Raw genomic sequence first — 121,896 nt, 5'->3', positions numbered from 1 at the left:
GCCTCGTACACACACGGCTCTGCTCCGTACGCCTCGTACACACACGGCTCTGCTCCGTACGCCTCGTACACACACGGCTCTGCTCCGTACGCCTCGTACACACGCGGCTCCGCTCCGTACACCTCGTACACACGCGGCTCTGCTCCGTACACCTCGTACACACGCGGCTCCGCTCCGTACACCTCGTACACACGCGGCTCTGCTCCGTACACCTCGTACACACGCGGCTCTGCTACATCCACACTGTAAACCTCTCCTGACCCCACACATAAACTTCAGCTCATCCAGCACCATGACAACCAGCACAGCAGAGTCCTGCATCCACTGAGGCCCCTGATCATGTGACCCCTGACTCCTCCCCTCCTGTGACCTCATCACAGCTCCTGTGCGCACAGAGCAGCCATATATGTGGTGGCGGCTCTGCAGGTGGAGGTATGTGGAGACCCCCATTACTGGGCGCAGGGGGCATTAACCCCTTCAGCACCGAGACTCTTTTGGGGTCTTGTGTTGCCCCTTTATAAGAATCATAATGTTTTTGTTCTGTTTCCTGTAATAGATACATACGACCCAACTATGGAGACAGGAAGGGAGGAAACGTATTGTTCTCATAGTACAGGACCCCTTTACTGCCCCACAGTGTAATGCCCCCATTATGCCTCTTATACAGGATGTATGATGCCCCCACACAGTGTAATGCCCCCATTATGCCCCTTATGCAGGATGTATGATGCCCCCCACACAGTGTAATGCCCCCATTATGCCACTTATGCAGGATGTATGATGCCCCCCACACAGTGTAATGCCCCCATTATGCCCCTTATGCAGGATGTATGATGCCCCCCACACAGTGTAATGCCCCCATTATGCCCCTTATGCAGTATGTATGATGCCCCCCACACAGTGTAATGCCCCCATTATGCCCCTTATGCAGGATGTATGATGCCCCACACAGTGTAATGCCCCCATTATGCCCCTTATGCAGGATGTATGATGCCCCCCACACAGTGTAATGCCCCCATTATGCCCCTTATGCAGGATGTATGATGCCCCCACAGTGTAATGCCCCATTATGCCCCTTATGCAGGATGTATGATGCCCCACACAGTGTAATGCCCCCATTATGCCCCTTATGCAGGATGTATGATGCACCACACAGTGTAATGCCCCCATTATGCCCCTTATGCAGTATGTATGATGCCCCACAGTGTAATGCCCCCATTATGCCCCTTATACAGGATGTATGATGCCCCCACACAGTGTAATGCCACCATTATGCCCCTTATGCAGGATGTATGATGCCCCCACACAGTGTAATGCCCCCATTATGCCCCTTATGCAGGATGTATGATGCCCCCACAGTGTAATGCCCTATTATGCCCCTTATGCAGGATGTATGATGCCCCACACAGTGTAATGCCCCCATTATGCCCCTTATGCAGGATGTATGATGCCCCACACAGTGTAATGCCCCCATTATGCCCCTTATGCAGTATGTATGATGCCCCACAGTGTAATGCCCCCATTATGCCCCTTATACAGGATGTATGATGCCCCCACACAGTGTAATGCCACCATTATGCCCCTTATGCAGGATGTATGATGCCCCCACACAGTGTAATGCCCCCATTATGCCCCTTATGCAGGATGTATGATGCCCCACACAGTGTAATGCCCCCATTATGCCCTTTATGCAGGATGTATGATGCCCCCACACAGTGTAATGCCCCCATTATGCCCTTTATGCAGGATGTATGATGCCCCCACACAGTGTAATGTCCCCATTATGCCCCTTATGCAGGATGTATGATGCCCCCATTATGCCCCTTATGCAGGGTGCATGATGCCCCCACAGTGTAATGCCCCCATTATGCCCCTTATGCAGTATGTATGATGCCCCCACACAGTGTAGTGCCCCCATTATGTCCCTGTAATCAGGTGACAGGATACAACACACAGGTAAACTGAAACCCTTTAATCGTATGTTATTTTACTGACAGGAATGACGGTCCGGACACATATAGGCCATTATGCTCTGCGGCGTGGAACACATAACTACGGTCATGCGCAGTCACAGGTACGAGTGGCGCGACGGCAATCAGTTTATCCGGCGTTTCAGTGTAAAGCGCGTCACTTCCGGACATGCACACTAGGGGATGGACATTATCGGACCTCTAGCTCATGAGAAGTAGCGTAGGTGCAGTACATTATTGTAGACAGACTCCATTCTGTATATCCTATGACAATTCACCTTTAGGAATGGGAATGGGTCTCCTAGTCTGGGAGGGGTTTTGGATGAAGTGGGCTATTTAAACATGGACACCTGTCTATTAGGCACACTATGCTGAACATCATGAATTATCATCCCTGTATCAAGCCTCCTAATGAATCTGTTGGGGAAACGTGTTGGGGCAGATTATTGAACCATTCTCTGATGAGTACCATACCCTTTCCTTTATATATACCTGGAGACATATCTGATCCTATTTAATTTATCAGTGTATTTTTTGATATATATCAGCATGAACTAGAGCTTCGGAGAGAGCGGGGGCACCATTGTTGTGGGTGCTAACCTCCGCAGCTAGGCAGTATCCGCTTTGTTTAGGTATGGGATAGGGTATGGTAGCGACTGTATCAATTATTCAGCAGCATCATTGTTTAGATCTGTTTATATACATCCACACCAAGTCATTGCGCTTGTAATTTTGCTAGCTTAAGTATATTGTTGATTTTAGGGATATATTCTTTTATGTTTGGAGGTTCATTGTCTTTCCAGTGCAAAGCTATCAGCTTCCTGGCCTGGTATAGTAGACGGAGGATAGCTATCTGATGGGCCTCTTCAGTTGGTAAGCCACTTACATATCCTAATAGACACACAATAGGATCATGGGGAATCTCACATTCAAACACATTGGACACAAGATCTAGAATCTCTCTCCAGAATCCCCTAAATTTAGGGTAGTTTCACATTACGTGACTTAGGTCTGCATCAGGATTACCACACCTATAACAGTTTGAGTCGTTTTTGTAACCAAAATTGTGTAAGCGCAAAGTGGTATTATATACTCTATGAATCAGATAGTATTGCAAAAGTTTTTGCCTCTTGCTTGTCGACACTAGTGGTATGGACTTTACAATATCTTCCCATGTGTCTTCCTCTATTGGGCCCAGGTTTTTCACTTTAGTTTTAAGATTACTACCTTGCTCTTTGAGGACCTGTTCCATTAGACATTTATAATGGAGCGAGATTACCCCTCTTGTTGACCCCTTCCCCACCACTGTGTCCAAGAAAGCTGTTCCTCTACTTTGAATAATAGGCTCCCGACCATTTTTTGTCATGAAGGCGTGCCTCAACTGCAGGTATTTATAAAATCCCTTGCTGGAGACCCCAAACTAATTCTGGAACTCCTGGAAAGAATTAAACTTACCATCCTTGACTAATTGTACGATCTTATAAAGTACCAGTCTTTGCCATTGACCAAACAACTCCAGGCTATCGAATTCTGGATAGTTAAAATTATTCCATATGGGTGAGTATTTTGAGTATCCCACTATCCCCATTATCTTTTTAACTTTAGACCATATTTTATGAATCCCTCTGATTGTTCCTCTAACTAGCTCGTAATTCTAGCCAATGAGGATGGGAGTTCCGGCTCTCCCATCCCCTCAAATGCTGTAATTGTGAGGAAAGATAATACACCAGTGGGTCAGGAACCGCAAGTGCTCCATCCCCCTTTGGTCTCTGCAGGGTCTCAAGTTTTATCCTTGGCACCTTTTTTTCCATATTAAGTCTCTAAAAATTCTATTAACTTTATAAAAAACTTGTAAAGGAAGCCATATTGATGCATTATGCAGCAGGTACATTAACTGTGGCATGAGGATGATCTTAATTAGATTGGTTCTCCCTATCACCGACAGGGGCAACTTACACCAAGCTGCAATTTTGTTTTGGGGGGGGTCAATATTTAGAGATAAATACTTCTCCATATTCTCGCTTATTTTAATCCCAAGATACTTAAATGAGTGGACAATTTTAAGATGTCCCACTTCCATTGCTTCATTTGAGAGTTTAGTTCCCACCATCATAAGCGCTGATTTACCCCAATTAATAGAGAGGCCTGACAAAGAGCCGTTGTTGTTAATAATTGCCATGACTTCCCTCAATGATTCCGGACAGTTATCTAGAAAAAGAAGTATATCGTCTGCATGTAATGCGATTTTTTTTCTTGATGGTCATCATAAGGGAACCCCTGAACCCTTGGGGAGAGGCGAATTGCTGCAGCCAACGGCTCTATAGCAATGGCGAACAACAGTGGAGAAAGTGGGCATCCCTGCCTTTTGCCCCATATCTGATTTATGACTGTTAACTTGAATTTTGGCTTGGGAGGCAGAATAAAGAAGCTTAATCCAGGAGATAAATGTATTCCCAAATCTCATGTGTGACAATGTACTCCACAGAAAGGCCCACTCTATACTGTCAAAGGCTTTGGCTGCATCCAAAGATGCTATAGCCATGTAGCTGTTATTTTGATTAGGGAAAGACCTAGAATTGTTGGGAAGCTGAAGGTTTAAGTACAGTCTACGTATAGTAATCGCTGTTGACATGTTTGGCATAAAGCCTGCCTGGTCTTGGTGGATTATGGACGTTATTACTTTAAGCCTATTGGCTAGTAACTTTGCCAGTATCTTAATGTCCACCGTAAGTAATGAAATAGGGCGATTGAAATCACTACAATTATGGCCTCGTTCATGGACTGTGGAAGTCTCCCACTCTGTAATGCCTCATTGTAAACCTCCATCAATTGTGGAAGAATATATTTGCTATACTTTTTGTAAACCTCTACCGTGATACCATCCTCTCCTGGTGCCTTATTATATGATAAGGAGCCCAAGGCTTCTTCTAATTCCCCAAGTGAAAGTGGTTTGTCTAAGAGTTGGGATTCTGTGTTTGTCTGTGCAGGGAGAGAGGGGAAAGGAAGCCCTCTAGGTCTTCCGTCGTGGGTTGTACCTTTGAGGTATACAATGAAGCATAGAAATCTCTAAACACCCTAAGTATATCCGGGGGAGAACAGAGCTCTACTCCCATCGAATCTTTGATAGTCCCAATATATGATGATTTTTGTTGTGTCTTAACAACCATAGCCAACATGTGCCCTGCTCCCTCCCCCTATTCATAAAGTGTCTGCTTCATAAAGAACCTCTTATTAGTCGCTTTTGTGATTTAGACTATGTGCCCACGATGCAGAAATGCTCAGGATTTTTTCCTGAGCGTTTCTGCATCTCCCTGGCAGAAAAAACGCATGCGGATTGTACATGCGGATTGTACATGCGTTTTTCCTGCCAGGGACATGCGGATGTGAAGCGTTCTTCACTTGCATTTTCGCATGCGGGTTGACAAACGCTTTCCAAGCAATTTTAGCATCACTTGGAAAGTGCTTGTCAACTTGGTCACACTATATAAATCCATGCAAACGGCATGGATTTATATAGTGTGACCGTAAAGAATGTTTAAAAAAAAAAAAAAAAAAAATCTATACTTGCCTTCTGATGTCCCCCAGAGTATTGCTTCGCTCCGTCCTGGCATGCTGGCAGCTCGCGGTGTACTACACTGAAGGACCTGCCGTCACATGACTATGACATCAGCGCAGGTCCTTCAGTCCACCGCGATCTGCCGGCAAGGGAGTACAAGCGCAGCGGGGGCCATCAGAAGGTAAATATGATACATATTTTTATTCTTTTTTTTACAGGTTCTATGGTACCTGGGTTCGGAGGAAAGTCTCCTGTCCCCCACACCCGGGTACCATCCACACATTGAATCGCTTGGATTCCACATCCACAGATGCAGTTATGCGGAATCCAAGCGATTCAATGCAAGTCAATGGCGGTGAAAACGCAGCGCTTCCGCAAAATAATTGGTAGTGCTGCTTTTTTTTCCGCAATGATAATCCGCAGCGGAAATTTCAGCTGCATGTGCATAGCACATGCGCATTATCATTGGGGAACATGGCTGGCCTTCTACCATGCATTTTTTAAGCGTTTCTGCAGCGTTTTTGCCGCTGCGGAAAGCTTAAAAAAAGCATCGTGTGCACACAGCCTAAGGCTATGTGCCCACGTTGCGGACCTGAAGCATATTTTTTACGCTTCTCCCTGGCGGGAAAATCGCATGCGGATATTACATGCGGTTTTCCCGCCAGGTAGAAGCGTTTGTGAGGCGTCTTTGCATGCATTTCCGCATGCGGGTTATCAAGCACTTCTCCAAGCATCACTTGGAAAAGTGCTTGACAACTTGTTCAGAATGGTAAAAAATAAAAAAATAAACTTTATACTCACCTTCTGATGCATTCTCTGCCCCGTCCGGAGTCTTGAGCGGCTCACGCTGTTGTGTGCAGGACCTGCGGTGACGTCATTGAGTCATGTGGTGGGTCACATGACTCAATGACGTGGCAGGTCCTTCAGACAACAGCGCGACGGAGGGAAAACATCAGAAGATAAGTATAAACTTTATTTTATTCTTTTTTTTACAGGTTCTTTGGTACCCAGGTCTGGATGAGAGTCTCCTCTCCTCCAGACTTGGGTACCATCCGCACATTGATTCCGCAGCGCTTCCGCAAAATTAATGAACATGCTGCGGATTTTTGACTGCAGCATATACGCTGCGGAAAAATCCGCAGCATGGGCATTGACATTGCGGAATGCCATTGGGGACCATGGGGTGCGGATCTACATGCGTTTTTCAAGCGTTTACGCTGCGGAAATTCCGCAGCATATACGCTTGAAAAACGCTACGTGGGCACACAGCCTAAGTGTTGTTTCAGTTGACCTGGAGAGTCTTGTAAGTTTTTATTTGTTAGAGTGTAGGGGTTCTGCACATGCTAAGTTTCTGCCCTTTGCACCTCCACCATTAGGTACTTCTCCAGTGCTCTGGAAAGTGCTTTAACACCATTAATCTCTTTGATCAACAGCCCCCTTAGGGCCTCCCAGATCATCAGTACAGAGGCCGTGCCCTTGTTGACCTCGAGAATTCTGTTATTAATTTAGGGATATTATTGTCAGGTGGTATGACCCCCAGCCAAAAAGGATTAAACCTCCAGGAACGATTGGGCAAACTGCCATTACCAGAGAAAATTAGTTCCACCATAAGCGGTGATTGATCCAAGAGCCCACGGGGAAGATATTCAATTTTACCAATCATCCCTGCAGCAGAGGCATTGTTTATTATAAGATCTATACATGACAGTGAACCATGCACGGCTGAGTGACATGATAATATTTTATCTTCGGATGTCTTGCCTTCCATATGCCTATCAGTGACGCCTCTTCTAGTACTCTTCCGAATGGGATTTTCCCATCCCTTGATGCACCCCCCGAGAGTCTATCCATCATGTAGTGTACTGTATTATTAAAGTCTCCCACAATCATTAAGGAGCAACCGGGGTATTTACTAGCAAATATTAGGACGTTTTGGAGAACCGATCCCGTATACGGTGGAGGGACATGAATCGTAGTTATAATGACCAGAGTATTAAGTAACTTCCCAAACAGGCATATTTATCTCCCCTCTTTGTCTATCTCTTCATCAGTACATTGAAAGGGAGTGGAGTGATGAAACAAGATACTGACCCCTCCAGAATATCTAGAGAACACTGAGTGATAACCTGATCCTATCCAGGAGGGGGTTAACAATTTGGTGGTTTGTGTTGTTTCATCTGTTTCTTGAAGGCATATTATTGAGGGCTCACTTCGAGATTTACGAGCATACTCGGGCGAGTACCTCTTATCATCGGAGTGCTCGGCGTGTACGTTTTTCCTGTTCCGTGAACATGATAAACTTACACTCCGAGCACTCCGATGATAAGAGGTACTCGCCCGAGTATGCTCGTAAATCTCGAGCAACGAGTATACTCGCTCAACACTACTCTAAATATATCCTAAAATGAACCTTTAATAATTGGGTCACTGCGACCGTAGCACAATATTTCCTCCCGTAGGGACTAGGGTAGAGTAATGGGCCGTAACCACACCAAACGGTTGCAGTGGGGGGAGAGGACAAAACGTCCCCAGTCTCACTGTTTGTTCCAACTTTTTTTACAACTACCATATATTTAACAGTTGTCTTAGGCGTCTCTTTAGCGCACAAGTGTGGGCGACCACAGATCTGTGTACGCCTAAAAAGATGGAGACCACTGGAGCAGACGCCAAATGGAGCCCAAAGTGTCTCCATCTGCCTCATTATCGTGGGTGGTTCCATTGGGGGTTTTGTCTGAATCACATTTCTGTGGTATTTACATGGAAATCCCGACGTAAGTGCTGAATGTGGAACACAAGATTGTGATCCCAGCCTTATACTGAAAGTGATCAAAAATGTTATGAACCCCAAAATGTTACCAATAGTGAAGAGCGATTACGCTTCATTAACCCTTTCGGCGAGCACGCTTGGGTGCTCGTTGAGTATTTTGGTGTGCTCTTCGTTTCATTCTATGTCGCCGCGCCTGCAGGTGTCACGGCTGTTAGACAGTTGTGACACATGCAGAGATAAGCCGCTAGCAGAGGATTATCTACAGGAAAAACAAATGATTAGCCTCTGAAATTGAGGATGCCAGATCCTTCTCTGCCCTGACATCATCTGTCAGGAGGCCCCCAAATACATTATATGATTATAAAGTTGACCAAACCCTCCAAAATCAGTGCTTTCATGCAACTTTAGTCTAATGTATTTGGGGGATGTTAAAATGTAACCTATTGGACGCTGTCTCTGGCCCGGCCTAATAGACTTTCGTACATTGCAGGCCCAGACACCATTATTAAGCATTTCAGTATCGTGGTAACTAGACAGCCCCATACTATCCAGTACTTGGGAGAGGAGGGTCATTGAGCCGGACTCTGTCAAGCCTTCTGAGATGCCATGTTTGCTTATGATAGCAGCAAGTGGGTAAACTGCCAGGGTTTTGTTGAAGCCCCACCTGTGCCATCCCTGCAGTGTACAACTATGTTCTGGTGCCCAAAAGAGCGATTTTTTTTTTTTTTTTTTTTTTTAAACAATGTTTACCGTGTTGAAAATGGCAAAATGTGTTTTATATTTTTTTGCATGTTTTTTTTCTTTTTGCAAGAATTGTTGGTGCCAATTTTCTTTTGAAACAATTTAATATTTGCTTTTTTTCTGGAGGTTTTCTTGTAATATAGGAAAGCCTAAGGCCAGAAATAAACCCCATAATACACAGTATATTGAGAGTTCAGTATCAAATAATTTATGTCCGCAGTGTTTGTGGAGACAAAAAAGCTTTTATAAAAGCCTCAAACATCTGTGTGTGAATCAGACATGAGAACTAACATGACAGAAGATTACAGCCCGGGGAAGACGGGAAACATTCATATAGACGGCCGGTGGAGATGTAGTCAGTGACTGACTCTGGCCAAATATGTTTCTAGAGCCGTAGTAGAAGATGAAGATGTCGTCCTCCTCATGAAGTAGTTATTTCTCATGTCACGTGTAATGAATATCTCCTGCAGTATTGCTAATGCCGATTCCAGTGTCGGTAAATGAAATGAGAATTAGCAATAAGGAAGATGAGTCTATGAGAAAGGTATTCAGCTGCAGACTCCGAGGAAGAAACTGCTTGTTGTCTGTGGCCTAAAATATAAAGTTTTTATTAGTAGATGTAAAGAAGGAAACTAGATACGGTAAAATAATATATCTCCTCATATGTTTCCCTTATTATCTCCAGTAATTGTATTATTACACAGGATTTTTATGATGTTACATCGGCTCATCATCTTCTCATTCAGGTCCCTACAATATCAGATCCCCTCAGTGAAGATCTACTATAAAAGAGAATTTTCCTGATTTACCCATCAAAGATAGTTATGGACAGAAACAAGATGGTGGAGAGGATATTACACCTCACCCTAGAGATCCTCTTCCGGCTTACTGGAGAGGTGAGAGATTCTGATGACGTCACATTACATCATTCTTATCTATGGGAATAACAGATGGACAGAACTGGAGAGGTGAGGACTCTGGAAATGTCTGGAGTGAGATTTATTAATGTGTCTCTCCATAACCAGGATTACACAGTAGTGAAGAAGACCTTTAGTGAGCGCTGTCAGGACCCTGTGTCTGAGGGATGGGGAAGACCCCTGAGCCCAATCACTGGGCCTCCACCTCACCCCCTGATACATGAGGACAACAATGACCAGAAGATCCCAGAACTCGCCTACAAGATGATTGAGCTGCTGACAGGAGAGGTGACACTGCTGGGAATGCTGGGATATTATACAGTAACGCTATGAAGGGATCGGGGGAATAACGGTATCATTGTATGTGTCAGGTTCCTATAAGGTGTCAGGATGTTGCTGTCTATTTCTCCATGGAGGAGTGGGAGTATTTAGAAGGACACAAAGATCTATACAAGAACATCATGATGGAGGTTCCCCAGCCCCTCACATCACCAGGTAATAGACAGGACTAAATACACACGGCCTATAATTATCTGTATGTAAAGAATGAATTCAGTCCCTGTATGTGTTTCCTCCAGATCTATCCAGTAAGAGGACAACACCAGACAGATGTCACTGTCCTCTTCTTCCACAGGACTGTAAACAAGAAGATCCCAATGTTCCTCAGGATCATCAGGTAGATGGAGAGAAGGTGTCATGAGATCTCCCCTATGATGTGTAGACGGCTGTGAAGGTCTTGTGTTCAGTCTTGTTTTATCCACCAGTATTATGTGTTTTATACTTGTGTGATGAGAACGGTGGAGATGGCAGGATTAGAGCTGAACATAGATGGGACTTCTCCATCTGTTTGTGACTTTTACAATATTTGTTTCAGGGTGAAGATCTGACCCATATTAATACTACAGATACATATGTGATGGGTGATGAGTTGTGTAAAGAGGAGATTCCTACATATTACAACCCAGGTGAGTAGTAACCACGAAATGTTGAGACGTCTCCGATTTTTCTCAGACTACAAGCTGTGGCTGCTTTTTCGGTTGTGTAGACTGGCCGTGTCACAATCATGTGATCACCATTTTGCCTCTAGACCACAGCATTCTCCTCCACCCAAATTTGTTCAAATGACTTTGGGTATTGAAAGTCCTTTTCTATAGAACTTACAACCAGGAAGATCCACATACGTAAATTAGAAGATGCTGACTCTGCCCAGATCTGTAAACTACAAAGCCAAATGACAACGTACTTAAAATGTAGAAGCCTATAAACAGACTTTGTAGTGAACGGCACTCCTAACAAGATATAAATTCTATACTAGACAAGGAGTATAACAGGCAAAATAAATAAAATAGTAATGTCATAGAAAATTTGAAAATCTTTTCTTCACCCCTGTCATAGATATTAAGAAGTCTCTCTCCCAGACCCCTCATTGCCTCTCACCCCTCCCTTATCCCTCATTTGTCACAAGAGGAGAGCTGACAGCCCAGCATCTGTCTCCCTGCAAATTATCACCCACAGCCAAAGTAGCTTAAACAAACGCTGGCACACAAGAGGTGTCACCAACTCGATTAAAAATGCGAGGGTCTTTCCCCCTGCAGAGGCAGGAGTTAGACACACTCTGCGACAACTTAGCTCCAGCTGAGGAAGCTTGACTCCCAGGACGTCAAAGGGAATTTATCAGAGGTCTCACAGGATTTTCGGAACCAAAACGAAATATGAAATAACTAAAGTTCCATATGTCCGATAATAACGGGATCTATTTTTAGTGGCAGGGTCAGCCAAGGAACCATCTGCTATTTTTCCATTGCCATAAGCCTCCAGGGATCGGTAATGCAAAAGTTCCAGAATAGCAGATCACAACTGCGCCATGTGAAGTCTCTAAATAAAGGTAAATTCATAACGGAAAATATGGTATCACATTTGGACTTCTGGGATCAACCAGCGATAAGTTATCCCAAAAAACAGGTATCTTACTAAAAATGTGCAGGCTAGAGCCCAGCCCCTGTGATGTCAGGACAGGGGGGTGTGGGCAGGTTCCCCCTTCAGCATAAAAGAATCTGCTGAGGTTTGAGTAGCATTCTTGGCCCGGGAGTATATGTTTATCATAGTAAAAGATCGCGTTCGATAACGCGCAAATCAAGCGGAGTGCCTCCCCTCCACCTATATTGAACCATCTCAGCGATCGTATAGTAAGTCTTCTTTAATCCTGTTTTATTTTGTGTAACTGTATATGTATTGTAATTGTGCCCTTTGTAAAATTTTTGTATATTTTCCCTAACACTGCCTCCCTTTTGGATTAAATATAAAATGTAATAGTCTTGTTTCTTTTGCTCTGTAATCGTTCCCTCCCCCGAAGCCATATATGCTACCAAAAAGCAGGCATCCGGCCAGCCTGTATTGTAGTTCAAACGCGGCCGGTGGTGGCAGCGAATAGTCATAAGTGGGCTATCGTGAAGTTGGCAGCGACCGTACGGGGCATAAACACATATTCCATGCATTGGAATTTGGAGGCGTGTATGCCATACGCTCGCTGTGCACTTGCTGATACCTACGTAGTGAGTAATCAGGATCGTGTGCTCGGAATCCCTGCTCAAATCTATGAAAAATTGTGTGATATTGTGTGATCTCCCCGGTGTCGTCCCTGAGGAACCCTGACAAATTGGTGGCAAGTGGTGGGATATTACAGAACATCAGTGGCTGGACTGAGCAATCATTCCTGTGACTGAAAAATTGCACGGTACTTGCGAGAATTCTGTGCAGAGTTTTAAGAAAGCAGACTCAGTGTTTTAATATTTTTTATCTGGGACATTACTGTACGTGTATCAGTTGCATCCCCTCCCCTTCTCTTGTTTTTCTGTCCTATCTTTTATCTGGCAATGATGGCTACACGTGGAGAGGCCTGGTATCACCAGCAGTCAAAGGCCACTCTCACTGCCCTCTGTGATTTGGAACAGATTGACCCCATGGGCAAAAACAAGGCCCAAATAATTGCTGAACTGTTGGCCAGCCAAGGCCCCGATGGAGCTGTTGCAGGGATGCCACCTGCTATTGCCAGCCAGACCCGCAGCCAGGGTAGTGTGGACCCCCACCTGCAGATGGCCTTGGAGCAGCTCGCAGCAGACGATCGTGAGGGACGACTGCAGCTGATCCTGAAATTCCAGGAGCGAGCAGAGCAACAGGCCAAAGCTGACCGAGAGGCTGCCGAGTGACAGGCCCAGGCTGAGAGAGCCGAGCGACAAGCCCAGGCTGAAAGAGCCGATCGACAGGCCGAAGCTGAGAGAGCTCAGTTACAGGCCAAAGCTGACCGAGAGGCTGCTGAGCGACAGGCCCAAGCTGACTGAGAGGAGCGGCAGGCCCAAGCAGAGCGTCTGTACCAGCTGGAGCTAATCCGGATTCAGAAGGAGCCACCCTCCACACGGACATATGAGTTCAACAGTGCCAACAGCTTTAAACCCCGTCCTGAGCTATTTGATGTAATGGAAAAGGACAGGGACTTGGACCTATTTCTGCGGGGATTTGAAAAAGCCTCTAGACAGTATCAGCTGCCTGAAGCCCAGTGGGCCAGGTATTTAACTCCAGGGTTCTGTGGAAAAGCTCTGGAGTTGTTTGCTTCTCTCCCTCGAGAACAAGATGGAGACTGAGGCTGTTAAGCAGTAGCAGCTGACTCGGGAGGTTTACCGAAAGAAGTTCAGAGCCCACCAGCATGGACCACATGATAGCTACAGTGATGTGGTGGATGGGCTCAGGACCAACTTTGAGCAGTGGGTCCAGGGACTGTCAATCACCATCTTCGAGGACCTGAAAGAGCTGATAGTGAAGGACCAGTTTCTTCTTCTTTGCCCTGTGGAAGTGAGGCAGTTTGTGCTGGACCGGGAGCCGAAGGAAGCCGCCAAAGCTGCCCAGATCACAGATACCTATGAGGCCAACCGCACGCCAGAGGTGCGGAAGTCAGCCGCCGCCAGCTGGAATGGGGGTAAGCCCACAACCACCGACAGTGTTCCAGCAAGCCGGCCATCAGCGGCTCCTGCCCCACCTTGGTCTGTGGCAACTTACAATCAGTCACCGTGGGTGATAAAGTCACTATGGGGCTCAAGGACACCGGAGCCGAACAAACCCTCATCCGCCCTGAGTTGGTGTCCCCTGAAGATCTTATTCCCGGGAAAACCCTGACTGTCACTGGGATTGGGGGTGTTCACCGTCCTTTGCCTGTGGCCCAGGTTTTCCTAGACTGGGGTGCGGGGAGGGACTTGCGGGAAGTGGGGGTATCTGAGAACCTCCTGACAAATGTGCTATTGGTGACTGTTCTGGGATGGTTGATTGCCTAATCTATTCCTGACAACCCTCCCAGATCTGATAATGTCTGTGATGAAAATGCTGATGATATGAACAATAACATGATGCATAATGATAATATGTCTTGTGGTTACCAAGTGCTCAGCCATGTCACCCTGCGGGGTGATGCTGCTTCGGACCCCCAAAATGGAGCCAGTATGCATGCCAAGGGCGATGGGAGCAGGCACGGGGACTTTGAGGCCAGCGGTCCCGTGCCGCTGACCAGTGTCATGATGGACTGTGACCTGGCCAGTCGTAGCTGTCCCATGACTGGCACAGCTCCTGAGGTATTGGGGGCTGATGGGGAGGTGGTGCACCCAGCCTGTCAGGCTGATGGTAAAGGGTTGTTGTCCTCCAGGGAGACGGCCTACATAGCCGCTGTCACTCGGAGTATGAGTACCCTGAACGCACATTATGCTCTGCCTTCTGGGCCCTCATCCCCTGGCGGGACAACAGAACTGGCTGTGGATGCAGAGCCGGTCCCTTCTGGCTACCACCAGCCAGGAGTTCCAGGTGGCCCTGCGCAAAATGCCAGCCTAGAGGCGTTAAGGGACCTCGCAGAGAAGCCCATCTCTGACTCTGATAAGGAGAGGGTATTCTGGTATCAGGGGAGGTTGTACCGGGAAACAGTCCTGTGTAACCCCCAACAGGAGTGGATGAGGAAAAGAGAGCATGACCAGCTATATCAGTTTAGGGAGGAGTTGTTGCGGGTTGCCCATGAGATCCCACTAGCTGGACACTTGGGTGTCTGCAAAGCCAAGGCCTGGCTGTCGCACCACTTCTATTGGCCCCAGTTGGAGACAGATCTGGCCAACTACTGCCGCTCTTGTTTCACGTGTCAAAGAGTGGGGAAGTCGGGGCATGCACCCATGGCTCCCGTGATCCCTTTGCCACTGATAGAGGAGCCATTACAGAGGACTGCTGTGGACATCATTGACCCACTGGCCAATGAAAAACTTTTCATCCTTACTGTTGTATACTATGCTACCCGATACCCAGATGCAGTAGCTCTGTCCTCCATTCGGGCTCATAAGGTGGCAGATGCCCTTCTGCCCATTTTTTCAAGAGTAGAATTTCCCAGGGACATGCTTACGGACCAGGGAACTCAGTTCATGTCTCGTCTAATGGATGCTCTCTTTTAGAAAATGCAGGTGCTGCACCTGGCATCAAGTTCTTATCACCCACAGACCAATGGTTTGTGTGAACGATTCAATGGTACCCTTAAGCAGATGCTTAAGATTCTGGTTGAGTCCAATGCGAGCGACTGGGAGCGGTACCTCCCACACCTGCTCTTTGCTTACAGAGAGGTACCACAGGCCTCAACAGGGTTCTCCCCCTTCGAGCTCCTGTATGGCAGATGAGTCCGGGGGCGCCTTGGTCTGGTAAGAGAATCCTACGAAGGGGAACTGAACTCACCCGAAGTGTTCATCATAGAGTATGTCATGCTTCTCTATGATAAAATGCAGGCAATGACGCAGCTGGTACATGAGAATATGGTGCAGGCCCAGGCCAGCCAAAAGCTGTGGTGCGACCAGAACGCCCAGGAGCGGGTGTACAAAGTGGGTCAGAAGGTGTGGGTCCTAGTCCCCAGGACAAGCTTCAGATGGCCTGGGAAGGCCCATACCCCATATGCCAGAGCCTCAATGATGTGAACTACGTGGTCCCCATTGACCATGCCCGTAAGAGGCAGAAGGTCTTCCACGTCAACATGATGAAGGCTCATCATGACCGGGAGGCCTGTGCCCTTCCTGTGTGTAGCATCCCTGAAAAAGGCAAGACAGAAGTCCTTGTGGACTTACTGGCCGCTGCCCGGGACGGAGGGTCTATTAAGGGTGCGGAATTCAACCCGCAGCTATCCCCAGACCAGAAGTCCCAGCTGCGAGAGGTGTTCCAGCCTTACTTGACCCTCTTCATGGGTGTGCCAGGGAGGACACAGCTAGCTGTCCTCCTACAGAGAGTCAATCCGCTTGCCATGTGTCTTTAGAGGTGCAGAAAGACATGAAGGCGGAGATAGATGAAATGTTGGGTTTGGGGGTGATCCAAAGGTCCAAAAGTGCGTGGGCTTTCACAGCTCCCCATGCGTACCCAATGCCACACATCGATGAGCTGCTGGATCGCTTAGCTGGAGCCCAGTACTTCACAATTATGGACCTGAGTCGAGGATACTGGCAGATTCCTCTGTCTCAGGAGGTCCAGAAGAGGTCCCCCTTCATTACACCGTTTGGGCTGTATGAATCCCTTGTCATGCCCTTTGGCATGAGGAATGCACCTGCCACTTTCCAGCGATTAGTCAACCATCTGGTCGAGGGACTGGAGGGGTTCGCGGTTGCTTACCTGGATGACATTGCCGTCTTCAGTCCCACCTGGGAGGAACACCTGGCGAACCCTGAGCCCGGGAAGGTTGGTGCCATCACCTCCTGGCTTTCCCCCAAAACCAAGAAGCAGGTGTTGTCCTTCTTGGGTACGGCAGGATACTATAGGAAGTTTGTGCCCAACTATAGTGCCCTTGCTAAGCCCCTGACGGACTTCACGAAAAAGAAGCTACCACAGACGACTGGACAGCTGACTGTGAGTGGTCCTTCACGGCGCTGAAAGCTGCCCTGGCCAGTTCCCCAGTTCTGCAGGCCCCGGACTTCGCTTGGCGGTTTGTGGTCCAAACGGGCAACAGTGCGTTTGGCCTGGGTGCTGTGCTCAGCCAGGTAAACTAGCAGGGGGAAGAGCATCCAGTGATGTTTCTCAGCTGCAAGCTCTTACCCCGGGAAGTAGCATATGCCACTGTGGAGAAGGACTGCCTCAATACAGCGTGGGCCCTGCGGAAGCTGCAGCCCTATCTATATGGGTGCAACTTCACCATAGTGACTGACCACAACCCCCTCAGCTGGCTGCATCGGGTGTCCAGTGACAATGGCAAATTACTGCGGTGGAGCCTAGCTTTACAGCAGTACGATTTTACCATTCAGCACAACAAGGGTAGTGAACGACGGGCTGTCCCGTCAAGGAGATACCGAGGAGGTAGGCTTAAGGGGCAATCTGTAAATCCGCCCCTACGCCACCTCAAAGAGGGGGAGATGTCATAGAAAAATTGAAAATATTTTCTTCACCACTGTCATAGATATTAAGAAGTCTCTCTCCCAGACCCCTCATTGCCTCTCACCCCTCCCTTATCCTCCATTTGTCACAAGAGGAGAGCTGACAGCCCAGCATCTGTCTCCCTGCAAATTATCACCCACAGCCAAAGTAACTTAAAGAAATGCTGGCACACAAGAGGTGTCACCAACCCGATTAAAAATGCGAGGGTCTTTCCCCCTGCAGAGGCAGGAGTTAATTAGACACACGCTGCGACAACTTAGCTCCAGCTGAGGAAGCTTGATTCCCAGGACTTTAAAGGGAATTTATCATAGGTCTCGGAGGATTTTCGGAGCCAAAACTAAATATGAAATAACTAAAGTTCCATATGTCCGATAATAACGGGACCTATATTTTTAGTGGCAGGGTCAGCCAAGGAACAACATGCTATTTTTCCATAGCTGTAATCCCGTTTGGGGAGCATTAATGCAAAAGTACCAGAATAGCAGATCACAACTACACCATGTGTGGTCTCTAAATGCAGGTAAATTTACAATGGAAAATATGGTATCACGTTTGGGCTTCTGGGATTAAACAGCAATAAGTTATCCCCAAAACCAGATATCTTACTAAAAATGTGCAGGCTAGAGCCCAGCCTCTGTGATGTCAGGACAGGGGGGGTTGTGGGCAGGTTCCCCCTTCAGCAAAAAAGAATCTGCTGAGGTATTCTTTGGCCCGGGAGTATATGTTTATCATAGCAAAGGATTGCGTTTGATAACGCTCAAATCAAGCGGAGTGTCTCCCCTCCACCTATATTGAATTGTCTCAGCGATCATATAGTAAGTCTTTTTTAATCCTGTTTTATTTCATGTAACTTTATATGTATTGTAATTGTTCCCTTTGTAAAATATTTGTAGATTTTTCCTAACACTGCCTCCCTTTTGGATTAAATATAAAATTTAATAGTCTTGTTTCTTTTGCTCTGTAATCGTTCCCTCCCCCGAAGCCATATATGCTACCAAACGCAGGCATCCGGCCAGACCTGTATTATAGTTCAAACGCGGCTGGTGGTGGCAGCAAATAGTCATAAGTGGGCTATCGTGAAGTTGGCAGCGACCGTACGGGGCATATACACATATTCCATGCATTGGAATCCGGAGGTATGTATGCCATACGCTCGCTGTGTGCTTGCCGATACCTACGTAGTAAGTAATCGGGATCGTGTGCTCACGAATCCCTGCTCAATCCTGTGAATAAATGACAGAGTGACGGCAACGGTGAGCTATTGTGTGATCTCTCCGGTGTCGTCACTGAGGAACCCTGACAAGTAATTTTATTAGTTTCCACATCATACATAACACACAAGTAAAATTAAAAGTATGAAAGGAGATGTTAAAACAGAGGTGAACACCTATTGAAAGAATAAAGAAAAAACTGCCATTAGAGTACACTGTAGCTTATCACAGATAAGTATTGAGATTAGATGACAATTTATACCATTCACAAAATACAAGAGTACGCCCAGTCTCGCCCAAATGTGAGACTGATCTACTCCAAGACCAAGCCTGTATAAAACTTATACATAAGTATGTGAAATATTAATATAATCCAAGTGGGATGATAATGTTATATACTGGGTAGCTAGAACAGAAAGGACACAAACAGGATGGTTTGAGAGAAGTCAATATATGTAAAGAGATCTAGACATGATAGCTGAACACACGTTTCCAATGTGACTCGGGGGGAATCAATGTGCATATATTAATACACTGTGTGCAGAATTATTAGGCAAGTTTTATTTTAGAGGATTAATTTTATTATTGATCAACAACTATGTGTAACATACCTGGCGGCCTCCTTGCATAGTGGTCCATCTCCCACTGTGCAGGAGCGCGCACTTGATCTCCTGTCCAGAATGTCTCTCTGGCTTCCCTCCATGCTGTCTGTTTGTGTCTGTCTCTGCTGCTTAAGGGCGGCGCCCGATCACTTCCTGCTTTTTGTACCTGCTGTGGGTCACACCCCTTGTGCGTCCTCAGCCTATTGCTGTCTGACACTTGGTATATAGCTCAGCAGCTCCCTTCTATCCCTGCCTGAGCATAGTGTTTCCTTCAGGGTGTGCTTGCACTCTGAAGGTGCCAGGTCCCGTCTTTGTTTCCTTGTCTGCCTTTCCTGGAGGCTGTATTTCCAGGCCTGTCTGAACTTAGTCCTGTATGTCTCCTGCTTTGCGGTATCTGCTCCCGTGTCTGAACTGTGTCCTGTATGTCTCCTGCTTTGCGGTATCAGCTCCCGTGTCTGAACTGAGTCCTGTATGTCTCCTGCTTTGCGGTATTAGTTCCCGTGTCTGAACTGAGTCCTTTCTGTGTATCTTGTCTGTCCTGTCTGAACACGCTCCTAGCCTGTTCCTCCCGCCTTCTAGGGGCCGATTACCTAGACCCGCTCCTGTATCTTGTCTGTCCTGTCTGAACACGCTCCTTGCCTGTTCGTCCCGCCTCTCTGGGGGCAGTATTCCCAGACCCTCTCCTGTATCCCGCTGCAGTGTCGGTCTCCTCCGTACACTCAGTTCCAGTCTGAACTCTCTCCTATCCTTTACCTGTTTTGCCTCTATGTCCGTTCCCTTCCTTTTTCTGCAGAGTCTGAACTCGTACCTAACTCCTGCCTGTTGTCTCTGTACTCCCGTTTGTGAGTTTGTGGTCCACTCGCTACTTCACTGCAAGTACCCTGTGGGTGTCTGGCTCTGTCTTTCCCTTCCTGTCTGTTCCGTGTGAACAGAGTCCTGTCCTGCCCTGCTACTGCCCGCTGCTCCGGCAGTCCTGTCCTGCCCTGCTTCTGCCCGCTGCTTCCGGCAGTCCTGTCCTGCTTCTGCCCGCTGCTCCGGCAGTCCTGTTCTGCCCGCTGCTCCGGCAGTCCTGTCCTGCCCTGCCTGTACCCCTCTGCCTGTAATGTTCCTGAGTCCCAGTGTGTACTGGGCCCTATCCCGCCTGTGTTCCTACCTGCTAGTGCCTCCCTGTCTGCACTCTAGCTGTGCTTGCCTGTACCCCCCCTGCCTGCTTACCCGCCTGCCTGCATACCAGTCGTGCCTGCCTATACCCACCAGTCTGTGTGCCAGCCTACCAGTCTGTTCCTGTATTCCCCTGTGTGGGTCAACAGCCGTGTCCGGGGTCTGTCCTGGAGTAGCACCTGGTCCCTCTGCTCGGTTCCTCCTTGGTGCACTGGCGTCGTATGCCGTCGTGCGACCCTGGTCGGATCGGGTGAATACCTAGTTACGCCCCTCCAGGCATTCACTCTCCGGCACGGTCCAGTGGAATCACTACCAATCACACGCACACGCCGCTTAGCCCGGGCGTGTGCATAACAGCATGCTCAGGCCATGGTTCCCGTTGAGCCCCACGGCCTTCGCCCTCTGAGAAGTTTTCCAGCGAATATATGCATTAAAATAAATAAATAAATTTTTTTTCTCTTAGCTGAGTTCCAGGCGAAATTACGCACCGTCCAGATGGATCTATCAGCTCTCGTTCCTGCGGATCCGCCACGTTACTATGGGGATCCAAGACAGTGTCGTGCATTTGTGGAGCAATGCATGCTACACTTTAAGGCCTACCCTCTCTATTTTCCTTCCGATTGGGCTAAAGTGGCCTTTATTATGTCTTACCTGGCGGGTGATGCCTTGGAATGGATCAACCCCCTATATGAAACACAGGATCCGATCCTCCGGGACCTAATGGCCTTCCTGGTGGCCTTTCTAATGGTCTTCGATGATCCTAACCCGGAGGCTCCTGCTGAAGCTTCACCTCCCAATATCCCGGAGCAGCCCCGATGGGTAATGTGTGTGGGTAGCGCAATAGTCCTCCAGCCCAATGAGACTACTGCCCACCCAGAATCCTCACAGGGTGACTACGCTTTCCGGAATACTTCTCTCAACCTCAAGAGGCAGTCCAGACGTGCTAGACTTAGAGGCAAGCCGTCACGCCAGGGTCTGTCCTCCCTGAGACCTCCTGACCCCAACCTTGAAGTCCCTACTGAAGCTTCATCTCCCTGTATCCCGGAGAAACCCCAGGTTACCTCTGAGTCTGTGCACCTCTACTACCTGGCGGAGGATCCCCTGTTGCCTCCTGAATCCTCCGGGATACCACTCGATGACAAATGGAGAGAGACTTCTCTACACCCGGTACTCAATACTTTGTCCGCTTCGTCCTGTGAGCCTGACAATGGGTACCCCAAAGTGGTAGTTACTCCCGAGTCTCTACACCCCTCCGACCAGGCGGAGGACCTCCAGTTGTGTTCAGAACCCTTCGGGGTGCCACCTGGTGGTGAATGGACAGAGACTTTCCTATACTCGGTACCCGATACCTCGCCTGCTTCCTCCAGTGAGTCCAACCTAGTGTACTCCGAAGCAGAGGTTACTCCCGAGTCTCTACACCCCTCCGACCAGGCGGAGGACCTCCAGTTGTGTTCAGAACCCTTCGGGGTGCCACCTGGTGGTGAATGGACAGAGACTTTCCTATACTTGGTACCCGATACCTCGCCTGCTTCCTCCAGTGAGTCCGACCTAGTGTACTCTGAAGCAGTTGTTTTCTCTGAGCCTCTGCACTCTTCTGACCCGGCGGAGGACCTCCAGTTGTTTCCTGAATCCTCCGGGGTACCACCAGATAACAAAGAGACAGTGACTTTTCCTCATTATGTACCTGATAACCCGTCTATTTTTTCCTGTGAGCTTGACAAGATGTACCTCGAAGCAGAGATTACCCTCAAGTCTCTGTCCCCCTCCAACCCAGTGAACGACTGGTCCTCGAATTCCCTGCGGAAGATTCTGGCAGGCCTGAAGAAGAGGGGGCGTAAGGGGGGAGGTACTGTAACATACCTGGCGGCGTCCTTGCATAGTGGTCCATCTCCCACTGTGCAGGAGCGCGCACTTGATCTCCTGTCCAGAATGTCTCTCTGGCTTCCCTCCATGCTGTCTGTTTGTGTCTGTCTCTGCTGCTTAAGGGCGGCGCCCGATCACTTCCTGCTTTTTGTACCTGCTGTGGGTCACACCCCTTGTGCGTCCTCAGCCTATTGCTGTCTGACACTTGGTATATAGCTCAGCAGCTCCCTTCTATCCCTGCCTGAGCATAGTGTTTCCTTCAGGGTGTGCTTGCACTCTGAAGGTGCCAGGTCCCGTCTTTGTTTCCTTGTCTGCCTTTCCTGGAGGCTGTATTTCCAGGCCTGTCTGAACTTAGTCCTGTATGTCTCCTGCTTTGCGGTATCTGCTCCCGTGTCTGAACTGTGTCCTGTATGTCTCCTGCTTTGCGGTATCAGCTCCCGTGTCTGAACTGAGTCCTGTATGTCTCCTGCTTTGCGGTATTAGTTCCCGTGTCTGAACTGAGTCCTTTCTGTGTATCTTGTCTGTCCTGTCTGAACACGCTCCTAGCCTGTTCCTCCCGCCTTCTAGGGGCCGATTACCTAGACCCGCTCCTGTATCTTGTCTGTCCTGTCTGAACACGCTCCTTGCCTGTTCGTCCCGCCTCTCTGGGGGCAGTATTCCCAGACCCGCTCCTGTATCCCGCTGCAGTGTCGGTCTCCTCCGTACACTCAGTTCCAGTCTGAACTCTCTCCTATCCTTTACCTGTTTTGCCTCTATGTCCGTTCCCTTCCTTTTTCTGCAGAGTCTGAACTCGTACCTAACTCCTGCCTGTTGTCTCTGTACTCCCGTTTGTGAGTTTGTGGTCCACTCGCTACTTCACTGCAAGTACCCTGTGGGTGTCTGGCTCTGTCTTTCCCTTCCTGTCTGTTCCGTGTGAACAGAGTCCTGTCCTGCCCTGCTTCTGCCCGCTGCTCCGGCAGTCCTGTCCTGCCCTGCTTCTGCCCGCTGCTCCGGCAGTCCTGTCCTGCCCTGCTTCTGCCCGCTGCTCCGGCAGTCCTGTTCTGCCCGCTGCTCCGGCAGTCCTGTCCTGCCCTGCCTGTACCCCTCTGCCTGTAATGTTCCTGAGTCCCAGTGTGTACTGGGCCCTATCCCGCCTGTGTTCCTACCTGCTAGTGCCTCCCTGTCTGCACTCTAGCTGTGCTTGCCTGTACCCCCCCTGCCTGCTTACCCGCCTGCCTGCATACCAGTCGTGCCTGCCTATACCCACCAGTCTGTGTGCCAGCCTACCAGTCTGTTCCTGTATTCCCCTGTGTGGGTCAACAGCCGTGTCCGGGGTCTGTCCTGGAGTAGCACCTGGTCCCTCTGCTCGGTTCCTCCTTGGTGCACTGGCGTCGTATGCCGTCGTGCGACCCTGGTCGGATCGGGTGAATACCTAGTTACGCCCCTCCAGGCATTCACTCTCCGGCACGGTCCAGTGGAATCACTACCAATCACACGCACACGCCGCTTAGCCCGGGCGTGTGCATAACACTATGTTCTCGATCAACCCAAAAGACTCATAAATATCCAAGCTTAATATTTTTGGAAGTTGGGGAGTTTTTTTTTTAGATTTGGCTATCTTAGGAGGATATCTGTTTGTGCAGGTAACTATTACTGTGCAGAATTATTAGGCAACTTAATAAAAACCAAATATAATCTCACTTGTTTATTTTCACCAGGTAAACCAATATCAGTGCACAAAATTTAGAAATAAACATTTCTGACACGCAAAAACAAAAACCCCAAAAATTAGTGATGAATATAGCCACCTTTCTTTATGATGACACTCAACAGCCTTCCATCCATAGATTCTGTCAGTTGCTTGATCTGTTTTTGATCAACATTGCGTGCAGCAGCCACCACAGCCTCCCAGACACTGTTCCGAGAGGTGTACTGTTTTCCCTCCCTGTAGATCTCACATTTTATGATGGAACACAGGTTCTCTATGGGGTTCAGATCAGGTGAACAAGGGGGCCATGTCATTATTTTTTCTTCTTTTAGACCTTTACTGGCCAGCCACGCTGTGGAGTAGTTGGATGCATGTGATGGAGCATTGTCCTGCATGAAAATCATGTTTTTCTTGAACGATACGGACTTCTTCCTGTACCACTGCTTGAAGAAGTTGTCTTCCATAAACTGGCAGTAGGTCTGGGAGTTGAGCTTCACTCCATCCTCAACCCGAAAAGGTCCCACAAGTTCATCTTTGATGATACCAGCCCATACCAGTACCCCACCTCCACCATGCTGGCGTCTGAGTCGGAGTGGAGCTCTCTGCCCTTTACTGATCCAGCCTCTGGCCCATCAAGAGTCACTCTCATTTCATCAGTCCATAAAACCTTTGAAAAATCAGTCTTAAGATATTTCTTGGCCCTTTCTTGACGTTTTATCTTATGTTTCTTGTTCAAAGGTGGTCGTTTTTCAGCCTTCCTTACCTTGGCCATGTTCCTGAGTATCGCACACCTTGTGCTTTTTGATACTCCAGTAACGTTGCAGCTCTGAAATATGGCAAAACTGGTGGCGAATGGCATCTTGGCAGCTTCCCACTTGATTTTCCTCAATTCATGGGCAGTTATTTTGCGCCTTTTTTGGCCAATACGCTTCTTGCGAGCTTGTTGGCTATTTGCCATGAAACGCTTGACTGTTCAGTGATCACGCTTCAAAAGTTTGGAAATTTCAAGACTGCTGCATCCCTCTGCAAGACATCTCACAATTTTGGACTTTTCAGAGCCCGTCAAATCTCTCTTCTGACCCATTTTGCCAAAGGAGAGGAAGTTGCCTAATAATTAAGCACACCTTATATAGGGTGCTGATGTCATTAGTCAACACCCCTCCTCATTACAGAGATGCACATCACCAGATTTACTTAATTGGTAGTTGGCTCTCAAGCCTATGCAGCTTGGAGTAGGACAACATGTATAAAAAGTATCATGTGATCAAAATACTAATTTGCCTAATAATTCTGCATGCTGTGTATAATCATAATAGGCCGACATTAGCTCATTCAAAGTCAAGTGAAATGAAGTATGGACAAAAGGTATAAATACCTAGAATTCATTCAAAAGCTATACAAGGCACATAGGAGACCACAGAACACAGCAACACTAGTAAAAGTGCTGGTGCATAGATGGCAGTGTCATGTAACAAATATAAGTATATAAAGCAAGACAAACAAGTGTGGATGCCCTCGGGAGAAGCTGATCATGAAACGCGAGTCAAGGGAACATCTCGGCAGGACGTCCAAACTGGTTTGGTTAACGATAAACAACATAAACATTACACGTGTGCCGTGATATATCTGTAAGCTAAATTTAAGACACCTCAGCTCTGCAGTATTATAAAAAGTTCTCTTTCAGGGTATGTGCACGCGATGCAGAAATGAAGCAGAAAATTTCTGCATCATTTCTGCATCTCCCTGGCAGAAAAAACGCATGCAGATTGTGCATGCGTTTTTCCTGCGGAATACATGCAGATTCACATGCGTTTCCGCATGTGGATTGACAAGCGCTTTCCAGGCGATTTTAGCATCACCTGGAAAGTGCTTGACAACTAGGTCACACTATATAAATCCATGCAAACAGCATGGATTTATATAGTGTGACCCGAGAGAGTGTATATACTTACCTCCGATGGCCCGCGCTGTCCCGCTCACTCCGTTCTCCCTCGCCGGCAACTTTGAATTGAAAGACCTGCCGACGTCAGCGTCACGTGACCCGTCACATGACTCTGACGTCAGCGCAGGTCCTTCAACTCACTGCAAAGTGCCGGGAACCAAGCAGGAGCGGTGAGCGGGCCAACAGAAGGTAAGTATACATTTATTTTTTATTTTATTCTTTTTTTTACAGATTTTTTAATGGTACCTGGGAGTGGATGAGACTCTCCTCTCCTCCACACCCGGGTACCATCCGCACATTAGAACGCATCAATTATGCAAGTACAGATGCAGTCTTGCAGAATTGGCGCGTTCTAATGCAAGTCAATGGTGGCGAAAACGCAGCGTTTCCGCAAAATTAATGGACATGCTGCGTATTTTTGAGCGCCGCGTTTACGCTGCGGAAAAATCCGCATCATGGGCACAGCACATGCGGATTTCAATTGGGGAACATTGCTGCCCTTCTACCATGCGTTTTTAATGCGTTTCCGCGGCGTTTACGCAGCTGCAAAAACGCAGCGGAAACGCATTAAAAACGCATCGTGTGAACTCGGCCTCAAGGTCTAATATTTCTTCTTGAAACTCATCTGACATAAAATATTGTCCCTTACGAGAGTTTAGATTGCCAAGAGCCACCGAGCCCCATACTCTAATTACCCCAGAGAGGTTTCACCACTAGTTACTCAATTTTTACTGGTGAAGACTGTTCAGTTTGATCATTTTAGTAGATGTGTTATTGTCTATACTGTGATTTAACCACTTCCTGCAGACAGTTTTGTGTTCCTAATCAGCCCCATTCTTCAAATCTGACTTGTGTCACTTTATGTGGTGATAACTTTGGAATTCTTCACAAAGGATAATGGTAAACAATTGGACCTTACAAATTATTTTCCAACTTTTCTTGAATCCAACAATCCCCTATATACGGTTATACACTACTGTCTGGGCACATGGAAGGTTAAGAAGGGAAGGAGCGCCATTTAGCTATTCGAATGCAGATCTTGCTGTTTGCAGACACAATGTATTGGGGGCACTGTTCTTGGTCACCTTGCAGCTCAAAAGATGGCTACCACAAACAGTCTTGGCGCTATCTACTCTATTTTCCAGATCCCATGGATTATCTTGCTCATTAACCTTTAATCATTCTACACTACATGGATTTGGACTTGCACGGAGACCCCTAGGCTTGGGCCATGGTGGTATCTGCTGTTCTGTGGTGTGAGATGGGAAGAAGAATAGTCAGGTAGCCGGGTCATAACCATGAGGGCAGTGAAAATACAAAATCAGAAGACTCAAGAGTAGTCAGTAAACGGGCAGGGGCCACAACAGGAGGACTGAACCAGAGGAAAACTAGGCTGTTTCTGGAAGCTTACGACAATATGCTTAAGGGGGCTAACGGACACGTAGTTTATAGGAGGTAGGTATCACAGAGATGGCTGTCCTCTGTGATGTAACTCGGAATGTTACTCTAGTACACTTAAGCACTAAGAGGACTGTTTGGTGTATCTGGGACCGGGTTACGGGTAGTTGGAGAGATAGGCGGTTCTACCTACCCACATACCTCACCTCTGGGTGTGGTTAAAATATAAAATGGAGGCCGTTGTTTGGCACATGTTCTGTGTGTTTGGAGGGAGAAGGCCTCCTGTGTGTTGTGGTCTTCCGACTGAGCCAGTGACCTGGATGCCACCCAGCTTGTGTGCCCACAGGACTGGCAAACCAGAGACTTTGCCTTAAGGAATCTTTACTTTGTTTTTGCCTGAACTAGAGGCTGTTTGTATTCCTTTTGCTTTTGCCTGGTTTATGAATTTATAAGCCAACATGGACATTTAAAGGAACATGCTTCTTGTTTGCCTGCCAACGCACCCAAGTGAGTAGAAACCCCACAATGCTTATAGCTTTTGTAGGGTGTGATGCTTGCATATGGGCTGAAGCAGGGACCAGATTACTCCAGCTGTACAGGACACACACACATACTGCCAGATGGGAAGGTACTACAGGTCCCAGGCACCCTAATCTTAGTGGCTGGACAGAGCCTGCACCACCCAGAGCTTCTGGATCCGACATCTCCTCCATCACCAGCGCTGCCTGCAGGATGAATAAGGCAGCACCTAGTGGCAGAAGCAGATGTCGCAGGAGCAGATCCCAGATGAAATGGGACCCACCATTTGCCGAAGCCCCAACATGAAAAAAAATGGCAGAAAACCAGAGCAGTAGAAATCCCCATAAAGTGACTCAATTTTGGAAATTATAACCCTCAGTGAATTAATCTATAGGAGTAGTGACTATATTGACTTCACAGCCACTTTCTGGAAATTAGCACGCAGTGGATGCTGAAGAGTAAAAATTGCCATTTTATTGCCCAACACATAGTGCCCAGATTGTGCTCCTGGAGACACACACTGTAAATTAAGTGGGTTCTTCTCACTATAGTAATGCCAAATACATGGATGCTAAATGTGGTTTGGGCGCACTGCGAGGCTGAAAAGCAAGAGATGATATGACTTTGGGAGAGCGAATATTGCTGGATTGGTTTATGGAAGCCATGTTGCTTTTCAAGAGCCTTTGAGCCAATAATGATGTTCAAACCTTTGTTTTTCCACTGACAGATGATGGACCTGAGTGGGGACTTGTTTTTTTGCAAGATGTGTAGAAGTTATTATTGGTATTATTTTCGCCAACATAACATTGTTTGGTGGATTTTTATAACAAATTTGGGAGGCAGAATGAACTCAGTTGAACACCACGCTCCGTGTGTACTGGTTCATCCTATGAGATTTTCTATTAGACTGTGAACGGTCATTGTCTTGGTGAAAAATTCAATATTTTTAACAATTTGCTGTTTCTAGAGAGAGTTTAAGTAGAAATGTTCAAAAATATAAAATTCAAGGATATTTTATTCAAAAATAATACTTGGTTTTATTCTTAGCAGATCACTGTACCAGGAGATCAGAGGGACTGCCGACATCTTCAGTTTTTAAATCAGATGATCTCGAGATCCCACAGGATACAATTGAGGTGAATGCCATTGCTCCAGATATACCATCATCCCTTCACAGCAAAGATCTGTCATCTGATCCTTTGAAAGAGGTCCTGTCTTCTGATTCATTACCGACTACTAAGGAAAATCAAAGTCACAAAATAAGCATTAAAAAACAAACTGCTCCTAAAGCAAATAAGCCATTTTCATGTTCAGAATATGGAAATAGTTTTCCCCCTGAAATGTCTTTTAAACATCCAAAAATTCATACAGTGGAAAATAGATTTTCTTGTTCCGAGTGTGGGAAAGGTTTTAACCAGAAATCAGCTTTTGTTAGGCACCAGAGAATTCACACAGGGGAGAAGCCTTTTTCCTGTTCAGAATGTGGGAAATGTTTTACAGACAAATCAACACTTGCTGTACATCAGCGAACTCACACAGGGGAGAAGCTTTTTTCATGTTCAGAATGTGGGAAATGTTTTAACCAGAAATCAAATTTTGTTACGCACCAGAGAACCCACACAGGGGAGAAGCCCTTTTCCTGCTCAGAATGTGGGAAATATTTTAACCATAAATGGTTTCTTGCTATACACAAAAGAACTCACACAGGGGAGAAACCTTTTTCATGTTCAGAATGTGGGAAATGTTTTAACCAGAAATCTGATTTGGTTAAGCACCAGAGAATTCATACAGGGGAGAAGCCTTTTTTATGTTCAGAATGTGGGAAGTATTTTACACGGAAAGCAAGTTTTGATAACCACCAGAGAATTCATACAGGGGAGACACGTTTTTTATGTTCAGAATGTGGGAAATGTTTTAACCAGAAATCTGATTTGGTTAAGCACCAGAGAATTCACACAGGGGAGAAGCCTTTTTCCTGTTCAGAATGTGGAAAATATTTTACACGGAAATCAAGTTTTGATAACCACCAGAAAACTCACACAGGGGAGAAGCCTTTTTCCTGTACAGAATGTGGGAAATATTTTACACAGAAATCAAGTATTGTTAACCACCAGAGAACTCACACAGGGGAGAAGCCTTTCTCCTGTTCAGAATGTGGGAAATATTTTACACAAAAATCACATTTAGTTAACCACCAGAGAACTCACACTGGGGAGAAGCCTTTCTCCTGTTCAGAATGTGGCAAAGATTTTACACAGAAATCACATTTAGTTAACCACCAAATAATTCACACAGGGGCGAAGCCTTTTTCATGTTCTGAATGTTAGAAATATTTGAACCAAAAGTTGTATCTTCATAACCCCTTTATCCCCCGAGCCTGTTTTCACCTTCATGACCAGGCCAAATTTTACTCTGGAACTGATTCTGAGAGTGTTTTTTTGTGACATATTGTACTTCATGACAGTGGTAAAATTTGTTTGATATGACTTGCGTTTATTTGTGAAAAAAAATGGAAATTTGGTGAAAATTTAGCAAAGTTCAGACTTTTAATTTTTATGCTCTTAAATCAGAGCGCTGTTATGACACACAAAATAGTAAATAAATAACATTTCCCACATGTCTACTTTACATCCATACAATTTTTGAAGCAAAATATTTTTTGTTAGGAAGTTGTAAGGGTTAAAAGTTGACCAGCGATTTCTCATTTTTCCAACAAAATTTACAAAAACATTTTTTTAGAGACCACATCACATTTGAAGTGACTTTGAGGTGACTGTATGACAGAAAATACCCAAAAGTGACACCACTCTAAAAACTGTAACCCACAAGGTGCTCAAAACCACATTCAAGATTTTTATTAGCCCTTAATGTTCTTCACAAGAATTAATGGAATGTGGAAGGAAAAAATTCACATTAAACTTTTTTTGCACAAAAAATGTATTTTATAACCTGTTAGTGATTTATTACCTATTACAGTCTGGGAAGGTCATTCAAAACCACCCACTGTGATCTCTTGAGTGAACAACTCTCTGCTGCCCCCTATCGGCCGGACAATTACACGATTGGCTGATGATTGGAGGCCACAGGCTGTTTGCACTAACAGACCGGTTATCAGAAAACTAACAGTGAGCGTATGGTATATACACCTCCGGATTCCAAAACATGGAATATGTGTATATAACCCCGAACAATCACCGCTAACTCCATGATAACTCCAGACTACTCGCTGCCATCACCAATCGTTTATAAGGCCGATTGGATAGTGTATGGCTTTGAGGCACGGTTACAGAACAAAAGGAACAGAACTGTTAAATGTTATATTTAATTCCAATGAAAAATATACAAAAGATTTTACAAAGGGGACAAAACAATACTGTATACAATTACATAAAATGAAAATAATAAAAAAGAAACTTACTACGACCATCACAGGTATGATTCGGCCTACCAAAGGAAAGCGCTTCGTTTGAAGAACGTCCAGTGGACGGGAATCATGCAGACACCGAAATGTATCTCTCTACAGCAGTGTTTCTCAACTCCAGTCCTCAGGACCCCACAACAGATCATGTTTTCAGGATCTCCTTAGTATTGCACAGGTGAGAGAACTTCCATCACCTGTGCAATACTAAGGAAATCCTGAAAACATGGCCTGTTGCGGGGTCCTGAGGACTGGAGTTGAGAAACACTGCTCTACAGGAACCCAGATCATGATTTGGCTTGATCTTTTATCAACTCCTGATTCCCACCCACACACTCCCCCATGATGACCTCACATAGGTCAAGTTATAGGCTGGTCTCAGCCATTCATGATTTTATGAAATCCCCAACTTATGTGATAACGCCTCTCCGGATGATCCCAAAAGTTCAAGATTGATGCCATATTTTCCATTGGGATTTTATCTTCACTTAGATAGTAAACATGGCATAGCTGTTGTCAGTTATCTGAATACTGTGGATTTGTGGCTCATTGGTAGGGGTTACAGTTCTGAAAAATTGTGTCTTCTTTCCCTTTTAGCCCCTGTGCTGAAAATCTATGTCTCATTAATATCAGATTTGTATAAATTGTAGTATTCTATATTTTATTTCGCAGACATACTGTCTGCTGAAGCTGTTCTGATAAAAGGAATATGTATGCAGGGTGACAATAGCCATTTCTAAAGAGTGTGAGGAATCTGCTTTAAGCTTCTCCAAAACTTAAAAGGCCTTTTTCTGTGGACAAAAGGCCCTGCCCTGTTTATGTATAAACACATGTACCCTTTTTGTTGTCCAACTCTTTGAAAAGAGTTCTCCTTTCTACTTTAAATCTCTTTAAGGCATCTTCTTTCAGTCTTATGGGCATCAAAAGGTCTTCATGCACTTTAACCCCTTACCGACCTTAGGCGATCTCAGTACGTCCTGGTTGGGAAGTGCTTCCTGACCTGGGATGTACTGAGAATTTCCGGGTGATTTTGCGCACATACAGGCTGTGTGCGCACGATCGCTGCCGGATGTCAGCTGATTCTGACAGCTGACACCCGGAACTCAATACCAGGAGCGGTGCCCACACCGCTCCCTGCACTTTAACAATCGCAGCATTTAGCTGGCAGGCAGAGGGAGGGAGCCCCCTCTGCTCTTGGATCGGTGCCTCCACGTAAAGTCGGAGGAGCCCGATCGTTGCCATAGTGACCCAATGTCGTCATCTTGATATCCGGGTCACCAGGCGCTAGCAAGTTAGGTAGATCATGCGCAGTGCATGATCTGCACTGACACAAGTTAGATCTGACAGTTATAAGGCGATCAGACTATTAAAAGTGAAAAAGTATAAAAAATTTAAAAAATAAATATAAAAAATAAGTTTTAAAATAATACAAAAAATATATGTATTGTACTTTTATGTAAAAAAAAAAATACACGTTTGGTATCGCTGCGTCCAAAACGACTTGCCCCATAAAACTGTCACACTAATTAACCCCGTCAATGAACACTGTAAAAAAAAAAAAAGTGGGGGGCTAAAAACTAGGCTTTTTCATCATACTGCCAAACATAAAGTGGAATAAGATGCGATCAAAAAGATAATGTAAATAAAAATAGTATCATTGAAAATTTCATCTTGTCCTGCAAAAAAAAAAGCCATCATACAGCTCCATCAGCTGAAAAATAAAAAAAGTTATAGCTCTCAGAATACAGCAATGCAAAAGTAATTATTTTTTCTATAAAATAGTTTTTATTGTGTAAAAGCGGCAAAACATTAAAAACTCTGTAATCGTGCTGACCCAAAGAGTAAAATCATCTTATCAATTTTACCACAAGTGGAACGACATAAAAAAAAACCAATTCCTGAATTGCTGAGTTTTGTTCATTCTGCCTCCCACAAATCTGAATAGAATTGAATCAAAAAATTTAGTGTGCCTAAAAATGGTATCAATAAAAACATCAACTCATTCCGCAAAAAACAAGCCCTTACATGACTGTCGGCCAAAATATGGAAATATTACAGCTCTCAAAATATGGAGATGCAAAAACTAGTTTTTACAAAAAAAAGCGTCTTTTAGTGTGTGACAGCAGCCAAGCATAAAAATCTGATATAAAGCTGGTATCTCTGTAATCGCACCGACCCGAAGAATAAAGTTGTCTAACCACTTAGGCTGTGTGCCGACGATGTGTTTTTTAAGCTTTTCCGCAGTGGCAAAAACACTGCAGAAACGGTTAAAAAATGCATGGTAGAAGGCGTGCCATGTTCCCCAATGATAATCAGCATGTGCTGTGCACATGCTGCGTAAATTTCCGCTGTGGTTTATCACTGCGGAAAAATACGCAGCATGTCCATTAATTTTGCGGACACGCAGAGTAATTGCCTCCATTGACTTGCATTGGAACGCATGGATTATGCATCACTGCATCTGTAGAAGCGGAATCCATGCGTTCCAATGTGCGGATGGTTCCCGGGTGTGGAGGAGAGGAAACTCTCCTCCGGACCCGGGTACCATAGAACATGTAAAAAACAAGAATAAAATAAAAAATATATATCATATTTACCTTCTGACGGCCCCCGCTGCTCTTGTCCTCCTTTGCCGGCAGCTCGCGGGGGACTGAAGGACCTGCGCTGACGTCATAGTCATGTGACGGCAGGTCCTTCAGTGTACCGCGAGTTGCCGGCAGCCAGGAGGAGCGAAGCAAGACTCCGGGGGCCATCGGAAGGTAAGTATAGATTTATTTTTTTATTTTTAAACATTCTTAAGGTCACACTATATAAGTCCATGCTGTTTGCATGGATTTATATAGTGTGACCTAGTTGACAAGCACTTTCCAAGTGATGCTAAAATCGCTTGGAAAGCGCTTGTCAACCCGCATGCGGAAATGCATGTTTAGAACGCTTCACATCCGCGTGTGTTTGGCTGGAAAAATGCATGTACAATCTGCATGCGTTTTTTCTGCCAGAGAGATGCAGAAACACTCAGGAACAAGTCCTGAGCATTCCTGAATCGTGGGCACATAGCCTTATACCGCACAAAAAATAACGTAAAAAATAAACAAAACCAATTCTTTACCTGCTGTTGATTTATTCATTCTGCCTCACAAAGATTGCCGTAAGGCTCTGCTCATGTTTATCCTGTGCTGAGCGCTTACACCGTGGTTTCTATATAAATCTCTGAAATACGTGATTCAGACAGAATTCCCCAGCGGAAGATTCCATATAATGAGGCAGATGAAGGCACTGTGCACGCCGTCTGGCCTGTGATCCTGCGGTATACGCCATTTTAGGCATGCATAAAAGTGCCGTCGGCCACAGTTTTGTCCACTTCTAAAAAAGACTCCATTGAACAGATGCATGAGCTGGGCACTACAAAGTACTGGCTAATACAAAGGCTGTTTGCAATTTTCACTCAGCAACATCCACTGCTGCTTGTTTCTGGAAAACTCCCATGGAGACAAAATCATCTCTACACCTGTAGATAAATTCCCAAAGGAGCATAATTTCCAAAATGGGGTTACTTGAGGGGGAATTTTGCTCTTCTAGCACTTCGGGGCTCTGTATAAGGAGTCCACAAACAATTCTAGGAAAATCTGTCTACAGGAGGCAAATAGTTCGCTGTCCATCCCGAGTCTCGCTGTGTGGCTAAGCAGTACTGTACACAATGGGATATTGCCACGTTCAGCAGAAATTGTGGACGTATTTTTGTGCAATTTTTACTCACTTTCCTGTGTGAACATGTAAAATCTGGGGCTAAAACAAAATTTTGGTGGTAAAAATGTAATTATTTTTTCTTCACTGCCCAATGGTATAAAATTCTGTGACACACGCAGAGTGTCAATATGATCACTGCACCCCTAGATAACCTCAGGGGCACTCCCAGCAGGTTATGGCATCCACAAACCAGAACAATAAAATCTGCACTATAATATGGCGCTCCTTCACTTCTGAGCTTTGCACTGTGCCTGAAAAGTATTTCCTATTACATGTAGGGCATTGGTGCACTCAGGAAAAATGGACCTCAGTTTGTTGTAAAAATTTCTTCTATTAGCCCTAAGAAAAATTAAGAACTTGGGGCTAAAGCAACATTTTAGTGGTAAAAATGTAATTTATTCTTTTATCATCGCCCAATGATATATAATTCTGAGGCACATGTGGTCTCAATATGATCACTGCACCCCTAGATTAATTCATTGGGGGGTGTAGTTTGTAAAATGAGGTCACATATGGGGGGTTTCTGTTGTTCTGGCACCACAGGGGCTCAGCCAATGTGACATGGCCTCCTCAGACCTTTCCAGCAAAATCTGAACTTCAATATGGCGCTTCTTCCATTCTGAGCTTTGCACTGTGCCTCAAAAGCAATTTTTGACTACATATGATGGGGTATCCGTATACTCAGGAGAAATTGCACAACAAATTTTGGGGTACATTTTCTCCTGCTAAGCTTGTGAAAATGAAAAATTTGGGGCTAAAAATTTTTTTTCTAGGAAAAATCTTTTCATTTTTCGTTTTCACAGATCAAATTTGTAAGCACCTGGGGGTACAAGGTTCTCACCACATGTTAGATAAATTCCTTGAGGGGTCTAAGTTTTCAAAATGGGGTCACTTTTCGGGGGTTTCCACTGTTTTGGCACATCAGGGGCTCTACAAACATTACATGCCACCTGCAGACCATTTGTCACACCAGGTGTGGGAAAGACTAAGTGCAACACAAAGGGAAAGGGGACATGGAGACTTCCTAGGCTGATCTGATATCACCCTTTCTTCCCTAAACATCCCTATATTTGTTCCTCATCAATCGCGCACAGGAACCTAAACCCTGTATTACCCTAGCACTAAGCCCTGGATCGGAACGGGGTGGGGATGAGCACTAGTCGATCCCCACTGACTACTAAAGACAACAAGGGAGACAAAGGATAGTAGCTTAGCTTTAGCGACTTCAGAGTGATAACTCCGTCCTCCTATCACCACAGAGGAAATAGCAGTTTGAGAGCTCCAAGCAATCACCGGGAAACATGTGATTATCACCAGTGCCTTCCTATTGCAAAGTGAAAGTATTTATACACTCAGGCCAGGGTATTAATTAGCAAGAGGAAGGTAGCTGCTGTGTCCTAGAGTGAGACAGATCTAAGGTGTCTGTAATGCCAAATGAAGAGATCTTCTGCAACCAACTGCAGGGCGACTGTCTGTCACTTCTGACACACCGGTGACACCATTCCATCAAAGTCTGCGTTCCAAAACATCACTCCTTCCTTCCTTTCTGAGCTCTGCCGTGCACCCCAACAGTAGTTTCTTCTCACATTTGGGGTATCAGCGTACTCATGAGAAATTGCACAACAAATTGTATGATGCAATTTCTCCTTTTACCCTTTTGAAAATAAAAAATTGGGGCTAAAATAATTTTTTTGTGAGAAATACTCAATTTTTTATTTTCACATTATTTTTTCATTTTTTTCCACATTCCAAAAATTCTTGTGAAGCACCTGAAGGGTTAATAAACTTCTTGAATGTGGTTTTGAGCACCTTGTGGGTTGCAGTTTTTAGAATGGTATCACTTTTGAGTGTTTTCTGTCATACAGACCCCTCAAGGTCACTTCAAATGTGACATGGTCCCCAAAAAAATGTTTTTGTAAATTTTGTTGGAAAAATGAGAAATCGCTGGTCAACTTTTAAACCTTATAACTTCCTAACAAAAAAAAATTGTTTCAAAAATTGTGCTGATGTAAAGTAGACATGTAGGAAATGTTGTATATTAACTGTTTTGTGTGACATATATCTCGCTGATTTAAGGGCATAAGAATTCAAAGTTTTAAAATTGCAACATTTTCGAAATTGTGGCTGGCCAAATTTTTTTCACAAATAAACGTAAGTGATATCGAAGAAAATTTACCACTGTCATGAAATGCAATACATCACAAAAAACAATCTCAGAATCAGTGGGATCCGTTGAAGTTTTCCAAAGTTATTACCTCTGTAAGGTGGCTAATGGTTGCGTAGTCAATGCGAGGCATGTGTCACAGAGATGGCTGGTCTCTGTGATGTAACCCGGAGTGTTTCTCTAGGGCACATAAGCACTAAGAGGATCGTTTGGTTCACCTGGGAGCCGGGTTACAGGTAGCTAGGAGAGAATGGGCGGGTCCAGCTACCCACATACCTCACCTCTGGGTGTGGTTAACAGCCTATAAAATGGAGGCTGTTGTTTGCCCCATGGTCTGTGTGCTTGGAGGGAGAAGGTCTCCTGTGTATGTTTTGTCTCCAGACCAAGCCAGGACACTGGACGCTACACCAGCCTGTGTGACCACAGCGCTGGCCATCCAGAGACTTTGGTAAAAGAACTGTTATCTTTGTTTTTGCCTCCACTAAAGGCTGTTTTGTTTGCATTTTCCCTTTGAACGGTTTATGAAGCTAGTAAACCGTTACAGACATTTAAAGGAGCATGCCTCATGTTTGCCTCAAACCGCACCTGAGTGAGTACCATCCCTACACCTCATAAAGTGACACTGGTCAGAATTGTAAAATTTAGCCTGGTCATGAAGGTGCAAACAGCGTTGGGGGGTAGAGTGGTTAACTAAGATGGTTCACATCTTTGTCTATTGTACAATCCTGCATCTAAGAGTGTCAGCTGCTTGTGTTACTGGGAATTTGTGTAATAAGAAAAAGGAGGGAGGGAGGTGAGTGACTTCAGAAATTTTTAATATTTTTACAAGGGTAACAGGAGAAAATGGACCTCAAAATTTGTTGTGCAATTTCTCCTTAGCAAGCCGATACTCCATATGTGGGGGAAAATTACTGTTTGGGCGCACGGCAGAGCTCGGAAGGGAAGGAGCACCATTTGACATTTTGAATGCAAAATTTGCTGGAATAATTAGCGGATGCCATTTCGCTTTTGGAGAGCCCCTGATGTACATGATGAGGGTACTGGTGTTTTTATTTTTTTTTTACTGATGGTGGTTCTGGTAACCTATTATTTCCTGATGGTGATTCTGGTTTCATATTCATGTACTATTAATGACTCTAAAGTTCTGTTTATATACTAATGATGATTTTGGCTTCATATTAATATACTAATGATGGTTCTGGTGATGAATGCACTAGAACACCATCAGTACTTGAACACATCACCAGAGCCATCAGTAGTACATGAATATAGCACCAGAACAACCATCACTACATGAATATGTAATCAGAACCACTATCAGGACAGGAATATAGCACCAGAAACAACATCATTTTCATTGTAAGCTGTATTTTTTGCATAATTCAAACCAAATGGCCCCCATTATAGTTAGCTATATTAGTTTCCATGACTATGCATGGGTCTGACATTTAAAATATAGAATGTCAGAGATTTATATCGCCATTTGTCCCTGGAATTCTTTAAGTGGCCCTTAACATTGAATGATTCTATATGTAACTCTGAAATTGCAATCACCACATTATAATGGCTTTGCAAGTCTAATCAGATCTTGGTACCTGACCAATCTGGGCAGGGGGATGTGTTAGGGGTCATATTACCTTACTCTCTGACCCATTCCTTTGCTTGGGGATGGGGTGCCATTGGCATTATCTGCCTTGGTCACCAAAATGCCTTGTCCTGGATGACTGCAATGTAATACTGACATGTGGACATTGTAATTGAGGACTGGTTGCAGGACTGATTCTGACTTTCCTGATAACTGAGGTGAACTTTAAAATGGCATCCCTTCCCAGCAGTGCATCTGACACATGTAGTGAATAAACGCAAATCCTCTTATTTTTGTTTTCTTCTGAGGGGAGGGACGTGTGAAGGATATTGGTTTCAACATTAATGGCATTGTAAAATATGATATGGTCAACATCATTCTCCAGGTCTATATGATTATGGTGATGTTAAACTTTTTTATTGATTTTTTTTTTTTTCTTTAATCTTGAAAAATATGTGTAAAGGGAATCTGTCGGTAAGATCAACCCTCCTAAGCCACTTATATGGGTATGCAGGTCCTAGAACATTGAATAATACGATACCTTGATATATGCAATCTGATGTAAATGATCGCCCTCAGAATCTGCCTTCAGAGCTTATTTTCAATGAAAGGGGTGATAACTGTCCCTCATTACATGTTTCATACTGGTATCATACTTAGACTTAGCAAAACTAATCTTTTTCTTTATTACAAACAAATCTTATGTATGTAACTCACTCATACACTGGTAACGGGAATAGTAAAGCCTACAACACCGAGGAGCTAAACCCACACCCTACAGGTCCCTGTACAGACCAAACAATCCCTAGCTGCAGAACTGAAAACACCACCTCTGACCTGACTCCCTAAAAGGCCACTGTGCACAGATAACTAGGAGAGGGAAAGTGTGCAGAGGGATACGAGGATATAGGCAGAGGAAACTTAAAGCACATGCACAAAGGAAAAATAAGGAGAACTAAGGAGAATAATAAATTAAACAAGAAGAAGTTCCCACCAACCTAACTGAGGAGAAAGGAAAGGAACTGGGACATGAGACGTCATGTCAGAGGGCGGAGTTTTGAGTAGTGACGTGGCCGAATTGGATAGGCCCAGTATTGGGGGAATAGCGCTGTGCTTAATCAGCGAGTGCTTTGATTGGCTGCCTAAACTTTAAATAGTCGTGATGCTCCCCACCCTGACATGCCGACAGGAAGAAGCAAGGAGAAACGCGTGTCAGGATGAGGGGAGCAAACTCAGTGTTCACACATGGCCTGGTCTCTGATCTGACAGGTAATTCCTTTATACCATCTTTACACTCAGTATTTTGCTAAGATAGCCACATGGCATATATCTAGGCACTGTCTGATTAACTGTCTTAGCAGATCATGTGTTAGCAGTATCGGTGTTTACACAGGGAAAAAGAGGAAATGTCCAGCGATAAAATAAAAGTATCTTCCTTTATTGATTCCTTTAAAATAATCCTGAATAGAACAAATCCAACCAACACAACTTTAGAAAGTCTTAGTCATGATCTAGATAGATCGAGCTGTAATGTGTTGGTTGGGTTTCTCCTACTCAGAATTGTTTTAAAGGAATCAATAAAGTGAGATACTTTTATTTTATCGCCGGACATTTCCTCTTTTTCCCTGTGCATTTGCTTGACCTGAACCAGGGCGTCTCCGTGCGATATCATTCCCAATAGAGGACGGCTTTATTCACCGGTAAACTGACTCTCCTTTTCCCTTTTTCTATGCTTGGTATATCCGTGTTTACAGCGCTGTCTGTTTGGGTAAGTTACATTAAATATAAGTACATGCTGCCAGCCTGACTAGATAATGGGCAATGCTTGGCCTCATCTGATTCTGCAGCACTCTATAAAAGCGAGCTGCACCGCATTTCATAAAAGCGAGCTGCACCGCATTTCATAAAAGCGAGCTGCACCGCATTTCATAAAAGCGAGCTGCACAGCATTTCATAAAAGCGAGCTGCACCACATTTCTCAAAAAGAAGATTTGGAATTAAAAATTGTTTGATTATTTTGAGTCAATATGTACATATATTTTAATCGTAAGAATATACTTTTTTAATGATTCACAGTCGCATATAAGCAAATTATGCCAATATGGGAATATACTTTTTTGATTGTTTATAGCTGCATATATGTTAATTATATTAAGATTTGTATAACTATTTCCATTTATTTAATAATTACTTGAATTATTAGAACATGACTCAGTTTAGTTCCATTTTTGTTGTGATCAACATTAGAAGAAAGCTTAATCTGCTGCTCCTCTTACAGGCACCGTGTGTAATTTCAGATTATTACGTCATTATTATTAATTAAGTTTTGAATTTTCTCTCTGTGTGGGTCTCCCCGTTTGATTGGAGGTACCTTTTTAACATTTTTTCTGTAGTTTATTATTTTAAATGTTATTTAATAAAGAGATTACTTTATATCATGCACTTCAATCGTTTTTCTGTGATGAAATTATCATAGAACTGGTATGTTATAATTGAATCCGAAGTGTTGCGCTCTCTTGCATAGAGAGATTCAATTTGGGTAATATGATTACTAGTGTTTAATAAGTGGCCAGCTGATCACAGAAGCATATATTGCAGTATGGAAAGACAGGGAGAGTGAAAGCCCCGCATAAAAAATGACATAAATATACATGGTATAAAGCAATAAATCCCACTATGAATCTATACTAGTGATGAGCGAGCACTAAAATGCTCAGGTGCATTGGGTCGAGCAAATCGTAATGCTTAGGTGCTCGACCCGAGCAACGAGCCCAATGTAAATCACTAAGAAACTCGAGCATTTTTCCTGCAGCCCCCCTCAGAGGTCTGCAGGGGGCCCAAAAAATGACGTGGAAACAGCGTGGGGAAGACCCCTGGAAACATCTCTGACTCCCAGGTCACTGCTGTGAACAATGTTGTCAGAGTATTATGCCACTTTTACAGACTCACAATCACCAAAAAAATGTTCTTCCACACCTTGGGCTATGTTCACACGTAGCATTTTTGATGAGTTTTTGCACTTTTGCATTGCTATCAACGGTGAAATATACATTCACCAGTAAATGTCATTGTCATGAACTACATCGGGGGATCACACAATATCTCACCGCTGTCGTCAGGGATTTGCGCACACACGATCCCGATTACTCACTATGTAGGTATCGACAAACGCACAGTGAGGGTATGGCATACACACCTCCGGATTCCAACGCATGAAACTTGTGTATATGCCAGAGTACGGTCACTGCCAGCTTCACGATAGCCCACTTATTATTATTCGCTGCCAGCACTATTACATTTTATATTTAATCCAAAAGGGAGGCAGTGTTCATGAAAAATATACAAACGGTTTTACAAAAGGAGACGTTTACAATACAGAATGTACAGTTACACAAAAATAAACAGGATTAAAGAATTACTTACTAAAAAGATTGCAGAGACAATTCAGTTTAGCTGGAGGGAGGCGCTCCAATGACCTTTATGGAACGGGACCCCTTGCTTACAAATATACATTCTCTGGCAATGAATACTGACCCACCTTCGTCTGTGTCTTTTATTCCAAAGAAGGAGACCTGCCTACACACCCCTTGTGCTGACATCATGTGGCCTGGGCTCCAGCCTTCTTATTTTTATTAAAATATCTGGCTTCTGTGATAACTTATCGCTGGTTGATTGCCGAAGCTTGAAAGTGATACCATATTTTCCATTATACATTTACTTTTCTTTAGAGACCACATGACATAGCTGTGGTCTGTTATCTGATACATTTGCATTACCGCTCACTTGAGGGGCATACAGCTACGGAAAATTATGCATCTTGTTCCTTAGCTGACCCTGCCAATAAAATTATGGACCCCATTATTGTCGGATATATAGAACTTTAGATATTCTATATTTCGCAACGGTGCCGGCCAAACTGTAGAGTTCTTTTGAAGCCAGGGGCTACATCTTTATTAGCTGGGTGTAAATTTGTCACAAGCCTGGGCCACTGGAAAACACACTCTCATGTTAATTGGGTTAGTCACCTCTCATGTGTGCTAGCATTTGCCTGAGGACAGCTCTTGTACTGATAAATGGTTGATAAGGGAGGGGTGAGAGGGGCTTCAGGGGGAGAGACAGTATTTTCAATATTTCTATGACAGAGGAGAAGAGAGATTTTCAATATTTCCATGACAGTCATTTTAACATTTTACTACCTTATTTGCCCATGTGGTGTGTGAGACATGATCAGAAGATGCTTTGAACTTCCCATTATTAAAGAGTGGGTCTCTTATAAAGTTATTGCGCATGCAGTGACTCCAAGGGCTGCCAAAATTTGGACGCACTCCAATACCCCTTTGAAGAGACGTAGAGGAGGGCCTCAATAAAAAAAAGTGTTACCATTGTTAAGGAGTGGGTCTGCTTGTTTCCTAGGTAGACTGTGATGAGCATAGGGTCTCCGGGCCTCATATAGACCCGATGACGCTATGCGGCCAGCCAATCGCTGTAATGCCACAATCATCATGGCTTTGGCATTACAGTGAGTGACAGGTAATCCCTGCATGTTAATTGGCTCTCTAAAATGCGCCAAACATGCGGGGCCCGGACCCAAGCTCCCGCCCAAGCAATCCGGAAGTACTCGCTTAGCAACTCGAGCAGTGAGATGCTCGGGCGAGTAACAAGCAGTGGTGAGCATGCTCGCTCATCACTAATCTGTACTTATATATGACCATAGGCGGATTATAATGAGGGCAATCCGGGCTACCGCCCGGGGCCCCCGAGCCTGAAGGGGGCCCGCGGCTGCGGGGGGGGGGGGGGTCTAATGCCGGATTGCCCTCATTATATGTGCGGGCCGCCGCGGCACATACCGGTAGCAGTGGTGGGAGGGGGGCCCCGGAACGCTCCCCCAGCAGCGGCCGCCGCTACTTCTTCATCGGCCGGGCCAGCACTGCAGCAGTTAACTTCCCTGTGCTGGCTCGGCCGCATCACTGCTAGGAGACACGGCCCTGTGCGCAGCCGTGTCTCCTAGCTGTGACGTCACACAGTGCGCGCCCGGCCTGCACTGCTGCAACGGAGAAGTCAGAGCAGGCCGGAAGAATGGAGCCGGGGGATGGTGAGTCTGTGTGTGTGTGTGTGTATGTGTATGTATGTGTGTGTGTGTGTGTGTGTGTGTGGGCAGATATTTTGTGATGTCTGTTTATATGTATTTTTGTGATTCAAATGTGTTTATGCGTGTATGTATATGTCTGTATATGTTTGTGTGTGTGCGTGACTGCGTGCGGCCTCCTGCTGAGTATAGTTGGCGCCGTGCTGCCTCCTGCTGTCTCTGCGGGGGGGCCGTGCGGCCTCCCACTATGTATAGATGGCGCCGTGCGGCCCCCCGCTGTGTATAGATGGCGCCGTGCGGCCCCCTGCTGTGTATCGGTGGCGCCGTGCGGCCCCCTGCTGTGTATCGGTGGTGCCGTGCGGCCCCCTGCTGTGTATAGATGGCGCCGTGCGGCCCCCTGCTGTGTATAGATGGCGCCGTGCGGCCCCCTGCTGTGTATAGATGGCGCCGTGCGGCCCCCTGCTGTGTATAGATGGCGCCGTGCGGCCCCCTGCTGTGTATAGATGGCGCCGTGCGGCCTCATGCTGTATATAGATGGCACCGTGCGGCCTCCTGCTGTCTCTGGGGGGGCGCCGTGCTGCCTCCCGCTGTGTATAGATGGCGCCGTGCGGCCTCCTGCTGTGTATAGATGGCGCCGTGCGGCCTCCCCCTGTGTATAGATGGCTACGTGCGGCCTCCCGCTGTGTATAGATGACACCGTGCAGCCTCCCGCTGTGTATAGATGGCTACGTGTGCTCAATATTGAGTCATACAATTAATTTAAGGCTATGTGCCCACGATACAGAAATGTTCCGGATTTTTTTTGAGCGTTTCTGCATCTCCCTGGCAGAAAAAACGCATGCAGATTTTACATGTGGATTGTACATGCGTTTTCCTGCCAGGGACATGCGGATGTGAAGCGTTCTTCACTTGCATTTCCACATGCGGGTTGTGATTTTAGCATCACTTGGAAAGTGCTTGACAACTTGGTCACACTATATAAATCCATGCAACCGGCATGGATTTATATACACTGTGTTCCAAATTATTATGCAAATAATATTTTCTCAGATTTTCCCAAATTACCTATATGAATTGCAGTCATTGTAATTTTCCAGTCAAATAACTATTAGAGTACAATTGAAAGGTTTTTGTACAAACTGCCTATGATAACAGTATATTTTTAAAAAAATAAAAAACTCAAACTACACTCAAAATGCATGTTCCAAATTATTATGCAAAGCAGAGTTTTCAACCTTTTAATTTTAATAAAGAACAAAAAATGGTCATTTTTTAAATTATAAGCATTAGCAGGTTATTACAAACTGAAATCAAACAGTTTTCAACTCAAAACTTTATTCTAGGTGACGTTACATTTGCACATAGGACCCCTTGTTCGAAAGGAGCTTCTGAACTCTCTCGTCCATTGAATTTGTCAGGTTTTGGATGGTTTCTGCTTTAATTGTTTTGCATGAGGACAGAATACCCTCCCAGAGCTGTTGCTTAGATGTGAACTGCCTCCCGCCATCATAGACACTCCTTTTGATGATGCTCCAGAGGTTCTCAATGGGGTTGAGGTTAGGGAAGCATGGGTGCTACACCATAAGTTTGTCCCCTTTTATGCCCATAGCAGCCAGAGATGCAGATGTGTTTTGTGCAGCATGAGACGGTGCATTATCATCCATGAAAATTTTGAGTTGAAAACTGTTTGATTTCAGTTTGTAATAACCTGCTAATGCTTATAATTTCAAAAATGACCATTTTTTTTGTTCTTTATTAAAATGAAAAGGTTGAAAACTCTGCTGTCCATAATAATTTGGAACATGCATTTTGAGTGCAGTTTGAGTGTTTTATTTTTTTAAAAATATACTGTTATCATAGCCAGTTTGTACAAAAACCTTTCAATTGTACTCTAATAGTTATTTGACTGAAAAATTACAATGACTGCAATTCATATAGGTAATTTGGGAAATCTGAGAAAATATTATTTGCATAATAATTTGGAACACAGTGTAGATTAGAGCTGATTCGGTAAGATCCTCACAGGAGTAACTCTAATCCAGCGAAAAAGTAGGAGAAACAGGTCAGCTCAGTCATATACAGAAGAGCTGTGCAGAGGAAACTTGCGGTGACACAGGAAAAAGGTAGGAAGAAAAATTGCAGCATTCAAATCTTCGTAAAAAAAATCTTTATTAAAAAAATACTTAAAAGGTCACAAGTCCAGTAACCATCTGTTACCAGCAAATGTTCACACTGCTGTCTATATTCATTGCATATACAATTGTGAATTGGGAAGAGTCTTATAGGATATCCTGCAATGCACATGATCAAACACGACCAATCACAGGAAAGAAGGTCACAGCAGGTAACAAAGCAGGTGAGTAATAAAGAGAAAAATTGCATCATAATAATCAGGGGCCCAGAAGAGCAGATCTCACCACTTTACCGCACGTACAGAGTAATTTTCCTCCTATTTAAGCCCTAGATTCCCCTTTCATTGCTCCTATAAAGTATGATGCCAACTAAAGTGCCTCCCCAAACACTGTAAGATACCCACACAGTGTATTCCTACACAGTACCCTCCACACCACATTATGATGACCCTACTGTACCTAGGGCCGGGACAAGGTGCTTTGGTGACCTGAAGCCTGAACTCACATGAACTTTCCCACGGCCGCACAGGTCAGCCTCACCTCCCAGACCATCAGACCGATCATGATTAGTGTGTGTGCGATGTCTGCGTGTGTGTGCGGGGTGTCTGTGCGATGTTTGTGCGGGTGTGCGCGGTGTCTGTGCGTGCAGGCAGACATAGGCCGATGTGACACTACTACTCCCATCGGCCTATGTCTGTCCCCCGTCCACTCGTGCCAGCAGGATCAGCTCGATGGGAGCAGTAGTTCCCATCAGCCTGATGCTGCTATTTAAATTGCCCTACTGTGTCCCCAATAAATTTTAAATACATGTCATTGGTGGCCAGTGGTTGCCTACAATAAATTAGTTCATACATTACCTGTCCCCGCCGATCGCCACCTAAAATAAAATAAAAAACTACACCTATACTCACCTAGACACCTAATTCCCCGAAGCCATTGATCTCCTGTAATAAAATATAAAATAATAAACCACAACCTTATCCTTACCCCTCCGTAGTAGTCCACGAGTGTCCCACGAAGATCTCCAGTTCAGAGAAGCCACATAGAATGTGACCGCTCTAAACCGCTGCCGCCGCTAGAATGACGGGGCCGTAAGGGTTTGCCGGAGTTCAGGCAGTGCTGCTTCGGTTAGCTGCTTTACGGCCCTGCTGTATCGTGAGAAATTCCCACGGTACAGTAGTGCCGTAAAGGAGGTCTCCGGAGCTGCGCTGCCTGAATGCACTCCGGTGACCTCAGTCAGTGGCTCCCGCTGCCGGGAGCGGACGTGTTCCCGGCAGCGTGAGCTTACAGCAGCCATGCACAGCTGTCACCATCTCCAGATGTGACAGCTGTGCATGGGAGATCAGCGCAGGAACGTGGACAGGTAACTATTATTTTTAGTAAACTAAGAATTAAATAAAATGGTGTGTTTTATTTCAAATAAATTATTTTTTTCTGGGTGTAGTGTGTTTTTTCTTTTTAACACTTTGTAGGTTAGTAATGGGGGTGTCTTATAGACGCCCATCATTACTAACCTGGGCTTCATGGCAGCTGGCGCTGACATGAACCCCACCACTATTACCCCCTGCCACCGCACCAGGGCAGCGTGGAAGAGCGAGGCTAAGTGCCAGAATTGGCGCATCATATGGATGCGCCATTTCTGGGGCGGCTGACGGCTGGTGTTTCTAGCCTGGGAGGGGGCCATTATTCATGGCACCCTTCCTGGGCTATTAATATCAGCCCCCAGCTGTCTGCCTAGCCTTTGCTAGCTATTAAAATAGGGGGAACCCCACGTAATTTTTTTGGGGGGGGTCCCCCATTTTAATAGCTAGTAAAGGCTAGGTATTCAGCTGGGGGCTGATATTAGTAGCCTGGGAAGCTCCGTGGGTATTACCCCCTTCCCAGGCTTCAAACATCTGCCCCAGCCGTCTGCTTAACCTCCGCTAGAGACTAAAATTATGGGGGATCCCACGCCAATTTTTTTTTAAATAAATCCTTTATTTTAACACTAAATGACATTTGAGGAGTTAATAAAGATGCAGTCCCTAAATTATTATTTATTTTTTAATTAATTTTTCCCAAAACTTTTGACGTGGGCTTCGCCATATTTTTGTATGCCAGCCAGGTACAGCATCCAGCTTCTATGAACGCGCCATTTTCCGGGGCGGCTGCGGACTGCAATTTTCAGCGGGGGGGGGGCAGAAAGCTTGGGCCTCCCTGCGCTGCAGATTCCATCCCCCAGCTGCCTAGTTGTACCTGGCTGGACACAAAAATAGGGAGAAGCTCCACGTTTTTTTTTTTTTTAATTATTTCATGAAATTCATGGAATAATTAAGAAAAAAAGGGCTTCCCTATATTGTTGTGTCCAACCAGGTACAAATAGGCAGCTGGTGGTTGGGGGCAGCCCGTTCCTGCCTGCTGTACCTGGCTGGACACAAATATAGTGCAAAGCCCCACGTCAATTTTTTTTTAATTATTTCAGGAAATTCATGAAATAATTAAAAAAAATTTATGTGGGGCTTCGCCCTATATTTGTGTCCAGCCAGGTACAGCAGGCAGGAACGGGCTGCCCCCAACCACCAGCTGCCTATTTGTACCTGGCCGGACACAACAATATGGGGAAGCCCTTTTTTTCTTAATTATTCCATGAATTTCATGAAATAATTTTAAAAAAAAATACGTGGGGCTTCGCCCTATTTTTGTGTCCAGCCAGGTACAACTAGGCAGCTGGGGGCTGGAATCTGCAGCGCAGGGAGGCCCAAGCTTTCTGGGCCCCACCCGCTGCAAATTGCAGTCCGCAGCCGCCCCGGAAAATGGCGCGTTCATAGAAGCGCCATCTTCTGGCGCTGTACCCAACTCATCCAGGGCCCTGATGCGGTGGCTCACTGGGTAATAAAGGGGTTAAGGCCAGCTTGGCATTATCAGCTGGCCCTAAGCCCGAAATTCATGGGGTCACGCCAATATTAGACATGACCGCCATGAATTTCTAGTAAAGTATTTAAAAAAAACACAAACACACAGAAAAAAGTCCTTTAATTGAAATAAAGACACAATTCTTTATTGTTCTAAATTAAACCATACTTACCGTCACGCCCATTCCAGCTGAAGCCAACGATCTCCTTCAATAAAAGAAAAATAATAAAGCAACCTCATCCTTACCTTTCCATGGTTCCTACGACAGCTTCAGCTCTGCTACATCGAGATGACAGGCTGGACCGCAGCAGAACGCTGCCATCCAGCCTGTCATCCCGCGGACACTGAGAAGCGCAGGCATGCTTGCGCTCCTCAGTGTCAGGCTGTGACGGTATAAAGATGAGCCGAGGTCATGTCCAATGAACTCAGCTCACCTCATGCACATCACTGACAGCGTGGGAAAATTCTCCTGCACTCAGCGCTTCAGCATGAGAATTCTCCCACGCTGTCAGTGACATACATGAGGTGAGGTCATGTCCAATGAACTCAGCTCACCTCATGCACGTCACTGACAGCGTGGGAAAATTCTCCTGCACTCAGCGCTTCAGCGTGAGAATTCTCCCACGCTGTCAGTGACGTACATGAAGTGAGCTGAGTTCATTGGACATGACCTCGGCTCATCTTTATGCCGTCACAGCCAGACACTGAGGAGCGCAAGCATGCCTGCGCTTCTCAGTGTCTGCGGGATGACAGGCTGGATGGCAGCGTTCTGCTGCGGTCCAGCCTGTCATCTCGATGTAGCAGAGCTGAAGCTGTCGTGGGAGCCATGGAAAGGTAAGGATGATGTTGCTTTATTATTTTACTTTTATTGCAGGAGATCGTTGGCTTCAGCTGGAATGGGCGTGACTGTAAGTATGGTTTAATTTAGAACAATAAAGAATTGTGTGTTTATTTCAATTAAAGGACTTTTTTCTGTGTGTTTGTGTTTTTTTTAAATACTTTACTAGAAATTCATGGTGGTCATGTCTAATATTGGCGTGACCCCATGAATTTCGGGCTTAGGGCCAGCTGATAATGCCAAGCTGGCCTTAACCCCTTTATTACCCAGTGAGCCACCGCACCAGGGCCCTGGATGAGTTGGGTACAGCGCCAGAAGATGGCGCTTCTATGAACGCGCCATTTTCCTGGGCGGCTGCGGACTGCAATTTGCAGCGGGTGGGGCCCAGAAAGCTTGGGCCTCCCTGCGCTGCAGATTCCAGCCCCCAGCTGCCTAGTTGTACCTGGCTGGACACAAAAATAGGGCGAAGCTCCACGTATTTTTTTTTTAAATTCATGAAATTCATGGAATAATTAAGAAAAAAAGGGCTTCCCTATATTGTTGTGTCCGGCTAGGTACAAATATGCTGCTGGTGGTTGGGGGCAGCCCGTTCCTGCCTGCTGTACCTGGCTGGACACAAATATAGGGCGAAGCCCCACATCAATTTTTTTTAATTTGCCCCCTCCCAGGCTGGTGTTTCTAGCCTGGGAGGGGGCCAATATTCATGGCACCCTTCCTGGGCTATTAAAATCAGCCCCCAGCTGTCTGCCTAGCCTTTGCTAGCTATTAAATTAGGGGGAACCCCACGTTATTTTTTGGGGGGGGGTTCCCCCATTTTAATAGCTAGTAAAGGCTAGGTATTCAGCTGGGGGCTGATATAAGTAGCCTGGGAAGCTCCGTGGGTATTACCCCCTTCCCAGGCTTCAAACATTTGCCCCAGCTGTCTGCTTAACCTCCGCTAGAGCCTAAAATTAAGGGGAACCCCACGCCAATTTTTTTTTAAATAAATCATTTATTTTAACACTAAATGACAAGTACAGTAAGCAACACTGTCACTGTACTTCATATATATGTGACTGACATGTTTCTATCTATCTAATCTTTGTGTGATGCTCTATTCTGTCTGTTATAAATTGTCGGGTACCGCTGCTGAATTGCCGGCCGGCTTTCTTAAAGAGACGGTGCACGAAAACACTAATATTTTTTTAAATAAATCCTTTACACTAAATGACAAGTACAGTAAGCAACACTGTCACTGTACTTCATAGATATGTGACTGACATGTTTCTATCTATCTAATCTATGTGTGAAGCTCTATTCTGTCTGTTATAAATTGTCGGGTACCGCTGCTGAATTGCCGGCCGGCTTTTTTAAAGAGACGGTGCACGAAAACACTAATATTTTTTTAAATAAATCCTTTACACTAAATGACAAGTTCTGTAAGTAACACTGTCACTGTACTTCATATATATGTGACTGACATGGTTCTATCTACCTAATCTATGTGTGAAGCTCTATTCTTTCTGTTGTAAATTGTCGGGTACCGGTGAATGCCGCTGATGAATTGCCGGCTTTTCATGTCATTCTACATTATTCTTAGTTGTTTTACTTCATGTAGAATTAACTTACAAGGAAAGAAAGGGTTTATTTTCATTCCGATATTTGTGTCCCATTGACTTGCATTGGTTTCCGGTATCGGAATCGGCGATATCCGATACTTTTTGGGTATCGGCCCGATCCAATCCGATACGATATTTCCTGATATCGGAAGGTATCGCTCAACACTAGTTCACATACAATGAGCCTGAGAGATTAGCGCAGTTATATCTGTCCTCCTGAAGCTCTGCAATCCAACTGTGGTATGAGGTTTCACAGAGCTGCTAGAGACAGGAGACTACCTGGAGGGAGGGGATTTCCTCACAATCTGGTGAGGAAGGAGAAATGAAAGTAAAAGAGATGTCTGTCAGGCCTATTGTATGTGACGGAGGGTTAATGAGAAAAACAGCTTTATGTACCCACCACATGCAGACCCATACAAGTAACACAATACTTCCCTGTGCAACCTACCGTATGAAGGCCAACTCAAGGGACATTATTATTATTTATTATTATAGCACCATTTATTCCATGGCGCTTTACATGTGATAGGGATATACATAACAAACGCATTTACATAATCTTAACAAAACGAGTCAGCGACTGGTACAGGAGGAGCGAGGACCCTGCCCGCGAGGGCTCACATTCTAGAAGGGATGGGTGAGGATACATTAGGTGAGGGTAGAGCTGGTCGTGCAGCGGTGGTTACTGCAGGTTGTAGGCTTGTCGGAAGAGGCAGGTCTTCAGGTTTCTTTTGAAGGTTTCCACGGTCGGTGAGAGTCTGATGTGTTGGGGTAGAGAGTTCCAGAGTAGGGGGGATGCACGGGAGAAAGCTTGTATACGATTGTGGGAGGAGGAGATAAGAGGGGAGTAGAGGAGGAGATCTTGTGAGGATCGGAGATTGCGTGCAGGTAAGTACCAGGAGACTAGGTCACAGATGTATGGGGGAGACAGGTTGTGGATGGCTTTGTATGCCATGGTTAGAGTTTTGAACTGAATTCTCTGGGCAATGGGGAGCCAGTGAAGAGATTGACAGAGAGGAGAGGCTGGGGAATAGCGGGGGGACAGGTGGATTAGTCGAGCAGCAGAGTTTAGGATAGATTGGAGAGGCGCAAGAGTGTTGGAAGGGAGGCCACGGAGCAGGAGGTTGCAGTAGTCGAGGCGGGATATGATGAGGGCATGCACTAGTGTTTTTGCAGAGTCTTTGCTGAGGAATGCACGGATCCAGGAGATGTTTTGAGTTGGAGTCGGCAGGAAGTGGAAAGAGCTTGGATATGTGGCTTGAAGGAGAGATCAGAGTCCAGGGTTACTCCAAGGCAGCGAGCTTGTGGGACTGGGGAGAGTGAACAGCCATTGACGTTGATAGCTATGTCAGTTGGGAGGGTTGAATGAGATGGCGGAAAGATGATGAACTCTGTTTTATCCATGTTGAGTTTTAGAAATCTGTCAGAGAAGAAGGATGTGATGGCGGTCAGACATTGTGGGATTTTGGTTAGTAGGGTGGAGATATCGGGTCCAGAGAGGTAGATCTGTGTGTCTTCAGCATAGAGGTGATACTGAAAACCGTGAGACTCTATGAGCTGTCCCAGGCCAAAGGTGTAGATGGAGAAGAGCAGAGGTCCTAGAACTGAACCTTGGGGGACACCAACAGATAGGGGGCGAGATGAGGAGGTGGTGCGTGAGTGGGAGACGCTGAATGTCCTGTCTGTTAAGTATGAGGAGATCCAAGATAAAGCCAAGTCCGTGATGCCAAGAGATGAGAGAATCTGGAGTAAGAGGGAATGGTCCACTGTGTCAAAGGCAGATGACAGGTCCAGAAGAAGGAGGATGGAGTAGTGTCGCTTGGATTTGACATTTAGTAGGTCGTTGGTGACTTTGGTCAGGGCAGTTTCAGTCGAGTGATGCGATCGGAAGCCAGATTGCAGGCGGTCAAAGAGGGAGCAGGCGGTCGAAGAGGGACATCATATATTATCCTGCGCAGCACTATGTAACATCATCTTCTTCCCCACACAGCTATGTCGCATCATCCTCTTCCTCCCTCACACAGCCCCCAGCATGCAAGTAATAGCACCCCCTCCTTCCCAACGCAGACCTCCAGCCCCATGCAAGTAACAGCACCAACCTCCTTCCCCACGCAGACCTCCAACACGAAGCCCCATGCAAGTAAAAGGACTCTCTTCTTCCCCACGCAGACCCACACATTAAAAAAATCCACCTGTTCCCTGTGCAGCCCTCATGTAGGAGCATCTTCTACTTCTGTAGCCCCAAAAACCCTTCATCTCCTCAGTCTAATCAATACAGCCACAGCAGCAGCCACAGCAGAAGTACATACACACGGCTCCGCTCCGCCCAGTACGCCTCGTACACGCGCGGCTCCGCCCAGTACGCCTCGTACACGCGCGGCTCCGCCCAGTACGCCTCGTACACGCGCGGCTCCGCCCAGTACGCCTCGTACACGCGCGCCTCCGCTCCGTACGCCTCGTACACGCGCGCCTCCGCTCCGTACGCCTAGTACACGCGCGCCTCCGCTCCGTACGCCTCGTACACGCGCGCCTCCGCTCCGTACGCCTCGTACACGCGCGCCTCCGCTCCGTACGCCTCGTACACGCGCGCCTCCGCTCCGTACGCCTCGTACACGCGCGCCTCCGCTCCGTAAACCTCGTACACACGTGGCTCTGCTACATCCACACTGTAAACCCCTCCTGACCCCCCACACATAAACTTCAGCTCACCGTACACCTCGTACACACACGGCTCTGCTCCGTATACCTCGTACACACGCGGCTCCGCTCCGTACACCTCGTACACACACGGCTCAGCTCCGTACGCCTCGCACACGCGCTGCTCCGCTCCGTACGCCTCATACACATGCGGCTCTGCTCCGTACGCCTCGTACACACGCGGCTCCGCTCCGTACGCCTCGTACACACGCGGCTCCGCTCCGCACGCCTCGTACACACGCGGCTCCGCTCCGCACGCTTCGTACACACGCGGCTCCGCTCCGCACGCCTCGTACACACGCGGCTCCGCTCCGCACGCCTCGTACACACGCGGCTCCGCTCCGCACGCCTCGTACACACGCGGCTCCGCTCCGCACGCCTCGTACACACGCGGCTCTGCTCCGTACACCTCGTACACGCGCGGCTCCGCTCCGTACACCTCGTACACACGCGGCTCTGCTCCGTACGCCTCGTACACACACGGCTCTGCTCCGTACACCTCGTACACACGCGGCTCTGCTACATCCACACTGTAAACCCCTCCTGACCCCACACATAAACTTCAGCTCATCCAGCACCATGACAACCAGCACAGCAGAGTCCTGCATCCACTGAGGCCCCTGATCATGTGACCCCTGACTCCTCCCCTCCTGTGACCTCATCACAGCTCCTGTGTGCACAGAACAGCCTATATGTGGTGGCGGCTCTGCAGGTGGAGGTATGTGGAGACCCCCATTACTGGGCGCAGGGGGCATTAACCCCTTCAGCACGGAGACTCTTTTGGGGTCTTGTGTTGCCCCTTTATAAGAATCATAAGGTTTTTGTTCTGTTCCCTGTAATAGATACATATGACCCAACTATGGAGACAGGAAGGGAGGAAACGTATTGTTCTCATAGTACAGGACCCCTTTACTGGCCCACAGTGTAATGCCCCCATTATGCCCCTTATGCAGTATGTATGATGCCCCCACACAGTGTAATGCCCCCATTATGCCCCTTATGCAGGATGTATGATGCCCCCCACACAGTGTAATGCCCCCATTATGCCCCTTATGCAGGATGTATGATGCCCCCACAGTGTAATGCCCCCATTATGCCCCTTATGCAGTATGTATGATGCCCCCACACAGTGTAATGCCCCCATTATGCCCCTTATACAGTATGTATGATGCGCCACACAGTGTAATGCCCCCATTATGCCCCTTATGCAGGATGTATGATGCCCCCACACAGTGTAATGCCCCCATTATACCCCTTATGCAGGATTTATGATGCCCCCACACAGTGTAATGCCCCCATTATGCCCCTTATGCAGGATGCATGATGCCCCCACACAGTGTAATGCCCCCATTATGCCCCCTATGCAGGATGTATAATGCCCCCAAACAGTGTAATACCCCATTATGCCCCTTATGCAGGATATATGATGCCCCCACACAGTGTAATGCCCCCATTATGCCCCTTATGCAGGATGTATGATGCCCCCACAGTGTAATGCCCCCATTATGCCCCTTATGCAGGATGTATGATGCCCCCACACAGTGTAATGCCCCCATTATGCCCCTTATGTAGTATGCCCCCACACAGTGTAATGCCCCCATTATGCCCCTTATACAGGATGTATGATGCCCCCCACACAGTGTAATGCCCCCATTATGCCCCTTATGCAGTATGTATGATGCCCCCACACAGTGTAATGACCCCATTATGCCCCTTATGCAGGATGTATGATGCCCCCACACAGTGTAATGCCCCCATTATGCCCCTTATACAGGATGTATGATGCCCCCTACACAGTGTAATGCCCCCATTATGCCCCTTATGTAGTATGTAGTATGCCCCCACACAGTGTAATGCCCCCATTATGCCCCTTATACAGGATGTATGATGCCCCCCCACAGTGTAATGCCCCCATTATGCCCCTTATGCAGTATGTATGATGCCCTCACACAGTGTAATGCCCCCTTTATGCAGGATGTATGATGCCCCACACAGTGTAATGCCCCCATCATGCCCCTTATGCAGTATGTAAGATGTATGATGCCCCCACACAGTGTAATGCCCCTATTATGCCCCTTATACATTATACATAGAGTGTGCAAAGCAGTCATCAAAGCAAAAGGTGGCTACTTTGAAGAACCTAGAATATAAAACATATTTTCAGTTGTTTCACACTTTTTTGTTAAGTATATAATTCCACATGTGTTAATTCATAGTTTTGATGCCTTCAGTGTGAATGTACAATTTTCATAGTCATGAAAATACAGAAAAATCTTTAAATGAGAAGGTGTGTCCAAACTTTTGGTCTGTACTGTATATACTGTAATACAATAGAAAAACAGAACTTATTTGGTACAGAAACCTTTGTTTGCAATTATATAGGTCAGATTTTTCCTGTAGCTGTTGACCAGGTTTGCACACACTGCAGCAGGGATTTTGGCCCACGCCTCCATACAGATCTTCTCCAGATCTTTCAGGTTTCGGGGCTGTTGCTGGGCAACATTGAGTTTCAGCATCCTCCAAAGATTTTCTATTGGGTTCAGGTATGGAGACTGACTATGCCACTCCAGAACCTTGACATGCTTCTTACAGAGCCACTCCTTTGTTGTCCTGGCTGTGTGTTTTGGGTCATTGTCATGCTGGAAGACCCAGCTATGACCCATCTTCAATGCTCTTACTGAAGGAAGGAGGTTGTTGGCTAAAATCTCTCGATATATCATCCCATCCATCCTTCCTTCAATACGATGCAGTCATCCTGTACCCTTTGCAGAAAAACACCCTCAAAGTATGATGTTTCCCCCACCATGCTTCATGATTGGGATGCTGTTCTTGGGGTTGTATTCATCCTTCTTCTTTCAAACACGGCGAGTGAAGTTGATAACAAAAAATTCTATTTTTGTCTCATCAGACCACATGACCTTCTGTCATGCCTCCTCTGAATCATCCAAGTGGTCATTGGTGAACTTTAAACGGGCCTGGACCAGAGGGAACTTTACATGCCCTGCAGGATTTTAATGACAGCATAGTGTGTTACTAACAGTAATGTTTGAGACTGTGGTCCCAATTCTCATTAAGTCATTGACCGGGTCCTTCCGTGTAGTTCTGAGCTGATTACTGACTTTTCTCAAAATCATCCTTACTCCACAAGGCGAGATCTTGTATGGAGCCCCAGACCGAGGAAGATTGACAATCATCTTGTGTTTGGTCCATTTTCTAATATTTCTGCGAACAGTTGTTGCCTTTTCACACAGCTGATTGCCTATTGTCCTGTAGCCCATCCCAGCCTTGTGCAGGTCTACAATTTTGTCCCTGGTGTCCTTAAACAGCTCTTTGGTATTTGCCATGGTGGAGAGGTTGGAATGTGATTGATTGAGTGTGTGGATAGGTGTCTTTTATACAGGTAACAAGTTCAAACAGGTGCAGTTAATACAGATAATGAGTGCAGAGTAGGAGGGCTTCTTAAAGAAAAATTAACAGGTCTGTGGGGGCCAGAATTCTTGCTAATTGGTAGGTGATCAAATACTTATTTCATGCAATAAAATGCAATTTAGTTTTTTTAAAAAATCATACAATATGATTTTTCTTGTTTTCATTTTTAGATTCTGTCTCTCATAGTTGAATTGTACCTACGATGAAAATCACAGACCTCTCCATTCTTTGTAGGTGTGAAAACTTGCAAAATCGTCAGTGTATCAAATAGTTATTTTCCCCACTGTATATACCATGTGTCGTATCTGGTCCTATTTAATGTATCAGTGTATTTTCTTTATATATAAATACACTGCTCAAAAAAATAAAGGGAACACTTAAAGAACAGAATATAACTCTAAGTAAATCAAACTTCTGTGAAATCAAACTGTCCACTTAGGAAGCAACACCGATTGACAATCAATTTCACATGCTGTTGTGCAAATGGAATAGACAATAGATGGAAATTATTGCCAATTATCAAGACACCCTCAATAAAGGAGTGGTTCTGCAGGTGGGGACCACAGACCACATCTCAGTACCAGTGCTTTTTGGCTGATGTTTTGGTCACTTTTGAATGTTGGTTGTGCTTTCACACTCGTGGTAGCATGAGATGGACTCTGCAACCCACAGAAGTTGCTCAGGTGGTGCAGCTTATCCAGGATGGCACCTCAATGCGAGCTGTGGCAAGAAGGTTTGCTGTGTCTGTCAGAGTAGTGTCCAGTGGCTGGAGGCGCTACCAGGAGACGTGGAGGGGGCCGTAGGAGGGCAACAACCCAGCAGCAGGACCGCTACCTCCGCCTTTGTGCAAGGAGGAACAGGAGTAGCATTGCCAGAGCCCTGCAAAATGACCTCCAGCAGGCCACAAATGTGCATGTGTCTGCACAAACTGTTAGAAACCGACTCCATGAGGGTAGTATGAGGGCCCGACGTCCACAGATGGGGGTTGTGCTCACAGCCCAACACCGTGCAGGACACTTGGCTTTTGCCACAGAACACCAGGATTGGCAAAGTCGCCACTGGCGCCCTGTGCTCTTCACAGATGAAAGCAGGTTCACACTGAGCACATGTGACAGACGTGACAGAGTCTGGAGACGCCGTGAAGAGCGATCTGCTGCCTGCAACATCCTTCAGCAAGACCGTTTTGGCAGTGGGTCAGTAATGGTGTGGGGTGGCATTTCTTTGGAGGGCCATACAGCCCTCCATGTGCTCGCCAGAGGTAGCCTGACTGCCATTAGGTACCGAGATGAGATCCTCAGACTCCTTGTGAGACCATATGCTGGTGCGGTTGGCCCTGGGTTCCTTCTTATGCTGGACAATGCCAGACCTCATGTGGCTGGAGTGTGTCAGCAGTTCCTGCAAGATGAAGGCATTGAAGCTATGGACTGGCCTGCCCGTTCCCCAGACCTGAATCCGATTGAGCACATCTGGGACATCATGTCTTGCTCCATCTACCAACGTCACATTGCACCACAGACTGTCCAGGACTTGGCGGATGCTTTAGTCCAGGTCTGGGAGGAGATCCAACAGGAGACCATCCGCAACCTCATCAGGAGCATGCCCAGGTGTTGTAGGGAGGTCATACAGACATGTGGAGGCCACACACAATACTGAGCCTCATTTTGACTTGTTTTAAGGACATTACATCAAAGTTGGATCAGCCTGTAATGTGTTTTTCCACTTTAATTTTGGGGGTGACTCCAAATCCAGGCCTCCATTGGTTAATAAATTTGATTTCCATTGATTTTTTGTGTTATTTTGTTGTCAGCACATTCAACTTTGTACAGAACAAAGTATTCAATGAGAATATTTCATTCATTCAGATCTAGGATGTGTTATTTGAGTGTTCCCTTTATTTTTTTGAGCAGTGTATAAACGTAACTCAAAGCAAGCCGGGGCAAAATCTCCTCAATTCCATAGATGTCAAACCAGAGCCATCAATCATAGACCACATATCTTGTCAAATTTAGAGATAGCATCTCTTTTTAGGTATATGCCTTTTTCCAAATTTACTAGGCAGTTAACTTTATCAATAAATTCTGATATCATAGGCTCCTGGTCTGCTATCCATTTTTTGGCTATCTATTTTCTTGCCATATAGAACATACGTGCCGCCGCAGTTTTCAACATATCCCAGTATACATACTAATGGTGAAAGCTCTGCATCAATTGAATAAACCTTGTTAATCATTGCTACAACACTCTTCCAAAAGGACACCAGGTTAGGACAGTTCCACTTCATATGAAGCATATGTGCTATGTTAGTTTTACATCTAGGACAGTGGGGACTGGAACGTAATCCTATGTTAAATAAAAATTGAGGTGTCCTGTATACTTGGTGTATCACATATATATGGGACAGTCTATGGGATTCACTTAAAGACAGTTGTGGAACTCTTTCCAGTATATCTGACCAGCGATTTTCCCCTACAGATCCCATTACACTCTCACATTTCTCTTTTGATTGCATCAGTTTGTCAATATAATGTCTAGGAGAGTGTTATAAAGTAACTAGATGGTGACCCGATTCTAATGCATCGGGTATTCTAGAATATGTATGCGGCCGACCGGGCGCAATCAGCAATGCGGTGTTAAAATTTGGCACCTATGTCGCAGATTGGTCACGGCCGGCGGTCGCGACCAATCAACAGAGCGGGGTTTAAATTTGGCGCCAATAATGCTGATTGGTTGCGGCCGGCGGTCGCGACCAATCAGCAGAGCGTTGTTTAAATTTGGCACCAAAATTGCTGATTGGTCGGGGCTGGCAGCCGCGACCAATCAGCAGAGCGTTGGTTAAATTTGGCGCCAATGTGGCTGATTGGTCGCGTCTGGCGTCCGCGACCAATCAGCAGAGCGCTGTTTAAATTTGGCACCAATCTCGCTGATTGGTCGCGGCTGGAGTCCGCGACCAATCAGTACAGCAGTGTTTAAATGTGGCGCCAAAATCGCTGATTGGTCGCGGGCAGCGTCCGCGACCAATCAGCAGAGCGTTGTTTAAAGTTGGCATCAATCTCGCTGATCGGTCGCTGCTGGCTACCGCGACCAATCAGCAGAGCGGGGTTTAAATTTGGCGCCAATGCTGCTCATTGGTCGCGGCCGGCCACCGCAACCAATCAGCAGAGCGTTGTTTAAATTTGCCGCCCATCTCGCTGATTGGTCACGGCCGGCCACCGCGACCAATCAGCACAGCGGCGTTTAAATTTGCCACCCATCTCGCTGATTGGTCGCGGTGGCCGGCCGTGACCAATCAGCACAGCGGCGTTTAAATTTGCCACCCATCTCGCTGATTGGTCGCGGTGGCCGGCCGTGACCAATCAGCAGAGCGGCGTTTAAATTTGCCGCCCATCTCGCTGATTGGTCGCGGCCGGCCACCGCGACCAATCAGCGTCGTATTAGTGTGGGGCCGGGAGCGGCGCTGCTTGTGCGGCTCCGTATTAGCGAGGACCGGGGAGCGGCGCTGCGTGTGAGGCTCCTTCTGCTGCGAGAAGCCAGGAGATGAGCGGCTGCTCGCAGCAGAAGCATCCCGACCGGCGGCGCCGCTTCCCGGTCCTCCGTTCACACTTGCTGTCGGGAGATCAGCGGGCCAAGCCGCTGATCTCCCGACGTTAGTCGCATGGAGTCCAGCGGCGCCGGTCGGGGTAGTTGTGCTGCTAGCGGCGCTCATCTCCCCGCTGCATCGCCGCTGACCTCCGTCCGCCAGATGAGCCGCTGGACAGACAGACAGACAGACAGACGGGATAAGACGATTATATATATAGACTAGATGGTGGCCCGATTCTAACGCATCGGGTATTCTAGAATATGTATGCGGGCGCAATTAGCAAAGCGGTGTTTAAATTTGGTGGCAATATCGGAGATTGGTCGCGGGCGGCGGCGGCGACCAATCAGCGAACCATGTTAGTGAGAACTGGAGAGCGTGTTTAAATTTGGCACCAAAATCGCTGATTAGTCGCGACCAATCAGCAGAGCGGTTTTTAAATTTGGTTCCAATACTGCTGATTGGTCGCGACCGCCGACCGCGACCAATCAGCAGAGCGATGAAGAGCGTTGTTTAAATTTGGCGCCAAAATCGCTGATTGGTCGCGGCCGCCGCCCCCGACCAATCAGCAAAGAGGTGTTTAAATTTGGTGACAATACTGCTGATTGGTCGCCGGCCGCGACCAATCAGCAGAGCGTTGTTAAAATTTGGCGCCAAAATCGCTGATTGGTCGCGGCCGGAGGCCTCAACCAATCAGCAGAGCGGTGTTTAAATTTGGCGCCAATCTCGCTGATCGTTCGCGGCTGGCGACAGCGACCAATCAGCAGAGCGTTGTTTAAATTTGGCACAAAAAACGAAGATTGGTCGCGGCCGGTGGTTGCGACCAATCAGCAGAGTGAGGTTTAAATTTGGCGCCAATACTGCTGACTGGTCACGGCCGACAACCGCGATCAATCAGCAGAGCGGTGTTTAACTTTAGCGCCAAGATCACTGATTGGTCGCGTGCGGAGAGCGCGACCAATCAGCGAATCGTATTGGTGAGGAGCGGGGAGCGGAATCGTATTAGTGAGGACCGGGGAGCGCCGCTGCCTGTGCGGGAGCTTCCGCTGCGATAACCCGGGACATGAGTGGGCGCTCGGAGCAGAAGTATCCCGACCCGCAGCGCCGCTCCCCGGTCCTCCCTTCACACCCTAGCCGCTGATGTCCCCACAGTATCCGCATGATGTTACAAAGGTCCGGACATTTGTGTTAAAAATCGCTGATCGCGGCCGATATTTAAATTTGGCGCCCAAATCGGTGATTGGTCGCGGGCAGCGCCAGCGACCAATCAGCGATTTTTAACACAAATGTCCGGACCTTTGTAACACCATGCGGATACTGTGGGGACATCAGCGGCTAGGGTGTGAAGGGAGGACCGGGGAGCGGCGCTGCGGGTTGGGATAATTCTGCTCCGAGCGCCCGCTCATGTCCCGGGTTCTGGGAGCGGAAGTACCTGCACAGGCAGCGCCGCTGACATCCATGCGGCTAAGGCGTGAAGGGAAGACCGGGGAGCGGCGCTGACATCCAATTGGTCGCGGCCGGTATTTAAATGTGCCGCTCAAATCGTTGATCTTGCGGCCAAAGTGAAACACTACTGTGCTGATTGGTCGCGGACGCTGCCCACGACCAATCACCGATTTGGGCACCAAATTTAAATATCGGTCGCGACCAATCACCGATCTTGGCTCCACATTTAAACACCGCTGTGCTGATTGGTCGCGGCCGATATTTAAATGTGGCGCCCAAATCGGTGATTGGTCGCGGGCGGCGTCGCCGACCAATCAGCACAGCGGTGTTGAAGTTTTGCGCTAAGATCAGTGATTGGTCTGGTCCGAAGACCGTGACCAATCATCGAATCGTCTTGGTGAGGACCGGGGAGCGGCGCTGCCTGTGCGGCTACTTACGCTGCGAGAACCCGGGACATAGCGGGCGCTCGCAGCAGAAGTATCCCGACCCGCAGCACCGCTCCCCGGTCCTCCCTTCCGCATGGAGGTCAGCTGCTACCGGCCGGGAGATGAGCGCCTCGCGCCGCTCATCTCCCAGCTGCATCTCCGTCCCGCAGATGGGTCCGGCGGTCGGGTTCCTTCTGCTGTTGCCGGCCGGGAGATGAGTGCCTCGCGGCGCTCATCTCCCGGCTGCATCGCCGCTCAGCTCCGTCCCGCAGTTGAGCCGCTAACGGCCGCCATCTTTTTCCAGAAATCCCGCGGCGCTGATTGGCCGCTGCCGGACCAATGAGCGACGCGGGATTTCCTGGACAGACATACAGACACACAGACAGACACACGGGATAAGACGATTATATATATATAGATGAGATCAGTCCACGAGAACTGTGTAGATTAGCTATTCTCTGTATTATTGAGTTTCGGAGTACCCCCCTTCCCCTTCCAGAACAATGCCTTCTGCCCGATATGCGTTCCTAAATTGTAAATATTTATAGAATTCAGAGTGAGGTAACCCATATTCGTTTTGCAGCTGATGATTGTTCCTGGGTAGAAATATGTGGAGGAAAAAGAGAGTGCTACCTAAGCTTAGTAAGTAGAGACTAAAAACTTTAAAAGAATAAAAAATCTTTTATGCTCACCTGAGCAAGTTGTGCTGATAGGCACAACTCTATTTGAGGAATTTGCCTGTTATTGAGGTTCTCAGACCACGGTTTTCAGCTCTTCCATAGACTGTGGTGGTATATTTGTCCTACCCGACAGACAGCTACAATGTGAACAAGTTGAGACAAATGAATTCTGGAGGCGCTTCCAAGGAAGAAAGAGTGACCAAAAAATTGTTGAGTCTTCCAAATATGGTGCAATCACAAGGAGGATATTCCACAAGGGATTAATACTCGTGGGTTTATTAAAAAATCATAAAACCATGAATACACATAAGGGACATGGATACACAAAAAAGGGGAGGGAGAAGGGGGTCTTAAAAAGGATTATACAATGCGTTTCCGCTCATAGAGCCTTGATACACACCTGATGAAGGCTCTATGAGCAGAAATGCATTGTGTGATCTTTTTTTTATCCATTGTGGAATATCCTCCATTTGATTGCACCATATTTGGAAGACTCAACAATTTTTTTGGTTACTCTTTCTTCCACGGGAGCGCCTCCAGAATCCATTTGTCTCATTTTGCAGCTGTGAGAATTCCTTAATCATATCACGTATCAGCACTTGATTAAGTCTGTTTAAACCCTTGGAGCTCCAGGAGCCAAATCCCACCAGGTATAGATTTGGAAGCCATGGAGTGTTCCATAATGAAGTAAATTGTGAAACACCTTCTATTCCTTGTAATTTTTCCACCGTCCCCCAAAGTTTGTAACATAACAGCATAGTCGGTATTTTGCCTCCAAGTGTCCCAAACGTATGCACCTCCAATACCTCATAGAGTTCATCTGACTGGAAATAATGCTGTAGCAATATACTCCGAGATCCCCCTCCCCCAGGGTCGTCCCATCCCCGAATATGTTGAAGCTGAGATGCCACATAATATACCCATGGGTTAGGAACCGCAAGCCATCCCATTGTTTTGTTTCTTTGCAATGTTTCCAGTTTAATTCTCGGAGCCTGTTTGCCCCATATTAATTTTCTAAACTCCTTCCTAAACTCCTGACTGACTTTAAAGAAAAATCTCAGATTTATCCATATTGGGGAGTTGTGTAGAACATACAGCAATTGTGGCATCCAGATCATTTTGACCAGATTAGGACGGCCCACAACCGACAACGGTAACTTAGAGCAGGCACCTAGTTTACCTCTAAATTTAATTAAGACTGGGTCAGGATTCAACATCTCATAATCATTTATTTTTGCCGATCTATTGATGCCTAAATATTTAAACTCCGATACCACTTGTAAACCCAAATTAATGTAGTTGGAAGCATTCTCATCTATATTATCCAATGGAAGTATTACTGATTTGCTCCAGTTTATCTTCAGACCAGAGTATTTTCCAAATGTTTCTATCGTTTCTATTGCTGTAGGAAGGGACTCAGAAGTTATAGCCAACTATTCCTGGATGCTCCCTGATAACTGGTGCCAGAGGTTCAATGGCCAGTGCAAAGAGCAGAGGGGACAACGGGCACCCTTGTCGCGTACCTCTACTCAGTCCAAAGGCCGGGGAGAGGCGTCCATTTACCCGTATTTTAGCCATCGGCCTACCATACAGCAATTTAACCCATGAAATAAAACTTGGTCCTATACCAAACTTTTCCAACACAGGTGACTTGTGCGGTATCTCACCTTTCTCTTCCCTTTTATAACCCTCTTTACAGTATTTCCACTTAGTCGGCTTGACCGCTAGTATTTGCAGAACCAGACAAGAAATTATAGAAACAAAAACCCCACAAACACATTTAAACAAGTCAACATTAATCCATCCATGCAATCTGCATGAAGAAAGGCACCAGTCCATCCTGTAGCCGTATATAAGGCAAACAATAAACCTAAAATGAACAGGGTTAAACACTTCCTGGGGGCCTGCAATATTCGGATATACAACCCCTGGCAAAAATTATGGAATCACCGGGCTCGGAGGATGTTCATTCAGTTGTTTAATGTTGTTAAAAAAAAAAGCAGATCACAGACATAGCACAAAACTAAAGTCATTTCAAATGGCAACTTTAGGGCTTTAAGAAACACTAAAAGAAATCAAGATTAAAAGTGTGGTACTCAGTAAGGGTAATTTTTTGCAGACCAAGCAGAGGGAAAAAATTATGGAATCACCCTGTAAATTTTCATTACCAAAACTAACACCTGCATCAAATTAGATCTGCTCGTTAGTCTGCATCTAAAAAGAAGTGATCACACCTTGGAGAGCTGTTGCACCAAGTGGACTGACATGAATCCTGGCTCCAACATGAGAGATGTCAATTGAAACAAAGGAGAGGGCTATCAAACTCTTAAAAGAAGGTAAATCATCACGCAATGTTGCAAAAGATGTTGGTTGTTCACAGTCAGCTGGGTCTAAAATCTGGACCAAATACAAACAACATGGGAAGGTGGTTAAAGGCAAACATGCTGGTAGACTAAGGAAGACATCAAAGCATCAAGACTGGAAACTTAAAGCAATATGTCTCCAAAACAGGAAATGCACAACAAAACAAATGAGGAACGAATGGGAGGAAACTGGAGTCAGTCTGTGACCGAACTGTAAGAAACCGCCTAAAGGAAATGGGATTTACATGCAGAAAAGCTAAACATGAGACATCATTAACACCTAAACAGAAAAAAACAAGCAATCGTGGACTGTGGATGACTGGATGAAAGTCATATTCAGTGATGAATCGCAAATCTGCATTGGGCAAGGTGATGATGTTGGAACTTTTATTTGGTGCCGTTCCAATGAGATTTATAAAGATGACTGCATGAAGAGAGCATGCAAATTTCCGCAGTCATTGATGATATGGGGCTGCATGTAAGGTAAAGGCACTGGGGAGATGGCTGTCATTACATCTTCAATAAATGCCCAAGTTTACATTGATATTTTGGACAGTGTTCTTATTCCATCAATTGAAATGATATTTGAGGATGATGACATAATATTTTTCAAGATGATAATGCATCCTGCCGTAGAGCAAAAACTGTGAAAACATTCCTTGAAAGAAGACACATAAGGTCAATGTCATGGCCTGCAAATAGTCCGGATCTCAATCCAATTGAAAATCTTTGGTGGAAGTTGAAGAAAATGGTCCATGACCAGGCTCCAACCTGCAAAGCTGATCTGGCAACAGCAATCAGAGAAAGTTGGAGGCAGATTGATGAAGAGTACTGTTTGTCACTCATTAAGTCCATGCCTCAGAGACTGCAAGCTGTTATTAAAGCCAGAGGTGGTGCAACAAAATACTAGTGATGTATTGGAGTGTTCTTTTGTGTGTTTGTTTTTCATGATTCCATAATTTTTTCCCTCTGCTTCGTCTGAAAAAAATTACCCTACTGACTACCACATTTTGAATTTTGATTTCTTTTAGTGTTTCTAAAGCCCTAAAGTTGCCATTTGAAAAGACTTTACTTTGGGACCATGTCTGTGATCTGCTTTTTATCAACAACATCAAACAACTGAATGAACATCCTCCGAGCCCGGTGATTCCATTATTTTTGCCAGGGGTTGTAGCTCAGGATAGTTGTGTCCACTGGGCCGTGGGCTAGGGAGTAAAGGATATGACCCCAATATTCAATCGGGAAACTCCGATGGTATACAGTGCCTACAAGTAGTATTCAACCCCCTGCAGATTTAGCTGGTTGACACATGCGGAATTAACTTGGCATTGTGACATTTGTACTGTAGATCAGCCTGGAAGTGGGAAATGCACTGCAGCAACTTTTTTTTAGTTTTTTTTTTAAAACGTTAAAAGTTAATTCAGAGTGTCATTTATTATTCAACCCCTCAAACCGCAAGAATTCTGTTTTGTCCCCCTAAAGTATTAAGAAGTAGTTCAGGCACCAAGAATAATGAGCTTCACATGTGTGGATTAAAGATCTCTTTTGCCAGCCTTTTCTGACTATTTAAGACCCTCCCCAAACTTGTGAACAGCACTCAGACATGGTCAACATGGGAAAGACAAAGGAGCATTCCAAGGCCATCAGAGACAAGATCGTGGAGGGTCACAAGGCTGGCAAGGGGTACAAAACCCTTTCCAAGGAGTTGGGCCTACCTGTCTCCACTGTTGGGAGCATCATCCGTAAGTGGAAGGCTTATGGTACTACTGTTAGCCTTCCACGGCCTGGTCAGCCTTTGAAAGTGTCCTCCCGTGCCGAGGCCAGGCTTGTCCGAAGAGTCAAGGCTAACCCAAGGACAACAAGGAAGGAGCTCCGGGAAGATCTCATGGCAGTGGGGACATTGGTTTCAGTCAATACCATAAGTAACGTACTCCACCGCAATGGTCTCCGTTCCAGACGAGCCCGTAAGGTACCTTTACTTTCAAAGCGTCATGTCAAGGCTCGTCTACAGTTTGCTCATGATCACTTGGAGGACTCTGAGACAGACTGGTTCAAGGTTCTATGGTCTGATGAGACCAAGATCGAGATCTTTGGTGCCAACCACACACGTGACGTTTGGAGACTGGATGGCACTGCATACGACCCCAAGAATACCATCCCTACAGTCAAGCATGGGGGTGGCAGCATCATGCTGTGGGGCTGTTTCTCTGCCAAGGGGCCTGGACATCTGGTCCGCATCGATGGGAAGATGGATAGCACGGCCTACCTGGAGATTTTGGCCAAGAACCTCCGCTCCTCCATCAAGGATCTTAAGATGGGTCGTAATTTCATCTTCCAACAAGACAACGACCCAAAGCACACAGCCAAGAAAACCAAGGCCTGGTTCAAGAGGGAAAAAGTCAAGGTGTTGGAGTGGCCTAGTCAGTCTCCTGACCTTAACCCAATTGAAAACTTGTGGAAGGAGCTCAAGAATAAAGTCCACATGAGACACCCAAAGAACCTAGATAACTTGGAGAAGATCTGCATGGAGGAGTGGGCCAAGATAACTCCACAGACCTGTGCCGGCCTGATCAGGTCTTATAAAAGATGATTATTAGCTGTAATTGCAAACAAGGGTTATTCCACAAAATATTAAACATAGGGGTTGTATAATAATTGACCCACACTTTTATGTTTAAAATTTAATAAAATTCAACTGAGCAACATAACTTTTTGGTTTGTAAGATTTATGCTTCTGTTCATAAAACCTACTCTCGTTTGCAGTTTGAAGGCTCTAACTTATTTGCATCTTATCAAACCAGCTAAATCTGCAGGGGGTTGAATATTACTTGTAGGCACTGTATATCTTTAATTATCCAGGTTCAAAGTTACTGATTTTGACGGATCCTCTGCTCATTCAGATCAGTCCAAAGGAGTGCGTCTTTCGGATGTTCAAAAAAGAAAGTGGCTCCCAGAGCCGCCACTCTAAGTTTCGCAGGGTAAATCATGGAGTATGAGGTTTGCAGACTTCGTTTTACATCAAGTAACTGCGCCCTACGTTTTGAAACTTCAATGGTGTAATCCGGAAAAAAAAAAAATTCTTTGGCCATTAATAGAAATGTCCCCTTTATCACAGGGAGTCTTAAGGATGGCATCTCTGTCTTTGCAGTGCAGCAGCTTTATTAATACTGGACGTGAAGGGGTCCCTGGTGGCAGTGGCTGGGTTGGCACCCTTTCCACAGCAAAGAGGGCAGACAGGCAATCAGTTACAAACAAAAACGTAACCATGTCTCAAAGCACTCATTCGGATTATTGCTCTGTTATTTCAGGGACCCCAATCACTCTTATATTATTTCGCCTGAGTCTGTTTTCCAAATCATTTGTTTTAGCTAATAGGGCCATGATTTGTTATTCATGTCTCTGGCTGTCCAGTATTTGAGGCTGCTTATGTGACGCCCGGGTGGAGGAGAGAGATGGTTAATAGCAATACGTCTGATTCGGTTGGACTAGGGGACGCCTCTCCTTCCCCTCCCCGCTCGCTAGCCCACCCTGAGAGTTGGGGTACTCAGAAGCCGGGCCACTGTGCAGGGTGGATGTAGTCGCGTCCTAGGCCCGGTCCGTGCCCAGGGTTGTCACATTAAAAAGTTAAGGGCTAGGAGGGACGGTGACAGTGTTTCGAGTGGTGTGAAAGACTACGCCACCTGTGGTTTTTGGTGATCCTCCACCAGCGCTGCGTTCAGTCCCCTGAGGCGGGATGTAGTGGCAGCAGCAGATGGTACTACTCCCCACAGGCGGAGCAGGGCCTCAGGGCAGAGGAAACAGGAGGATGGGAATTGTAGTGGGAGATGTGGTGTGGTGTCGTGCGGTGCCGTGTTACAATAAGAAACCGGAGGCCATAGGGGTAGTCTTCCAAGCTTTACTCACGGTAGAATGCACAGCTGCAAGGCTTCTCCCTGCTCCTCACGGCGCACTGCGGCCACCAGGACCAGGGGTCGACAACCTCCGAGTAGTTCAGGTGCTTTGGTCAGGACCCCGCACCAGAGTGTTCCTAGACTTTTCCCACTAGGTCCTCTCCTATCCATGTGTGGTACTTGTACTAAGGCCGGGTCTCCCTCTGGACTATGCACAGAACAAGGGTATGCGTGGCTACTCCGCTCCTTCCGTTACCCGGTGGGATCCACTGAGCCTCCGGGCTTCTCCGACTAAGACTTAAAGTGACAGAGTCAGATATCGGGGGCTGGCACCCCTTTTGCAGCAGGAATCCCTCTGACTAGGCCAGAATAGTGAGGACAGGTGGCGTATACCGCTCCGCTGCATCCCCCTGGGATCCTTTTGCCTGCGGAGCTTGTCTCCTCTGCTCCCCTCCAGGCCTTCTTGGGTAGGGACCTTGACCGGGTAGAGACAACCGTTAACTCTGACCCGCTCCTCGTCTCAAGGCAAGAGTACGAGGATCGTGTCCCCATCGGCTGCAGGTTCACACAGAAAGCCACATTCAGTGATGAAGATCAGAGTCAAAGACCTTAAGCCCAAGATGGCTGTTTATTAAATATGAATTTTTGTTGTGTAACCTAAATGTGCGTCCTCCACCCTCACCCACTACCAGGTTCCCCCTATCTTTTGGTTCCCCCCATCTCCACTTATCCCGGGTGTGGCAGCACCCTGGTGCATATGAGCCCCCCCCCCTCGGGTGGGAGAGGTGTAGTGTTGGATGCAGAGGTGGGGTCCTGACAGTTACACCATCCTTACCTCGAAGGAGAGCTACCACACCTCATTAAAGAGATGCAGTACCCCTGTGGTGACCGAACCCTCAGGGGCGCCACGCTTATCCTCCAGATCACTGATTTTGCCCTCTGCTGCTGTAGTGCGTTCATTAACCCTTTGTATCACTTGCCTCATAAAAGAAAGATCCTCTTTAATCTCTCCCATCTGACTGCTAAGTGAGGCTAAAGCAGATCCATACTGTGTTACAGCTATAAACACATCCTTTAACGTGGGCTCCTTAATGTGCTGATCTGTATTAGGCTATGTGCCCACGTTGCGGAACTGAAGCATATTTTTTTACGCTTCTCCCTGGCGGGAAAATCGCATGCGGATTTTACATGCGGTTTTCCCGCCAGGTAGAAGCGTTTGTGAGGCGTCTTTGCAGCGTATTTGCATGCATTTCCGCATGCGGGTTATCAAGCACTTCTCCAAGTGATTTAAGCAGCACTTGGAAAAGTGCTTGACAACTTGTTCACACTATATAAATCCATGCAACCGGCATGGATTTATATAGTGTGACCAAGTAATAGTTAAAAAAAAAAGAATCAGAATGGTAAAAAATAAAAAAATAAAGTTTATACTCACCTTCTGATGCATTCTCTGCCCCGTCCGGAGTCTTGAGCTGCTCACGCTGTTGTATGCAGGACCTGCGGTGACGTCATTGAGTCATGTGATGGGTCACATGACTCATGACGTGGCAGGTCCTTCACACAGCAGCGCGACGGCGGGAAAACATCAGAAGATAAGTATAAACTTTATTTTATTCTTTTTTTTACAGGTTCTTTGGTACCCAGGTCTGGAGGAGAGTCTCCTCTCCTCCAGACTTGGGTACCATCCGCACATTGATTCCGCATGCGGAAACGCAAAATTAATGAACATGCTGCGGATTTTTGACCGCAGCATATACGCTGCGGAAAAATCCGCAGCATGGGCATTGACATTGCGGAATGCCATTGGGGACCATGGGGTGCGGATATACATGCGTTTTACAAGCGTTTACGCTGCGGAAATTCCGCAGCATATACGCTTGTAATACGCAACGTGGGCACGCAGCCTTATGGTGGGAAGCTGTGATTTCTGGCTGAGGTTGCGGGGCTCAGGGACTTTCAGAGTCATTATTAGCAGTGTTCTTGAATTCCTCTGAGAGCACAGAGAAATGATTAGACACCGCCATGATATGTACATTACAGACCAAAAGTTTGGACACACCTCATTTAAAAATTTTACTGTATTTTCATGACTTTGAAAATTGTACTTTCACACTGAAGGCATCAAAACTATGAATTAACACATGTGGAATTATATACTTAACAAAAAAGTGTGAAACAACTGAAAATATGTCTTATATTCTAGGTTCTTCAAAGTAGCCACCTTTTGCTTTGATGACTGCTTTGCACACTCTTGGCATTCTCTTGATGAGCTTCAAGAGGTAGTCACCGGAAATGGTCTTCCAACAATCTTGAAGAAGTTCCCAGAGATGCTTAGCACTTGTTGGCCCTTTTGCCTTCACTCTGCCAAACCATCTCGATGGGGTTCAGGTCTGGTGACTAGGTCATCTGGCGTAGCACCCATATATGTGCCTCATTGCCAGTTCAGGCTCCTGTGCTTGCAGCTTTAACGAAGCCAGCCTGCCTCAGTGCTGTGCCTGCAGCCACTGACTTCCTGTACTGGTGCCTGTTGCAGAGGAGTATGTGCCATCTTGGATGCCTCTATTCCCTCCTGCTGCTGCTCCCCTTCGTCTCGCTGCTGCTCCTCCGGCCATGATCGCGCCTCCTATGCACATCGGTCAGTGCTAGGACGTGTATAGAAGGGCTAATACCACTTCTTATGTAGTTAGGGGCCCAGTGGATCCTCCATTAGGATGCTTATCCCAGGAGCACTCCTAGCACACTTCCACTCACATGTCCGGCCAGGCCATGCACCCTACAGGGTGATGTCTTTATCTCAGCCAGGAGGCCTACTTAACCAGTACAGAACTTTGCCCAAGGGCAGCAGAAGGCCTGGAGACTTAATTATAGGGATAAAACTTTGCTAAGGTGAGCAGCAGGATGAGGCACATGGCTCAGGCCAGGAGGCCTACTTAAACACTACAGTACAGAACATTGCCTTGGGGGGGTGTGACAAAGTCACTGGCAGAATACTGGAGGGGAGATATGTTTTACTGAGACTATTTGCTTCAGTGATGCGAATCATGGAAGTTTCTCCTGCACATTAGGTGCAGAGAGGGTTAATAGCCAGGTTTACAAGGGCATGCTTTACAGGTGGATGGCTTGGAGGGACGCCATCCACCCTATCTCCACTTCAGGGCGTGGTTTGGGCTATAAAGAGCCAGCCTATTGACTCAGGAGATGGTCATATCTGGAGGCCAGCTCCAAAGAGAGGAGCTTGTGTTTGTTTGTGCTAACCTGAAGCGTGTGGTTTTTGCTAATCCTGAGTGGCCGTTGCTAGGACTTTGCTGGACACTTTCTTATTTTGTTTTGCCATTAGGCCAGATGAGCTGTGTTTATTTTCATGAACTCTACATTGTTTTATGCTGCTTCATAAACCAACTGAAAATTTAAAGAGACAGTATTCCTTTTCTACCTCCATGTGCAGCCGAGTGAGCAGATCTACCACTGGTGGTGTTAGAAGTGCGGGCAGCATTCCCAGCAAACACGTGTGACTGCTACAAGCGAGTGAGTGTCCTGGGTGAAGGCGGAAGTGAGCCAGGAGGCGGAGTCAGACAGCATGGAGGACCTGCTTCAGCGCCCTGTGAAGGCCCAACAGCAGCAACAGATGGCCCAACAGCAACAACTGGAACATCAGGAGATGAGTAAGCTACTGATGCAACAGATCTTACAACAGCAGCAGCAACAGCTGCAAGATCATACGGACAGCAGCAGCAGCAACAAGACCAGTTCCGACAACAGTAGCATCAGCAAGACCAGTACCGACAGCAGCATCAGATTGAGTTGCTCACAGAGGCGGTTTGTGGGAGGCCGGCAGCCCCTCCCCCAAGTCCAGGTGATGACTTGTACGTCCGGAAAGCAGTAAGACGAGCCATGCAAAAGATGACCCCAGGTGATGATGTGGAGGCATTTTTGACAGGTAGCAGAGCAAGAGAGGCTGCCGCCGAAGCAGTGGGCGGAGGTGCTAGCTCCCTATCTAACTGGCGAGTCGCAAAAGGCTTATTATGACCTGGCATTACAGGATGCACAGGAGTATGCTAAATTTAAAAACGGAAATTTTGGCACGTGTTGGAGTGACTGTCAGTTTGAGCCCAAAGGGTCCACCACTGGGCGTATTGTGGTGACAAACCCCCTCGCTCCCAGATGTTTGACTTACTAAATCTTGAAAAAAAGTGGTTGCAGCCGGACTCCTCAACTCTACCCCAGATGGTCGAATGAGTTGTTTTAGACAGATTTATACACTGGCTTCCATGGCCGGTGCACACCTGGTTTGTCCAGGGGGACCCCCAAAATGCAGACGACCTAGTTGGACTAGTAGAAAGGTACCAGGTGGTCGAGAGGTCCCTAAGGAAGTCGGGTGTGGTCGCATCCCCATACTGGAGTACCCAGAAAGAGCCCGAATTCTCAAAAGAGGGGTAGTAGAGCCACAACTGGGGGGAGTTCGAGATCCTAAGGGGTCGATGAGGGATTGCCAAAAGTCGCTGGTAAAAACTTGACCTGTTAGAGATGATACGGTCCCGGACACATAGCTGCCCGTTGTCTTATGTCCTCCGAGCAGATGGATTGCAGCCTGCGCAGGCGCTGTTCATATTATGCCTAGCCAGCTTGCAGTGTGGACTGACGGCTCGGTGAGGGGCCATAGGCATGTCCCGTAACAATCAATGGGATACTGGTAACGGGACTCTTGGACTCAGGGAGTTTGGTGACTCTGATAATGGCCACACTCCCCGACAGGTTGATACCCGGGAAAAACGTGGGTGTCCGCTGTATTCACGGGGATGCTAAAGACTGCAAGTTGCCAGAGTGACTATTAAACTAACTGCGGCGCTGAGTCCCATTAGGTGGAAGTAGTTAAGGACCTGCTACACCCAGTGATAATAGGGCGGGACTTTAGCCTGTTCTGGGAATTATGACAGAAAGCAGGTGTACCACGTGACTCAGGAAGCAGCCGATCCCACTATGTTGAATTCCCAATGCAGACTGAGACGGTCCCACATTGAAAAATGCATTTGATAATGTGTCTGTGGTAAATGGGGTTGCTCAAGAGCCGGGGGCTGAAACCAGGTTCCCATATTTCACACTAAATGAGGAACTACTTTATCGGGTCACTAAACCAAAAGGGGAAGTGGTAGAGCAGTTGCTGGTGCTGTGTCCCTATAGACGTAGAGTGTTAGACCTGGCCCATTCTTATATTTTATGTGGACATCTGGAAGTAGAGAAAACCCAAGAGTGGGTCTTGCAGAGGTTCTACTGGTCTGGATGTCACAGGGAAAGTTAATTACTGCCAGTCCTGCCCCACCTGTCAGCTAACTGCTCCCGTGTCCCACTTCCGAAGCCCTCTAGTGCCATTTCCTATTATAGAGGTCCCATTTGACTGGATTGCAATGGACCTTGTCGGGCCCCTGGTCAAGTATGCCAGGGGGCACCAATACATCATGGTAGTGTTGGACTATGCAACTCGGTATGCAGAGGCGGTACCATTGAGAAACTCCTCTGCTGCGAGTATCGCCAGAGAGCTTGTGCATATTTTCTCCCGGACGGGCTTTCCAAAGGAGATCTTGACGGACCAGGGAACCCCGTTTATGTCAAAAGTGATGAGGGAGTTGTGTACGGCTCTCCAAATTACACAGCTCAGAACCTCCATGTACCATCTGCAGGCGGACAGCCTCGTGGAAAGATTTAACAAGACCCTGAAGTCCATGTTGAAGAAGGTGATGGAAAAGGATGGCAGAGACTGGAATTGTCTTACTCCCCTACCCGCTGTTCTCAGTTAGCGAAGTTCCCCAGGCGTCTACAGGATTCTCCCCCTTCAAGCTGCTATATGGTCGGCTCCTCACGGACTTCTGGATATTGCAAAGGAAACTTGGGGAGCCAAGGTGACACCCCACAGGAGCGTCATCGAGCATGTGGCCCAAATGCAGGACCGGATAGAGAAGGTGATGCCAATTGTGAGGGAGAGCCTCCTTCAATCCCAAGAGGTTCAAGCTCGGGTCTACAACTGGGCGGCGAGGCTGAGACAGTTTAGCTTGGGTGTTGGTGTTAATACCCACTGTGGAAAGTAAATTCCTGGCCAGGTGGCAAGGTCCATACGAGGATGTCGAAAAGTTGAGTAATGTCAACTACAAGGTACACCAACCAGGAAGAAGAAAGCCATACCAGGTATATTACATTATCCTGCTCGAACCCTGGCAGGACAGGGAACTGGTGGAACCTATGTGCTTGGAGAACCATCTTGAAGCCAAGGCCAAGGATGTCGCAGTAGCAGAGATCCTGTCACTGGCCCAGAAGCAACACTGCAGAGAGTTGCTTCAGCGAAACGGAGACCTGTTTTCGGAGTTGCCAGTGTGCATGCCGGTTGTGGAACATGATATCCAGACGGAACCGCATGTACAGGTGAACCAGAGGCCGTATCTAATCCACGAGGCCCGCCGCAAGGTAATCTCCAAGGAGGTGCGGAGAATGTTGAACCTGGGTGTCGAGGAGTCAAAGAGCAGCTGGTCCAGCCCCATTGTGCTTGTGCCAAAGCCGGACGGAGAGTGGCGGTTCTGTAATGATTACAGAAGGCTAAATGAAGTGTCTGAATTTGACATGTACCCGATGCCCCGGGTAGACAAACTTATTGAAAGGCTAGGGCCAGCCAGGTACATCACCACCCTGGACCTAACAAAAGGGTTCTGGCAAATCCTCCTGTCTCCAAGTTTGAAGGAGAAGACTTCCTTCTCTACACCAGACAGGTGTTTTCAGTACACCCAGATGCAAGGAGCCCCGGCTACCTTCCAGAGGACCATGGATCGGATCCTAGCCTCGCACAGGAAGTACGTCGCCGCTTATCTAGACTACATCGTGATCTTCAGTCCAGATTGGGAAGTCACCTACAGAAAGTCCAGGCGGTTCTGAATGCGCTGAGGAAGGCCGGCTTTACCATTAACCTGTAGAAGTGTGCTATGGTGAAAGAAGAGGTGAAGTACTTGGGCGATATTGTCGGAAGGGGCGAAATAAAGCCGCAAGTAAAGAAGGTGGAAGCAATCCAGAATGGACCACAACTGGCCTCCAAAAAACAGGTTTGACCCTTTCTAGAACTGGTGGAGTACGATCGGCGGTTTATCCCAAATTTCTCCATCATAGCCGCACCACTGACCGACCTATTGAAAGATACAAAGATGGAAATGGCCAATTGGTCTTTTGAGGCAGAGATGGCTTTCCAGGAATTGAAGCTTGCCCTGTGTAAGCAGCCGGTTTTGATTGCCCCTGATTTCAATAAGGAGTTCATAGTCCAGACGGATGCCTCAGAAGTTGGGGTAGGAGCCGTGTTGTCTCAAGAAATAGAACACAGGATGTTCCTCCCCTTTTATCTAAGCAGAAAACTCTCGACTTGTGAGAAAAACTATGCTATTGTGGAAAAGGAGTGCGTGTCCATAAAGTGGGCAGTTGACACTCTGAGACACTACCTGTTAGGTCAGACGTTTAGGTTAGTTTCAGACCATGCACCCCTGAGATGGATGGGGAAGAATGCCCGGGTGACTAGGTGGTTTTTAGCACTCCAGGACTTTAGTTTCTCGGTTGAACATAGGCCCGGGAAGCTACATAGGAATGCTGATGCCCTGTCCAGACTTCCATGTTTAGTAAGTGAAGGTGACAAAACCCCTGGCTTGGGGCAGAGCGGGGGGAGATATGTGACAAAGTCACTCGCAGAATACTGGAGGGGAGATATGTTTCACTGAGACTATTGGCTACAGTGATGTGAAATATGGAAGTTTCTCCTGCTCATTAGGTGCAGAGAGGGTAAATAGCCAGGTTTACAAGGGCATGTTTTTCATGTGGATGGCTAAGTGCTGGGCGGGACGCCATCCACCTTATTTCCACTCCAGGGCATGGTTTGGGCTATAAAGAGCCAGCCTATCGACTCAAGAGGTGGTCAGTATCTGAAGGCCAGAGAGAGGAGTTTGGGTTTGTTTCTGCTAACCTCAACCGTGTGGTTTTTGCTAATCCTGAGTGGCCGGTCCAAGTACTTTGCTGGACACTATCTTATTTTGTTTTGCCGTTATGCCAGATGAGCTGTGTTTACTTTCATGAACTCTACATTTGGTTTATGCTGCTTAATTAACCAACTTAAAATTTAAAGAGACAGTATTTCTTTTCTACCTCCATGTGCAGCCAAGTGAGCAGATCTACCACAGTGGTCATTCATAAAGTGTTGTGCCTACTATCTGATGTATATAATTCTCATCAAGTTCTTGTTAAGTAAAGAAAAGATTATTTTTGGAATTTAGTCTCCCTCATTCATCTTCATACCATCTGGTCCAGGGCTGCCAAGTAATACAGTAGCATTCGATCTGCAGAGTTGGGAGATATGATATATATAATACTTTTTTTTTTCCCCTTTTCAGCTGTTTGAGGAACCTGTGATTTCTATCTATGCCATTGTGTATAGGATAATAGAGTATAATAAAGTTGTTATGGACATGATTTACCTAACATTGTGCAGGGAGTCTGTTTTCCCTATAGTGACGGATATTTCTTGTTGCTAAAACTGATATTATTGTTCACGTTAAACCTTTCTTTAAACTTTTTGAAACAACTTTCATTAGTGCAATCCTACAACATACCGGGGTCTGATTGCTCAGGTGATGCACTGTACTACTGTAGTGCCGTGTATCATCACTGCCTGTCAGTGTAATACTAACAACCCCATACAGCCAGACTCTGTCAAACCTTCTTAGATGCCATGTTTGCACTTAACAGCAGCAAGTGGGTAAACTGCCAGGGTTTTTGTTGCAACTGCACCTTTGCCATCCCTGCGGTGTACATCTATGTTCTGGTGCTGAAAAGAGTTAATTTTCTGTTATTTAAAAAATAATAAAATGTCTTCTGCTTTTTGCATGTTTTTTTTCTTTTTACAAGAATTGTTTGTCAAATTTTCTTTTGAAACATTTCAATTTCTGCTTTTTTTCTGGTGTTTTGTCTTGTAATATAGGAAAGCCTAAGGCCAGAACTAAACTCAATAAAACACTCTACATGGAGACTTTGGTATCAAATAATTTCTGTCCACGGTGTTTGTGCAAACATAAAAGCTTTTATAAAAGCCTCAAACATCTGTGTGTAAATCAGACATGAGATCTTACGTGATAGAAGATTACAGTCCGGGGAAGACGGGAAACATTCATATAGACAGCCGGTGGTGATGTAGTCAGTGACGGACTGTGGCCAAATATGTTTCTAGTGCTGTAGTAGAAGATGAAGATGTCATCCTCATCATGAAGTAGTTATTTCTTATGTCACGTGTAATGAATATCTCCTGCAGTATTGCTAATGTTGATTCCAGTATCTGTAAATTAGACAAGAATTAGCAATAAGTGAGATGAGTCTGAGAAATGTGTTCAGCTACAGACTCAGAGGAAGAAACTGCTTGTTGTCTGTGGCCTAAAATGTATATGTTTTATTAGTAGGTGTAAAGAAGGAAACTAAATACTGTAAAATAATAAATCTCCTTATATGTTTCCCCTTATTGTCTCCAGTAATTGTATTATTACACAGGATTTTTATGATGTTACATCGGCTCATCTTCTTCTCATTCAGGTCTCTACAATATCGGATGCTCTAAGTGGACATCTACTATAGAAGAGAATTTTTCTGAATTACCCATCAAAGATGGAAATGGACAGAGACAAGATGGCGGAGAGGATATTACACCTCACCCTAGAGATCCTCTTCCGTCTTACTGGAGAGGTGAGAGATTCTGATGACGTCACATTACATCATTCTTATCTATGGGAATAACAGATGAACAGAACTGGAGAGGTGAGGACTCTGGAAATGTCTCGAGGGAGATTTATTAATGTGTCTCTCCATAACCAGGATTACACAGTAGTGAAGAAGACCTCTAGTGAGCACTGTCAGGACCCTGTGTCTGAGGGATGGGGAAGACCCCTGAGCCCAATCATGGGGCCTCCATCTCACCTCCTGATACATGAGGACATCAATGACCAGAAGATGCTAGAACTCACCTATAAGATGATTGAGCTGCTGACTTCAGAGGTGACACTGCTGGGAATGCTGGAACATTATACAGTAACGCTATGAAGGGATCGGCGGCATGACTGTATCATTGTGTGTGTCAGGTTCCTATAAGATGTCAGGATGTCGCTGTCTATTTCTCCATGGAGGAGTGGGAGTATTTAGAAGGACACAAAGATCTGTACAAGGACGTCATGATGGAGGTTCCCGAGCCCATAACATCACCAGGTAATAGACAGGACTAAATACACACGGCCTATAATTATCTGTATGTAAAGAATGAGTTCAGTCCCTCTATATGTTTCCTCCAGATCTATCCAGCAAGAGGACAACACCAGAGAGATGTCCCTGTCCGCTTCTTCCACAGGACTGTAAACAAGAAGACCCCAATGTTCCTCAGGATCATCAGGTAGATGGGGAGAAGGTGTCATGAGATCTCCCCTATGATGTGTAGATGGCTGTGAAGGTTTTGTGCTCCGTCTTGTTTTATCCACCAGGATTATATGTTTTACTAGATGGTGGCCCGATTCTAGCGCATCGGGTATTCTAGCATATGTCTCCCGACCCTCCTTTATAATGCCCCATGCAGGAAGTCACATCCCCAGTATATAATACCCCATGCAGGAAGTCACATCCCCCGTATATAATGCCCCATGCAGGATGTCACCTCTCCCCCATATAATGCCCCATGTAGGATGTGACCTCTCCCCCCATATAATGTCCCATGCAGGATGTGACCTCTCCCCCCATATAATGTCCCATGCAGGATGTCACCTCTCCCCCCATATAATGTCCCATGCAGGATGTCACCTCTCCCCCCATATAATGCCCCATGCAGGATGTCACCTCTCCCCCATATAATGCCCCATGCAGGATGTGACCTCTCCCCCCATATAATGCCCATGCAGGATGTGACCTCTCCCCCCCATATAATGCCCCATGCAGGATGTCACCTCTCCCCCATATAATGCCCCATGTAGGATGTCACCTCTCCCCCCCCCATATAATACCCCATGTAGGATGTCACCCCCCCCCCATATAATGCCCCATGCAGGAAGTCATATCCCCTGTATATCCATCCCCCCATAGTGCCCCATGCAGGTCCCCTATGGCCCCATACAAAAAAAAAAATCCAATACTCACCTCCCTTCTCAGCTGCTTCTCTGGACTCCAGCGTAGCCCGCATGTTGACGCTGTGCGCTGTGACCGGTCAGGAGAGAGCGCGGTGTAAAGACGTCACCGCGCCCTCTGACCTGAGACGTCACAGAGCATCAGCGGAAGACACAGGAGCTGCTGCGGAGGCACGGGGAGGGGTAAGTATGACGCCGGTGCCGGGGTCCTGATCGAGCAGGGGGAGGGACGGGAGGAGAGGAGAGGGGAGGGGAGGGGTAAGTATGACGCCGGGTGCCGGGGTCCTGATCGAGCTTGGGGAGGGACGGGAGGGGAGAGGAGAGGAGAGGAGGGGAGGGGTAAGTATGACGCTGGGTGCCGGGGTCCTGATCGAGAAGGGGGAGGGACGGGAGGAGAGGGGAGGGGAGAGGAGAGGAAGGGAGGGGAGGGGCGTCACACTTGTCCTCGGGAGATAAGTGGCCGTAGCCGCTGATCTCCCGATGATAGCCGCATGTAGGTCAGCGGCGCCTGCGGTCGGTCGACTTAAGCTGCGAGATATCCGGCTGCATCTCCTGGCTGCATCGCCGCTGACCTCCGTGCCGCACATGAGCCGCTAACGGCCGCCATGTTTTTCAGAAATGCCGCATCGCTGATTGGCCGCGGCCGGACCAATCAGCGACCCGGGATTTCCAGGACAGACAGACAGAAAGACAGACAGACAGACGGGATAAGACAATTATATAGTAGATACTTGTGTAATGAGAATGGTGGAGATGGCAGGATTAGAGCTGATCATAGATGGGACTTCTCCATCTGTCTGTGACTTTTACAATATTTGTTTCAGGGTGAAGATCTGACCCATATTAATACTACAGAGACATATGTGAGGGGTGATGAGTGGTGTAAAGAGGAGATTCCTACATATGACTACCCAGGTGAGTAGTAACCACTAAATGCAGAGAAGTCACAGCTTCTTCTCAGTCACCGACTGTGGCTGCTTTATCGGTGGTGTAGTCCGGCCATATCACAATCGTGTGATCACCATTTTGCCTCTAGACCACAACATTCTCCTCCACCAAAAATTGTTCAATTGACTTTGGGCAATGAAAGCCCTTTTCTATAGAACTTACAACCTGGAGGATCCACTTATTTCTTGGGATTAGAAGATCCTGACTCGATCTGTAAACTACAAAGCCAAATGACAGCGTACATAGAATTTGCTGACAAGTTAGAAAATCGCTTGAAGAAAAATATTATGATGGGCCTGTAAGAGAAAGCGGAGGGTAATGATGCTGTTGGCTTCCTAGAACCCTGATATCTTATTGGATGAATCTACCTTCTCTCCCTTCTGTGCTGCTGAATGTGCTCATATGGTTCCTACAAGACCAGGTCCAGTCTTTCTGGCTAAATTTTACCTTTATGATTGCCAACATTAAATGTGCAGTGAGGCCAAGTGTGAATTTCTGTACAATAACAACAGAATTTCAGTTTATCCTGACTGTTCAATTTCTTTTAAAACCGAATAACTAATTTCTTGAAACTCCTCTGACTGAAAATATTGGCCCTTTCGTTAGTTTATATTGCCAAGAGCCACCGAGCCCCATACTCCACTTACCCCAGAGAGGTTTCACCACTAGTTACTTATTTTTTACTGATGAAGAATGTTGAGTTGGATCATTTCAGTAGATGTGATATTGTCGTTACTCGCAGTTTTTTGCTACAGTAGTTAGTTCCCAAAATACTCTGACTTAACCGTTTCCTGCAGCCAGTTTTGTGTTCCTAATCAGGGCCATTTTTGCAAATCTGACATGTGTCACTTTCTGGTTCTGATGTCTCCTCCATCACCAGCGCTGCATGCAGAATGAATAAGGCGGCTCCTGGTGACAGAAGCAGACGTCACAGGAGCAGATCCCAGAGGAGATGGGACCCACCATTTACAGAAGCCCTAATGTGACAAAATGACAGAAAATCAGAGCACTAGAAATCACCATAAAATGACTCCATTTTGGAATTTTTAACCCTCAGTGAAATAATCTATTAGAGTAGTGACTATTTTGACTCCACAGGCACTTTCCAGAAATTAGCACGCAGTGGATGTTGGAGAGTGAAAATTACAAATATATAATTTCATTACCCAACACATAGTGCCCAGATTGTGCTCCAGGAGGCACACGCCATCAATTAAGTGGGTTCTTCTCACTATAGTAATGCCAAATACATGGATGCTAAATGTGGTTTGGGCGCACTGCAAGGCTCAGAAGCGGAGGGGAGCTTTGACTTTGGGAGAGGTAATTTTGCTGGATTGGTTTATGGAAGCCATGTTGCTTTTCAAGAGCCTTTGAGCCACTAATAATGTGGAAACCTCTGTTGTTCCCCTGGCAGATGATGGACCTGAGTGGGGTTTGTTTTTTGTAAGATGTGTACAAGTTTTTATTGGTATTATATTCACCTACATAATATTGTTTGGTGGGTTTTTATTGCATATTTAGGAGGCAGAATGAACAAACAGTTGAACACAACACTCCACTGGTTCATCCTATGAGGTTTTCTATTAGACTGAACTGTCATTGTCTTGGTGAATAATTCAATATTTTTACATAATTTTCCATTTCTACAGTCAGTAATAATGATTGGTTTTATTCTTGGCAGATGACTGTACCAGGAGATCAGAGGGACAGCTGACATCTTCAATTTCTAAATCAGATGATGTTGAGATCCCACAGGATACAATTGAAATGAATACCATTACTCCAGATATACCATCATCCCTTCACAGCAAAGATCTGTCATCTGATCCACTGAAACAGGTCCTGTTTTTTGATTCATTACCGACTACTAAGGAAAATCAAAGTCACAAAATAAGCATTAAAAAACGAACTGCTCCTAGAGCTAAGAAGCCGTTTTCAGGTTCAGAATATGGTAATAGTTTTCCCCTCCAAAAGTCTTTTCCTAAACATCAAAAAATTCACACAACACAGAATAGATTTTCTTGTTCCAAGAGTGGGAAATGTTTTAACAAGAAATCAGATTTTGTTAGACACCAGAAAACTCGCACAGGGGAGAAGCCATTTTCATGTTCAGAATGTGGGAAATATTTTAACATGAAATCAGAATTTGTTAGACACCAGAGAACTCACACAGGGGAGAAGCCGTTTTCATGTTCAGAATGTGGGAAATGTTTTAACCAGAAATCAGACTGTGTTAAGCACTATAGAACCCACACAGGGGAGAAGCCTTTTTCATGTTCAGAATGTGGGAAATGTTTCAATGATAAATCAGCTTGTGTTAAACACCAGAGAACCCACACAGGGGAGAAGCCTTTTTCATGTTCAGAATGTGGGAAATGTTTTAACAATAAATCAGCTTGTGTTAAGCACCATAGAACCCACACAGGGGAGAAGCCTTTTTCATGTTCAGAATGTGGGAAATGTTTTACACAGATATCCGGTTTTGTTATACACCAGAGAACTCACACAGGTGAGAAGCCTTTTTCTTGTTCAGAATGTGGGAAATGTTTTAACAATAAATCAGCTTGTGTTCAGCACCATAGAACCCACACAGGAGAGAAGCCTTTTTCATGTTCAGAATGTGGGAAATGTTTTACGCAGATATCAAGTTTTGTTATACACCAGAGAACCCACACAGGGGAGAAGCCTTTTTTATGTTCAGAATGTGGGAAATGTTTTACCAGTAAAGCTTATCTTAAAAACCACCAGAGAACCCACACAGGGGAGAAGCCTTTTTCATGTTCAGAATGTGGGAAATGTTTTAACGATAAATCAGCTTTTGTTAAGCACCAGAGAACCCACACAGGGGAGAAGCCTTTTTCATGTTCAGAATGTGGGAAATGTTTTAACGAGAAATCAGATTGTGTTAAGCACCAGAGAACCCACACAGGGGAGAAGCCTTTTTCATGTTCAGAATGTGGGAAATGTTTTAACCAGAAATCAGATTGTGTGAAGCACCAGAGAACCCACACAGGGGTGAAGCCTTTTTCCTGTTCAGAATGTGGGAAATGCTTTGTGAAGAGATCATCTCTTCTTAGTCACCAGAGCAGTCACACAGGGTAGTAGCCTTTTTTTATATTCTTAATGTCGGAAATGTTTTCTTTGAAAATCAAGTCTTAATACACTTTAGAGAAGTCACACAGGGGAGAAGCCTTTTTCAATGTTGGAAATGTTTTAACCGAAAATTGTATCTTCATAAAGGAGTTGTCCACTAGTAGGACAACTCCTTGTCATTCCTCATGTTTGGCCTAGTTAAAATAAAAACACTCCTACTCTCAATTCCCGGGCCAGCGCCGTTCCAGCGGTTTCAGGACTCACGTTCCCGGGGTTGTTATATCACATGAGTGCTGCGCTCAGTCAGTGTCGACTTAACTGTCCCCGCCTTCAAACGTATTGAACATCAACAGGAAGCCAGGGCTGTGGCTGCTCTGATTTCCATGTGATGTTCGATTTTTCTGAAGGTGGGGACAGTGATTCCAGCGCTTATTGGGCTCACAGGACGTAACAACCTCACATGACCCCCGGGAACGCACGTGATGACGCCACTGGAATGGCGCCAGCATCGGAGGTTTGTATAAGTGTTTTGGTTTTTTTTACCAAAAACCTTTTTATATTTGTATTTAACACAGAAACAAATCTTACAGGCAGTTTGATACAGAAAATATAACATATAATAAAACACCACAATTCCAGAATTTCAAAAAACTCTACCAATCCGCTCCCCCCCCTTCCTTTTTCCCTTACCCATCTGATTTTGCATAAGACTATCGTCTTGGCTATAAAATCTTGGCTATTGCCAGTTGTATAGGAGGCGAATCTCTAACCTCCGCCACATACCTAGCACACATACCGTGGAAGCTAGAGGAATAGGAGTATTAAAAACCTCTGAGATCAGCTTACCAACATCTTCCTGCAGCTCAGCTAGATGAGTACAGGATCAGAACATATGGACCAAATCTGCCTATTCCCTCCACACCGTGGACACAGATCATCGGCCTTAATGTCCATTCTAAACATTATTCTAGGAGTTCTATAGGCTCTGTGTATAAGAAATAATTGAGATTTTGTTTGGGTCGTATTTATAGATACTTTTCCTGGTGTCTCCAGGCTATCCTTCCACTCCTCCTGAGTGACTAATCCCACATCCCTCTCCCATTTAAGTTAAAGGGGTTGTCTGGGCTTTCTGTATAATTTGCGTGTGTATCTAGGCTGCAGAATGCTGACAGTTTGTACTATTCTCCCTGTCTGCATGGTGTCGTAGATAGCACACCTAGTCATGTGAGCAGCTCTCTCCTGATTCTAGAGGAGATGCTCACTCCCCGAGTAGAGCTTTCCTGTCTAGCAGAGTCTAGTTGGTGATGTAACAACAGACACCATCCCGAGTCTCTGCCAGACCCTCCCCATCCTCCTGCTTCAGCCACAGACTCCGCCCCCAGTCTGTGCAGACCCTCCCGCTCCTCCTGCTCCAGCCACAGACACCACCTCAATCTCTTCCAGACCCTCCCCCTCCTCATGCTCCAGCCTCATGTTCAGCTCACACCAGCCTCATGTTCAGCTCACAGTGCCTTTGAGGCTGCAGGGGAATGACTCAGCTGATTGGACTAACCAGTCCAATCAGCTGTTACCAGAGACAGACTGCTGAACTGAATGGTGGAGAATAACGCTGAAAGCTTTCTCCACTGTTCAATCTCAAGAAAGTCTGAAGCTCCTGCCAGGACCTTTGGGTCACATGACAGCCTCATGTGACTAGGTACCGAACACCCAGTGCTCTCCAGAAACCCCAGGAAGGAAAAGGCTTCTTCATAGGTGAATATAATGTGCTGTGTGTCTACTGATCTATCTTTCTATCCCATATCTATTATCTATTGATCTATTGTCTATCTATTATCTAAACAGAGTAATATAGGTTGAATAAAGACCTATGTGACATGCAGAAGTAGTGCTGTTGCAGAGTGTGACAGTCACAAGTAGTGCTGTTGCTTTAAAAGCATTCAGCAACTATTAGAAGTAACACAAGCACATGAGACAGGAAGTGTTGTGCTCCAGAAGCATCCAGCAACTAGAGGGGTTAACACAGTCACAGGAGACAGGGAAGGTTTTAGCAGAGCCCCAGGGGGATTGTGGGGAAGTTGTTTACTGTCTGGCTGGAGCCGAAGAGAAAGGTGGTGTGTGTGTTCTGCATCTGACGGAAGCGCCCCTGCAAGTGAAAAGGATTCAAGTCAGGAGAGAAGCCAAGCACAGGTCAGGTAGAGTTCCTGAACTAGCAGTGCAGAGTATTGTCAAGCAGAAAGATAAGGACTATAAGAAATGGTGTCACGGGGATCATCTCCCTCAGCAAACCCTCCTCCATCTCAGTGTGCTGTAAAGAATGCTGTGTTCATTAATGTGCCTTTGCAATAGAACTGTGCTCTCCTGTACTACTGGGAAAATTGTGAACTGTTGTGCTGCGAAGGAAACTGTACTGTTTGTCACTGGAGCGTGTTGTTGATAAGACTTAACTTGCACTGGCTGTGCGGCTTCTTCTTAAATGCTACTGTTCTACCGTTTGAGGACTCTTGTCAAGTGTGTCTGGTCAGCAAGTGAAACAAACTATGTGTCTGTGCCTGAGGGTCAATACCCCTGTGTGCCTGAGAGAAGCTGCAGTACATGGTCTATTGTCGCCCTGAGTAACGGTTCCCCCAGGATTCCAAAGAATTCATGTAACCTGTCTTGCCCCTATCTGAACCTAGGAGCGTGCGTGTAACACCTAGGTCCATCAAGTTCAACCTTTCTCCCCATCTTTCTAGTGTAGAGTTGCCTAGTCACGCGCAGCGCACCTTGACCCTGAAGTGGCTGTCGGCAAAGTCTAACTATAACGAGTCTCCATAGACTTTTTGTCGGATTCAATGGACTACGTCAGGTTAGGTGGACTACGTCTGACCTGTGTGGGAATTTTTCTTTTTTTTTTAAATAAAGTGATGAACGAGGGAAAGTGTTTATTTCAATAAAGTATTTTTGTGTGTGTTTTTCATTTTTATTACTGGGCTAGTAATGGGGTTGTCTGATGGACACCTCTCCATTACTAACACCAGGGCTTGTTGCTAGCTGAACATTACACAGCTGACATGAACCCCACAAATATTACCCCAATTGCCAAAGCACCAGGACAGTCGAAAAGAGCCAGGTAAAGCGCCAGAGTTGGCGCATCTCATTTGATGCGCCAATTCTGGGGCGGCTGTGGGCTTGTATTTTTAGGCTTAATAACCAGGGACCTTCCCAGCCTGATAATAGCACAGCTGTGTGACGATACAGAGTAAAATTTCTTACAGTAATGATGGCCACTCGTTTTTCTTTACTTAGCTGCTTTTTTCTTGCCATAATACAAATTCTAACAGTCTATTCAGTAGGACTATCAGCTGTGTATCCACCTGACTTCTGCACAACACAACTGATGGTCCCAACCCCATTTATAAGGCAAGAAATCCCACTTATTAAACCTGACAGGGCACACCTGTGAAGTGAAAACCATTTCCGGTGACTACCTCTTGAAGCTCATCAAGAGAATGCCAAGAGTGTGCAAAGCAGTCATCAAAGCAAAAGGTGGCTACTTTGAAGAACCTAGAATATAAGACTTATTTTCAGTTGTTTCACACTTTTTTTTGTTAAGTATATAATTCCACATGTGTTAATTCATAGTTTTGATGCCTTCAGTGTGAATGTACAATTTTCATAGTCACGAAAATACAGAAAAATCTTTAAATGAGAAGGTGTGTCCAAACTTTTGGTCTGTACTGTAACTCTAATGTAAATGCTAATTTGCATGAAAACTACTTTAAAATTTTGTCTCGCTGTTTTTTTACACCACCCAGACTAAATAAAGCTTTTGTGGACTACTCTGATTCATGTTGGAGAAACTGCGGACAAAAAGCCAACTTATTTCATATCTTTTGGACATGCCCTGGAGTTGTGTTATTATGGAAAGAGATCTTTAAATTGTTGAATAAAATCAACAATTCTATGGCTAAAATTTCACCACAATTATCCCTTTTATCTCTTGACTCAAATACACTCCCACAGAAGATAAAACATATTTCCATTCATATATTTGCTATAACAAAGCTACTTATTGCATCTAAATGGAAGTCAGTAAATGTTCCTACTGTCTCAGAAATTATAGATAAAATGTTTATTCACAATTCTTTTGAACATTCTTATGCTTTTAGAAACAATTCTCTTAAGAAATACTATTCTATATGGTCTTCCTGGAACTCGTACTTTTCCCTGAATAAGAATACCTCTCCAAACAAATAACAACATCTTCTTTTAGCCATAAAGTATACAGATCATTTATTATTTTAATATAATTAAACTGAAATCCTGTGATGCCATAACAATGATTATAATGTATAATGTAACACTATTGTGTTTTCACCTTCCTTTACCTATTTTCCTCATTTATCCTTCCCTTTTGTTTTCCTTTTTCCCATTGCATCCATCCCTCCCTTTCCTTCCTTTCTTTCCTTCCTTTCTTTCCTTCCTTTCTTTCCTTCCTTTCTCTCCTGCATCCTTTCCCAGGTTCTTCTGCCAAGTTGTAAGTTTTGTTGTTGGGATAATATAACTGTTGTAATGCTACTATACTGTCTTTATCATATTTTATTTCCCCTTTCCCTTGTTTTGTAAAAAAAAAGCCCTTAATAAAAAGTATATTATTGAGAAGGAAGTGTGAGACTGTGTAATGTTGTACCATCTTGAGTATTTGCTAGGACTGTTTTGTGTGTTTATTGTCCACTTTGTGGTTCAATAAAGTATTGCCACGCTGTTTTACCCTCGCCCTGTGTTGTCTGAGTAGCGTTACGCCCACGGAAGACCCCGGGTCTTCACAACCAGCCAAGGGGAAGCATACAGCTTATCAAAAATAAGGGGGCCCCACACCATTTTTTCTACTTTTTTTTATTTGGTTAATACAAAGCTGGACAACAAGCTTCACATGCCAGTCACTAAAGGGTGCAATTTTATAATATTTTGTGTGGTTGTGAAGTTATATATCTATTAACAATCTATCTCTCTATGTATCATTATCTTTGCACATCTTTAAAGGGAATCTATCTCCAGAAAAAAACTCTTATTAACCTGCAGATATGGGGTTAATCTGCAGGTTAACAGCGTTATTATGCTGCTCGGCGCCCTCACTTAGCCAAACGCTGCAGGGAGAAAATTAACTTTATTTCTCCTGCAGTGCTTCGGTTTCAGTCACGGGGGCGACGCTGGTTCAGTCTCTGCTCTGTGTATACAGAATGGCGGCTGTAACCCCCCCCCCCCAGTCCTGGCTGACAGCCGGCCCCAATTCAGAGCCGGCTGTCAGTCAGGGTCGGGGCGTGGTTAGAGCCACCATTCTGTATACACAGAGCGAGGACTGAACCGGCGCCGCCCCCGTGACTGAAACCGGAACGCTGCCGGGGCGAATAAAGTTCATTTTCTCCCTGTAGCTTTCAGCTAAGTGCGGGTGCTGGGCAGGTTAATAGTTCTATTAACCTGCAGATTAACCCTATATCTGCAGGTTAATAACATTTTTTCTGGTGACAGGTTCCCTTTAACACATAAAAATCTGTAATTTCTTGAATGCATTTTATTCTGGTACATGTCACACAGACAGTACACACAGATGGTAAAAATGAACCGGGCCACACTTTAAGACGTACATGTGAAGGTGGCCCAAGGTGAATTATAAGGTTCTGCGCAGCTGTGGTGTATTATGAGGTTCTGCAGCAGCTCTGGTGTGTTTTGAGGTTCTGCAGCAGCTGAGGTGTATTGTGAGGTTCTGAAGCAGCGGAGGTGTAACATAGTAACAAAGGTTGAATAAAGACCTAGGTCCATCCAGTTCAACCTTTCTCCCTCAATTCTACTCCATACACTAACTTACTTGGATTATGCCTCGCAAATGTATTACCATTTTTATTATTGATGCACTATTACAATTAAAAATTAACAAGGTTATAATTTATTTAGTTTTATATTTTACTCTTGTGATACCAATAATGGTATTACTAAAATCTGCCTAAATCTGTTGATCCAGAAGAAGGCAAAAACCCCAGGACACATTCAGCCAATTTGCATCACGAGAAAAAATTCCTTCTTGACCCCAAGAAAAGGCGATCAGTACAAGAACCCTGGATCAAACCTAAGGCTATGTGCCCACGATGCAGAAATTCTCAGGATTTTTTCCTGAGCGTTTCTGCATCTCCCTGGCAGAAAAAACGCATGCGGATTGTCCATGCGGATTGTCCATGCGTTTTTCCTGCCAGGGACATGCGGATGTGAAGCGTTCTTCACATGCATTTCTGCATGCGGGTTGACAAGCGTTTTTAGCATCACTTGGAAAGTGCTTGTCAACTTGGTCACACTATATACCAGTTCTGTCTGCTGCTGCTGTTACAGATATTTCTACAAATAGCCCGAGGTATCTGGGGCGAGGGATAATTATTTTTTTGATCTTAATCCTGATTATTTGGTTAAAATAGCAATCCAGAGAACACAGTTTTTCTGCTCCATTTGTTTGTTGCCACAGCAGAATACAGTCAGATTCTTTCCATGTTACAGCGATAAAAAAACAGAAATTTGTAGTGAACGTGAAAAATATTGACCTCCATTTAAATTTTGTTGCAGTGTGTCAGTGAAGTTATTGACACCAGGTCGCTGGTATTGACACCTACAGGCCAGCTATTTAAAACTGTTTTTCCATCACACGTATTACATACAAGTTTGCTCCAAATTCAGCCATTTCTGGCCTCCATGTAAATTTTGTTGCAGTGTGTCAATGAGGTTATTGACACCAGGTCGCTGTGAAAAATAGTAACCTATTACAGTGATAAAAAAACTGAAATTTGTAGTGTACGTGGAAAATATTGACCTCCATTTAAATTTTGTTGCAGTGTGTCAGTGAAGTTATTGACACCAGGTCGCTGTGAAAAATAGTAACCTACTGGCCAGCTATTTAAAACTGTTTTTCCATCACATGTATCACATATCACTGCGGTTCAAATTCAGCCATTTGTAGTAAGCGTGGAAAATATAGTCCTCCATTTAAAATGGGCAAGGCGCGTGGCAAGGGACAGGGAACTGGATGTGATTGTGCATGTAGAGGACGAGGCCGTCGGAAAGCTGAAATTGTGCCACAACAAACGCCCACATCTTGTCGCTCGACCTTCCTGTCCTAATAGGGGACCGCAGTATACCACTATTGAACACAGAGCAGTGTGAAAAGGATATTGGTTGGATAGCAGATAATGCTTCCAGTCACTTAGCCACCACCACCACCACCCTGTCTTCCACACGGTCAAGTCTCAGTAACCGTGAGTCTGGACTGCATATTCCTCACCCAGATCCTCCTTCCTCCCACCATGCCGAGTGCCTGGAGCCAACTGATCCCACACTTGGACACTCCGAAGAGCTGTTCACTTTTCCATTTATAGATTCGGGCCTCTCGCCCAGTCCAATTGAAACGGGGCAAGAGGAGATCGCATGTAGAGATGCCCAAATATTTGAACAGCCATGGTCACACAAAGGTGGATGATGAGACACAATTGCCAGAAAGTCAGGAGGAGGACCAGGGTGCAGAAGTGGAAGATGAGGTGGTGGACGATGAAGTCACTGACCCAACCTGGCAAGGTGACATGCAGAGCGAGGACAGCAGCACACGGGGAGAGAGGCGTAGCACCACAACAGGCAAGAACAAGCAGTGTAGTGACCGCAGACAGAAGGCGGGCAACCGTTCATGGTGACATCATCACGACGGACGTTGCCAGCACAACTGTTAGGTCTTCCCGAGTCTGGTTGTTTTTTAAAGACTCTGCCGATAACCCTAAAAAGGCCATTTGCACCACCTGCCAGGCCAGCATCAGCAGGGGTAGCAAAACTAGCAGCCTGACCACCACCAGCATGATCAGGCACATGGCAGTAAAGCACCCGACTAAGTGGGCCGAACCCCAGAGTCCAGCAACAGTGTCTGCGAGTGACACCACTGCGTCTTCCGCAGTTGTGCGTGTATGCCAATCACCCTGTCTATGGTGCATGCCAAGATGCCTCCCGCTCTGCACGTGTCTTTGCACACTCTCAACTAGCACCATCATTGTGATACTTTATTTTATCCCGGAGGAAATTGCGGTATGTGATGTGATGATGTGATATCAGCAAGCACGTCCTTGTCCCAGCGCAGCAAATCAGTTGTCCCTACCCCAGTCCTTGGAACGCAAGCACAAATACGCAGCCAACGCCCCACAGGCCACACTACTAAATTTACACATTTTGCAATTGCTTGCTCTTGAAATATTGCCATTTAGGCTCGTGGAGACTGAAGCTTTCTGCAACCTGATGGCGGCTGCCATCCCTCCGCCACTATTTCTCCCGGTGTGCCGTCCCCGCATTACACAAGCACATATCCCACAACATTAGCCGTGCCCTCAACAATGCAGTTACTGGGACACTCCACCTAACCACGGACATGTGGACATGTGCTTGTGGACAGGGATGGTATATTTAGATGACGACACACTGGGTTAACATAGTGGAAGCCGGGACCCAGTCGGAACTTGGGACGGAACACGTTCTCCCGACGTCAAGGATTGCGGGCCCTGGGTCAATCAGGGTTGCCCCCACTTTCTACATCTCCTACACCTCCTCCTCTTCAGTATCCATCTCCAAAATTACCACATCAGTCGCAAGCTGGAAGCACTGCAGCACTGCCTCGGCCAAGTGGCAACAGTTTGTGCTGAAGCTAATATGCTTAGGTGACAAACCACACAACACTGAAGAGTTGTGGACAGCTCTGAAAGAGCAGGCAGATATGTGGCTGACACCGCTGAACCTACAGCCAGGCATGGTCGTGTGTGACAGTGGCCAGAACCTGGTGGTGGCTCTGAGGCGAGGCAAGCTCTCACACGTACCATGCCTGGCCCATGTGCTTAACGTCGTGGTTCAGCTGTTTCTCAAAACCTTCCCAGATCTGTCGGAATTGCTTGTCAAATTACGCTGCCTGTGTGCCCATTTTAGAAGGTCAGCTACAGCTTGTGCCACTCTTGCCGTGCTTCAGCAGCATTTGCAGCTTCCGGCTCACCGACTGGTGTGTGATGTCCCCACACGTTGGAACTCTACATTGTAGATGTTGGGAAGGATTTGTGACCAGAAGAGGGCAGTTGTTGAATACCTGCATCAACAAGGCCGTCGTTATTCAGGTCAGACTCCACACATAAAACTTCAGGAGTGGACATGGATGTCAGACATCTGTACCATCCTCCAAAACTTTGAGGACTCCACCAAGATGGTGAGCGGCGATGACGCCATAATTAGCGTCACCATCCCGCTTCTCTGTCTTCTGAAACGCTCTCTGCTCGCAATTAAAGAGGGTGCATTGCAGGCTTAGCACGATAAGATGGAGCAAGGAACCATACAGGGTGATTACACACAGCCCAGCCTCATCTCATTCCAACGTGGATTGGGTGACAATGAGGAAGAGGAGGAGGAAGAACAGGAGCTAGTTTCCTGCGCTATAGACGGTATTACCTGCACAACTGCCATACCATCGGTTCAGAGTGGATGGCCCGAGGACAGGAAGGATGAGGAGGAGAGCATGGTCAGTTGTCCTCTTGGTGAGGACACGGAAGTCTTGCCTCTTTGCAGTCTAGCACACATGGCTGAGTTTATGCTACGCTGCCTTTCCCGTGACCTTCGCGTTGTCCAAATTTTGGGTGACAGTCATTACTGGTTGGTGGCGCTTCTGGACCCACACTACAGGGAGAACTTTATGTCTCTTATTCCTTTGCAGTATAGGCCTAATAAAATGGGGCATTTCGAGAAGGCCCTTGTTGTGGAATTAGTGAAAAAAATTCCCATCTGAAAATTCTGGAGGCATGGGTCACAGTTCGTTGGACAACCAAGGAGTATAGGCGAGAGAGCCACAAATGCAATCCAGCAGAGGCAGGGGAACACTGTCAAAATTCTGGGACAGTTTTCTCAGACCCTCCCATCGCAAAGGCCCTGAGACGGGGGGTACTCTCACAAGGATTGCAAAGTTTCAGAAGATGGTGAGGGAGTACCTTGCCAACCGTACGAACGTCCTCTGTGATTTCTCTGTGCCTTATAATTATTGGGTATCCAAGCTGGACACGTGGCATGAACTGGTTCTCTATGCCTTGAAGGTCCTGGCCTGCCCTGCCGCTAGCTTTTTGTCAGAGCGGATTTTTAGTGCTGCCAGTGGAATTATAACCGATAGGCGCATTCGTCTGTCAACTGAAAATGCTGACTCTTATAAAAATGAACAAGGGCAGAATTGGGCCAGACTTCTCAATACTACCGAATGATAGCAGCGTAACATAAACTCAAATACAGTGTCTTTTTTTGGGGGGGAGGTCTAATCCTACACCACCATATCACCACCATATGTACCATATCAACATATCTACGTCTCTTGCAAGGGGCATTGGAGTTCCTCCAAATTGTGGCAGCCGTTGCTTCACTGCATAGGCAAACACTATGGGAGACCCACTTCCTAATAATGGGAACATTGTTTTTAGGAGGCTCTCTGACCTCTACGTCTCTTCCAAGGGACATTGGGGGTCCTCCAAATTTTTGGCAGCCATTGCTTCACTGCATAGTCAAACACTATGGGAGACCCACTTCCTAATAATGGGAACATTGTTTTTAGGAGGCTCTCTGACCTCTATGTCTCTTGCAAGGGGATTGGAGTGCCTCCAAATTTTTGCAACCCTTGCAGTCACTGCATACGCAATAACAGTATAGTAGACCCACTCGTTAATAATGGGAACAGCAAAGCATAGCCAACTGCTGGCCCTTTAAGAATAGTAATGGCCGCCTGATGGCCCTATAAAAATAGGCTTTGTAGCTTTCAGAGTCCCTCCATCATAAATGAAACAGGATGTGTCTGATGATGTGTCACACACCACATGGCCAGATAAGGTTGTAAAATGTTAAAATTATATTTACTGGTGAATGCACTTGTCTTGGTTGAAAGCAATGCAAAAGTGCAAAAACGTGTCAAAAATGCTACGTGTGAACATAGCCCTAGGTGTGGAGGAGCATTTTTGTTTTGGTTATTTATTTTGCCTTATATACAAGTCATTACCCTGGAAAGGATGTTCTTTTACCCCTTTCCGACGAGGTCAGTAATAGTACGTAGCTGCGCCCTGGGACTTATGGACCAGCTACGCACTATTACGCGTGCGGCGATCGCGCCCGCACACAAGCAGTGTGAAGTGCTATGTGCAGGGAGCGTTCCCGCTTCGCTCCCTGCACATTAACCCCCCCAATGCTGCGATTCTAGTCGCAAGTGGCAAGGGGGGAGGTGATTGCAATACTCACCTCTCCTGCCGGCATCCAGCGATGTCTGCGGCAGCCTCCGGATGTTGTCATGATGACCCAATGTCGTCATGACAACATCCGGGTCACCAGGAGGCAAGACGTTACTTTGGTCATGCGCTGTGCATTACCAAAGTAATGTCTCCCTGTGTGCAGTGCTGACAGGCTGCTGCTCTCTATGCCATGCAGCCGATCAGGCTGCAAAAAGTGAAAGTCCCATAGTGGGATAATGTGTAAGAGTAAAAAAAAAAAAATAGAAATTTTTTTAAAAAAAATATTAAAAACAAAATGAAAAAATAGAATCCCCCAAAAATAAAAATATATTGAACCCATAATATTTATTTATTATGAAAAAAAATAAATAAATAAACCAATAAAAGTACAAATATTTGGTATCGCCGCGTCCGGAACGACCTGATCTATAATACTGTCCCACTAGTTAACCTCTTTAGTGAATACGATAAAAAATAAGAATAAAAAACGAAGCAAAAAACAATGCTTTATCCTCATATCGCCAAACAAAAAATGGAATAACACGCGATCAAAAAGACAAATGTAAATAAAAATAGTACCGCTGAAAACATCATCTTGTCCCGCAAAAAACAAGCCGCCATACAGCTCCATCATCCGAAAAATAAAAAAGTTATAGCTCTCAGAATAAAACGATACAAAAAAATAATTTTTTCTAGAAAATAGTTTTTATTGTGTATAAGCGCCAAAACATAGAAGAACTATATAAATGCGGTATCGCTGTTAATGTACTGACCTGAAGAATAAAGCTGCCTTATCAATTTTACCACACGCGGAATGGCATAAAAAAAAACCATGAAAACAATTCCGGAATTGCTGTTTTTTGTTTTGTTTTTGTTCTGACTCCCAAAAATCGTAATAGAAAGCGATCAAAAAATGTCACATGCCCGAAAATGGTACCAATAAAAACGTCAACTTGTCCCGCAAAAAACAAGCCGTCACATGACTGTCGGGCCAAAATATGGAAAAATTATAGCTATCAAAATATGGCGATGCAAATACTAGTCTTTGGAAAAAAAATCATCTTTTAGTGTGCGACAGCTGTCATAAAAACCCAATATGAATCTATTATCACTGTAATCGCACCGACCTGAAGAATAAAGTCATCTAATACCACACGAGGAACGGTGTAAAAAAATAAACTATAGGGTTGTGCTAGGGTTAGAGTTGTATTAGGGTTGAGCTAGGGTTGGGGTTAGGTTTGGGGTTGTATTAGGATTGGGATTTTTTTAAAAGTAAAGAAAAAAAAATTATGACAATATGGCGACCAGTATTGAGCGCAAGTGTTTGCTACTTGAGTTTGCATTGGTGCTCGTGAATGCACTGAGTATCATGGGTGTTCTAGTGACATTCTCGAGTCTCTGCCCCATATGCTTCACTGCCAAAAAAAACGTTGCTGGGATCGCCTGCCATGCACGAGCAATCCCCGCATGTTTTTTTTGGGTGTCAAACAACCATGAAACATGTGGGGCAGGGACTCGAGCTTGTCACTCGAGCACCCATGATACTTGGTGCATACCCGAGTACCCGATGCAAACTCAAGTAGCGAGCACTTGAGCTCAAGACTAATGACAACTTATTCAATATGATGACCTAATGTAATCAAATTCTGTCGTACCTCTGGGTTCAAAATGTACACTATACCCCTTAGTTATATATACTATACTATATATAGGTTATATATACTAGATTCCTTGATAGGGCGTTGATCCAGGGAACTAGTCTGATTGTCGTATGGAGTCGGGAATGAATTTTTTTCCCCAATGTGGAGCTTAGTGTTTGCCACGTGGTTTTTTTTTGCCTTCCTCTGGATCAACACGTTAGGCTATGGGTTGAACTAGATGGACTTAGTCTTCCTTCAACCTTAAAAACTATGTTACTATGTCTCGCTCCATCCACCAACGTCACGTTGTACCACAGACTGTCCAGGCGTTGACGGATGATTTAGTCCAGGTCTGGGAGGAGATCCACAGGAGACCATCCGCAACCTCATCAGGAGCATGCCCAGGCATTGTAGGGAGGTCATACAGGCACGTGGAGGCCACACACAATACTGAGCGTCATTTTGACTTGTTTTAAGGACATTACATCAAAGTTGGATCAGCCTGTAGTGTGTTTTTCCACTTTAATTTTGGGGGTGACTCCAAATCCAGGCCTCCTTTGGTTAATAAATTTGATTTCCATTGATGATTTTTGTGTGATTTTGTTGTCAGCACATTCAACTTTGTACAGAACAAAGTATTCAATGAGAATATTTCATTCATTCAGATCTAGGATGTGTTATTTCAGTATTCCCTTTATTTTTTTGAGCAGTGTATATACAGTGCCTTGTGAAAGTATTTGGCCCCGTTGAACTTTTCTACCTTTTGCCACATTTCTGGCTTCAAACATAAAGATATAAAATTCTAATTTTTTTGGGACACAATCGTAAAGTGGAACGAAATTTATTGGATATTTTAAACATTCTACTTTGAAGAACCTAGAATGTAAGACATATTTTCAGTTGTTTCACACTTTTTTGTTAAGTATATAATTCCACATGTGATAATTCATAGTTTTGATGCCTTCAGTGTGAATGTACAATTTTCATAGTCATGAAAATGCAGAAAAATCTTTAAATGAGAAGGTGTGTCCCAACTTTTGGTTTGTACTGTATATGGAATAAACTGGCATTGTAGCAACCTGTGAATAGAGAAGAGTGGAAACCTGAAGATACAAAAGGGAAACCCCATGCGTTGTGCCTTTTCAGGCTTCCTCAGGGGTTTGAGCCCCACGTTATACCAGTCATGGTATTTATACCATATGTGATTAAATAATAAATGAAAAATTCTGATCACATGGTGTGTTAATCAACAGACAACTCACCCCCTATGGGCAATCACTGTCACTGCATCCTGACTGCTGCCACAATTGTTGCTTCAGCATTTGTCCGTGAGCTCAGAGACCAGAAGTGTGTAAGGCATGTAAGCACATCCCCGGGAACCAAGACACATCCAGGGAATATTTGTTCCCGCAACTTTTGTTTCTGAGCTCAGAAACCAGAAGCGTGTAATACATATAAACACACCCCTGGGAACCAAGACACAAAAAAAGTGTCCAAGGAATATTTGTTCCTGGTTAAATAAATGCATATTATGTAGAGATAACAGCACAATTCAGTAGAAATCCACTGGTCACAGTGATATTTTTTCATCTGAAAACACTTTAGCCAACTCAAGATAAAAAATAGGGCTACTTAAATCATATAAATTTGTACTATACAACAAGAGTATTGCCGTAGAAACAGGGCCATAGAAACCCATAGTTGAGCAAGCAGATCTCCTGAACATGTAAAATGCACAAGAAATATTCAGAAATTTGAGAAATATAAAATGTTCTCTCAACCCTGTAAAGGAGATTTTCATTTATCCCATTTGGTGCTACGCTGTTCAATTTAAAAATCCAGCGCAATTCGCTTCGTAGTAATGGGTATGATACATTGCCCCCTCTGATATTTTGAATGACCCGTTCCAGTCCCACAATCCTTGTGCCTGACAGTCAACTGTTATGACACGCCAAATAGTGTTTGGCGACAGTATAGATGGTCTTTCCTTTCTTTCAGTATTTCTCTGCCGAAGCAATATCTGAAAAATGGTGCTGTATCTTTTTGCGTAGTTCTTGCGACATTTGTTCCACGTAGTTCTTTCCACAAGGGCATGTAAGGACATATACCACGTTGCTTGTACGGCAATTGATGTAGTTCTTCAAGACATATTCTTTATTTGTAGAAAAAAGAGAGGGGTCGCTCACTGGTCTATTCGGGTGCTCTGAAGAAAAGAGTAATCTCAATTGCAAAAAGAACTTCGGCACTCCATACATGAAAATATAAGAAATATTGTATCTAGACTAATGTCACTTTGAAAAATGAAGGTTTTTTGCGCATAATTTGGCCAATTTATGTGTGCCCATCAACCACGACAAGGTCACCTTCGTATGATGGGAAACTACGCTACGCTACCACTAGATATGCCACTCTTGGGCTGTAAGCCTGTATGGACAATATGTCTATGCTTGAGCTTTTAACCTACAATGTATGGGCTGGTAGAGCTAGTTAAAACCACCTGTGACTGAATGGGAGGGACACATGGTCAGAAAAAAGGCTGTCAAACTTCTAATAGTGTGAACACGTACCTGCTGCAATGCTCCAGGAGCGGGATCCCAAAAATGATTAATAGAAAAAAGAGAGGGGTCGCTCACTGGTCTATTCGGGTGCTCTGAAGAAAAGAGTAATCTCAATTGCAAAAAGAACTTCGGCACTCCATACATGAAAATATAAGAAATATTGTATCTAGACTAATGTCACTTTGAAAAATGAAGGTTTTTTGCGCATAATTTGGCCAATTTATGTGTGCCCATCAACCACGACAAGGTCACCTTCGTATGATGGGAAACTACGCTACGCTACCACTAGATATGCCACTCTTGGGCTGTAAGCCTGTATGGACAATATGTCTATGCTTGAGCTTTTAACCTACAATGTATGGGCTGGTAGAGCTAGTTAAAACCACCTGTGACTGAATGGGAGGGACACATGGTCAGAAAAAAGGCTGGCAAACTTCTAATAGTGTGAACACGTACCTGCTGCAATGCTCCAGGAGCGGGATCCCAAAAATGATTAATAGAAAAAAGAGAGGGGTCGCTCACTGGTCTATTCGGGTGCTCTGAAGAAAAGAGTAATCTCAATTGCAAAAAGAACTTCGGCACTCCATACATGAAAATATAAGAAATATTGTATCTAGACTAATGTCACTTTGAAAAATGAAGGTTTTTTGCGCATAATTTGGCCAATTTATGTGTGCCCATCAACCACGACAAGGTCACCTTCGTATGATGGGAAACTACGCTACGCTACCACTAGATATGCCACTCTTGGGCTGTAAGCCTGTATGGACAATATGTCTATGCTTGAGCTTTTAACCTACAATGTATGGGCTGGTAGAGCTAGTTAAAACCACCTGTGACTGAATGGGAGGGACACATGGTCAGAAAAAAGGCTGTCAAACTTCTAATAGTGTGAACACGTACCTGCTGCAATGCTCCAGGAGCGGGATCCCAAAAATGATTAATAGAAAAAAGAGAGGGGTCGCTCACTGGTCTATTCGGGTGCTCTGAAGAAAAGAGTAATCTCAATTGCAAAAAGAACTTCGGCACTCTCTCTTTTTTCTATTAATCATTTTTGGGATCCCGCTCCTGGAGCATTGCAGCAGGTACGTGTTCACACTATTAGAAGTTTGACAGCCTTTTTTCTGACCATGTGTCCCTCCCATTCAGTCACAGGTGGTTTTAACTAGCTCTACCAGCCCATACATTGTAGGTTAAAAGCTCAAGCATAGACATATTGTCCATACAGGCTTACAGCCCAAGAGTGGCATATCTAGTGGTAGCGTAGCGTAGTTTCCCATCATACGAAGGTGACCTTGTCGTGGTTGATGGGCACACATAAATTGGCCAAATTATGCGCAAAAAACCTTCATTTTTCAAAGTGACATTAGTCTAGATACAATATTTCTTATATTTTCATGTATGGAGTGCCGAAGTTCTTTTTGCAATTGAGATTACTCTTTTCTTCAGAGCACCCGAATAGACCAGTGAGCGACCCCTCTCTTTTTTCTATTAATCATTTTTGGGATCCCGCTCCTGGAGCATTGCAGCAGGTACGTGTTCACACTATTAGAAGTTTGCCAGCCTTTTTTCTGACCATGTGTCCCTCCCATTCAGTCACAGGTGGTTTTAACTAGCTCTACCAGCCCATACATTGTAGGTTAAAAGCTCAAGCATAGACATATTGTCCATACAGGCTTACAGCCCAAGAGTGGCATATCTAGTGGTAGCGTAGCGTAGTTTCCCATCATACGAAGGTGACCTTGTCGTGGTTGATGGGCACACATAAATTGGCCAAATTATGCGCAAAAAACCTTCATTTTTCAAAGTGACATTAGTCTAGATACAATATTTCTTATATTTTCATGTATGGAGTGCCGAAGTTCTTTTTGCAATTGAGATTACTCTTTTCTTCAGAGCACCCGAATAGACCAGTGAGCGACCCCTCTCTTTTTTCTATTAATCATTTTTGGGATCCCGCTCCTGGAGCATTGCAGCAGGTACGTGTTCACACTATTAGAAGTTTGCCAGCCTTTTTTCTGACCATGTGTCCCTCCCATTCAGTCACAGGTGGTTTTAACTAGCTCTACCAGCCCATACATTGTAGGTTAAAAGCTCAAGCATAGACATATTGTCCATACAGGCTTACAGCCCAAGAGTGGCATATCTAGTGGTAGCGTAGCGTAGTTTCCCATCATACGAAGGTGACCTTGTCGTGGTTGATGGGCACACATATTCTTTATTTGTGGCCTGTCCTACAAAAATACTTGTTACTGGCATAAACTGGCAGATTGAACAGCTTCCACAAGGAAAGGATCCGTGAACAGACGTACCTGTTCCCGTTCTCGTAGGTCTTGTGTAGTGACTTCTTGTTAGATTGTCGCGTAGATTTCTGCCTCTTTTTGCAGTTAGTAGTGGTCTGTGGGGAACAATACATTGGAGCTTAGGATCAGAAGATAGTATGCTCCAGTTCTTATTTAATAGAAACCTAATGTCATGCCACTGATTATTATATGTGGTAATGACACGAATTTTATCCTTATTACCATTTTGTTTGTTTTTTGGTTTCAGTAGGTCCCTCCAGTCTTGTTGATTTGCTCTGTTGAATGCTTTGCTGATGACTCTCTTAGGATAACCATGGGTGCGAAAACGTTCCCTCAAATCTGCTGCCTGCGAGATAAAATCCGAATTCAAACTACAATTTCGTTTAACCCTAAGAAACTGTCCCATCGGGATACTTTCCTTAAGCTGTTGTGGGTGGAAACTATTAAAATGCAGCAGACAGTTCGTTGCAGTTGTCTTACAATGCAGATTTGTGTGGATCTGGTCCCCACTTCGAGTCAATTTGACATCTAAAAATTCCATCACATTTCTGGAAATCTGCAGTTGAGACATATATTGAACAGATTAGTATTCAATTCACTGATAAATTCCTGACAGGTCTCTTCTGACCCAGTCCACAGAAACAGAATCTCGTCTATGTACCAGAACCAGCCACAGACAGACTCACCAACCTAGAAATAGGTTGGCAAAGGAGGGCGCACAACACGCACTCATTGCCGTTCCGGAGATCTGCCTGTAGAAGGTCCGGTCAAAGACAAAATAATTCTGTCTAAGTGTAAAGGCCAGTAGGTCTAGGAGAAACTTGTTATGTGTGGTTTTACCTCTGAGATTTTTTTCCAGGAAGGTGGAAACAGCCTCAAGACCCAGGTCATGGTCAATACAAGTGTAGTGGGATTCTACATCAAAAGAAACCAATAGCACACTTGTTGGTACTCTCAAAACTCTCTCAAAACTTCAAGAATCTCTAATAAATGTACAATCTCACGTACATAAGATTTCAAACTCGTTACCAGTGGCTGTAGGAATAAATCCACATACTCACATGGACGTTCATTTAGACTGCCGATTCCTGCAACTATACGTCTAACAGGAGGGTTAATTAGTGATTTGTGCACCTTTGGTACAAGATAGAAAGTTGGTACAACTGGATGGGATGTTGACAGGAAATCTTTTTCATTCTTATCAATCACTCCGTTCCAAAAGGCCTCCATAATCAAGTTGTTCAATTTTTTATGAAACACAATAGTCGGATCAGAAGGAAGTTTTACATAGACAATTGAACAATAATGATTTCTACGTGCCTCAGAAGTGTATTGTTCTGTGGGCCATAAAACAATATTTCCGCCTTTATCGGCTTCTTTGATTACAAATGAACTATTGTTTTTCAATGTATTTATTGCTTTCCTTTGATTTAAGTACATGTTCTCTGAGGTGTCTCTAGTCATTTTCAAACCTTTGATATCATGTGCCATGGTATTAAAGAAGGTGCTAATAGCCGGAGAAATGCCTAAAAACGGAGTATGTTGAGATGGTAACTTTAAGGTGCAATGTCTCCTACCTGGTGTTTCTTCTTCTTGTTCTTGCAGGAGACTCAAAAGGTCACGAAACACTGGTTGCTCAGAATCAGGCAGTGCGTCCAGTGCCGAAGGTTGATAATAGATATATCTGAATGTTAAAGATCTACAGAACAGATAGATATCTTTAATCAAAGTGAATTTGTCCAAGCACTGTTTTGGGGAGAAAGACAGTCCTTTGCTTAGAACCGATTTCTCATAATTTGAGAGGTTAATTATTTGTAAATTGTTCTTACCAGTAGTATTTAGTTCTTGTTGTTGCGTCTCCTGTTCCGAGTTGGCATATATGGTGATTTCCTTACTCCCAATAGAATCCTGGGTCTTCCTCTAATGGCGACCGCCTTGTCGCATCCTCCTTCGATGTCGCTTTGATCTGTAGATAAAAAATCATCGCTATCTATAGGGTCTTCAGGATTGGGAACTGGAACTGGAACTGGCTTTGGAATGGCTTGTTTAGAATGTTTGAGATTTTTAGGGGGTTTAGGGTGTTTTGGTCGTCTGTTACCCTGATGTGTCCATAGTGGGCCTTAACTAAACCGTTTTTTACATTTATAGCAACTGGGTCTCCTGTACACTGTTGGCCTAAGCAGTGAATGGAAGTCTTTCCAAAAATTATGAGGAACTGCAATGCCCCTTGAAACAGACGTGGATTACAGTGTACTAAAAACCTTCTACCCATTAATGGGGAGTGGGTCTCCCTTAGTTTTTGCCTATGCATTGAAAAGCAAAAGCTGACTAAAATTAGGAGGAAATGCAATGCCCATTGGAAGAGTCGTGGAAGTTAGAGGTAATTAAAAACAACATTTCAATGCCCCTTGGAATAGCTGTGGAGTTCAGAGTGGTTTAACAAGACGATTTTAATGCCCCTTGGAAGAGACGTGGAGGTCACAGTAGCTTAACCAGACTTTTTTAATGCCCCTTGGAAGAGTGGTGGAGGTTACAGTGGAATAAAAAGACAATATCAATGCCCTGTGGAAGAGACGTGGAGGTCACAGTAGCTTAACAAGACGGTTTTAATGCCCCTTGGAAGAGCTGTGGAGTTCAGAGTGGTTTAACAAGACGGTTTTAATGCCTCTTGGAAGAGACGTGGAGGTCACAGTAGCTTAACCAGACTTTTTTAATGCCCCTTGGAAGAGTGGTGGAGGTTACAGTGGAATAAAAAGACAATATCAATGCCCTGTGGAAGAGACGTGGAGGTCACAGTAGCTTAACAAGACGGTTTTAATGCCCCTTGGAAGAGTGGTGGAGGTCGCAGTGGAATAAAAAAAGACAATATCAATGCCCCTTGGAAGAGTGGTGGAGGTCGCAGTGGAATAAAAAGACAATATCAATGCCCTGTGGAAGAGACGTGGAGGTCACAGTAGCTTAACAAGACGGCTTTAATGCCCCTTGGAAGAGCTGTGGAGTTCAGAGTGGTTTAACAAGACGGTTTTAATGCACCTTGGAAGAGACGTGGAGGTCACAGTGAAATAAAAAGACAATATCAATGCCCCTTGGAAGAGTGGTGGAGGTCACAGTGAAATAAAAAGACAATATCAATGCCCCTTGGAAGAGACGTGGAGGTCACAGTAGCTTAACAAGATGGTTTTAATGCCCCTTACAAGAGCCATTCAGTACAACATATTAAAAACATTATTCCCATTATTGGGGAGTGGGTCTCCCATAGTCTTTGCCTATGCCTTCCAAGCAAAAGCTGCAAAAAATTAGGACTGAGGAACTTGCAATGCTGGCAACACGGACCACGGTCACCATGGTGGTATAGTGGTGGTGGAGGCTGAGGATAAGGAGAAGAGCAAAAATCAGCCGAAATGAGGAAGCGTATACCCATGTGTGGGTGTGAAGCGGTGCATGGGAATACACCTCCCGAAATAACACAGTGGATTTGACTTTGTTACTCTGCTGTCATTTGGTGGTGATGAGAAACCTGGCTGAATCCAGCCCTTGTTCATTTTGATAAGGGTCAGCTTGTCAGCATTGTCAGTTGACAGGCGAGTGCGCTTATCAGTTATCATTCCCCCAGCGGCACTAAAAACACGCTCCGATAACACGCTAGCGGCAGGGCAGGCCAGGACCTCCAAGGCGTACAGAGCGAGTTCATTCCAAGTGTCCAGCTTGGATGCCCAATAATTAAAAGGCACAGAGGAATCACGGAGGACGCTGGTACGGTTGGCAAGGTACTCCCTCACCATCTTTTGAAACTTTCCACTCCTTGTGAGAGTACCCGCGCCTCAGGGCCGGTAAGCTGAGCGGGTCTCAGAAAACTGTCCCAGAACGTTGACAGTGTTCCCTTGCCTCTGCTGGATTGTAGTTGCGTCTCTCTCGCCTGTACGCCTTGGTTGGGCAACGAACTGTGACCTCTGCCGCTAGCGTGTTCAGATGGGAATTTTTTTAACAGTTCTGCAGCAAGGGCCTTCTGGTACCGTCTACAGCGCATGATACAAGCTCCTGTTCTTCCTCCTCCTCCTCCTCTTCCTCATTGTCCCCCAAAGCACATTGGGATGAGATGAGGCTGGGCTGTGTGTAATCGCCCGCTACGGCTTCTTGATCCATCTCATTATACTCTGGCTGCAATGCCTCCTCTTTAATTCTCTGCAGAGAGCGTTGCAAAAGACAGACAAGTGGGATGCTGACGCTAATGATGGCGTCATCGCCACTCACCATCTTGGTGGACTCCTCAAAATTTGTCAGGATGGTACATACGTCAGACATCCAGGTCCACTCCTGAGGTCTTATGTGTGAAGTCTGACCTGAATATCAATGGCCTTGTTGCAGCTGATACTCCACAACTGCTCTCTTCTGCTCATAAATCCTTTGCAACATGTGTAGAGTAGAGTTCCAATGTGTGGGTACATCACACACCGGTCAGTGTGCCAGAAGCTGCAAACGCTGCTGCAACACAGCAAGGGCGGCGGAAGCTGTAGCCGACTTCCGAAAATGAGCTGATAGGTGGCGTACTTTGACGAGCAGATCTGGCAACTCGGGGTACGATTTAAGAAACCGCTGAAACACGAGGTTAAGCACATGAGCCAGGCATGGTACATGTGTGATCTCACCTCGCATCAGAGCCGCCAGCAGGTTACGGCCATTGTCACACACGACCATGCCTGAATGTAGGTTCAGCGGTCTCAGCCACAGATCTACCTGCTCTTTCACAGCTGTCCACAACTCACAAGCAGTGTGAGGTTTATCACCTAAGCTTATGAGTTTTAGTACAGCATGTTGCCACTTGGCGGAGGCAGTACTGCAGTGCTTCCAGCTTGTAACTGATGTGGTGATATCTGAGATGGAGGCTTTACATGAGGAGGAGGAGGATGATGCGCAGGAGCTGTACACTGTTGGGGCAACTCTGACTGACATAGGGCCCGCAATCCTCAGTGTGGGGAGGATGTGTTCTATCCCAAGGTCCGACTGGGTCCTAGCTTCCACTATGTTTACCCAGTGTGCCGTCAGGGAGATGTACCATCCCTGGCCACAAGCACTTGTCCATGTGTCCATTGTCAGGTGGACTCTCCCAGTAACTGCGTTGTTAAGGGCACGGCAGATGTTTCGGGACACGTGCTTGTGTAGTGCGGGGATGGCACACCGGGCCATAAGGTTGCGGAAGGATTCCATCTCCACCAGCCTAAAAGGCTGCATTTCCAATGCAAGCAGTCGTGAAATGTGCGAATTTAGGACTATGGCCTGTGGGGCGTTGGCTGCAAATTTGCGCTTTCGTTCAAAGGTCCGGGATATGGACAACTGAACGCTGCGGTGGGACGTGGATGCTGTTTCTTGAGAAACTGCCATAACAAGTGAAGACTGAGAGGAGGGGGCATCTTTGCATGCAGTATGGATAGGGGATTGCCTTGCACGCACAACAGGGGGTTCTCTTACACGCACAACAGCGGAAGAAGCAGTGGTAACACCCACTGACACTGGTCGTGGACCCTGGGGTTTGCCCCACAAAGTCGTGTGCTTTGCTGACATGTGCCTGATCATGCTGGTGGTGGTCAGGCTGGTAGTTTTGTCACCCCTGCTGATGCTGGCATGGCAGGTGGTACAAATGGCCTTTTTGGGGTTATCAGCAGAGTCTTTAAAAAACTTCCAGACTCTGGAAGACCTACCGGTTGTACTGGCAACGTCCCTCGTGTTGGTGTTACGGGGAGCGGTTGCCCTCCTTCTGTCTGCGGCCACCACACTGCTTCTTCCTGCCTGTTGGGGTACTCTGCCTCCCTCCCCCTGTGTGCTGCTGGCCTCGCTCTGCGTGTCCTCCTGCCACTTTGGGTCAATTACTAGATCATCCACCACCTCCTCCTCTTCCACTTCCGCACCACGATCCTCCTCCTTACTTCGTGGCAATTGTGTCTAGTCATCGTCCACCTCTTGTGACAAATTGCCAGCGTCGCCTTCCTGTGGCCGTGGCTGTTCAAATATTTGGGCATCGCTACATGGGATCTCCTCTTCCACCACTTCAAGCAGAGCAGGCGAGGGGCACAAATATGGAAATGGACCAGTGAACAGCTCTTCAGAGTGTCCAACTGTGGGATCAGTTGCTGTCTGACGACACTCGGCATGGTGGGAGGAAGGAGCATCAGGGTGAGGAGGAGTATGCGGTCGAGACTCACGGCTACTAAAACTTGACCATGTGGAAAACAGACCGGAGGTGGTTCGCAATACTGGTGTCGTTGTGTGCTTCCCTAGTGTTGTGTGTTGTCGTGTGCTTCCCTAGTAATTTGGTCAAGAACTGTGAGCGAGAAGATGTGGCTGTTGGTTGTGGCACATTTTCACTTTGGCCACGGCCCCGTCCTCTGCACGCACCATCATCAGAACGTCCAGTTCCACGTCCCTTGCCACGTGCCTTGACCATTGTAAATGAAGTAAAATAGCTTACACTCGCACTATCAATGGAAAAAGGGTATTAAAAAGGAGATTAGAACCGTGGAAGAGGAAAACCACAGTTCTATTTCTCTGGCCTACACCAGAATCTTTTAAACAGATATATTTGTGTCTGAACAGTCAGCGAGACACTGTTTTTTTTTATGTAAAAAAGGCAAAAAGGTGGATAATACCCCTAGTAGAAGCATAGGCCTGAGGCAGAATGAACCTTTCAGCTCAGACAAAGGGCAGCCACACCCTTATATGCACTAAAGCACACTAAACTACAAAGAAAAAACCTGTGAGTCTGAACTGAAACGTAAATTGATGTGCATGCAAAATGTAAATGCATGTTCACATAAGGCCACTAGACAAAGAAAAACGAAAGACAAGCAAAATACCTACATAGCTGGAAGTAAATGGATAAATCTTCTGCAACGGTGTAGAGTTGTATTCGTCCAGTATATAGAATTGTTGGGATGGATTGGATGTAGTCGGAGCTGGAGATATTGTATTGGGTGAATGGTTGTTGTGTGAATTATTCTAATAAATGATGTTGACCCTCTTAAATTTATTAATTTTTTATGATTTCTTTGTCTTTCAATCTGTAGTTGTTTGACACAGCTTTAATTTTTTAAATATGGTTGAAAGCTTTGAGTTGGTCAAACAGAGGAAAATGTTTAATAAAAATGAACCTAATTTAAAAAAAAAGACCTCTAGGGATGCTACCTACCTGCTGGTATCTCTCCAATGATGTCACCTCCTAGAGGTCCCTCATTTCAACCATAAGTAATTTCTCCAGGAATTTGAGAAGATCGGCTCACCGAAATGGACCTGAATTCAAAAAACATCACAGAAAAGAAACCAGCCTTACCAACACCAGATTTGTGGTGTTTGATTTGAGAAGATCCCTGGCCATGTTAATTACACAAATAGATGAATTAGTCCAGTCTGGTTGTTTGAAAAATTGGTGGACAAAACTTATGCGATTATCCGTCTTGCCGGAGATTGTTGGTGGCTTTAGGGGAGCCGCAGACAGTGTAACACACACTAAAAGCCGAAATAATAAATGCAAATAAACACTGATGATCTTCCCGAAAATTGAAAGGTAATATCCGCTGGTAGAAAGCAGGTTGTGTGAGTGCCTGTCAGAAATGAAACAGCTAATTGTATAAAGGAAAATTCAATATAACCAATTAGCGCTGGAGGTAGAGGGCACATAAGGGTTACAGAAAGCAGATGTGCGGTAGATTTCTGTGCCGCTTTTTATCTTAGCTATCAGCATTTTTTATTTAAATGAACCAGCAGATATCACAAAGTGTGTTCCCATACACATTTATATTTGTCTGCATCAATCAGCTATCTGAATGTTTAGGTATCAGACGTACATGTCAGATGCGCTAAGAGGAGTTGAAGTTCCTTCACCCTCTTTCTGGCTTTCTTATGGTATAGATACAGCAATCACTCCAGTCAAAGTACCCCAAGAGTCAATGTCAGTATGCCCTGGTGCGGATTGTATCTGTCTGCACACACTGTCTGGCGTAATGCATAGGCTTTACACCCGTCAATGCGCTGAGAGGACTAGTAGTGGTTTCTTCTCCCTCTCCTTTGCTTGCATGTGCTGTAGGTTTGGCAGTAAAGCCTTCCTTAGTAAAGGTCTCAAATTTGCACCAACAGCTAAGTTTAATCGATTTCAAGCCTTTGTCGGCATCAAACAGGTCATGCACAAACTATCTATTAAAAAACACTTTGTGAAAAATCCAATAGCACAAAGCACAGTGAATCATTCAGAAAACATCTACATTTACACTAATCTAAAGAAGAAATCCAATTTTCACCCCCTACACGAGTACTCAGACTCCATGGAGAAATTTCATTAATGACATACGCCGCCTAAATAACAATAAATTTAACTCACATATGCGCTTCAACTTATCCTTAAAGGAAAGAAACGCTATAAAAAATCTACAAGACAATAATAACATAATTATCCGCCCAGCGTACAAAGGTGGAGGAATTGTTATTATGGACTATGAACAATATAATAATTAATCTAATACGCTACTTAATGATACAAAAACTTACAAACTGGTAGAAAAGGACCCTACTATAGCATTCAAAAAGGAACTTGGTGAATTGATAAAGAAGGGACTCAATAAAGAATTTCTAACAAAAAATGAGGCACAATACATAAACACACAGCACCCCCGCCTTGCAATGTTCTACCACATCTCAAAAATCCATAAATCTCTAGAAAATCCACCAGGATGACCCGGAGTGTCTGGAATAGGCTGCTTAACTGCGAACTTGCGGACATATGTGGACCATCAGCTACAAACATGTGTTCCCTCTCTACCTGCGTACCTGAAGGTCACAAAACACATTTTACAAATACTACTAAATTTTCAATGGCAAGACCAATTTATAATGGGCACTCTGGATGTAACGTCTCTATACGAAAACATAGAACACAAAAAGGGATGTGAAGCCTCTAAATATTTTTTGAGTATTAACAACACATCCTATGGACCAAACTATTTAATAGGGGAGTGTATGGATTTAATTTTAACTCACAACTATATTAAACACCAGACAAACTACTAATGTCCAACACGATGTGGACCAGGTTCGCACCCAGTTATGCTAATCTATATGTTGTTGGGTGGAAAGATATAACTATATTCCCCAATGGCGTGTGTGACGATACAGCTTAAAATCTTAATAAGCCAGACGATTAGATAAGTTAAGCCAAGAGAAATACACTATTGTGTTCATGTTGACTTATAATTGTATGTGTATTTCTGTGTTTGGTCAATAAGAACAGACCAATATTTGTATAATCCTGTTTGTTGTCTCATCTTTGGAAACAATGATGTTTACAATGCTAATGACATATTGTACTAAAATTCAGCTAGATCTGTATTTACAAGAGCCCCCTGTGATACCAGCTATGTTAATTGATTAGCTCAAACAATGAGACATGAGGCTGCCTTTTCCCCCTTGACATGTGGATGTGTACTTACAAAGGAGATATGCTTCTGTAGGATAGAGACTTGTGACCGAGATCAAAGAGAAGCAAGAGGACACACAGACTCTGAGACCATCAGCTTGGAAGCATGGATTTTACCTAAAGATACACAGATTTGGATTCTACATGATTCCGGCCTAAGAGTATCGGCCTTGACTGGAAAGATTTGGATCTGCTCCATTAACCATCAGGGAGACCATGGATACATTTTGGGGAGAACAGATTGGGATGAAGAAGTCACCTGGCCCCATGGATATACTGTTTGGGGTTGCCAGGAGTGACCCACTGGCTGCCTGGAACCCATGGAGACATTCGGAGAAACCAGATTGCGACCCACCGGTCATCTGGCCGCATTGAAACTCTCGGAGGCCAGGGTGGGACCCTCGGGTCTCCTGGTCTTGTACCTCAATGGACCGTTAGCTTCCTAAGCTTGCCACTACCTTCTCTCTGTGGGGGCCCGCCATAAGCGGGGGACCACTGGTTGAGGTAGTCGGCCCTGGAAGTCTCCAAAGTCTCAGCTGTTCTATCCCAGGCGAGCAGAGAAGGAAGGGTGAGACTGTGCAATGTTGTACCATCTTGGGTATTTGCTAGGACTGTTCTATGTATTTTGTTGTCCGCTTTGTGGTTCAATAAAGTACTGCCACACTGTTTTACCCTCTCCCTATGTTGTCTGAGTAGTTACGCACACGGAAGACCCTGGGTCTTCACATTTTGGTGGCAACAGTGGGACACTATTCAGCCCAGCAGAGCTGGGGGAGCTGCAGGGGACTGGTGTTAGCACACACCGTTCAAAGGGCTCCACAACCAGGGAGGCATATAGACAGACTCAGCTGACCATAGGTGAGGCATACACAGCGGGTTTCAGATTATACCATGTCTAACCCCACCAGCCCAGCCATAGGAGGAGGACCAGAGAGAATATACAGCAGCAACAAGAAACTGCAACTACAGTAGCTGAGCCAGCTTCAACGGATTGAATACCAGGCCACCGACACTCAACGGAGTTAATTCAGGAACCACAGGATGCAGAGGATGGCATGTTTGGACGCAATGGTTACCAGTCTGTTTTCTTCAATTACATGTGGAGTTTATTCGCAAGGAAGCCGTGGAATATGCTCTGAGGAAACTGGATAATGCAAAGTTTCGTTCTCATGAAGGTGAGAGCTCTTACATTCATGTCTGTGCTTAAAGACATGCTGATGTACTGTCTCCAATAAATGGAGAAGGATGATTAAGATTCTATCATATCTGGCTAATTAAGATTGGGGGAGCAATGTGATGATACAGCTTAAAATCTTAATAAGCCAGACGATTAGATTAGTTACGCCAAGAGAAATACACTATTGTGTTCATGTTGACTTATAATTGAATATGTATTTCTGTGCCTGGTCAATAAGAACATACCAATCTATAATATAACGGTAGATGCGTCTCTCTGTTCGAAGCCTCTGTAGACTGCACAAGTGCGACGCACCTGCGCAGTCTGGCTCCAGACAGAAGAACACATCCAGCCCTTACAGGTAAGAGAAGTATATGGCGCCTGAGATCGCGGTATGCGCAGACACTGAATGCATACCACGAGCTCCGGCGCCATAACTACATACCTTACGTAAATGAATGATGCCGCGGCATCTGTTTTGGCTGGATTCCAGAGGAGGAGTGCAGTGTTGGAATCAGCGCATGCGCATAGCGCACAACTCGGCGCCATTTTAGTGAAGACACATTGGCGCCGGACAGCGTGGTATGGGCACACACGTACTCCGGCGCCACTCCTCCCCCGGCGTCCGGATGGGGGCAGCACATAACAGGATGGGGCTGCACATGACAGGATGAGGGCAGCACATAACAGGATGGGGCCACAGGATGGGGGCTGCATATAGCAGGATGAGGGCTGCACATAACAGGATGGGGGCTGCATGTAACAGGATGGGGGATGCACATAACAGGATGGGGGCGGCACGTAACAGGATGGGGCTGCACATAGGTTGGGAGCTGCACATAACAGGATGGGGGCTGCAATGTAACAAGATTGGGGCGGCACGTAACAGGATGGGGGAGCATATACCAATAAAAATGCTCACCACCCGGACATAGAACGGGTTCAATAGCTAGTATTTGTATAAGTCTATTTGTTGTCTCCTCTTTGGAAACAATGATGTTTACAATGCTAATGACATATTGTACTAAAAGTCAGCTAGATGTGTATTTACAAGTGTTCCTTGTGATACCAGCTATGTAAATTGATAAGCTCAAACATTTAGACATGAGGCTGCCTTTTCCCCCTTGACCTGTGGATGTGTACTTAAAAAGGAGATATGCTTCTGTAGGACAAAGACTTGGGACAGAGAATCAAGGATAAGCAAGAGAACACACAGACTCTGAGACCATCAGTTTGGAAGCATGGAATTTACCTAAAGATACACAGATTTGGATTTTACATGATTCCAGCCTAAGGGTATCGGCTTTGCCTGGAAAGATATGGATCTGCTCCATTAACCATCAGGGAGACCATGGATACATTTTGGGAAGACCAGGTTGGAATGAATAAGTCACCTGGCTCCATGGATATGTTGTTTGGGGTTGCCAGGAGGGACCCACCGGTTGCCTGGAACCCATGGAGACATTCGGAGAAGCCAGATTGGGACCCACCGGCCATCTGGCCCAATGGAAACTCTTGGAGAGGCCAGGGTGGCACTCTTGGGTCTCCTGGCCTTGTACCTCGATGGACTGTTAGCTTCCTAAGCTTGCCGCAGCCCTGGCTTCCTGTTGATGTTCAATACAGTGAAGAACAAAAGTATAACAATGTTTTGAACTTTTAGCTTTCATGCTCCATATCTCACCATCCACTACTGCTTCAAATGTGAGACTACCATAATTCTATAGATAATCATCTTGGCTAGATCATATATAAATTTTACTTTCAGCTATTAAACATATGATTAGTTATGCAGATTCTTGTCTTGTCTCTGCATTATTAATGGTTTGCTTCTAAAAATCTATATTTTAATTTTTATTAATTTGTTAGTATTTTGTAAATCCACCTTTGGTTTACAACAATGCCTGAATCCTTCTGGGCATGCTCTAAATCAGATTCAAACATGTCTCAACTGAAATCTAACACCAGGTCTCTTCTACACATTCTTAAAGTTGGCGCATATTGGTTGACTCACTTGGTATGTATACAGTTTTTTCTTCAACCCTACCCACAAGTGTTGGATTGGGTTGAGGTCTAGGGACTGTAGGGGCCAATCATTCACATCTACTTCATTGTGATTGAACAATTTCTTCGCCAATCTTGACTTATGCTTCAGGTCATTGTCCTTTTGGAACACGGTCTTCCTTTTTACACCCATAGTACTAGAGTGTACAAAGTAATTGGTCTTGTATGATACTCACATATAGCTCCAGCCTTGAGACCACCATCGATTCTGTTCAAGTATCCAATGCCTTTGGTTGTGAAAAAAACTCATATCATCAGGTATCTTCCACCAAACTTCACAGTTCCTTCAATTTCTTGTTCAGTGAGCCCCCTTTGTTGCAGACCCATTTGCACCCATCAGAGTTTAGTCTACTGCCTTTTGTCTCATCGCTCCAAATGGCCCGTTTTCAATCTTCAATTGTACACTTTCAATGCTTTTTTGAAAACTCTAGCCGACGCTTCTTAATATTAATATTCAAATTGAGGCCTTTTCACCTTTTTTGAGCAACCATTCCAGACTTGTGTAATGTGCGTCGCATGGTGCTTGCATGGATGTCTGTGATCTCAGTATTACGAAGCATACAAACTACCTCCACTGCCGTATTTGTCGCGCGAAAACTGATAGACTTTGTCACGAGCCGACTAGTTGATTCCGATATTTTGCCTGGACGTTCACGTCTTGGCTTTTGAATGGATTGACGAACTTCATTTTGTATTCTTCCAACTGTCATGGCACTCACACGATGCAGTGTTGTAATTTTCTTGACCGAGAGACTGCTATCGAGCTGGATGATGCGGTTTCTCTTTTCTTGGGCAATCTTCTTCATGGCTGATTTGAACCAGTGACCTCTCGTTTCGGAATCAACCTAATAACACACGGAGTTATTAGGGAATGTGAAAATTTACACCACCAGCAGCAAAACAGTAACAATGCAGTGACCTGACAAGAATCTGAATAACTAATCATATGCTAAATAGTTGCAAGTCAAACTTATGTATGAGATCACCAAGAGGATTGTCTATAAAATGAAGCAATTTTCATTTAAAATGTTTCCAACATTCTGAGCATGAAGAAGGCTTCTCCCCAGTGTGACATCTTGGATGTTTATTAAGAGTTGATTTGTGAGTAAAACGTTTACCCCATTAATTACATGAAAAAAGGCTTCTCCCTGTGTGACTGCTCTGGTGACTAAGAAAAGATGATTTCTTCACAAAACATTTTCCACATTCTGAACAGGAAAAAGGCTTCTCCCCTGTGTGAATTCTCTGGTGCTTAACACAATCTGAGATATTGTTAAAACATTTCCCACATTCTGAACAGGAAAAAGGCTTCTCCCCTGTGTGGGTTCTCAGGTGGATATCAAGACACGCTTTCCAGTAAAAACATTTCCCACATTCTGAACATGAAAAAGGCTTCTCCCCTGTGTGTGTTCTCTGGTGGACCAGATATCAAAACACGCTTTCCGGAGAAAACATTTCCCACATTCTGAACAGGAAAAAGGCTTCTCCCCTGTGTGAATTCTCTGATGTTTAACCAAATCTGATTTCTGGTTAAAACATTTCCCACATTCTGAACATGAAAAAGGCTTCTCCCCTGTATGAGTTCTTTGGTGACTAACAAGATTTGATTTCCCTGTAAAACATTTCACACATTCTGAACATGAAAAAGGCTTTTTCCCTGTGTGAGTTCTCTGATGTTTGGTAAGACTTGATTTCTTTGTAAAAAATTTCCCACATTCTGAACATGAAAATGGCTTCTCCCCGGTGTGAATTCTCTGGTGACTAACAAGATTTGATTTCCCTGTAAAACATTTCCCACATTCTGAACATGAAAAAGGCTTTTTCCCTGTGTGAGTTCTCTGGTGCTTAGTCAAACCTGATTTCCGGTTGAAACATTTCCCACATTCTGAACATGAAAAAGGCTTCTCCCCTGTGTGAATTTTCTGGTGCTTAATCAAATCTGATTTCTGGATAAAACATTTCCCACACTCTGAACATGAAAAAGGCTTCTCTCCTGTGTGGATTCTCTGGTGGATATCAAGATGCGCTTTTTGGATAAAACATTTCCCACATTCTGAACATGAAAAAGGCTTCTCTCCTGTGTGGGTTTTCTGGTGGATATTAAGATACGCTTTCCGGTGAAAACATTTCCCACATTCTAAACAGAAAAAAGGCTTCTCTCCTGTGTGAGTTCTCTGGTGCTTATACAAATATGATTTCTGGTTAAAACATTTCCCACATTCTGAACATGAAAAAAGTTTCTCCCCTGTGTGAATTCTCTGGTGACTAACAAGATTACATTTCTGGTTGAAATATTTCCCACACTTGGAACAAGAAAATCTATTCTCTGTTGTGTGAGTTTTTTGATGTTTAAGAAAAGGCTTTTCGAAGGGAAAACTATTGCTATATTCTGAATGTGAAAATGGCTTCTTTGCTTTAGGAGCAGTTTGTTCTTTAATGCTTATTTTGTGACTTTGATTTTCCTTAGTGGTCGGTAATGAATCAGAAGACAGGACCCATTTCAAAGGATCAGATGACAGATCTTTGCTGTGAAGGGAAGATGGTATATCTGGAGTAATGTCATTCACTTCAATTGTATCTTGGTGGATCTCACAATCATCTGATTTAAAAATTGAAGATGTCAGCTGTCCCTCTGATCTCCTGGTACAGTCACCTGCCAAGAATAAAACAAATTATTATTTTTGAATAATATATCCTTGAATTTTATATTTTTTAACATTTCTACTTAAACGCTCAGTAAAAATATAGAATTATTCACAAAGACAATGACAGTTCACAGTGTAATAGAAAACCTCATAGGATAAACCAGTAGAGCGTGGTGTCCAACTGTTTCTTCATTCTGCCTCCCAAATATCGAATAAAAAGCCAACAAACAATGTCATGTAGGCGAAAATTATACCAATAAAAACTTCTACAAATAACAAGCCCCCACTCAGGTCCATCATCTGTTAGTGGAATGGTTTCCATAAATCAATCCAGCAATATCCGCTCTCCCAAAGTCAAATCTCCCCCTCGCTTCTGAGCATTGCAGTGTGTCCAAACCACATTTATCATCCATGGATCTGTCATTACTATAGTGAGAAGAACCCACTTTATTTATAATCTGTGTGTTTTGCAATTTTCACTCTCCAACACCCACTGCGTCCTAATTTCCGCAAAGTGCCTGTGGAGTCAAAATAGTCACTACTCCTATAGATTAATTAATTGAGTTATAATTTCCAAAATGGAGTCACTTTATGGGGATTTCTACTGCTCTGGTTTTCTGCCTTTTTGTCATATTAAGGCTTCTGCAAATGGTGTGCCCCATCTCCTCTAGGATCTTCTCCTGTGAAGGCTGCTTCTGTCACCAGTAGAGACATTTTCACCGCACAATCAAGAGGTTCAATTGCAAATATTTTAAATGTATTGCTCTAAACAAGTGCAAGTGGCGCACAAGTTAGATATATGTGATACGCGACTTTTAAAGTTTCGACCTGCTCCCGGGCCTTGTTCACATAGTCGCTTTGTATATACATTACAGACCAAAAGTTTGGACACACCTTCTCATTCAAAGATTTTTATGTATTTTCATCACTATGAAAATTGTACATTCACACTGAAGGCATCAAAACTATGAATTAACACATGTGGAATTATATACTTAACAAAAAAAGTGTGAAACAACTGAAAATATGTCTTATATTCTAGGTTCTTCAAAGTAGCCACCTTTTGCTTTGATGAATGCTTTGCACACTCTTGGCATTCTCTTGATGAGCTTCAAGAGGTAGTCACCAGAAATGGTTTTCACTTCACAGGTGAACCTGTCAGGTTTATTAAGTGGGATTTCTTGCCTTATAAATGGGGTTGGGACCATCAGTTGTGTTGTGCAGCAGTCTGATAGTCCTACTGAATAGACTGTTAGAATTTGTATTATGGCAAGAAAAAAGCAGCTAAGTAAAGACAAAAGAGTGGCCATCATTACTTTAAGAAATGAAGGTCAGTCAGTCCGGAAAATTGGAAAAACTCTGAAAGTGTCCCCAAGTGCAGTTGCAAAAACCATCAAGCGCTACAAAGAAACTGGTTCACATGAGGACCGCCCCAGGAAAGGAAGACCAAGAGTCACCTCTGCTTCTGAGGATAAGTTTATCCGAGTCACCAGCCTCAGAAATCGCAGGTTAACAACAGCTCAGATTAGAGACCAGGTCAATTCCACACAGAGTTCTAGCAGCAGACACATCTCTACAACAACTGTTAAGAGGAGACTTTGTGCAGCAGGCCTTCATGGTAAAATAGCTGCTAGGAAACCACTGCTAAGGACAGGCAACAAGCAGAAGAGACTTGTTTGGGCTAAAGAACACAAGGAATGAACACTAGACCAGTGGAAATATGTGCTTTGGTCTGATGAGTCCAAATTTGAGATCTTTGGTTCCAGCCACCGTGTCTTTGTGCGACGCAGAAAAGGTGAACGGATGGACTCTACGTGCCTGGTTCCCACCGTGAAGTATGGAGGAGGAGGTGTGATGTTGTGGGGGTGCTTTGCTGGTGACACTGTTGGGGATTTATTCAAAATTGAAGGCACACTGAACCAGCATGGCTACCACAGCATCTTGCAGCGGCATGCTATTCCATCCGGTTTGCGTTTAGTTGGACCATCATTTATTTTTCAACAGGACAATGACCCCAAACACACCTCCAGGCTGTGTAAGGGCTATTTGACCAAGGAGAGTGATGGGGTGCTACGCCAGATGACCTGGCTTCCACAGTCACCAGACCTGAACCCAATCGAGATGGTTTGGGGTGAGCTGGACCACAGAGTGAAGGCAAAAGGGCCAACAAGTGCTAAGCATCTCTGGGAACTCCTTCAAGATTGTTGGAAGACCATTTCCGGTGACTACCTCTTGAAGCTCATCAAGAGAATGCCAAGAGTGTGCAAAGCAGTCATCAAAGCAAAAGGTGGCTACTTTGAAGAACCTAGAATATAAGACATATTTTCAGTTGTTTCACACTTTTTTGTTAAGTATATAATTCCACATGTGTTAATTCATAGTTTTGATGCCTTCAGTGTGAATGTACAATTTTCATAGTGATGAAAATACAGAAAAAAATCTTTAAATGAGAAGGTGTGTCCAAACTTTTGGTCTGTACTGTATATATGAATGGTAAGACCAAATGACAAGTGGAGTACCCGACAGGGATAAGTATACGGCAGATTCCTGTGTGCCAATAGGAAGTCCAATCTGTATATGTAGAGATATACCAGAATTGGAGTATGGTAGATTCCTTGGAAAGGGAGATTTTCAGTGCGCACCTGCGCCTCTAGTGTGCATGAAAATTTCTCTACATATGAACCAGAAGTTTTCCTTTCCCTTCCGCCTGCACCTTGACTATTAGCTGTGTGCACGCCATTTCCTCTCCTGCTTCTGTCATCAGGCACGGCCTTATTCATTCTGCAGGCGGTGCTGGTGATGGAGGAGACGTCAGAACCAGAAGTTCTGGGCGGGGCAGGCTCTGTCCAGCCATTAAGATTAGGGTTCTTGGGACTAATAGTACCATCCTGTCTGGCAGTATGGGTGTGTGTGCTGTCCAGCTGAAGTAATCATCTCTCTACTTCAGCCAATTGGAAAGCACCACACCCTACTAAAGTTCGGAACATATTGCGGGAAGCTGCCAGATACAGCCTTGTTCTCCTCTGGTTCAGTCCTCTGTGCTCAGCTCCCGGCTTGTGTATTTGTGACCCCGGCGCGTTTACTGACTACTCTTGTGTCTCCTTATTTTGAATTTTCTCTACTCTCCTGGTTCTGATCCGGCTACCTATTTTTCTTGCCTTGGCACACCACAGAAGAGCAGGTAACACGGTGGGCCAAGCCTAGGGGTCTCTGTGTAAATCCAGATCCATATAGACAAGTTAAAGAGTGATGAGCAAGACAATCCCTGGGATCTAGAAAACTGGGTAGATTGCGCCAAGCCTGTTTGTGGTAGCCATCTTTTGAGCTGCCAGATGACCATGAACAGTGCCCTCATTACATTATGCCTGCAAACTATTCCAGCGAGATCTGCATTCAAATAGATAAATGGCGCTCCTTCCCTTCTTAACCTGCCATGTGCCCAGACAGTAGTGTACAACCGTATACAGGGTATTGTCAAATTCAAGAGAAGTTGGAAAATAATTTGTAAGGTCCATTTGTTTCTTATTATCCTTTGTGAAGAATTCTAAAGTTATCACCACATAAAGTGACACACGTCAGATTTGAAAAATGGGCCCAGATAGGAACACAAAACTGGCTGCAGGAAGGGGTTAAATCAGAGTATTTTGGTCGCTGTGACTATAGACAACAACACATCTACTGAAATTATCAAATTCAACAGTCTTCATTAGTAAAAAAAAAAAAAAAAGTAACTAGTGGTGAAACCTCTCTGGGGTAATTGGAGTATGGGGCTCGGTGGCTCTTGGCAATCTAAACTATCGTAAGGGACATATTTTCTATCAGAAGAGTTTCAAGAAGAAATACTAGA

General features: G+C 45.3%; 1 protein-coding gene across 6 annotated transcripts; it reads left to right on the top strand.

Annotated features, from left to right (window-relative positions):
- Positions 1–350: 350 nt before the first annotated feature.
- Positions 351–86,036, top strand: LOC141192327 (uncharacterized). Of its 6 annotated transcripts, none has more exons than XM_073661830.1 (8): positions 363–432; positions 1,998–2,074; positions 9,781–9,930; positions 10,060–10,239; positions 10,323–10,446; positions 10,530–10,627; positions 10,826–10,916; positions 28,804–30,477. In XM_073661830.1, the coding sequence occupies exons 3-8, from the start codon at positions 9,859–9,861 to the stop codon at positions 30,078–30,080; spliced, it is 1,842 nt and encodes a 613-aa protein (XP_073517931.1). In that variant the 5' UTR covers positions 363–432; positions 1,998–2,074; positions 9,781–9,858; the 3' UTR covers positions 30,081–30,477. The 6 variants fall into 6 exon arrangements, with proteins under 6 accessions (XP_073517930.1, XP_073517931.1, XP_073517929.1 ...); XM_073661828.1 differs by having other exon boundaries at positions 28,801–30,476; XM_073661829.1 differs by lacking the exon at positions 1,998–2,074 and having other exon boundaries at positions 351–432; positions 28,801–30,476.
- The last annotated feature ends 35,860 nt before the right edge of the window (positions 86,037–121,896 follow it).

This window comes from Phyllobates terribilis, unplaced genomic scaffold, assembly GCF_046119375.1.
Source record: "Phyllobates terribilis strain yellow unplaced genomic scaffold, ASM4611937v1 Scaffold_60__1_contigs__length_8166268, whole genome shotgun sequence".
In the NCBI taxonomy this organism is placed as follows: Eukaryota; Metazoa; Chordata; class Amphibia; order Anura; family Dendrobatidae; genus Phyllobates; species Phyllobates terribilis.
The sequence above is the reverse complement of the archived record's forward strand: the minus strand, read 5'-3'. Positions and strand labels throughout refer to the sequence as shown.

Excerpts from the sequence above, each read along its gene's own strand:
- LOC141192327 (XM_073661826.1), top strand. The coding sequence starts at position 79,387 with ATGGAAATGGACAGAGACAAGATGGCGGAGAGGATATTACACCTCACC. Across the intron at positions 79,981-80,063 it reads CGAGCCCATAACATCACCAG|ATCTATCCAGCAAGAGGACA; the intron begins GTAATAGACAGG and ends TGTTTCCTCCAG. Across the intron at positions 80,162-81,706 it reads ATGTTCCTCAGGATCATCAG|GGTGAAGATCTGACCCATAT; the intron begins GTAGATGGGGAG and ends TATTTGTTTCAG.